Here is a 144179-nt window from a genome sequence, read left to right as displayed (position 1 = left end):
TACGTGTGCTGAACGCGGAGGTGCCGTCCGTTCGGCACTAGATCGTGGGACTGATCGCGGGATTGTTCGCGGGGCGGATCGAGGGACGTGAGGACGTTCCACTACATCAACCGCGTTCTCTAACGCTTCTGCTGTACGATCTACAAGGGTACGTAGATCACTCATCCCCTCTCGTAGATGGACATCACCATGATAGGTCTTCGTGCGCGTAGGAAATTTTTGTTTCCCATGCGACGTTCCCCAACAGTGGCATCATGAGCTAGGTTCATGCGTAGTTGTCTTCTCGAGTAGAACACAAAAGTTTTTGTGGGCGGTGATGTGTGTTTTGCTGCCCTCCTTAGCCTTTTCTTGATTCCGCGGTATTGTTGGATCGAAGCGGCTCGGACCGACATTACTCGTACGCTTACGAGAGACTGGTTTCATCGCTACGAGTAACTCAGTTGCTCAAAGATGACTGGCGGGTGTCAGTTTCTCCAACTTTAGTTGAATCGGAATTGACCGAGGAGGTCCTTGGATGAGGTTAAATAGCAACTCATATATCTCCGTTGTGGTGTTTGCGTAAGTAAGATGCGATCCTACTAGATACCCATGGTCACCACGTAAAACTTGCAACAACAAAATTAGAGGACGTCTAACTTGTTTTTGCAGGGTATGCTTGTGATGTGATATGGCCAACGATGTGATGTGATATATTGGATGTATGAGATGATCATGTTGTAATAGTTAATATCGACTTGCACGTCGATGGTACGGCAACCGGCAGGAGCCATAGGGTTGTCTTTATAACTAACGTTTGTGCTTGCAGATGCGTTTACTATTTTGCTACGATGTAGCTTTAGTAGTAATAGCATGAGTAGCACGACAACCCCGATGGCGACACGTTGATGGAGATCATGATGATGGAGATCATGGTGTGACGCTGGTGACAAGAAGATCGTGCCGGTGCTTTGGTGATGGAGATCAAGAAGCACGTGATGATGGCCATATCATGTCACTTATGAATTGCATGTGATGTTAATCCTTTTAATGCACCTTATTTTGCTTAGAACGACGGTAGCATTATGAGGTGATCTCTCACTAAAATTTCAAGACGAAATTGTGTTCTCCCCGACTGTGCACCGTTGCTACAGTTCGTCGTTTCGAGACACCACGTGATGATCGAGTGTGATAGACTCAACGTTCACATACAACGGGTGCAAAACAGTTGCGCACGCGGAACACTCGGGTTAAACTTGACGAGCCTAGCATGTGCAGACATGGCCTCGGAACACATGAGACCGAAAGGTTGAGCATGAATCGTATAGTTGATATGATTAGCATAGAGATGCTTACCACTGAAACTATTCTCGACTCACGCGATGATCGGACTTGAGATAGCGGATTTGGATCATGTACCACTCAAATGACTAGAGAGATGTACTTTTTGAGTGGGAGTTCTTAAGTAATATGATTAATTGAACTAATTGCCATGAACATAGTCTAATGGTCTTTGCGAATTACGATGTAGCTTGCGCTATAGCTCTACTGTTTTTATATGTTCCTAGAGAAAATTTAGTTGAAAATTGATAGTAGCAAACTTTGCAGACTGAGTCTGTAAAACCGAGGATTGTCCTCGTTGCTACGCAGAAGGCTTATGTCCTTAATGCACCACTCGGTGTGCTGCACCTCGAGCGTCGTCTGTGGATGCTATGAACATCCGACATACACGTTTCTGATGACTACACGATAGTTCAGTGCAAAATACTTAATGGCTTAGAAGCAAGGCGCCGAAAACGTTGTAAAACGTCACGGAACATAAGTGATGTTCTAAAGAGATGAAATTGTGATTTCAAGCTTGTGCCCTTGTTGAGAGGTACGATACCTCCTACAAGATTCTTTGTCCACAAAGTAAAGGAGAAAAGCTCAATCGTTGAGCGTGTGCTGAGATTGTCTGAGTACGACAATCACTTGAATTAAGTGGGAGTTAATCTTCCAGATGAGATAGTGATGGTTCTCCAAAGTCACTGCCACCAAGCTGTGAGAGCTTCGTGATGAACTATAACATATCAAGGATATAGACAATGATCCTTGAGCGATTCGCGATGTTTGACACTGCGAAAGTAGAAATCAAGAAGGAGCATCAATAGTTGATGGTTTGTAAAACCACTGAGTTTCAAGAAAGGCAAGGGCTAGAAGGGATACTTCGTGAAACGGCAAAACAGTTGCTGCACTAATGAAGAGACCCAAGATTAAACCCAAACCCGAGACTAAGTGCTTCTGTAATGAGGGGAACAGTCACTGAGGCGGAGCAACTCTAGATACTTGGTAGATAAGAAGGCTGGCAAAAGTCGAGAGAAGTATATTTGATACACATGATGTTGATGTGTACTTTAACTAGTACTCCTAGTAGCACGAGGGTATTGGATACCGGTTCGGTTGCTAAGTGATTAGTGACGCGAAATGAAAGCTACGGCATAAACGGAGACTAGCTAAAGGCGAGGTGACGATACGTGTTGGAAGTGTTTCCAAGGTTGATATGATCAAACGTCGCACGCTCCCTCTACCATCGGGATTGGTGTTAAACCTAAATAATTGTTATTTGGTGCTTGCGTTAAGCATGAACATGATTGGATCGTGTTTATTGCAATACGATTATTCATTTAAAGAGAATAATGGTTACTCTATTTTCTTGAATAATCACCTTCAATGGTTTATTGAATCTCGATCGTAGTGTTACAAATGTTCATGATATTGGTGCCAAAAGATACGAGTTAATGATGATAGTACCACTTACTTGTGGCACTGCCGCTTGAGTCATGTTAGTATAAATTGCATGAAGAGGCTCCATGCTGATGGATCTTTGTACTCACCTGATTTCGAATCACTAGTGACATGCAAATCATACCACATGAGCAAGGCCTTGTTTTCATTGAGATGAAATAAGATAGTAACTTGTTGGAAGTGATACATTTTGATGTATGCAGTCCAATGGGTGCTGAGGCACGTAGTGGATATCATTATGTTCTTACTTCACTGACGATTTGAGTAGATACAGGAGTATTTACTTAATGAATCACAAGTCTGAAATGTTGAAAAGTTCAATTCCGTTTCAGAGTGAAGTTTGTCGTAACAAGAGGATAAACTGTCTACGATATGATCATGGAAATGAATATCTGAGTTACGAGTTTTGGTACGCAGTTAAGACAATGTGGAAATTGTTTCGCAGTTCATGCCACCTGGAACATCATAGTGTGATGATGTGTCTGAACGTCATAGCCACGCACTATTTGGTATGGTGCATACTATGATGTCTCTTATCGAATTACCACTATCGTTTATGGGTTATGCATTAGAGACAACCACGCTCACTTTAGATAGGGCACCGCGTATTTCCGTTGAGATGACACAGTATAGACTGAGGTTTAGAGAAATCTCAACTGTCGTTTCTTGAAAGTTTGGGGCTTCGACACTTATGTGAAAAAATTTCAGTCTGATAAGCTCGAACCCAAAGCGGATAAATGCATCTTCATAGGATATCCAAAACAGTTGGGTACATCTCCTATCTCAGATCCGAAAGCAAAGTGTTTGTTTCTAGAAACGGATCCTTTCTCGAGGAAAGGTTTCTCTCGAAAGAATTGAGTGGGAGGGTAGTAGAACTTGATGAGGTTATTGAACCATCACTTCAACCAGTGTGTAGCAGGGCACAGGAAGTTGTTCCTGTGGCGCCTACACCAATTGAAGTGGAAGGTGATGATGGTGATCATCAAGCATCGGATCAAGTTACTACAAGCCTCGTAGGTTGACAAGGTCGCATACTACTACAGAGTGGTACGGTAACCCTGTCTTAGAGGTCATGTTGTTGAGAAACAATGAACCTACGAGTTATGGAGAAAGCGATGGTGGGCCCAGATTCCGACAAATGGCTGGAAGCCATGAAATCTGAGAGAGGATCCATGTATGACAACAAAGTGTAGACTTTGAAAGAACTACTTGATGGTCATAAGACTATTGAGTAAAGATGGATCTTTAAAAGAAGACAGACGATGATGGTGATAAGTCACTATTAAGAAAAGCTCGACTTGTCGCAAAGATGTTTTCGACAAGATCAAACAGTTGACTATGATGAGACTTTCTCACTCGTAGCGATGCTAAAGGTCTGTTAGAATTATGTTAGTTGTTGATGCATTATTTATGAAATATTGCACGTAGGATGTCAAAACATTGTTTTCTCGACGGTTTCCTTGAGCAAACATTGTATGTGATACAACCAGAAGGTTTTGTCGATCCTAAAGATACTAGCAAGTATGCAAGCTCCAGTCATCCTTCAATGGACTGGTGCAAGCATCTCGGAGTTGGAATATACACTTTGATGAGATGATCAAAGATTTTGGGTTTGTACAAGGTTTATGAGAAACTTGTATTTCCAAAGAAGTGAGTGGGAGCACTATAGAATTTCTGATAAGTATATGTGGTTGACATATTGTGGATCAGAAGTAATGTAGAATTTCTGTAAAACATACAAGGTTGTTTGAAAGGAGTTTTCAAAGGAATACCTGGATTGAGCTACTTGAACGTTGAGCATCAAAGATCTATGGAGATAGATCGAAAGCGCTTAATGGAAGTTTCAACAAGATGCATGCCTTGACAAGTTTTTGAAGGAGTTCAAAATAGATCAGCAAAGAAGGAGTTCTTGGTTGCGTTGTGAGGTGTGAATTTGAGTAAGACTCAAAACCCGACCCCGGCAGAATAAAGAGAATAGACGAAGGTCGTCTTCTATGCCTTAGCCGTAGAATCTAAAGTATGCCATGCTGTGTACCGCACCTGATGTGTGCCTTGACTCAAAGTATGTTGAGAGGTACAGAGAGTGATCCATGATTGAATCACTAGAAGCGGTCAAAATTTATCCTTAGTAACTAATGGACTAAGGAATTTTTCTCGATTATGGAGGTGGTTAAAGAGTTCGTCGTAAAGGGTTACGTCGATGCAAGCTTTGACACTAATCCGAATAACTATGAGTAGTGAAACGGATTCGTATAGTAGAGTAGATATTTTGAGCATTTCCGAATAGCACGTAGTAGCAGCATCTATAAGATGACATAAATATTTGTAAAGAACGCACGGATCTGAAAGTTTCAGAACCGTTGACTAAAACCTCTCTCACGAGCAAGACGTGATCAGACCCCATAACTATATGGGTGTTGGATTCGTTGGAATCACATGGTGATGTGAACTAGATTATTGACTCTAGTGCAAGTGGGAGACTGTTGGAAATATGCCCTAGAGGCAATAATAAATTAGTTATTATTATATTTCTTAGTTCATGATAATCGTTTATTATCCATGCTATAATTGTATTGATTGGAAACACAATACTTGTGTGGATACATAGACAAAACACTGTCCCTAGTAAGCCTCTAGTTGACTAGCTCGTTGATCAAAGATGGTCAAGGTTTCCTGGCCATAGGCAAGTGTTGTCACTTGATAACGGGATCACATCATTAGGAGAATCATGTGATGGACTAGACCCAAACTAATAGACGTAGCATGTTGATCGTGTCATTTTGTTGCTACTGTTTTCTGCGTGTCAAGTATTTGTTCCTATGACCATGAGATCATATAACTCACGGGCACCGGAGGAATGCTTTGTGTGTATCAAACGTCGCAACGTAACTGGGTGACTATAAAGATGCTCTACAGGTATCTCCGAACGTGTTCGTTGAGTTAGTATGGATCAAGACTGGGATTTGTCACTCCTTATGACGGAGAGGTATCTCGGGGCCCACTCGGTAATACAACATCACACACAAGCCTTGCAAGCAAATGTGACTTAGTGTAAGTTGCGGGATCTTGTATTACGGAACGAGTAAAGAGACTTGCCGGTAAACGAGATTGAAATAGGTATGCGGATACTAACGATCGAGTCTCGGGCAAGTAACATACCGAAGGACAAAGGGAATGACATACGGGATTATATGAATCCTTGGCACTGAGGTTCAAACGATAAGATCTTCGTAGAATATGTAGGATCCAATATGGGCATCCAGGTCCCGCTATTGGATATTGACCGAGGAGTCTCTCGGGTCATGTCTACATAGTTCTCGAACCCGCAGGGTCTGCACACTTAAGGTTCGACGTTGTTTTATGCGTATTTGAGTTATATGGTTGGTTAGCGAATGTTGTTCGGAGTCCCGGATGAGATCACGGACGTCACGAGGGTTTCCGGAATGGTCCGGAAACGAAGATTGATATATAGGATGACCTAATTTGGTTACCGGAAGGTTTTCGTGCATTACCGGAAAAGTTTCGGGCTCATCGGTAGTGTACCGGGAGTGCCGGGAGGGGTGCCGGGGACCATCGGGAGGGGTGTCACGCCCCAAGGGGTCTCATGGGCTATGGGAAGATATAAACCAGCCCCTAGTGGGCTGGAATAAGTTCCCACTAAGGCCCATAAGGTTTGAGAAGGAAAAAACACAAGGTGGAAAGAGTTTCCAAGTGGGAAGGTGGAATCCTACTCCAAGTAGGATTGGAGTAGGACTCCTCCACCTCCAATTTCGGCCAAACCTTGAGGGTTTGAGGCTGCCTCTTCCCTCCCCCTCCCTCCTATATATACTGAGGTATTAGGGCTGATTTGAGACAACTTTTGCCACGGCAGCCCGACCACATACCTCCACGGTTTTACCTCTAGATCGCGTTTCTGCGGAGCTCGGGCGGAGCCCTGCTGAGATTAGATCATCACCAACCTCCGGAGCACCGTCACGCTGCCGGAGAACTCATCTACCTCTCCGTCTCTCTTGCTGGATCAAGAAGGCCGAGATCATCGTCGAGCTGTACGTGTGCTGAACGCGGAGGTGCCGTCCGTTCGGCACTAGATCGTGGGACTGATCGCGGGATTGTTCGCGGGGCGGATCGAGGGACGTGAGGACGTTCCACTACATCAACCGCGTTCTCTAACGCTTCTGCTGTACGATCTACAAGGGTACGTAGATCACTCATCCCCTCTCGTAGATGGACATCACCATGATAGGTCTTCGTGCGCGTAGGAAATTTTTGTTTCCCATGCGACGTTCCCCAACATCTCCGAAGGTGTTAGTTGAGTTAGTATGGATCAAGACTGGGATTTGTTACTCCGTGTGACGGAGAGGTATCTCGGGGCCCACTCGGTAATACAACATCACACACAAGCCTTGCAAGCAATGTAACTTAGTGTAAGTTGCGGGATCTTGTATTACGGAACGAGTAAAGAGACTTGTCGGTAAACGATATTGAAATAGGTATGCGGATACTGACGATCGAATCTCGGGCAAGTAACATACCGAAGGACAAAGGGAATGACATACGGGATTATACGAATCCTTGGCACTGAGGTTCAAACGATAAGATCTTCGTAGAATATGTAGGATCCAATATGGGCATCCAGGTCCCGCTATTGGATATTGACCGAGGAGTCTCTCGGGTCATGTCTACATAGTTCTCGAACCCGCAGGGTCTGCACACTTAAGGTTCGACGTTGTTTTATGCGTATTTGAGTTATATGGTTGGTTACCGAATGTTGATCGGAGTCCCGGATGAGATCACGGACGTCACGAGGGTTTCCGGAATGGTCCGGAAACGAAGATTGATATATAGGATGATCTCATTTGATTACCGGAAGGTTTTCGGAGTTACCGGGAATGTACCGGGAATGACGAATGGGTTCCGGGAGTTCACCGGGGGGGGAACCCACCCCGGGGAAGCCCATAGGCTTTGGGGAGACACACCAGCCCTTAGTGGGCTGGTGGGACAGCCCCAAAGGGGCCTATGCGCCAAGAGAAGGAAATCAAAGGAAAAGAAAAAAAAGAGGGGAGAAGTGGGAAGGGAGGGGGACTCCTCCCACCAAACCAAGTCCAACTCGGTTTGGGGGGGGGAGTCCTCCCCCCCTTGGCTCGGCCGACCCCTTGAGGGTCCCTTGGACCCCAAGGCAAGGTCCCCCTCCCTCCTCCTATATATATGGGGCTTTTAGGGCAGATTTGAGACGACTTTCTCACGGCTGCCCGACCACATACCTCCATAGTTTTTCCTCTAGATCGCGTTTCTGCGGAGCTCGGGCGGAGCCCTGCTGAGACGAGATCATCACCAACCTCCGGAGCGCCGTCACGCTGCCGGAGAACTCTTCTACCTCTCCGTCTCTCTTGCTGGATCAAGAAGGCCGAGATCATCGTCGAGCTGTACGTGTGCTGAACGCGGAGGTGCCGTCCGTTCGGTACTAGATCGTGGGACTGATCGCGGGATTGTTCGCGGGGCGGATCGAGGGACGTGAGGACGTTCCACTACATCAACCGCGTTCTCTAACGCTTCTGCTGTATGATCTACAAGGGTACGTAGATCACTCATCCCCTCTCGTAGATGGACATCACCATGATAGGTCTTCGTGCGCGTAGGAAAATTTTTGTTTCCCATGCGACGTTCCCCAACAGAGCCCTCGTGGCTTGGCCTACAGCCACCCTGATCTTCTTCACTTCGGGAAAAATCATTTTGGGGATTTTATTCCGTTTGGACTCCGTTCCAAAATCAGATCTGAAAAGAGCAAAAAACACAGAAAAATAGGAACTGGCACTTGGCACTGAATTAATAAGTTAGTCCCAAAAAAGATATAAAAGGTACATAAAACATCCAAAGATGACAAGATAACAACGTGAAACCATCAAAAATTATAGATACGTTTGAGACGTATCAACCGTCTCCAATGGCGATCGAGCCATGGGGCCTCCCGTTGCCAACTATCATCACCCGCTCTGGATCAATAGGCCCCTCGCTCGGGTTAAAGTCCTCCACTTTCCTCGCCTTCCCGTGATCTTTGTACTTCACGAGCTTGTGGTGGGAGGAGATGTTGGTGAAGTTTTCTGGATGCTTGAGGTCAGACTCAGAGAATGCCTTGACCTTCTTGTACGAGGTAGTATGGGCCATCGCATACAGGTCGTACATCTGTGGCACCTCCGTCTTATTGTGACGCGGCTAAAAGGGAGAGAGAGGAAATTGTATTAGTAAAGGGCTCAAGATAGCATTAAGAATGAATTGCATGAGTCATGAAGCAAACTACATACCCAGTTCTCGCCAAATTGGATTAAGTTAACGCTCCCTTGATGGTGTGGCACACCAACCATTTTGCCACGCCTCTCCTTGGCATTGTTGTGGCTGGCCTCCCACATTTCGGAGCACCACTGATCCACCAAAGCCTCCCGACAATCCATCTTATCCACACACCATCTCGGGGGCACCTAAGTTAATAAAGAGAAATTTGAGCGTGTAAGAACCAAATCAAGGAAACTAACTACAAAGCCTTAATAATATGTAATTACCTTCATGTAATGCTCCTTCTCCATCTTAGAATCACGTCACTTCGCCTTGTCCTTCCTAATACGCCGTGAGGCATAGTAGTCTCGAACAACCTGCACCCGAGCCTCGTGCCGAAAGTTTTGAGTAGGTGGCGACATTCGGTTTTGATAACCTTTGCCGCGTCCTCCTCGTATCCCTCCTCACACCTGTAGTAGGTCTGCAAACAAGACAACACCGATTAGTACAATAACTAGCTATGGTTGATTTATAATTGTGTAAAGGAGAAATTACCCAGAACTGTCGGATCACCATGTCGGCCCTCGTGTGGCACAAAACACCATCGATCTCCACCTCCGGCGGGGCCGGGGCACCCAAGTAGTTCTCCCAAGTCATTCCCACCTCTCGCTCCCGACCGGGCAACATAACAAACCCCGGGAAGTTTTGACGGCAAAGCACACCAAGGACGTTGTTGGGCTTGCGAACACCCTTGGCAACAATACAACCCGTGCAGTATGACAAATTAAAGCCAAAACATTAGATATTTGAGAAAACGTGAAGGCAAATGGTTAAATAAGAGTAAATTAACTTACTTGTCTCCATTTGGCTTAACCGAATACCTCTGCTCGCGGGTCACCGACATGAGCGGGAGCCCCGAACTACCACGCTGGTAGATGGTAGCCCCCTCACCCAGCTCCTCGTTGCTATCAGCATGGCCACTTGGCTCAGGCTGGGTCTTTGGGGACGTACCCTCATCCCTCCTTTGCTTCGGAGTCGCCTGGAACGAAGCCTCTCGGACACGAGTCTCGTGGATCGAAGGCTCATCGACCTGAGGCTCATGAACCGGAGACCGTGTAGCCTCCACCTGAGACGAATCCACCCTAGAAGTCCTGTGCTCAGGTGAATTAGCTTGGGGTGCTGATGACCCACAAGTATAGGGGATCAAACATAGTCCTTTCGATAAGTAAGAGTGTCGAACCCAACGAGGAGCAGAAGGATCTAACAAGTGGTTTTCAGCAAGGAAATATGTGCAAGCACTGAAATTATCGGTAACAAGTGATTTAGTGGTGAGGTTGTTGCAGAGGTCTTGAGCTTGTTTAATTTCCACTTCGGCATAAAATTCTGCTCCCTCAGATCATCATTTTCCTCTTCAAGCTTCAACACCCTTTGGCATAATTCTTGTTTACTCTCCTGCAAGAAACGAGAAGGGATGAACAAAGTCTTAGGCTTCTTCCTTGAGTCAGGGAGGCTCGACTTCTTGAACTCCACATGGGTGTGTCCAGGTTGAGGTAGAGGAGCCTCCTCTTCATTAGAACTCGTTGGTTCCTTCCCCTTGGGATCATAATCTTCTTCCTCATCAGTGGTCCAGCCATAAGGATCCAAGTCCCCATAGACCTTGGGGTCAGCAAGGTAATCTGCCACATAGCTCTCCTCCTCTGAATCTTAAGAACACATCTTGCCCTAAATGTGCTGCAGAAAAACAGGCTCGAAACGAAAACAAAGAGAATCTGCGTGATACAGGGGTCAGACCTCGCGGGAGAATATATAATGATTTTTTCTAGACCAGAAGGAGTACCACGCACGAAAACGGAGTCCGGGAGGCACACGAGGTGGCCACAAGCCCCCAGGCGCGACCAGGGGGTGGGCCCGCGCCTGGCAGGCTTGTCGCCTCCTCGCGCGCTTTCTGGACTACTTCCAATTTTTGTATTTTTTCAAATATTCCAAAACGGAGAAAAATTCCTACTCGAAAAGTTTTGGAGTCTGTTTTCTTAACGAATCACATACCTCTTCGTTTTCGAAGTCTGAAACAGGGTGATAGATGTCCCTTAGGTATTCTTCCGGAGTTATGGTATTGATAATATTACTTTCAACATTTATGGGAGTATGTGAGATATAGTGCTTCATTCTCTGCCCATTTACCACTCTCGGACAATTACCTTCCGTGTTGTTGATCTTGATAGCATCGGAACAATATACTTCCTCAACAATATAGGGACCTTCCCATTTAGAGAGAAGCTTGCCTGCAAAGAATCTTAAACGAGAGTTATATAGCAAGACATAATCACCTACATTGAACTCACACTTTTGTATCCTCTTATCGTGCCACCTCTTAACCTTTTCTTTGAACAGCTTGGCATTCTCATATGCCTGAGTTCTCCATTCATCAAGCGAGCTAATGTCAAATAACCTCTTCTCACCGGCAAGTTTGAAGTCAAAGTTGAGCTCTTTGATTGCCCAATAAGCTTTATGCTCTAGCTCAAGAGGTAAATGACATCCTTTACCGTACACCATTTTGTGAGGAGACATGCCCATGGGATTCTTATAGGCAGTTCTATAAGCCCACAGTGCATCATCGAGCTTCTTAGACCAATTCTTTCTAGACCTGTTGACAGTCTTTTGCAGAATCAGTTTAATCTCTCTATTGCTTAGCTCTACTTGACCACTGGACTCAGGGTGATAGGGAGACGCAATTCTATGGTTGACATCGTACTTAGCAAGCGTTTTACGGAAAGCACCATGAATGAAATGTGAACCACCGTCGGTCATTAGATATCTAGGGACTCCAAATCTAGGGAAAATAACTTCTTTAAGCTTCCTGATAGAGGTGTTGTGATCAGCACTACTAGTGGGGATAGCTTCTACCCACTTAGTGACGTAATCAACAGCAACTAGGATATGAGTATACCCGTTGGATTTTGGAAAAGGTCCCATATAATCAAAGCCCCAGACATCAAATGCTTCAATGACAAGTGAATAGTTCAAAGGCATTTCGTGACGTTTACCGATATTACCTACTCGTTGACATTCGTCACAAGACAAGACAAACTTACGGGCATCCTTGAAGAGAGTGGGCCAATAGAAACCTGATTGCAATACCTTGTGTGCAGTTCTATCTCCCGCATGGTGTCCTCCGTAGGCCTCGGAGTGACACTTATGTAGGATCTGTCCCTGTTCATGTTCAGGTACACAACGTCTAATAACACCATCTACTCCTTCCTTATAAAGGTGAGGATCATCCCAGAAGTAATGTCTCAAGTCAAAGAAGAATTTCTTCTTTTGCTGGTATGTGAAACTAGGTGGTATATATTTGGCAACGATATAGTTTGCATAATCAGCATACCACAGTGCACTACGCGAAGCATTGATGACATTCAGTTGCTCATCGGGAAAGCTATCATCAATAGGTTGTGGGTCATCAAGAACGTTCTCTAACCTAGACAAGTTATCTGCTACTCGGTTATCAGCACCCTTCCTGTCGACAACGTGCAAATCAAATTCTTGTAGCAAGAGAACCCATCTGATAAGTCTAGGTTTAGCGTCCTTCTTCTCCATGAGGTACATAATAGCAGCATGATCAGTGTGAATATTGACTTTGTAATAAACTATGTCAGACCTGAACGTTTCACATGCAAACACGACTGCTAAAAACTCCTTTTTCATAGTGGCATAGCTTCTTTGGGCACTGTCTCGAGTTTTACTAGCATAGTGAATAACATTCAACTTATTATCAACTCTTTGCCCTAGAACAGCACCAACAGCATAATCACTAACATCACACATGATTTCAAAAGGTAAGTTCCAATCAGGTGGTTGAACAATAGGTGTAGTTATCAAAGCCCTCTTAAGTATTTCGAAGGCTTCCTCGCAATCATCATAAAAAAACAAAGGGAATATCCTTTTGCAAGAGATTGGTAAGAGGCCTAGAAATCTTAGGGAAGTCTTTAATGAACCTTCTATAGAAACCAGCATGACCAAGGAAACTTCTTATACCTTTGATATTTGTGGGGTATGGCATTTTCTCGATTGCATCAACCTTAGCCTTATCGACTTCAATACCTCTTTCAGAAATTTTATGTCCTAAGACGATGCCTTCATTAACCATAAAGTGGCACTTCTCCCAATTCAAGACAAGATTGGTGTCTTTACATCTCTTCAAGACTCGATCAAGGTTGCTGAGGCAATCATCAAAGGAATACCCATAAACGGAGAATTTATCCATGAAAGCCTCAACAATCTTTTCACAAAAGTCAGAGAATATAGCCTTCATACATCTTTGAAAGGTGGCAGGTGCATTACATAAGCCAAAAGGCATACGTCTATAAGCAAAGGTACCAAAAGGGCAGGTGAAAGTGGTTTTCTCTTGATCAGATTGTGCAGCTGGTATTTGGGAGAAACCATAATAACCATCTAGAAAGCAGAAGTGTGTGTGTTTAGACAGTCTTTCTAGCATTTGGTCAATGAAAGGCAAAGGTAATGATCTTTCCTAGTGGCTTTATTCAATTTCCTAAAACCGATCACCATCCTATAACCAGTAATAATCCTGTGTGGGATCAGCTCATCCTTATCATTAGGGACAACGGTAATGCCTCCCTTCTTAGGGACGCAATGCATCGGACTTACCCAATCGCTATGAGCAACAGGATAGATAATACCTGCTTCCAGGAGCTTTAGTATTTCTTTTCTCACTACTTCTTTCATCTTAGGATTTAATCTCCGTTGATGATCAGCAACTGGTTTGGAATCAGGATCAGTTTTAATCTTGTGCTGGCATAGAGTGGGACTAATGCCCTTAAGATCATCAAGAGTATATCCAATAGCAGCACGGTGCTTCCTCAGATTTTTTAGTAACTTCTTTTCTTCATGCTCTGAGAGGCTAGCACTAACTATAACAGGATATATCTCTTTTTCATCAAGATAAGCATACTTAAGAGTATCACGCAACTGTTTAAGCTCGAACATAGGATCACCCTTTGGTGGGGGTCGATCCCCAAGCAGTTCAACAGGAAAGTTATTCTTGAGGATAGGATATTATTCTAAACAACTCTATCTATCTCATCCCTTTCATCCATATGCATATCATTTTCATGCTCAAGCAAGTATTGCTCTAAGGGATCAGTAGGAGGTACGGCAATAGAAGCTAAGGTAATAATTTCATCCCTACTAGGAAAATCCTTTTCATGAGGTTGTCTACCAAACTTAGAGAAATTGAACTCGTGTGACACACCTTCAAAGCTAACAATGACAGTTTGCTTCTCACAATCAATATGAGCATTGACAATATTGAGAAAAGGTGTACCAAATATGATGGGACATAAGCTATCTTGTGCGGTAGCAAGAACGAGGAAATCAGCAGGATACTTGGTTTTACCACACAAGACTTCAACATCCCTAACAATTCCCACAGGGGGCCGATAGCATCTCTATTGGCAAGCTGAATAATGACATCAATGGGTTCTATCTCAACAGGTGCAATCTCGTCTTTAATTTCATCATATAAAGATTGAGGTATTGCACTAACACTAGCACCCATGTCACATAAACCATGATAACAATGATCTCGTATCTTAACAGAAACAACAGGCGTGCCAACAACAGGCCTGTGTTTGTCTCTAGCGTGAGGTTTAGCAATTCTAGCAGCATCTTCACAGAAGTGAATATTATGTCCCTCAACATCGTCGGATAGAAGATCTTTGATAATATCAATGCTAGGTTCAACTCTAATTTTCTTGGGGGGTGTAGGTGTTCTAATGTAGCCTCTACGTATCACAGTTGAAGCTTTAGAATGATCCTTTATCCTAACAGGGAAAGGTGGTTTCTCAATGTAAGCACTGGGAACAATAGGATCATTATAGGCAATGACTCTCTCTTCAACTGGATTGGGTTTAACTACATTGAATTCTAAGGGAGGATGATATTTAAACCACTTCTCTTTGGGGAGATCAATATGAGCAGAAAATGATTCACACAATGAAGCTACTATCTCGGAGTCAAGTCCGTACTTAGCGCTAAAGTCACAAAAATTATATGTTTCAACAAAGGATTTAACGCAATCAAGCTTGAAATTCATACCTGACTCGTTACCTTCTTCAAGCTCCCAATCTTCAGAGTTGCGTTTAATTCTATCCGATAAATTCAATCTGAAGTCAATATCTCCCTTCATAAAATAACTGGTACAAGAAGTGTCAAGCATGGTGCGATCATCATCGTGAGCTCATGGTTGGGGCATGAATATAACATTGATTTAAGCCTCCCCCAAGCTTGAGCGATGCTTTCTCTGTCACGAGGCCAAAAATTATAAATATAATTCCGATCATGATGTACTAAATGCATAGGATAAAACTTTTGATGAAATTCCAGTTTCAACCGATTGTAGTCCCATGATCCAGTATCATCACATAGCCTATACCATGTCAACGCCTTATCCTTCAAAGATAAAGAAAGACCATTTTCTTGACCTCATCCTCAGGCAAACCTGCAAGCTTAAATAAACCACAAACTTCATCTACATAGATTAGATGCAAGTCTGGATGTGATGTTCCATCTCGTGTAAAAGGATTAGCCAGCAGTTTCTCAAGCATACCCGAAGGAAATTCAAAGCAAATATTTTCAGTAGGTGCAGCAGGTTGAGGAGCAACTCTTTGTGCTTTCGTTCGAGGTGAAGATACCCCGAACAAGCCCCTCAAAGGATTAGTATCCATAGTGACAAGTGACAATAAATTTCAGCACACTATAAGAATGTTTTCTTACCAAGTTCCACTTACCAAAGGCGCTTCACTCCCCGGCAACGACGCCAGAAAAGATTCATGATAACCCACAAGTATAGGGGATCAATCGTAGTCCTTTCGATAAGTAAGAGTGTCGAACCCAACGAGGAGCAGAAGGATCTCACAAGTGGTTTTCAGCAAGGTAAAATCTGCAAGCACTGAAATTATCGGTAACAAGTAGTTGTGTGGTGAGATGATTCGTAGCAAGCAACAAGTAACAAAAAGTAGCAACGGTGCAACAAAGTGGCCCAGTCCCTTTTGTAGCAAGGGACAAGCCTGGACAAAGTTTATAGGAGGAAAAACGCTCCCGAGGACACACGGGAATTTCTGTCATGCTAGTTTTCATCATGTTCATATGATTCGCGTTCGTTACTTTGATAGTTTGATATGTGGGTGGACCGGCGCTTGGGTACTGCCCTTACTAGGGCAAGCATCCCACTTATGATTAACCCCTCTCGCAAGCATCCGGAACTACGAAAGAAGAATTAAGACAAAGTCTAACCATAGCATTAAACTAGTGGATCCAAATCAGCCCCTTACGAAGCAACGTATAAACTAGGGTTTAAGCTTCTGTCACTCTAGCAACCCATCATCTACTTACTACTTCCCAATGCCTTCCTCTAGGCCCAAATAATGGTGAAGTGTTATGTAGTCAACGTTCACATAACACCACTAGAGGAAAAACAACATACAACACATCAAAATATCAAACGGATACCAAATTCACATGACTACTATTAGCATGACTTATCCCATGTCCTCAGGAACAAAAGTAACTACTGACAAAGCATAATCATATTCATGACGAGAGAGGTAATGAGTAGCATCAAGGATCTGAACATAAACTCTTCCACAAAGTAATCCAGCTAGCATCAACTACAAAGAGTAATTAACACTACTAGCAACCTTACAAGTACCAATCGGAGTCGCGAGACGGAGATTGGTTACAGGAGATGAACTAGGGTTTGGAGATGAGATGGTGCTGATGAAGATGTTGATGGTGATGAGTCCCCTCCGATGAGAGGAGTGTTGGTGATGACGATGGCGATGATTTCCCCCTCCGGGAGGGAAGTTTCCCCGGCAGGATCGTCCTGCCGGAGCTCTAGATTGGTTCTGCTCAAGTTCCACCTCGTAGCGGTGGCGAATCCACGAAAAAGCCTCCTCTTAATTTTTTTCCCAGATGAAACCCTTCATATAGCAGAAGAGGGGGGCCAGAGGGCCAACTGGGTGCCCACAAGCCCCCTTGGCACGACCAGGGGGGTGGCCGCGCCTAGCAGGCTTGTGGTCACCTGCTGGTGCCCCTGTGGCACTTCTTCAGCCCAGTATTTTTTATAAATCCCGAAAAAAAATCCTCGTTGATTTTTACGGCGTTTGGAGTCGTGCAGAATAGGTATCTCAAACTTGCTCCAATTTCAGGCCAGAATTCCAGCTGTCGACATTCTCCCTCTTCATGTAAACCTTGCAAAATAAGAGAGAAAAGGCATAAGTATTGTACCGTGAAGTGAAATAACAGCCCAAGAAGCGATAAATATCAACATAAAAGCATGATGCAAAATGGATGTATCACGCCTCCTCAGTAATGAATGCCTCGGCCATCGATGCTTCAATTCTACGCTTATTTTTACACTTAGCTCGAAGCGTCTTCTGCATCCTCTCAGTTGAGTAGCACCATCGAATTTGAACTCCCCCCCCCCAATCTTGCCTCGGTCGGGAGATGCAAAATCGAATGCTGCATTGGATTAAAGAAGCCCGATGGAAAGATCTTTTCTAATTTGCAGATCAACTATGGCGCCAACTCTTCCATTTCATCTCGCACGCTAGGCGATAGTTCTTTCGCACAAAGAGAACAAAAGAAATAGCTCAGCTCTTCCAGTACTATCCATTCATCCTCAGGGATAAAGCCACGCAACATCACCGGCATTACCCGCTCAATCCATATGTGCCAATCATGACTCTTGAGACCAAATATTTTCAATTTCTCAAGACTCGCTCCCCTCTTTAGATTCGCAGCATACCCATCGGGGAACATGAACCACATTTTCACCCACAATAGCATTTCCCTCATAGCTGGCCTTGCAAGATTGAACCATGCCTTTGGCTTCGCTATGCTTTGCTTTCCTTTCCGTTGTCGCAAGTTTTGCAACGGTCTATCACACAGAGCCTCCAGGTCGATTCTAGCCTTAGGATTATCTTTTGACTTCCCCTCTATGTCGAACAATGTACCAAAAATGGCCTCCGCAATATTCTTTTCAGTGTGCATCACGTCGATGTTGTGTGGGCAAAGGAGGCCTTTGAAGTAAGGCAGATCCCATAAGCATGACTTGTGAGTCCATGCGTGTTTCGTATTATACCCTTTGAAGTATCCTAGATGCAAAGGATAAGGCTCGAGAGCGTTTAACTGATCAAGGGTCTGTTGGCCTGTCAACGCAGCTAGTGCAGTGTTTTTGACAACTCTAACTTTGATGAAATTCTTCTTGTCTTTTCTGAACTTATGGTCAGGATCTAGGAATTGTCTATGCATGTCGAAGCAAAAAAACTTGCGACCAACCTGCAACCAACGGAACTGAAGAGCTGCCTTGCATGTGGTGCACGGAACCTTCCATGCACACACCAGCCAGCGAATAGCGCAAACGCCGGATAATCATGTGTCGAGTACATGTACCACACATGCATTTCGACAAAAAATTGGTAGCCGCGTCGTAGGTCTTGATCCCATTATCCCAGGCTTCTTACAACTCATCCTTATGCGGCTGCATGTACACATTCATATTCTTCCCCGGATAGTTGGGCCCTGGAATTATCAACATCAGGAAAATGTTCTTTCTTTTCATAATCTCTCCGGGTGGCAAATTGAGTGGAATGATAAATACAGGCCAACAACTATATTGTGCTACCGTCATACCATACACATTGAACCCATCCGTGCTAATGGCAACTCTAGGATGCCTTGGATCTTTCGATTTACCCTCATGTAATGCATCAAAGTGCCTCATGCAAAACCATCTGAAGTGTGTACCAGCATCTTGTTCCCATCCGCATCTAGTTCGGTTCTTTTGCCCAATTTGTGCCATGTCATCTATCTGGCCGTGTCTTCGACCATGAAAAGACGTTGAAGTCTTGGTACGATTGGTAGATACCGAAGAACACTAATGGGGATTTTGGTCTGATTCTTCTCACCCATACCGTTGTCTACCACAATATACCTGGAAGAATTACAAAAGGGGCAATAGTTCAAGGCCGCATACTCATGTCTAAATAAGGCACATCCATTCTTACACGCATGTATCTTCTCATAGGGCATCTTAAGTACACGGAGGATTTTCTATGACTGGTACAGGTTTGCAGGCAGTACATGGCCTTTGGGTAGAAAGTGTCCAAATATCGTCATCATCGCGTCGTAGCATTCTCTGCCTAGGTTGAATTGAGCCTTCAGAGCCATTACTTGCGCGATGGCATCCAACTGACAAAGCTCAGTCTGCTCGTGGAGAGGACGTTTTGAAGACTCCAACATTTCATAGAAGGCCTTTGCAGATTCCTCCATCTCATCGTCCGAATCCCGAGCATCATCAAAGTCTTGCACCATGTCTTCGATTCCGGTACCATGCTCGTCGGTGCGACGACGAATCACCTCAGCTCTGGCACGTTGGTCAAACTCACCATGAAAAGTACACACCGTATAATTAGGCGTAAAACCCCACTTCTGTAGGTGTTTACCCATTTCAAACTTTGTCTGCTTTTTCCAGTTGTCGCAGTTGGGACACGGGCACCATGTTTTTTGCTGGCCATTTGCAAATGCGGCTCTCACAAACTCCCTGGTTTTTGTTAACCATTCATTGGTCATGTCTTTTTCACTAGGGTGACCAGTGTACATCCAAGCACGATCACTCATGTTGCCTAGCTACCTATGGGCGCACAAGAAATAAATATATAAATCATCATCTATATTCATACGCTAATCAAGTTTGTCAGTTTTATTACGTCCATGCAACCTACACGCTAATAGGTAAAGATAGGTCCTAATCCCACCCGAGTATGCGTAGATTGGGTTCGTTTCCCATGCTCTGCTCCAGATGCGACGCAGAATTTTGGCAGCACCTCCCCGCTATTCTCCTGATACACATCTCGGCAATAAGCAGAGAGGATGTGTACCCGGAGAACAACAGGGAGGCACTGACGAAATTCTGCATCGGATCCAGAGCACAGCATACGAGAAAACAAACCCAATCTACACATACTCGGGATGTCCATGGATAACGTTGGACAATTGGAAAGGATGGCGGTTATAAATATGCAAAGACATGCATATTTATAGATGTCGCCCTTTTGAACGGGAGACACATACTGGTCACGCGTACTCATGATTGAAGAAACCTATAGGTAGCAAGTTTAATCGGCACGAAGACCGGAACAGAGCAAATTAAGGGGGTAGGAGGAGAAGTCATTTGTGCTCACCAACAAACGCACGGGCGGAGCTCGTCCAACGCACGTGGAGGTCGTCGAACAACTGCACATTGAAATTCACACGATCACCACAAATATGATGTTTTTATAATTAACATAACTATGTGACCTAACTCATAATTTACAAAACTATGACCCCGTCGGCTTAGTGGCGTCGATGGTCGGTGGTGTCGGGTGTCGGTGGCGTCGATGGTCGGTGGTGTCGGGTATCGGTGGCATCAAATGTCGAGGGTTAGTTGTGTCGGTGGTCGGGGGTCAGTGTCGTCGGGGGTCGAGGGTCACTGGCGTCGGGGGTTGGGGTCTTTTCAGTCAACAAGAGGCCGAAGAGGCGTCGGGGCTCGGGGGTTGGGGGTTAGTGGCGTCGGGGATCGTGGTAGGGGGTCGGGGGTCGAGGGTCAGTGGCGTCAGGAGTCAAGGGTCAGTGGCGTCGGGCGTCGGGGGTCGGGGGTCGAGGGTCAGTGGCGTCTGGAGTCGAGGGTCAGTGGCGTCGGGCGTCGGGGGTTAGTGGAGTCGGGAGTCGTGGTCGAGGGTCGGGGGTCAGTGGTGTCGTGCGTCGGGGGTCGGGAGTCGGGTGTCAGTGGCGTCGGAGGTCGGGGGTCGGGGTCCTCTTCTTTCTTCTTCTCCTCTCTCCTCTTTTTCTTTTTCTTCTTCTTTTTGATCATCTTATTATTATTATTCTTCGCCTTTTTCCTCCTCCTCCTCCTCTTCTTCTTCTTTCTTTTATCTTTCTCCTCCTCTCCTCTTTCTTCTTCTTCTTTTTTTTTCTTCTAGTTTATTATTCTCTTATTTTATTCTAAGTTTTTTCTATCTATTTTTTTATTTTCTATCTACTTTTTCTACCTAACAAACTAACTATCTAATTTAACATAAAAATAGACAAAAAAACTAAACCTAGCACTAAACTACATATTCTTCTTCTACTTTTTCTTTTTATTATTCGGACTTTAACTAAGTTTCTTCATCTAGCTAAATTTAGAGCAAAAAGAAGAAGAAAAAACAGGAACAAAAACAAAAAAATAAGAAAAACACCAACCGGAGGGGAGGGCGCCGGGGTCGCCGGCACATGGGAGGTGTGGTTGGGGCGGCGACCGGGAGGGAGGTGGGAGGGGGCGTCGGACGGGAGGGTGGTGGGAGGGGGGCCCAGAGGGAGGTGGGAGGGGCGGCGGTCGGGAGGGAGGTGGGAGGGGGCGGCGGCGGTCGGGAGGGAGGTGGGAGGGGGCGGCGGCGACCGGGAGGGATGTGGGAGGGGGCTGCGGCCGGGAGGGAGGTGGCACGGGGCGGTGGTCGGCCGGGAGGTGGGAGGGGGCGGCGGCCGGGAGGGCGGCGACACGGGTGGCTGGGGAAGGGAGCTACAGCAGCGGCATGTGTGCAGATCGACGGCGAGAGAGAGAGAGAGGGGGGGGGGTAGGCGGGCAGGGCGTGGGCGGGGGTGGGAGTCGTTAGGGGGGGCGTGGGAGCCGTTAGGGCCATGTCCCCTTTGCCGTCCGCAAAGGGAGGGTGGCGGACGACAAAGGGGCGGGGTGGGTGGGGGTGGGGTTTCGACCGTTTGGTGGGGGGGCTTTGCCATCTGCCCACCCTTTGCCGTCCGCATAGGGCTCCTTTGCTGTTCGCCAGCAGATGGCAAAGAGGTGGCCGACGGCAAATAAAACATTTGCCATCAGCCACCTCTTTGTCGTCTGTATTGTGCCAGCTGACGGCAAAGAGTAGCTTTGCCATGCGTCAGCAGACGGCAAAGGCAAGGCAGACGGCAAAATTCTCAATTCCAATAGTGATGTAGGAATTTATCTAGGGGGAGACACTCAATTCATGAGTTCTCTCACCCTATGTGATGCATATATAAACCAAACATTCTCAAAGTTACTGTGATCACTTTTGTGACTTGGTACTTTAAATGATGGAGTTGTGATGTGACGTTCCTCATAGGTGCATTGGTGTCCATACAAGCTTAAAGGGTGATGTAGCACAGCGACAACAAGTATTTCCCTCAGTTAAGAAACCAAGGTATCAATCCAACAGGAAGATCCACAAGACTATGTAAGCAGGACCTACACACAAATAGTAAATCCTCGCAACCCAACAAGTAAAGGGGTTGTCAATCCCTCGTGGGTAAAGTAAGGATAGATTTATAGATGCAAATAAGAGTGGTAGCAAATAGAACGCAACAAGGTTTTTTTTATTAATATAGATCTGAAAACAAAAGAGCAAATAAAGTAGAAAAGCAATAGCAAGATAGAGATTGCAAATAGATGATGTGAAGTAGAGCCGGGGGCCGTAGGTTTCACTAGTGGCCTCTCTCGAGAAAATAGAAAGTGCTGAGTAGACAAATTACTGTTGAGCAATTGATAGAAATGCAAATAATTATGATGATATTCATGACAATGATCATGTATATAGGTATCACGTCCAAGATAAGTAGACCGACTTCTGCTTGCATCTATTTCTATTACTCCACACATCGACCGCTATCTAGCATGCATCTAGTGTATTGAGTTCATGGAGAAACAAAGTAATGCCTTAAGAATGATGACATGATGTAGACAAGATCTATTCATGTAGGAATATACCACATTGTTTTATCCTTGATATCAATGATACATGTGTGCCGTGTTTCTTTCCGTAACTGAGATTGATCACCGCAAGATCGAACCCATCACAAAGCACCTCTTCCCAGTGCAAGATAAAATATCAAGTTTGCCACACAAAAGCCAAATGTCGGAGAAGAAATACTAGGCTATTATAATCAAGCATGAATATGTTTTCATAGATCTGATCATAAACTCACAATTCATCGGATCCCAACAAACACACCGCAAAAGAAAGAGTTACATCATATGGATCTCCAAGAGACCATTGTATTCATAAACAAAACAAGAGAGAAAGCCATCTAGCTACTACCTACGGGCCCATAGGTCTGATATGAACTACTCACACATCATCGGAGCAACACCAATGAGGATGGTGAACCCCTCCGTGATCGTGTTCCTCTCTGGAACGGGTTCTGGATTGGTTTTCGTGGCTCTCGAACTTGCGACGGATGAAACATTTTTTCGTTGACTCCTCTACGGTTTTCTGAATATTGGGGTATTTATAGATCTGAGAGGCGGTGGAGAAGCTTCCATGGGGGCCCACTAGACACCAGGCCGCGCTAGGGTCCTCTCGCGCGATGTGGTGTCTAGTGCCCCCTAGGCCTTGGCTGCTGCTCATTCTTGGCCTCCAAGTTTCCTTCTGGTCCAAAAAAATCTCCATAATGTTTCGTGGCAATTGGGACTCGTCTGATATGGATTTTGTGTGAAGGAAAAAAAACAGCAAAAAATAGCAAGTGGCACTAGGCACTATGTCAATAGGTTAGTCCCAAAAAATGATATGCAATTGCTATAGAATGATTACAAAACATCCTAGAATGATAACATAACAGCATGGAACAATAAAAAATTATAGATACGTTGGAGACGTACCAGCATCCCCAAGGTTACTTCCTGCTCGTCCTCGAGTAAGTAAATGATAAAAACAGAATTTTTGATTGTGGAATAATGCCTCACATGTTTATCATATTATTTTTCTTTCAGCATGGGCATATGGACTTGTAGATGATGCAAAGCAATATTCTATACCTTGACATGAAGATTTCAATACACAAGCATATCAACAAGCAACTAAGTCTTTTGAAATATCAACGCTAATGAACGTTATCCCTAGCCCATCATGCTCTATCAGTGATCCATTCATGCAACATACTCAAATATTAACTACATCCAATGCTCAAGTGTGATAATGGTGTTCCTTAGTTGGGGATTTATAAGAGAAGATGGAGACTCAAATTCAAAAATAAAAGTTTTATAAAGTATATTTGTAGGCCCTTCGCAGAGGGAAGCAGGGATTTGTAGAGGTGCCATCGCTCAAAGTGAAGAACTTAGAGATATTTTTTTTAGGGTGGCAACATTTTCTTGTCAACGAGAATGACTAAGAGATTCCAGTATCCTCCATGCTAAACAAATTATAGGCGGTTCCCAAACTGAAAATAAAGTTTATTCCGTTTCCACCATTCTTTCACATTCGATGGCTATGTGTATCCATGGGTGCCGTCCATACCAACACTTCCCAATGGTTTATTATTTGACAACATAAAGTATTTTTTTTCTCTTTTTGGGACTCGGCATCCCTATTACCGTCATACTATCGTGCAATGACAAGTTAATAAACACTCATATTGAGAATAACCTATTTAAAATGGAATATATCAGCCAACCCTCGCCGCTTCATGAGCGGTACGGACACATAAAACATAATTTTATTTTGAATATAAGAGTTGGCACTTGCCAATTTACTTGGAACAACGTTGAAATACCGCATATAGGTAGGTATGGTGCACTCATTTGGAACAACTTTGGGTTTAGGATTTGGATGCACAAGGAGCACTCTCGCTTAGTACAAGCGAAGGCTAGCAAGTAGATTGAGAAGCGCCCAACCAAGGAACAAAAATCATCATAGGTGAACATTAAACATAACTAACACCGGATAATGCAACACAAGTAGGATGTAATTTCATAGCATAATTATTGACTTCATGTGCATGCATAGGGAATCACAAACCATACCACCAATATTCTTACTAGAGTTTAATTACTCACCAACATACTCACATATTACTATCTTCATATCGCAAAACTATTGCAAAGAATCAAGCTTAATATCCAATAATCTTCATGAAAGTTTTTATTATATATTTCCTGGATATTCATCACTTTGGAGGTAATTTTCATTTAAAGCAAATTTCCAATGCAAATAACAGCTCTCAAACAAGTATAAGTGAAGCACGAGAGCACAACTTTCTTTAAATTTTCAACTCTCAAAATTATATAAATGAAACAAGAAAGGATTTCTTCAAAATTTCAGAAACTCTCAAAATAATCTAAGTTAAGCATGAGAGTAAATTTCTTCAAAATAACAGCACCACCGTGCTAAAAAAATTATATAAGTGAAGTACTTGAGCAATCCCATGGCTTAAAAAAAATTAAGTGAAGCATAAAGAGCGATTTTAACAAATCATAGCATAATTTAGCTCTCTCAAATGTGTGTGTCTAGCTAGGTTTATTATGATAAACTAACCAGCAAATAAAACGAAGACACAAATTATACAAGACGCTCCAACCAAAACTCACGATATGTGACGAATAAAAATATAGCTCCAAGTAAAATTACTAATGGTTTCTAGAAGAAAGAGGGATGCCTTCTGGGGCATCCGCAAGCTGAGATCCTTGGTACTCCTTAGATATTGCCTTGGAGTGCCATGGGGCATCCCCAAGCTTAGGCTTTTATCATTCCTTATTCCATCATCCATCGTGATCTTATTCAAAATTTGAGAACTTCAATCACATAAACTCAACAAAATTTCGTGAGACCCGTTAGTATAAGAAAAGCAAACTTTTCTATAGTGTCACGCCCAACATGCGACCCTATCCTCAATTTGGCACGAAGGCCTCGTCAGGGATAGAAGCGCATCTCGTCGTGTCGCAAGAATGGATATCGTTACAAGTACATGTACTGAAAAGTATATATATATATATATATATATATATATATATATAGAATTGGCTTACACTCGCCACAAGCTACATCAGAGTCACATCAGTACATTACATATTCATCAAGAGTAAGAGCAGGGTCCGACTACGGACGAAAACAAACGAGAAAAGAAGAACGACTTCCATCCTTGCTATCACAGGCTGCCGGCCTGGAACCCATCCTAGATCGATGATGGTGAAGAAGAAGAAGCAACTCCAAATGAACAATCAACGCGCTCGCGTCAAGTAACCTTTACCTGTACCTGCAACTGATGTTGTAGTAATCTGTGAGCCACGGGGGACTCAGCAATCTCATTTCCAAAGGTATCAAGACTAGCAAAGCTTAATGGGGAGGTATGGTTAAGTGGTGAGGTTGCAGCAGCGGCTAAGCACATATTTGGTGGCTAATCTTACGAGTACAAGAAATAAGAGGGGGAAGATCTACGCATAACGGACGTGAACTACTGTTGATCAAATGAATGATCCTGAACACCTACCTACGTCAAACATAACCCCACCGTGTCCTCGATCGGAGAAGGAACTCACGAAAGAGACAGTCACGGTTACGCACACAGTTGGCAAGTTTTATTTAAGTTAACTTCAAGTTATCTAGAACCAGTGTTAAACAAAGTTTCCACGTTGCCACTTAACCGCGGGCACGACTTTCCGAAAGATTTAATCCTGCAGGGTGCTCCAACTAGTCCATCACAAATTACCACAAGCCGCATAGAAATCCTCAATCACGAAGCTCGCAATCTCGTCGGATTCCCTAGTGGAAAACCTCAACTCTGAGATTACCCAAAGCATCACCGGAATCCCGATGCACAAGATATCTCGTCAAAGGTAAAACTAATCCAGCAAGGCCGCCCGACGTGTCGACGTTCCCGATAGGAGCCGCGTATCTCGTTCTCAGGACACGATGGATAAGCGAAGCGTACGGTGGCCTGATAGAAATCTCCCGAGTTCCCCCGGGTTGGCCCCGCACGATGCTCTGTTTTGGACCAGCACCATCAGCACTGGCCCTCCCTTTATTATGTAGAATTACTCCTCGGGTAGCGCTAACTCCCTATGCATTTCAATTTAACAGAATTATTATGTTGGGCAAATAGTACCAATGTTGGGCCTTGCCAGACCAGCTTTAATCTAAAACAAATTATCAAGGGGGTCCCCATAACAACCCCGATCGTGTTAGGAGCGCCCAAATATGGAACATAACACCGGTAGCCGAAACTAAGGGGGCAAAGGTGGAACAAAACACTAGGCTAGAAAGGCCGAGCCTTCCACCTTTTACCAAGTATATAGGTGCATTAAATTAAATAGCATTTAAAAGGGTGATATAACAAGGAACTCATGTTTTCACATGGAAGCAATGCACCTGCAACTAGCAACGCTAACACAGGGTCAAGCAAGTGGTAACATAGCCAATCAGTGGTTTGCTAGGTTGAACAGGTTGAAGGTTTCATGGCATTGTTGAGAGGCTGATATTTAACATGTGGTAGGCAACGAGACATAACGATAGAAACAGTAAAACTAGCATGGCAATGATAGTAATGGTATCTGGGGAAATGGTCATCTTGCCTGAGATCCCGCTTAGAAGAAGAATGCCTCCGTGAAGCAGACGAACCTACGTAGTCGAACGGGTCCTCACAATCCGGCACACTACGTAACTCTATCGAGACGAAGCAAACCAGAATAACAAATCAACACACGGAATTAACCACGCGATGCACAACACATATGATGCATGAGCAGCTGAACACATGCAAGACACGGCATGACAATTCACAACACTCAAACACTACACATTAAGTGAAGTTCAATATGCAACGAGTTTTGCATATTGACGAAACTCCACGTTTAATTTATTTAGTTCTATCCTGGTTAGATACACGCAATATTAAATGTGGTTAAACATGGCAAGAGGTGAAGCACAATTAATCTACCTATCTAGGCATTTTAAATGAGGTCGGAAATGACATATAACATCTCCGAGATGACCTCACATGTTAATTAACAATTCTACCTAGATCCGAACTAACACATTTAATTAGATGTTAAACAGCAAAACAAATAGGTTTGCGTGATTCTACGCGTCGAGACAAGCAATTTACACATAGAGAACATCTCCAACGGAGCTACGGATCAAAAGATACAAGCACCGCAAGATATGATGGCATGAATGCAATATGTGTGCGACGATGGTCACGAGCACTTCAAAACATACAACCAGCAAGAGAAAATGAAACTACACGAGATTCTAAGCAAGTTTCATATGGGACACGATCAAAACGGAGCTATGGATCAAAAGCTACGAGCAAAACAAGAAATCACTACAATCTGCCAAAATCAGCCATATAGCATGTTCTACACCCCACAACTACGAGCTACACAACTCCGATAAACTCAAGCAAGGCATGACACGATAGAGGGCAAGAATCACTACAACAAACAACTAACAACAACTAGCATGGCATCATGGATCACAAGGAAAAGAAGTCACAAAATGGCTTCTCACACTCTATTTCAGACTTTGTGAAAATTACACTTCATAAAGTGCAGTTTTCGATCTGAAGGCATATTGACAGCAGCAAAATCATAAGCTACAGGACTCCAAATGGCATGAAAATTCACAGAATGCTAGAGAAACATAAATTCAACAACTTACTCCATTGCACCAACCTCAAAAGAGCTACAGATCACAAGATACAAGCAAGACAAGACAACAACAAAATATAACAGATTTCAGACTTAGAAATATTTCAGCACCTCCAAATCAGCACTATTTCTAGCAACTTGAGAGCACGCAAACCACACCTAAACATGCATTTCTATTGCAACCAAAATTACCAAGGGCTATACTAAACATCAAAGATCAACTCTCTAGTTGACACCTCCTTCAAACGAAGCACGGAATAAATCCTACGAAATAAACAAGAGGGCGACACGGCAAAATATCGCGCGAACTAACTTGCTCAAAAGCTAAAACTAATTGCACAAGATTTTTCTACAACGAAAACATATAAAATATGTGGGGTTGCACAACAAAAATAATGCCACACGTAAATGCGAGATAATAATCTCTACACGGAAAAATAAACTAGCGGCAAATCCCTACACGCAAAAAATACAAATGACCGCTCTAAAATGCATGACAAGAGGGTTCCTAAAGCATGAAAATTTCTACTTAGGCATTCGAGCAATCCGGTCTTGCGCGAAAAATAAATACGGGAGGTATCCTATTGGAACAACACGTAAATCTATGCATATGGCACTCTAGAACACGTCGAACAAATATGCAAGTTATGAAATCGTATTGAACGCGCAAAACTACACCAAAACCATATACAACTCATCGTAATCCGACTTGCGGTTTAAAAGTTACGCGCGTTTTATTATACGCCTTTTTCCTGAAAATTAATATATTCTCAGAAAAAAAAACTAAGCTAAATGGGCCTAACAGGGGCGCAAAACAAAAAGGTTCGCTGGGGGCGAGGGATAGATCTCGGCTAACCTTGGGGGAGCCTCGGGCCGGTTGGAAGTTTGGTGGAGTGGGCCTCGGTGGCCTGGTGGTGCAGGGGAGCTCGCGTGGAGCTGGTACTGGGACTCGAAGGGAGGCCGACCCAGCTCGGCGCTGGAGAGGCACACCGCTGGGGGGGGGGGGGTCGTCCACCCGGGCCGCGGGGAGCGAGGTGGGCCTCAGGCGAGGAGGTGGCGACCTGGGCTGCTGCGGGGCCCATGGGAGGAGGCCCAGACGGGGAGGCCCAGACGGGGAGGCTCTCGTCCCTCTCCTCGTCCCCTTGTCCCCAGACCTGGAGCTGCCGGCGGCGCCGGTTGCCGGCGACGGGCATGGCGAGGCTGAGGCCCGGTACTCCTAGGGCGGCCGAATCTGAGCGGCGGGGGCATGCTCCGGCCGGTTCCCGTCGGCCGAAGTAGCTTGGGACGGTGGCGGCTCTCCAAGGCAGCGCCAACCTGCACGGGAGAGACGAGAGAGATGAACGTGGGGAAGAGAAGCTGGAGAAGAAGGGAAGGCAGGAGAGGTTGAGGAGAGGAGGCAAGCGCGGGGCGAGGCTCGCCTCGAAGTCCGGCGAGGTTGCTCCGGCGGCGGCCGGCGAACTCCGACGGGGAGGCGCGGTGAAGGCCCGACAAGGTGGCGACCTCGGGCACCGTGCGCCATGGGCTGCGGCTGCGGGCTGCTGCTCGGGATGGATCGCTGGCACTGCGGACACCCGGACGTGTACGGTTTGACCGTAGACATGTCTGGTAAGTGGGGATTTGGGCGAATCTGAGCCCTAGATCTCAGATCCGAAGGCTGAGAAAGGCTATGGAGCTTAGGGCTGCGGGATTTGAAGGGTGTGGGCTAGGAGGTGGGGTTTTCTAGGGGGTGGCTGCAAAAATGACTTGGGGGAACCCTAGTGAAGTGACAGAGACCTCTCCATGGGGTGGAGCTTATATAGGGTTGGTCTATGGTGGGGTGGACCTCGTCCGTCCGATCGCGATCCGACGACCACGAACGGAGGAAGTGGCTAGGTGGCACTAAAGGGTTGTGTAGATGGGCTATGACGAGAGGGAAAACGGGCGGCCCGGGAACGAGATTTAAAACCCTGAAAGACGTCCGACGATAGACCGACCACGGTGCCGCTACGGTCGACCGTTCGGTTACCAGACGAACTCCGATCGCGACGAAATACGACAGGCGGCCTAGCTATATCTAATGAAGATCGCACGTCAAATCTCAACCCAATCAAAGAAATTTTTACGCACACTTTTAAAACAAAGTTACGACGATGCCGCGGGCGCGTGCGTGTGTGAACGGGTTCGGAACGGACAACGACGAGAACCGGCAAGTAACAACGGATGCATGTTTTGAAAACTGGCGGCAACGGAGATGCCGATGCAATGCTGATGATGCACATGATGCGATGATGATGCGACAAAATAAAATAGACACACGACGAAAACAGAATAAAGGGGGAATCTTCTGAAACGTCGGCATCGGGCTGTCACAACTCTCCTACACTACAAGAGGATCTCGCCCTGAGATCCAAGAATGAAAGGGGGAGAGGATGAGAAAGCAAGAGGTAAAAATTAATTGCTTCTTTGACAAACGAGTGAAACCAACGATCCTTGAATGCAGCAAAGCGATGAGGAATGATATGAGAAAGAACCAAGAATTCACGAAAAATTTCGGCAGCACTTCGGTAGGAAAATGGGACAACAAATTCGATAAGATGGAAGAAATAGACAATATTCATAACAAACAACTAAATAGAGCAAGGGAACACCATGATCTTGATAGAACAACAAGATTGACCCAAAAGAGCAATATCACAATGCCTCCGGAACAATAGAATAGGAACTAGCTCATACGAAAGAAGAGAATGAAGAAAAGAATGACAACTACTATCTCAAATGAACTTGGCAAGCATCCTTGCAAGAAGAATTGAACGGAGTTGTTGGAAAAACAACAATGAAAAGAACAAGACAGTAGTGGGCTTATGGAAACCTTTCAAACTAATGAAGTGACAACCAACCACTAACAGAACAAGGATTGATTGGGAGAAACAAGATATGAACAATTTCTTACACCAAGAGGATACATGGAGAACTTGGATTAATGACAAGCACCATAACAACACTCCATAGGAAAAGCTTTAGGTGAAATCCAAACCAAGATAGCACAACGACGAGAACCGGCACTAACAACGGATGCAAGTTTTGAAAGCTGGCGGCAACGGAGATGCCGATGCAATGCTGATGATGCACATGATGCGATGATGATGCGACAAAATAAAATAGACACACGACGAAAACAGAATGAAGGGGGGAATCTTCTGAAACGTCGGCATCGGGCTGTCACATATAGGTAGTGTTGAAAACCCATTCCAATTTTGTTTTTGCATTATAACTACTATATTCTAACTTTACCATGGATTATGGCCCCCGATATAAACCATAGAATCATTAAAATAAGCACATAACACAAAGAAAATAGAATTTGTTAAAAACACAACAGTTTGTAAATATTCAAAATTTACTCATACTTCTGTAACTCCAAAATTCTGAAAAACTAGGACAACGTAGGGAATTTGTATATCAATCTTGTGTAAAACATTCACACAATTTTTACATTTCTGTGATTTTTAGGATATTTTCTATTGGATGCAAAAGTTTCTGTTTTATAGTAGGATTAAAGCAACTAATACCCCGCATGATCCCAAAGGCTTTGCTTGGTACAAGCACTAAATAAAACAAAAAACACAATTTTAACAACAACATAATTTTGCAAACACTCAAGAACATAAAGTAAAAGTGAATATAAGTTTTATTCATTGGGTTGCCTCCCAACAAGCTCTTTCTTTATAGACATTAAGATATGCTTGAGATTTTATTGATCCTCACATGAAAGATAGTAGTTGAAACACAAAGATAGAATCATGTAGCATAAACACATTTAAGTCTAACATACTTACTATGCATAGGCATCTCATGAGCAAACAAATTATCAAGACAAGAAATATCTAACATATGCATGGAAGAAGCAAGAAACAATAGCAATCTCAGCATGAATAGAGATAATTTAGTAACATGAGTATTTGTATAAGCATATTTCCCTCTCTCATAATAATTACATGTAGGATCATATTCAAATTAAACAATATAGTTATCACATAAAATATTCTCTTCATGATCCACATGCATAAAAGTCTTATAATCTTCCAAGGTAGTGGGATTTACATTAACTAAAGTCATGGCCTCTCCAAACCCACTTTTATTGAAGAATTCACGAGATAGATAATTCTCCAAAATAGTGGGATCATTATTACCTAAAGTTGACACTCTTACCAACCCACTTTCAATACTAATGCAAACATTATTAACAATATCATATTCATTATGAGGATTAAATAAAATTTCAAGATCATAAGAAGCATCACCCAAATCATGATCATTACAATGAGTAGTGGACATGACAAATTGTCATCCCCAAGCTTGTAGTTTTGCATATTATTAGCACAATCGAGTGTAAAAGAATTTATAATAACATCATTGCAATCATGCTTTTCATTCAAGGAGATATCATGAATCACTTTCTTCTTTTAACACTTCATCACAATATTCAGATTCGGGATTTTCAAGCAAAACTTCACAAAAACAATCAAGAGCACTTGAGTCACTAGAAATTGGTTCAAGATAATTAGATCTTTTGAAAAGATTAACAAGTGGATGACGATCCATATGTCTTCACTTTTCCTGTTTTTTTTTTTTGAGTGTTGACATGAAGGCAATAGAAGAAAGCAAGCAAGAAAAAGGCAAACGAAAGAAGGCAAATTAAAAGGCATTTTTTTGTGAAGTGGGGGAGAGGAAAATGAGAGGCAAATGGCAGATAATGTAATTGCAAGGAGATGAGATTTGCATGTAGGAACCTGATAGATCTTTACTTGATCTTCCCCAACAACGGCGCCAGAAATGTTGATGTTCCTCGTAGGTGTGTTGTTTCCATCCAAGCTTAAAGGGTGATGTAGCACAATGCCATCAAGTATTTTCCTCAGTTAAGAAACCAAGGTATCAATCCAGTAGGAAGATCCACAAGACTATGTAAGGAACACCTGCACACACAAGTAGCAAATCCTCGCAACCCAATGCATAGAGGGGTTGTCAATCACTCATGGGTAAAGTAAGGATAGATTGATAGATGCAAATAAGAGTGATAGAAAATAGAATGCAGCAAAGTAAATAAAATAGAAATGAAAATAGCAAAGTAGAGATTGTAAATAGATGATGTGAAGTAGACCCGGGGGCCATAGGTTTCACTAGTGGCTTCTATCGAGAAAATAGAAAGCGGTGGGTAGACAAATTACTGTTAGGCTATTGATAGAAGATCAAATAATTATATCGATATTCATGACAATGATCATGTATATAGGCATCACGTCCAAGATAAGTATACCGACTTCTGCGTGCATCTACTTCTATTACTCCACACATCGACCACTATCCAACATGCATCTAGTGTATTGAGTTCATGGTGAAACAGATTAATGCCTTTAGAATGATGTCATGATGTAGATAAGATCTATTCATGTAGGAATAGACCCCATCGTTTTATCCTTGATACAACGATACATGCGTGTCATGTCTCTTTGTGTCACTGAGACTCAGCATCGCAAGATCGATCCCATCACAAAGCACCTCTTCCCATTGCAAGATAAAAGATCAAGTTGGCAACACAAAAACCAAATATCGAAGAAGAAATACAAGGTTATAATAATCAAGCATGAATATGTTTTCATAGATCTGATCCTAAACTCACAATTCATTGGATACCAACAAACACACCACAAAACAAAGAGTTACATCATATGGATCTCCAAGAGAGCATTGTATTGAGAAACAAAACAAGAGAGAAAGCCATCTAGCTACTACCTACGGATCCATAGGCCTGATATGAACTACTCAGGAATCATCAGAGGAGTACCAATGAGGATGGCGAACCCCTCCGTGATCGTGTTCCTCTCCGGAACGGGCTCTAGATTGGATTTCATGGCTTCTGGAACTTGCGGTGACTGAAATGATTTTTTGTCCACTCCCCTAGGGTTTTCTGAATATTGTGGTACTTATATAGCTCACAGGCGGTGGAGGAGGTGCCTGAGCGCCCCACGAGATACCACGCTGTGCCAGGGTCCCTGGGCATGCCTGGTGTCTAGTGCCCCCCCTAGGCCTCGTCTGTTGCTCATTCTTGGCTCCCAAGTTTCCTTATGGTCCAACAAAATATCCGTTGATATGGATGTTGTGTGAAGGAAAGTTACAGCAAAAAAACAGCAACAAGCACTAGGAACTATGTCAATAGGTTAGTCCTAAAAAATGATATAAAGTTGCTATAAAATGATCATAAAACATTCAAGAATGATAATATAACAGCATGTAACAATAAAAAAATTATAGATAGTTGGAGACGTATCACTCCCAAAGTTGCTTTCCACCCAATCAATCTCTTATACCCAAGCCAAATCTATGAGAGAGTGATTGAGTGTTGAGGAGACTATCTTTTGAAGCAGAAGAGCAGGAAGTTCATCATACTACCGCATATATTACCTTTTGGAGAGTGGTGCCTCCTAGATTGGTTAGGTGTCTCTTGGAAGCCTCCTACTTCGTGTTGTGGAGTTGCACCAAGAAGTTTGTAAGGGAAAGGATATCGCCTACTTCGTGAAGATCTACCCTGAGTGAGGCTAGTCCTTCATGGATGTAAGCCAAGATGGAATAGAAAAGGTTTCTTATCCGTGAACCCTTAGAGGGTTGAGCCGTCCGTGGACTCGCGCGACCGTTACCCTCCGTGGGTTGAAGTCTCCATCAACGTGGATGCACGATGGCACCACCTATCGGAACCACACCAAAAATCGCCATATCAACCTTTGCATTTGTTCTTTCTTTCCCTACCCTCTATTTACGTGTGCATGTCATTACTTTCTGCTGGTATACTCTTAGACTTGCATGTGTTGGGTGTGCTTGAATTACAATAATTGCTAAACTTGCCCACAACTAAAATTGGGAAAAGGATAAGTTTTTATTTGGTCAAGTAGTCTAATCACCCCCTCTAGACATACTTTGTATCCTATACATTTTGCCAATTCAAGTCCAAGTTCAATTATGATGGCAAGGCGGGTGATGAGAACACCTCTTTCTCTCCTTCAGAGCATCGCCATTGATGATATTGAGTCTTAGGAGGATGTTGATGAGGAGGAGGATAGCACAGATCAAGCTGGCAATCAGACATAAGACGAGCGTTTTTAGTCCTTGGTACTTCCATAACACTTTTCGATTTTTGGTGTCTTAGTGCCAAAGGAAGATAAGTAGTTCTATGTAGGTTACATTGGGTTTCCTATGCACAAGCTTTTAGTTCTTCATTTGATGTTTATTATTAGTTTGTGCCCATTAAATTTTTGTTCTCGTATGTACTATTCTACTACCGGTGTCCTATTATGACATGTAGGTGTGAGCACTCCTTAATCCCTATGTTTAATACTATGAGCTATTGGGTATATTGAATCTTTTTATATAAGCTTTTGCAATGTCCACACATCTCTTGTGGTTGGATTTGTTTATATGTGTCATTTCATATGTATACCCGGCATAATCTTATTGCAAGTGTATACTTCATGCTACATAATTGTTCACTTGCCATGTGTTGGTTTATAAGAGCATCTCCAATAGATGATGCAAATTTGGAGATGTAAAACTAGGAGATGTAGAATTTATATCACCAAAAAGTGCATCTTACATGTTCAAAAAAGAGGCAACTCCAACAGATGATGTATACTGGTGATGTAAAAGTGCCACTCCAATAGATGATGCAAAGTGGTGACGTAAAAACTAGAAACTTAGACTACTACTTCGTTTGAAACACAATTCTAATTAAAAACATAAATTAAACAACTAGTACAGCTAATTCAAACTAGTTTTCGTCCGAGGGCAACCAGTACTCCTCCTTGTCCTCATCCAAGCCCCCCTCCTCAAGAACTCCTCCTCTTCCTCTTCCGAGGGCTCAGGGGGATCACTATCGAGGGGTCGGCTCCGTCCTCCTTGTTAACCCCTTCTTCTTGTGCACAACATCGCACTTCTAGAAGTACTCGTGCTTGGCCTGAACATACTCAAGACGCTCCTGCACGAACCTCACCAGGACCGCCTCGTCTCTATTACCGGACCAATGACAATGGCCTACCTTTTCTTTGTTTTCTTCTTTGTTATCTCCTCCATTCGAATGCCCTGTGTCATGAAGAACTCCACGCCCGCCTAGGTCTCGATATCCCGGAAGTTGAGGTCCGTCTTTGGCTTCCTGGTGCGCGACACTACGACGTCCTAGGCATGCGCGATCTTGTCAATGGTGGTGTAAGTGCCGAGCCAGAAGCGACGGCCTGTGTCGCAGAACTCGACTGCAAAGTTGCTCGACGACTTCGCCCGCACATGGAAGAACCGTGTCTTGCTCTTCGTGAGCTTATTCAGTGGCATGGTAACGACGGTGCAATACTAGGACGACAGCGGGGCAGCGTGACTCGTGATGGAGGCATCAGGGGAGCTTTAGGGTGACATGATTCACGATGAAGGCGTCCGAGGAGCATCCAAGAGAGGATGATTGTGCTCGGGGCGGCAGAAGTGGGGGACAACTAGATTTGGCGCGAGTGGGCGATGGCAGGAGTGCTATAGGAAATTTGGGGCGACAATGTCAATGGAGCTTAGAGGTAGGAGAGACTGTGCTTGGGGTGACGGGTGTGGTGAATCGGGGCAGAGGCAGTGGAGCCTCAGGGCGACGATTTGAGGCGGAGCGGCGCCTGGGAGCGGTGGAGGAGAAACGGAGGGGCGGAAGCATCGGGGGACAACCAAATTTGGCACACGTAGTGCCTCGGGAGAATCGGGGCGATGGGGGCTATTCGGCAGGCGAAGGGATGAAGAATGGAATTATACTAAAGAAGGTTGGTGTTTGGCGTGCGGCCACCGGTTTTACATCTTGTGGAGGTGGAGATGTAAAAAAATTGCATCTACATCATGTGTTGGAGGTTGTTTTTTGGGCATCGGAGATGCAAAAGTTAATTATTTTTGCATGTACATTATCTATTGGATATGCTCTAATGCAATAGGCAAAGCGTTTCTCTATATTTGGGCCTTTTTCTCTTCAGATTCAAATTCTAAAACAGGAAACACTCACGAGTGTATTCTCAAATACTCATGTTGTCATCAGTGCCAAAAAGGGACAAACTAAACGTGTATTTATCCTCTTAATTGTTTTTTTTGTGTTAATGGAAACATAACTTGTTGTTCTAATCATACCTTTGATTCTATTTTTGGAAATATGCCCTAAAGGCAATAATAAATTGGTTATTACCATATTTCCTTGTTCAAGAAAAGTGTTTATTATCCATGCTAGAATTGTATTGACCGGAAAGTTAAATACATATCTGAATATATAAAAACACCATGCCCCTACTGATCCTTTACTAGACTAGCTCGTTGATCAAAGATGGTTAAGGTTTCCTAACCATAGACATGAGTCGTTATTTGACAACGTGATCACATCATTAGGACAATGATGTGATGGACAAGACCCTACCGTGAGCTTAGCAAATGCTCGTATCAATTAGTTTATTGCTACAACTTCCTTCATGGTAAGTATATGTTCCTAAGACCATGAGATCGTATAACTACCTCACACCGGAAAAATACCTTGTGTGATATCAAAAGTCACTTCGTAACTCGGTGATCATAAATTTGCTCTATAGGTATCTCCCAGGGTGTCTGTTTGGGTTGGCATGGATCGAGATTGAGATTTATCACTCTGTATGATGGAGAGGTATCTCTGGGCCCTCTCGGTAATACAAGATCACATGAAGCTTTCAAGCAATGTGACTAAGGAGTTGGTCATGGGATTTTGTATTACCGAACGATTAAAGAGACTTGCTAGTAAAGATATTGAACCAGGTATGGAGATATCGATAATCGAATCTCACGCAAGTCATATCGCTAGATAAACAGAATTGCATACATGATTAACTAAATCCTCGACATCGTAGTTCAACCTATAAAGATCTTCGTGGAATATGTACGAACCAATATGGGCATCCAGGTCCCGCTATTGGCTATTGATCTGAGAGGTGTCTCATTCATGTCTACATGATTTTTGAACCCGTAGGGTCGCACGCTTAATGTTCGGTAGCGCTAGGGGTTGAGATATTAACAACGGAAAGTACGAATGTAGTTCGGAGTCCCGGATGGGATCCGAGACATCACGAGGAGCTCGAGAATGATATGTGTGTAAAGATTTATATATGGTAAATCATATTCAGGGTTATGGAAATTTTGGTAATTTTTTGGTAGAGTACCGATAAGGTTATAGAAGGTTCTGAGGATTCCACCATGGGGCCCAACGACTTGGAAAGGGCCCACATGGACCAAGGGGTGGGGCTATATCCCATATGGTTTGGCTGCACCATTCCCCAAGGAAAAATTTGTTTAAATCTAGAGATAAGATCATATCTCTAAATTTATGGGCTTTGATGTTCAGCTTACTTACCTCTATTTGCCTTATTTGGGTTCGACGGTATTGTGGGATGAAGCGACCTGAACTAACCTTACTTGTCCTTGCACACGAGACCGGTTCCACCGAAAAATATACAACTTGTATTGCATAGGGTGGTTGGTGGGTGTTTGCCTCTCCTACTTTTGTTGAACTCAATTTGACAATAATGGTCCTTGTAGAAGGTTAAAAGGCAACTTGAATATCACTATTGTTGCTTTGCGTAGGTAAGAATGGTTCTTGCAAGTTGCCATAGCACCCATGTAAAACTTGTGAAAACAAAGTAGAGGACGCATAACTTGTTTTTGCAGGGCATGTTGTGATGTGATATGGCCAATACATGATTTTATATATGGTTGACGTATGAGATGATCATGTTTTGTAATAATTTTCATGACTTGCATGTTAATGAGTACGGCAACCGGCTGGAGACATATAGGATTGTCTTTAATTTATTGTATGACATGCGTGTCAATCATTAAATGACATGTAATTGCTTTACTTTATCGCTATCCGTTAGCAATAGTTGTAGAAGCAATAGTTGGCGAGACAACCACTTGACGGTACAATGATGGAGATCATGGTGTCATTCCGGTGACGATGGAGATCATGTCGGTGCTTTGGAAATGGAGATCAAAAACACAAGATGGTGATGGCCATATCATGTCACATGTATTGAGTGCATGTGATGTTTATCTTTTATGCATCTTCTTTTGCTTAGGACGAAGGTAGCATTATAAGATGACCCCTTCACTTAATTTCAAGAAAAATGTGTTCTCCCTAAGTATGCGCCGTTGTGAAAGTTCATCGTTTCAATGCACGAGATGATGATCAGGTGTGATAGACTCTTCGTTCGCATACAATGGTTCAAGCCAGATTTGCACATGCAGAATAATTGGGTTAAACTTGACGAGTCTAGCATGTACATACATGACCTTGGAACACAGAAGACCGTAAGGTCGAATATGAGTCATATAGTAGATATGATCAACATGGAGATGTTCATCATTTAAACCACCTTATCTCACGTGATGATCAAACTTGGGTTGGTGAATTTGGATATGTGATACTTAAACAACTTGAGAGATGCTGATTTAAGTGGGAGTTCATTAGTAGTTTGATTAACTGAACTAATTATCATGAACATAGTCAAAATGTCCTTGCAATTATGGTTGTAGATCAATGACTCACACTATAGCTCCCCTGAATTTTGGTATGTTCCTAGAGAAAAGTAAGTTAAAAGATGATGGTAGAAATTATGTGGAGTGAATCCAAAATCTGAGGATTGCCCTCACCACTGCATAGAAGGTTGATATCCTTGATGCACCGCTCGATGCGCCACCCCAATCATATGTGGATGTTCTGAATGTCTCGCAGCCACGTTCTGATGAATACTCGATAGTTCAGTTCGCCTTGCTTTACGACTTAGAACCCTGGCTCCAAAGAAGTTTTGAGCACCATGGAGCATATAAGATGTTCCAGGAGCTGAAATTGGTATTTCAAACTCACGCCCATGTCGATAGGTATGAGACGTCCGGCTGGTTCTTTGGCTGCAAGATGGAGGAGAACTACTCAGTCAGTGAGCGTGTGCTCTAAAATCTGGGTACTACAATCGCCTGAATCAGTTGGGAGTTACTCTTGCAGATAAAGTAGTGATTTACAGAGTTCTTCAGTCAGAGCCACCTAGCTACAAGACCTTCATGATAAACTATAATATCCAAGGGATGGAGAAGGTGGTCCCTGAGCTATTCGCGATGCTTCAGGCCGCGGAGGTAGAAATCAAGAACGAGCATGAGGTGTTGATGGTTGATAAATCATTAGTTTCAAGAAGGGCAAGGACAATAAGGAAACTTCGAGAATGGCAAGCCATTTGCCGCTCGACTGAAGAAATCAAAGGTTGGACATAGACCCGATACTGAGTGTTTCTATTATGAAACGAACGGAATTCGAAACGAAAGTGCCTCAAATACTTGATAAATAACAAGGCTCATAACGTTAATAAAAATATATTTGATATACATGTTATTGATGTGTATCTTACTAGTGCTCATAGTAGTTCATGGGTATTTGATATTGATTGAGTTACGAACATTAGTAACCGGAAACCGGAGCTACGGGATAACGTATACTAGCTAAAGACGAATGATGATGCCCAAACAGTATTGTATACATAACTGTCAAAATAGTGTGGTGCACAGAACAGGTCCACTGCATATAACTAGTTAATTAACGAGGTCCACATTTTAGAGTAGTGAACCTTGACTCTCCTCGATCCAAGACATCGGCGTGATTACCTCCGTTTGCAGTGGAGTGCATTTCTCACTGACTGCATCATCTGCCTGGGGTGCTTACTATCGGCACTCTGAAACACTGCACGATTCGAGTCCTACATGATGATCGATGGCAGCCAAAACAAAGGCATGCAGGCAGGGAGACGCACAGGGCATCTCATGATTCTTCTCGAGGTACTATTGCGTGGGCACATACTACCACATGGTACCCGTACCACGTAGTAATAGCTATTCCATTAGTTGTTTTTATTTTCTCAAAGCTGCTCCATTTCTGTAGCAAGATGCCAGAGAAAGACCTCATGAGATAGCCGTCAAAAGGTCTCATGAGCAGTCTGCCGGCCAGCCAGGCCAGCTATCAACTCCCGCTGGGATCTGTTGGCACATGATCCACTGATCCGATCGGGTAAAAAGGAGGGAAAAAGTCTCATGCTACTACTAGCTCGTCGTAGCAGCGGTAGCCTCAAGTGCCTGAAGACCATGACCAAAGAATCAAAAGCTCACGGGTGTTTGTTTTCACGGACTTTTTGGTGTAGGGACTAAACATGTGAAATAAACAAGAGAAACTTTTAGGAACTAAAAAGGGTATTTGAGACTAAATGAAGAAGTCTCGATGGAAGGGTCTTTTTGGGACTTTTTGGTCACTTTTTCCAAAAATGCTCCTACTTTTAGCATGTCATTTAATAACTTCTATTACATTAGAGCAAGTACAATAGTATAGCCAGCTGCTGGCTATAAGCCATTGCCATGTCATATATAGCCCATTTTATAGCCAACATGTACAATAGTTCATTGCAAAAGTGTACTACTTCTTCATTATATGGTCCACCTTTCATACTCACAAAATGCCTAGGAGCACGTGATAGAGCTGGCTCTTAGCTAAGAGCCCGCTTACCTTCTCTCTCATCTTCTCTTTCCTTAAACTAAATAAAAATATATTAGTTTATTCCTTATAATCAGCTGACTCAGCTCTATTGTACTTGCTTTTATTAGGGATAACATGATTTTTTTGCATGTCATTTAATAACCTCTAATTCATGTTTAGTTCATGAAAACAAATAAATAAGAATTAAAGACTTTTTAGTTAGGACTAAAAAGTCTTGAGACTTGTGAAACAAACAGGCCTTAAACTAGTTTTCACTTTTCTCAGTTGTCACGCACTGCACTAGGCCGGCCGCTAGGTAATGATCGAGCACAGCTACGAAGCAAAACGGCCACCAGGCCAGCAGCCGAGGCTGCATGCATGCAGAGCAGTTTTTTGCTCGAGTGCTGGGTCCAGACTCCAGAGTCTCTCAATTCTCAAGGGACAGCAGTTCAGCTAGGTCGAGAATCGAGAGAGTCGAGACATAGGATCCCTTTACGCATTGACGGGGCTTGCAGCGCAGCCCAGGGCCGTTCACGGCCCGCCTGCCAGCGCGTCACGTACACCAGGTCATGTGGAGCCACTTAGCTGGCCCTCTTTCGAAAGCCTGGCAGCAAGCCTTCGCACGCATCGTCACTTGACGCGTTATCAGCCGTCATCACGCGTTATGTTTTGAGTTTTAAAAAAATATTTTTTTTTCACACGATATTTTTTGTTTTTTAAATAGTTTTTTTGTGTTTTGTTTTTATCGGTTTTTTTGACAAAAAATCTGAATTTTGCATGAATAAACACTTTTTTGTTTTCTCCTTTCACGAGAGACATTGTTTTGCTTCCGCAAGAGACATGATTTCGTTTCTACTAGGAGCATGGTTTTGCCTTCGTGAGAGGCATACACATGCCTTCGGAAACGAAAAAACAAATATTTTTCTGTTTTTTTGCGAGAGACACAGTTTTGCTGAGCCATGGTTTTGCCTTCACGAGAGGCACGGTCGTGTCTCTCGGAAGAGAAAAAACGCGTTTTCTATTTATTCCACGCGAGAGGCGCGGTTTAGCTTCCGCGAGAGGCACAATTTTGCCTTCGTGAGAGGAATGGCTATGTCTTTCGGAAAGAGAAAAAAAATGTGTTTTTCCCCATGAGAGGCAGAATTTTGTTTCCGCAAGAGGCATGGCTGTGCCTCTCGGAAAGAAAAAAAACTGAAAAAAAACATTTTTTTTGTTTTTATTCCTATCGTGAAGGCACAATTTTTTTGGTCCGGTTTTTTTTCTGAAAAAAAAGTTTGTCAAAACATATCAATATGGGATCTAGTTTTGAAAATCTCGACACGAGACACCCCAACGGTGAAAACGGTTTGAGATTTAGACGCACAGTTTAGGAGATAAAACGTTTTTAAAATACTGATCTACGAAAAAAGTGAAAACTCACAAGTTGCGACAAGTGACACGCATGCAGTGCACCACTAGTTGCAACGTGGAGAGGTGGGAGTGATCTTTGAAAGGTGAACACCCTCTTACCTTGAGTTAAGATTTCATACACTTATAGATCTAGTGCATCAGTTGCATGGCAATCCCTACTCTTCCATTGATACCGATTGATTTGCATCTCCATATGCTGTTGATATGTCTAGTTGATGCGAAACTTTATTCTTCACTTTTATCCCTTTGAAACCTACCATCATATTTTATTCCACCTATATGCTATGTCTATGGTTTGCGCTCATATATTGCGACTAATAAAAAGTTGAAGCGCGTTAAGAAGTACGATCCTATTGCCAGAGTTGACACCGTGGTGTTTGACATTTGTATTTATATGGTGAACACGGAGTCATGCCATGCTAATATGATAAAATGAATAGGAGGTGAACATTTTTTTAAAATAATATGTTTTGAAACATGATAATTATGTTGCTTATGTTTATAAATATTACTATGTTGATGTTTATTAATTCATCGTTTCTGAATGATCATACCAGTAATAGATTACATGTTGGGTAGCATGTCACATCAAAAAATCAGTTTTTATCATTTACCTACTCGAGGACGAGCAGGAATTAAGCTTGGGGATGCTGATACGTCTCCAACGTATCAATAATTTTTTATTGTCCATGCTATAATATTATCATTCTAGTATACTTTTTGGGTGTTTAATTACCAATTAATATTATTTTTAAGCACTAACCTATTAACCGAGTGACTAGTGCGAGTTGTTCTTTTCTGCATGTTTTGGAATTTTTAGGTTTAGAGTACCAAACGAAGTCCCATTGCCACGAAATTTTGTTGATGATTTTTTCTGGATCAGAAGAATACGTGGAAGCATCGAGAGGAGACCGAAGGCCACACGAGGGAGCCAGCGCAGAACAGGGCGCGCCTAGGGGGTGGTCGCGCCCTCTTATGTGGTGGCCCCCTCAGGCGCCTCCCAGCGTCCCTCTATGGGCAATAAATTCCTAAATATCCCAAAAAACCCTAGAGAGCCTCCTAAACCACTTTTTCTGATTCCCCAACTTTCTGTTCTGTCAAGTGCCCATGTGCAGCCTTGTTCTGGTGCCCTATCGGAGGGGGATCGATCATGGAGGGCCTCTACATAAACTTTGGTGCTCCCATGGTGATGTGTTAGTAGTTCACCACACACCTACGGGTCCGTAGTTAGTACCTAGATGGCTATCTCTCTTTTTCTTGATCTTCAATACATCGATCAACACATACTCGCTTTGATCCATCTGATGTAATTCTTTTATGTTGTGCATTTGTTGGGATTCGGTGAATTGTGGTATTATGTTCAGATTATTCATGATAAAAGATTTGAGTATTCTCTGAATTCTATATTTGATTCTTATTTGCATGATTTTTATAGCTTCGTAAATCTCTTCGATCTATTGATTTGGTTTGGCCAACTAGATTAATCTTTCTTCGGTGGGAGGTGTGCGTTGTAGTGGGTTGAATCTGGCGGTGCTCTACAACCCAATGGCATAGTAAGGGACAAGACATGTGTTTGTATTGTTGCCAGTAAGGTTAAATTGATGGGGTTACTTCATATTAATTCAGTTCTCTTTGGCTACATCATATCATTGTTTTCCAAGCATTACTCTGTTTTACTTAATAGTCTAGATGCATGATGGATAGCGGTCGATATGTGGAGAAATAGTAATAGGTGCACGCAGGATTTGGCATATTTTCTTATGGACGTGATGCCCTTATATACATGATCATTGCCGTGAATATCACATAACTATGCGCTTTTCTGTCACTTGCCCAACAGTAATATCCTTACCCACCATATGCTTACTACATGAGAGATGCCACTAGGGAAAACTTTGGCCCCCGGGTCTATTCGTTTATATATTTACAAGTGCTACAATTACCTCGCTGCCTTTATGTAGTTTTTATTTATTTTGCAATTATGAACTACCATCTACACACTTCATTTGCTTGCAAATAACGACTCCAAGAGGATTGACAACCCTCGTGCCTGCGTTGGGTGCAAGTGTTTGCTTCTTTGCATGCATTCTCTCAAGACGGGGGCTGATACGTCCATTTTGCATCATGTTTTCATGTTGATATTTATCGCTTCTTGGGCTGTTATTTCACTTCACGGTATAATTCTTATGCCTTTTCTCTCTTGTTTTGCAAGGTTTACATGAAGAGGGAGAATGCCGGCAACTGGAATTCTTGCCTGAAAGTGGAGCAAGTTTGAGATACCTATTCTGCGCAACTCCAAACGCCGTAAAAATCAAAGAGGATTTTTTTCCGGATTTATAAAAAATACTGGGCCGAAGAAGCGCCAGAGGGGCGCCAGGGGTTGGCCACAAGCCTGCACGGCGCGACCCCCCCCTCGGCCGCGCCATGAGGGCTTGTGGGCAACCTGCTGGCCCACTTGCCCCCCTCCTCTGCTATATGAAGGGTTTCGTCTGGAAAAAAAATCAGAGAGGAGATTTTTCGTGGTTTCGCCGCCGCCACGAGGCGGAACTTGAGCAGAACCAATCTAGAGCTCCGGCAGGACGATCCTGCCGGGGAAACTTCCCTCCCGAAGGGGGAAATCGTCGCCATCGTCATCACCAACACTCCTCTCATCGGAGGGGACTCGTCACCATCAACATATTCATCAGCACCATCTCATCTCAACCCTAGTTCATCACTTGTAACTAATCTCTGTCTCGCGACTCCGATTGGTACTTGTAAGGTTGCTAGTAGTGTTGATTACTCTTTGTAGTTGATGCTAGTTGGAGTTTATGTTCAGATCCTTGATGCTACTCATTACCTCTCTGGTCATGAATATGATTATGCTTTGTGAGTAGTTACTTTTGTTCCTGAGGACATGGGATAAGTCATGCTAATAGTAGTCATGTGAATTTGGTATTCGTTCGGTAATTTGATATGTTTTATGTTGTTTTTCCTCTAGTGGTGCTATGTGAACGTCGACTACATAACACTTCACCATTATTTGGGCCTAGAGGAAGGCATTGGGAAGTAGTAAGTAGATGATGGGTTGCTAGAGTGACAGTAGCTTAAACCCTAGTTTATGTGTTGCTTCGTAAGGGGCTGATTTGGATCCACTAGTTTAATGCTATGGTTATACTTTGTCTTAATTCTTCTTTCGTAGTTGCGGATGCTTGTGAGAGGGGTTAATCATAAGTGGGATGCTTGTCCAAGTAAGGGCAGTACCCAAGCGCCGGTCCACGCACATATCAAACTATCAAAGTAACGAACGTGAATCATATGAACATGATGAAAACTAGCATGACAAAAATTCCCGTGTGTCCTTGGGAGCGTTTTTCCTCCTATAAGACTTTGTCCAGGGTTGTCCCTTGCTACAAAAGGGATTGGGACACTTTGCTGCACCGTTGCTACTTTTGTTACTTGTTGCTTGCTACGAATCATCTCACGACATAATCACTTGTTACCGACAATTTCAGTGCCTGCAGATTTTACCTTGCTGAAAACCACTTGTCAGATCCTTATGCTCCTCGTTGGGTTCGACACTCTTACTTGTCGAAAGGACCACGATTGATCCCCTATACTTGTGGCTCATCAAGACTCTTTTATGGCGTCGTTGTAGGGGAGTGAAGCGCCTTTGGTAAGTGGAACCTGGTAAGGAAATATTCTTTGAGGGGATACTATGGATACTTGTCACTATGGATACTAATCCTTTGAGGGGCTTGTTCGGGGTATCTTCACCTCGAACGTAAGCATAAAGAGTTTCTCCTCAACCTTCTGCACCTACTGAAAATATTTTCTTTGAATTTCCTTCGGGTATGCTTGAGAAACTGCTGGCTAATCCTTTTACAGGAGATGGAACATCACATTCAGACTTGCATCTAATCTATGTAGATGAAGTTTGTGGTTTATTTAAGCTTGCAGGTTTGCCCGAGGATGGGGTCAAGAAGAAGGTATTTCCTTTATCTTTGAAGGATAAGGCGTTGACATGGTATAGGCTATGTGATGATACTGGATCATGGCACTACAATCGGTTAAAATTGGAATTTCATCAAAAGTTTTATCCTATGCATTTAGTACATCGTGATCGGAATTATATTTACAATTTTTGGCCTCGTGATAGAGAAAGCATCGCTCAAGCTTGGGGGAGGCTTAAATCAATGCTATATTCATGCCCCAATCATGATCTCTCGAGAGAAATTATTATTTAGAACTTCTATGCTCGGCTTTCTCATAATGATCGCACCATGCTTGACACTTCTGGTACCGGTTCTTTTATGAAGAGAGATATTGACTTCAAATGGAATTTATTGGAGAGAATTAAACGCAACTCTGAATATTGGGAGCTTGAAGAAGGTAAGGAGTCAGGTATGAATTTCACGTTTGATTGCGTCAAATCCTTTGTTGAGACAAATATTTTTTGTGACTTTAGCGCTAAGTATGGACTTGACTCTGAGATATTAGCTTCATTGTGTGAATTCTTTACTGCTCATATTGATCTCCCCAAAGAGAAGTGGTTTAAATATCATCCTCCTTTAGAAGTCAATGTAGTTAAACCCACTCCAGTTGAAGAGAAAGTCATTGCCTATAATGATTTTGTGGTTCCCAGTGCTTACATTGAGAAAACCACCTTTCCCTGTTAGGATAAAGGATCATTCTAAAGCTTCAACTTTTATACGTAGAGGCTATATCAGAACACCTATACCCCCTGAGCAAATTAGAGTTGAACCTAGCATTGCTATTATCAAAGATCTTCTGTCCGACGATGTTGAGGGACATAATATTCACTTCTGTGAAGATGCTGCTAGAACTGCTAAACCTGACGCTAGAGACAAACATAGGCCTGTTGTTGGCATGCGTGTGGTTTTTGTTAAGATAGGAGATCATTGTTATCATGGTTTATGTGACGTGGGTGCTAGTATTAGTGCAATACTTCAATCCTTATACGATGAAATCAAAGATGAGATTGCACCTGTTGAGATAGAACCTAAAGATGTCACTATTCAGCTTGTCAATAGAGATACTATCTGCCGTGTGGGAATTGTTAGGGATGTTGAAGTCTTGTGTGGTAAAATGAAGTATCCTGCTGATTTCCTCGTTCTTGCTACCGCACAAGATAGCTTTTGTCCCATCATATTTGGTAGACCTTTTCTCAATACTGTCAATGCTCATATTGATTGTGAGAAGCAAACTGTCACTGTTGGCTTTGAAGGTGTCTCACACGAGTTCAATTTCTCCAAGTTTGGTAGGAAACCTCATGAAAGGAGTTGCCTAGTAAGGATGAAATTATTGCCTTAGCTTCTATTGTCGTGCCTCCTACTGATCCCTTAGAGCAATACTTGCTTGAGCATGAAAATGATATGCATATGGATGAAAGGGATGAGATAGATAGAGTTGTCTTAGAACAATATCCTGTTCTTAAGAATAAATTGCCTGTTGAACTGCTTGGGGATCCACCCCCACCAAAAGGTGATCCTGTGTTCGAGTTTAAACAGTTGCGTGATACTCTTAAGTATGCCTATGTGGATGAAAAGGAGATATATCCTGTTATTATTAGTGCTAGCCTCTCAGAGCATGAAGAAAAGAAGTTACTAAAAACTCAGAGGAAGCACCATGCTGCTATTGGAGATACTCTTGATGATCTTAAGGGCATTAGTCCCACTCTATGCCAGCACAAGATTAAAACTGATCCTGATTTCAAACCAGTTGCTGATCATCAAAGGAGATTAAATCCTAAGATGAAAGAAGTAGTAAGAAAAGAAATACTAAAGCTCCTGGAAGCGGGTATTATCTATCCTGTTGCTCATATCGATTGAGTGAGTTCGGTGCATTGCGTCCCTAAGAAGGGAGGCATTACCGTTGTCCCTAATGATAAGGATGAGTTGATCCCACAGAGGATAATTACTAGCTATAGGATGGTGATCTATTTTAGGAAATTGAATAAAGCCACTAGGAAAGATCATTACCCTTTGCCTTTTGTCGACCAAATGCTAGAAATGCTGTCCAAACACACACACTTCTCCTTTCTAGACGGTTATTCTGGTTTCTCCCAAATACCAGTTGCAGAATCTGATCAGGAGAAAACCACTTTCACCTGTCCTTTCGGTACCTTTGCTTATAGACGTATGCCTTTTGGCTTATGTAATGCACCTGCCACCTTTCAAAGATGTATGATGGATATATTCTCTGACTTTTGTGAAAAGATTGTCGAGGTTTTCATGGATGACTTTTCCGTTTACGGGTCTTCCTTTGATGATTGCCTCAGCAACCTATATCGAGTCTTACATAGATGTAAATACACCAATCTTGTCTTGAATTGGGAGAAGTGCCACTTTATGGTTAATGAAGGCATCGTCTTAGGACATAAAATTTCTGAAAGAGGTATTGAAGTCGATAAGGCTAAGGTTGATGCAATCGAGAAAATGCCATACCCCACAGATATCAAAGGTATAAGAAGTTTCCTTGGTCATGTTGGTTTCTGTAGAAGGTTCATTAAAGACTTCTCTAAGATTTCTAGGCCTCTTACCAATCTCTTGCAAAAGAATATACCTTTTGTTTTTTATGATGATTGTGAGGAAGCCTTCGAAATACTTAAGAGGGCTTTGATAACTGCACCTATTGTTCAACCACCTGATTGGAACTTACCTTTTGAGACCATGTGTGACGCTAGTGATTATGCTGTTGGTTTTGTTCTAGGGCAAAGAGTTGATAAGAAGTTGAATGTTATTCACTACGCTAGTAAAATTCTAGACAGTGCCTAGAGAAACTATGCTACTACGGAGAAGGAATTTTTAGCAGTCGTGTTTGCATGTGAAAAGTTCAGGTCTTACATAGTTGACTCCAAAGTCACTATCCACACTGATCATGCTGATATTAAGTACCTCATGGAGAATAAGAAGGCTAAACCTGGACTTATCAGATGGGTTCTCTTGCTACAAGAATTTGATGTGCATGTTGTTGACAGGAAGCGTGCGGATAACCCTGTAGCAGATAACTTGTCTAGGTTGGACGTTCTTGATGACCCACAAGTATAGGGGATCAATCGTAGTCCTTTCGATAAGAGTGTCGAACCCAACGAGGAGCAGAAGGCTCTGATAAACGGTTTTCAACAAGGTAATAACTGCAAGCACTGAAAGTAGCGGTAACAAGTGATGGTGTAGTGAGGTGAAACGTAGCAAGCGAAAAGTAACAAGTAACAAGTAGTAGCAACGGTGCAGCAAAGTGGCCAAATCCCTTTTGTAGCAAGGGACAAGCCTGAACAAAGTCTTATAGTAGGAAAAACGCTCCCGAGGACACACCTGAATTTCTGTCATGCTACTTTCAACATGTTCATATGATTCGCGTTCGGTACTTTGATAGTTTGATATGTGGGTGGACCAGCGCTTGAGTACTGCCCTTACTTGGACAAGCATCCCACTTATGATTAACCCCTCTCGCAAGCATCCGCAACTACGAAAGAAGAATTAAGGCAACGTCTAACCATAACATTAAACTAGTGGATCCAAATCAGCCCCTTACGAAGCAATGCATAGACTGGGGTTTAAGCTTCTGTCACTCTAGCAACCCATCATCTACTTACTACTCCCCAATGCCTTCCTCTAGGCCCAAAGATGGTGAAGTGTTATGTAGTAGACGTTCACATAACACCACTAGAGGAAAAGACAACATACAGCATATCAAAATACCGAACGAATACCAAATTCACATGACTATTATTAGCATGACTTATCCCATGTCCTCAGGAACAAAAGTAAGTACTCACAAAGAATAATCATAATCATGATCAGAGGTGTAATGAGTAGCATCAAGGATCTGAACATAAACTCTTCCACCAAGTAATCCAACTAGCATCAACTACAAAGAGTAATCAACACTACTAGCAACCTTACAAGTACCAATCGGAGTCACGAGACGAAGATTGGTTACAAGAGATGAACTAGGGTTTGGAGAGGAGATGGTGCTGATGAAGATGTTGATGGAGATGACTCCCCTCCGACGAGAGGAGTGTTGGTCATGACGATGGCGACGATTTCCCCCTCCGGGAGAGAAGTTTCCCCGGCAGGATCGTCCTGCCGAAGCTCTAGATTGGTTCTGCTCAAGTTCCGCCTCGTGGCAGCGGAGAATCCACGAAAAAGCTCCACCCTGATTTATTTCCGGACGAAAGCCTTCATATAGCAGAAGAGGGGGGCCAGTGGGCCACCAGGGCACCCACAAGCCCTGTAGCCGCCACCAGGGGGGCAGACGACGGCTACCAGGCTTGTGAGCCCCTGGTAGCTCCCCTCTCGCACTTCTTTCGCCCAGTATTTTTTATATATTCCCAAAAAATTCCACGTTGATTTTCAGGGCATTCAGAGTTGCGCAGAATAGAGGACTCAGACTTGCTCCTTTTCCAGTCGAGAATTCCAGCTGCCGGTATTCTCCCTCTTCAAATAAACCTTGAAAAATAAGAGAGAAAATCATAAGTATGGTACCACAACGTATAATAACAGTCCATAAAGCGATAATTATCAACATGAAAGCATGATGCAAAATGGACGTATCAACTCCCCTAAGCTTAGACCTCGCTTGTCCTCAAGCGAAAACCAAGATCCATAAACATGTCCACATGTTTAGGGATGAAGGTGTCGATAAAACATAATACGGACATGAGGGCATCATGATCACACATAGAACAGCAATACATCATAAAGATTCTTATGGGAAAGTAACAATTCCTTCACAAAGCAAAGTATGAAACAAAAACCTTACCGAGAAGTAGCCAACAACAGTCCATAGTCATTGAAGCAATTGCAATTTATCATATCATCGGAAAGAGTCAAATAAGAGCTTGTAAAACAAATCCACATACTCAATCATCTCTTTTGTTTTCCATAATTGTTACAACTCACGTGGTACTCATGGTATCAAAGTTTCAGTTGGACACAGAGAAAGATAGGGGCTTATAATTTTGCCTCCCAACCATTTACCTCAAGGATAAAGTCAACAATAATAAAGCATAAGTACTCATATCCAAGTTGATATATGAATACAGATCTTTCCCTAGCTTGTGAAGGTAGCCAAGACAAAGGCAAAATAAGGAATTGGTGAAGATCACCATGACTCTTTCAAGGGTAAAAAGTAAATGTACAAGATAGGCCCTTCGTAGAGGGAAGCAGAGGTTGTCATGCGCTTTTGAGGTTTGGATGCGTGTCCTCTTAGTGCGGAGGAACGTTACTTTATATTGCCTCCTATGATAAAGAACTTTATTATGCAGTCTGCCGCTTTTATGTCTTCCTCATCACGGGTTCGTACAAAGCTTATTTTCCACACACTAATAGATCATACATATTAGAGAGCAATTTTTATTGCTTGCACCGATGACAAGTTACTTGAGGGATCTTATTCAATCCATAGGTAGGTATGGTGGACACTCATGGCAAAACTGGTTTGAAGGTTTATGGATGCACAAGTAGTATCTCTACTTGGTGCGGGAGTTTTGGCTAATATGAGGTGGAAGCAATCGTCACATGCTAAGGGATCTCTAATCATATAACATTGTTTGGAACTAAGCAAAACAATTCATTATGTTGTCTTCCTTGTCCAACATCTACTTCTAAGCATGTAATACTTTGGTGAGTGCTCACAATTGTAAAAAGATGATATATTTATATGTGAACCTCTCTTTCCTTATTACTTCTTATTAATTGCAACAATGAATGGGGTCTATGTTGGTCTATTCTCAACAAGTTTCAATCATCATACTTATTATATGTGAAGCTATCACTTTCCATAGGATCATCTCATGATCTTTCATGCTATCGTTCTTTTTCATACTTTTGATCACGACACAAAACAAAGCCCTTGACTAAGATACTCTTTATTATATAGCTCGCAAGCTCGAATACATCGGGGGAGACACAAGGCAAAAGACTCAAACTAAACACTAAAGACTTATTCCACTAAGAGAAGAAAGTAAAAACTAAAAAAGAAAGAACTAAAGCAAAGGTAAAAGCAAAAGATATAAAGGTGATACGATACTAGGGCAACTCCCCCAAGCTTGGCATAAGCCAAGGGGATTGTCCATACCAATGCTTAGTTGTCTTCCTTTGGTGGTGATGGTGGTGGTGTTGTTGAAGCAGTGTTGAGCTTGTCTAATTTCCACTTGAGCATAAAGTTCCGCTCCCTGAGATCGTCATTTTCCTCCTCAAGATTCAACACTCTATGGCAAAGTTCCTTCTTACTCTCCTGCAAGAAACGAGAAGGGATAAACAAGGTCTTAGGCTTTTTCCTTTGGTAAGGGAGGCTTGACTTCTTGAACTCCACATCAGTGCGTCCAGGTTGAGGTAGATGAGCCTCCTCTTCCTCGGAACTTGTTTATTCCTTCCCTTGGGATCATAGTCCTCTTCCTCGTCAGTGGTCCAACCATATGGTTCCAAGTCCCCATAGACCTTGGGCTTAGCAAGGTAATCAACCACATAGCTCTCCCCCTCTGAATCCTGAGAAGACATCTTGACCTAGATCTGCGGTAGAAAATAGGCTCGAAATGAAAACAGAGGAAAACTGCGCGATACGGAGATTAAAACCCTCGGGCGTATATATAATGATTTTTTCTGGACCAGAAGGGGTGCTCCGCAAGAAAACGGAGTCTGGGTGGCACACGAGGTGCCCACAAGCCATGTAGCCGCCGCCAGGGGGGCAGGCGGCGACTACCAAGCTTGTGGCCGCCTCGTGCGCTCTCCGGACTGCTTTTTATTTTTCTATTTTCCATAAATTCCAAAACGGAGAAAAATTCCTATTGGAAAAGTTTCGGAGTCCAATTACTTACCGAAACACATACCTCTTCGTTTTCAGGGTCTGAAACAGGGTGATAAACATCCCTTATGTACTCGTGTGGAGTTATGATATTGATGATATTGGTCTCAACATTTATGGGAGTACCACAGATATAATGCTTTATTCTTTGCCCATTTACCACTCTAGGAAAATTACCTTCCGTGTGTCACATCCCTAACCCTTAAGCAAGTTAGTCTTGTGCTCATGTCTTCTTTGCATTTGCATCTAAGATTTCCCAACAAGATCAAGAAAGTGGCAAAGGAAAAAAAACTCAAAACCCTAGCCACTACTTCAAATAAAGAAAATCTCAAACTAGTTAAAATCAATGAACCCAAAATGGCCTCAAGAAATGTTCAAACTTTCTGATAAATCATGAAAGTAAATGAGCATTGGAGAAAACTATTTTCTTGACACTTTAAGCATTTTAATTTAATGCAAAAAGCCACTGGTTTCAAACTTTAAATTTGAAATCAGAAACTATAAATTTTCAAAAATGTTGAAAACTTTGGAAATGGTTGAGAATATTATAACAAATATTCAGGTGTGTTTAAATTAGTTTTTTCAACCTTTTTGGAGCTGAAATAAATAGCAAATCAATGTGACAAATTAAAACAGAAATAAAACAGAAGGAAATGGAAAAAGGGTTACCTGACGCCTAGCCTGGCCCGGCCCATCTCCCCGAGTCGTCCCCTCCCTCGCGCCAGTAGGAGCAGGAGGTGGCCGCCGCCTTCTCCGGCGCGGCCACGCACCTGTGCGCCTGCCTGGCCGCCGCCTCGCGCTGGCAAGGCCGGGGATAAGCTCCCCGAGGCCACCGCTATCCATTCCCATCGTCGGTTCCTTCCCTTCCTCTCGGATCTCTCCTCCCCCTCCTGCCGCCATTGGAGCCGAGCAAAGCTCGAGCTGCCCGTGCCCCTAGCCTTAGCCTCCTCTTGCTGAGCATGCCGTTAGCTCCGCCTCGTCGCGCCGGTCCTCTCTGCAGAAGCCGAAGCTTCTCCGAGCTGTGCATCGCCCCCAACGCCATCGTCTTCCACCTCCGGCCGCCGGACCTCTCCCGTCGATTCGCTCCCTCCGGCGCACCCCCGAGCCCTTCAACAACACCATCGGAACCGCCGTGAGCTCGTCATCGTTTCCCCTCTCGCCCCACGCTCTCCCGTGCATCGTAGCCCCGTTCCCCACCAAGGCCGAGAGCTCCTCGCCGCCGGTCATGTCGTCGCCGTCGCTGTGGTGTCTGATCCACGCGCTCGAGCTAGGGATCGAGCTCCTGGAGCCTCCAGGAGCGTGATGAGCCCTCCAGCTGCCCTCCCCGTGCCTTAGAGCCATCTCTCATAGAAGGCTGAGCTTCGGCCGCCGCTTCGGCTCGTCGCCGGCGTCCCTCCCGGTGACCCTAGCTTCCCCTGATGCCCCCGCTAGATGCGGCGCTGCACCAGCTATCCGTAGCTGCTTTCTACGCCCAAAACCGACGGCCGATGCGCAGTCTAGCTTCCTCCGGCGAGCCCTCCGCCGCGCCCGTGGTCGCCGCCGGCCATGCTCCGGTGGGGGTCGACGTGGCAAAGCTAACCCAGTAGATTAGGAGCTTAATCTCTCGCTGACAGTGGGCCCAAGGCCAAGTCAACTCGGTTTAGGGACTGGTCAGCGCGGGATTAGTCCCAGAGAGGCTGACCAGTGGGTCCCCCCTGTCAGGTTTGACCTGAACAGGTCGGCTGACCTGCTGACATCAGTCTGATGCAATAAAGAGAATTATCAGTATAGAAATAATTCCAGGAAATTGCTAAAACTTGTAAAAATCATAGAAATTAATCTGTAACTCCAATGAAAATAATTTATATATGAAAAAGTATCAGAAAAATTCAAGGATTCTGATTATGCTATTTTCAACCATGTTTGAAAAAGTTAGCAGAACCCTAACATGTATAATAAGGAATAATTCAATTCTTATAATCACTTTATAAATGGAATTTGGAAAATATTCAAATTACAATATGGTTGCCATGATCACACACTGTCCTAATTACAAATCAGTACATTAACATGACTTTTCATGCATGCTAACATCAAGTTGATCTGAGCATCAGGTCGAATCAATTAAACGGGTATCCGAGAATACCCCGTTTGAATTGCTATTCGAATGTGATTCAAATCAACTCTAAACCTAATACATGTTGAAAATAATAACTTATCACTTTGCATTCTCATGCCATGCTCATGCATCATTTTGATTGCATATGATTGTTATTGAATGTTACCATTCTTTTCGGTAGGCTCCGCACCCCCGGATTCCACCGAATATCCGTCTTACGGATATCGTTCCTCCTCTGAGCAACAAGGCAAGCAACCCTTTTGATCATCCCGATAATTCCCATGTTCTTGCTCCTGCACTTATTTATTGCATTAGGATCAAATGCTTTAACTGCTTCTGCCACGTTAGTTGAACCCACTTCCTTTGCATGACCTAACCTTGTCACAGTAAATAGCCGAACCTTGCAACCTAGCATACCTGATAGTTGCTTGAGCTATGATGTGCCTTATTCTGCTATGAATGCTATGCTTAGAGTTGTGTATGGTCTGTCATCTGGGAGATGAACAGAATTGTGAGAATGTGTTCGGTGAGCAAAGGTTGTGTGTTGAACTTGATTTGGTAAAGGTACCGGTGAAAGGCTGTGTAGGAGTACATGGAGGGTTGTTTCATTGGAACCGTCCTTAGGAACTGAGTTCCGTGTATGTAATCCAAGACTAGATACTACCACATGCTGGGCCCTGAAATATGACCCCGCTCGGCCTATTAATCGCGTAGTACTCGGTCCAGGAGTTGCAAGTAGTTTCTGGTGTTTATAGTAATGCTGGAGGCCGTGCATGGTGCTGCCCTGAGAGGTGGGCCGTGATGCGGTAGGCAGTGGCACGGTGTACCAAGTGGCACCCGGATGGTGGGCTTGGGAACCCTGCGCACATCGTTTGAGGCCGTGGCAGAAACCTCGGCCGGACTTCCGTACGGGTTACTCTCAGATAGGCGATAAACCTGGACTAGGTACTAGTGTGGTTAACGGTCTTGGCCGACTCCCTCGCTGGGCTTCCGCTTGAAGGTTGCCGAGGTGCATGATGTGCACATGGCGATAAGTGGCGAGAGCGTGTGTGACGAAGTACACCCCTGCAGGGTTATGATCTATTCGAATAGCCGTGTCCGCGGATATGGACTACTTGGAGACATATGTTGTTCATAGATAACTTCAATGACTACTCATAAAATTGCCAAGATAAGCATGAGTGTCGTGGACGGCATTTCCGTACGGAGACGGAATGATTCCACGATAGAGTATTGTTGTGGTGTTAGTGGACTCGTGTGCGAGAAATCAAGTTGTCAAAATTATTTAAAAATGCAAATTGTCTAGCCACGAGTCAAATGCTGGCTTTCTGCATAAAACCCCACAATACCTTTTGATACCTTGCATGAGTAGTTAGTTATCCTAAAGTCTTGCTGAGTACCTTCGTACTCATGTTTGCTTAATACATGTTGCAGAGGTTGCTAATGACCCTAATGGAGGGTTCTTCATAGACATCGACGACGACGAGTAGCTGGTGTCCCAGCTACGATCTGGCCCTACGTTGGATCTGTAGTATAGTCAGGCCATGTGCCTTCTAGTTGTCTTGTCTGTACTCAGACAGTTTAAACTCTTCCGCTGGCTTGTAATTGAATGACTGCTATTATGGGTCGTGAGACCCTTAATGTGTAATATTATGTGTGTGGCTCTTCCGAGCCTCTTAAATAAAGCTTGTATGTTTATGGTTATGTTGTGATGCCATCGATGTATCTATACATATCGGTATGCCATGCATACGTGTGTCGTACTTGATATGTATGGGGTTTGATTACCTAGTCGTGAACTTTAGTAGCACTCCTTACGAGGAAATGCCCCTTTGTGATCCAATGAGCCTTGGTAGTTCGCTACTGCTCTGGACACATTGGTTGACCGGCATGTGTCCTTCTTAGCTGCTGTGTCTGTCCTCTTTGGGGAAATGTCACGCGATGTAATGGAGTCCTTGTAGCTTGCTACGACTCGTCTACATTCGCTGATGACCGACACCTGCTTTGTTGGGTCATGTATGCCTGTCCTTGTGCGGTACTGCCACTTTGGTTTATGACTAGACATGTCGATCCGGGTTCTTTGACATGGGAATGCTAGCGACACTATTGCATACGTGAGTCAAAAGACGCAAACGGTCCCGGCTAAGGTAAGGCTGCAGCCGAGGAGTTAACCGTGCGTGAGACCGCAAAGGGATGCGATGTGTTACAGGCTAGATTCCTATGGCTTAGGATCGGGGTCCCGACACCGTGTTATTGATTTTGATGGCACCGGAACGATATACTTCCTCGACAACGTAGGGACCTTCCCATTTAGAGAGAAGCTTGCCTGCGAAGAATCTTAAGTGAGAATTGTATAGCAGGACATAATCACCTACATTGAACTCTCGTTTTTGTATTCTTTTATCGTGCCATCTCTTAACCTTTTCCTTGAACAACTTGGCATTCTCATATGCCTGGGCCCTCTATTCATCTAATGAGCTGATATCAATCAACCGCTTCTCACCGGCAAGTTTGAAATCGAAGTTGAGCTCTTTGATTGCCCAGTAAGCTTTGTGTTCCAGCTCAAGAGGTAAATGACAGGCCTTACCGTAAACCATTTTAAACGGCGACATGCCCATGGGATTCTTATAAGCAGTCCTATAAGCCCATAGTGCATTGTCAAGTTTGCTAGACCAATTCTTTCGAGATCTATTGACAGTCTTTTGTAAGATCAATTTGGTCTCCCTATTACTCAACTCCACTTGACCACTAGATAGAGGATGATAAGGAGATGCAAATCTATGGTTAACATCATACTTAGCGAGCATCTTGCGGAAAACACCATGAATGAAGTGTGAACCGCCATTAGTCATCAGATATCTAGGGACTCCAAATCTTGGGAAAATGACCTCTTTAAGCATCTTAATAGAGGTGTGGTGATCAGCATTTCTAGTGGGGATAGCTTCTACCCACTTAATGACGTAATCCACAGCAACTAAGATGTGAGTATACCCATTGGAACTCAGGAAAGGTCCCATATAATCAAAGCGCCACACATCAAATGGTTCAGTGACAAGTGAATAGTTCATAGGCATTTCCTGACGCTTACTGATGTTCCCTATTCTTTGGCATTCGTCACAAGACAAGACAAACTTATGGGCATCCTTGAAGAGAGCGGGCCAATAGAAACCTGATTGCAATACCTTATGAGCAGTTCTGTCTCCAGCATGGTGTCTTCGTAGGCTTCGGAATGACACTTCTGTAGGATCTATCCCTGTTCATGTTCAGGCACACAACGTCTAATAACACCATCTACTCCTTCCTTGTAAAGGTGAGGATCATCCCAAAAGTAGTGTCTCAAATCAAAGAAGAATTTCTTCTTTTGCTGGTAGGTGAAACTGGGTGGTATGTATTTGGCTACGATATAGTTTGCGTAATCAGCATACCACGCTGCACTATGTGAAGTGCGGATGACATTCAATTGCTCATCAGGAATGCTGTCATCAATAGGTCGTGGGTCATCAAGGACATTCTCTAGCCTAGACAAGTTATTTGCTACAGGGTTATCAGCACCCTTTCGGTCAACAACGTGCAAATCAAATTCCTGTAGCAGGAGAACCCATCTGATTAGCCTAGGCTTAGCGTCCTTCTTCTCCATAAGGTACTTAATAGCGGCATGAGCAGAGTGAATAGTGACTTTGGAGTCAACTATATAAGATCTGAACTTTTCACATGCAAACACGAGTGCTAAAAACTCTTTCTCCGTAGTGGCATAGTTTCTTTGGGCAGTGTCTAGAGTTTTACTAGCGTAGTGAATAACATTCAACTTCTTGTCAACTCTTTGTCCTAGAACAGCACCAACAGCATAATCACTAGTATCACACATGATTTCAAAGGGCAAGTTCCAATCAGGTGGTTGAACAATAGGTGCGGTTATCAAGGCCTTCTTAAGTATTTCGAAAGCTTCCTCACAATCCTCGTCAAAAACAAAAGGAACATCCTTCTGCAAGAGGTTGGTAAGAGGCCAAGAAATCTTAGAGAAGTCTTTAATGAACCTTCTATAGAAACCAACATGACCTAGGAAACTTTGTATACCTCTGATATCTGTGGGGCAAGGCATTTTCTCAATTGCATCAACCTTAGCCTTATCAACTTCAATGCCTTTCTCACAGATTGTGTGTCCTAAGACGATGCCTTCATTAACCATGAAGTGGCACTTCTCCCAGTTCAAGACGAGGTTGGTATCTTTGCATCTCTGTAAGACTCGATCAAGGTTGCTGAGGCAATCGTCAAAGGAAGAACCGTAAACGGAGAAATCATCCATGAAAACCTCAACAATCTTTTCACAAAAGTCAGAGAATATTGCCATCATACATCTTTGAAAGGTGGCAGGTGCATTGCACAAGCCAAAAGGCATACGTCTATAAGCAAAGGTACCGAAGGGGCAGGTGAAAGTGGTTTTCTCCTGATCAGATTGTGCAACAGGTATTTGCGAGAAACCTGAATAACCGTCTAGAAAGCAGAAGTGTGTGTGTTTAGATAGCCTTTCTAGCATTTTGTCGATAAACGGCAAAGGATAATGGTCTGTCCTGGTTGCCTTGTTCAGTTTCCGGAAGTCTATCACCATACTATAGCTAGTAATAATCCTGTGTGGGATTAGTTCATTCTTATCATTAGGAACGACGGTGATGCCTCCCTTCTTAGGTACGCAATGTACTCGACTGACCCAATCACTATGAGCAACAGGATAAATGATTCCTGCTTCCAGAAGCTTTAATATTTATTTTCTCACAACCTCTTTCATCCTCGGATTTAATCTCCGTTGATGATCAACAACTGGCTTAGAATCAGGATCGGTTTTAATCTTGTGCTGACATAGAGTGGGACTAATACCCTTAAGATCATCAAGAGTATATCCAATAGCCGCACGGTGCTTCCTCAAAGTTTTTAATAACTTCTTCTCTTCGTGATTCGAGAGGTGAGCACTAATAATAACATGATATATCTCCTTCTCATCAAGATAGGCGTACTTAAGAGTATCTGGTAATTGTTTTAGCTCGAACACAAGATCACCCTTTGGTGGGGGAGGATCCCCAAGCAGTTCAACAAGCAGATTATTCTTAAGGATAGGATATTGTTCTAAAACAATTTTATCTATCTCATCTCTTTCATCCATATGCATATCATTTTCATGCTCAAGGAGATATTGCTCTAAAGGATCCGTAGGAGGTACGACAATAGAGGCAAGAGAAATGATTTCATCCCTACCAGACGACTCTTTTTCATGGGGTTGTTTTCCAAACTTGGAGAAGTTAAATTCATGAGACTGGCGTCAGCTGTGCTTCCCTGGCAATGGTTCCAGAAAAGGGCTGATCCTGCAATCTCTGGCGTTAGCTAGACGAATGCTTATAACAACTAACCTTCTCCTGCAACGGCACCAGAAGAATGCTGATAGCACTCCCCGGTAATGAAACTGGAAGAATGTTGTTGATGGCCCACCAGCGCGTGGGTTCGCAGCAGTTTTCGAGGGTAGAGTATTCGACCCAAATTTGTAGATCGCCAAAAGGAGGTGAGAGGATACTCTCGAGTATTAGCGGCTGAATTTTTCAGATTCAACCACACCTGAATGATTAGTATCTGCAGGCACAGTAGTAACAACAAAGTAACGAGTAACGACAGTGTAACGAGCAATAGCAGCGGCAAGGAACAGCAGTAGTGACAGCAGTAGCAAGTAGCAACAGTAGCAAACGACAGTAGTAGCAACAGTAGTAGCAGCAGCAGCAGAGCAAAACAAGTGACAACAGTAGCAACAATAGTAGCAGCAGAGCAAGACAAGTAACAACAGTAGTAGGACAAACTCGTAGGCAATGGGTCAGTGATTTGTTTGGATGATATTCATCATGCAACAGCTATAACACGGAGAGATGTGTGGCTAGCTCCCGTTTGTCAATGTGATGTAGGCATGCATTCCGTGTGTTGTCATACATGCTTAGGGAAAAGAACTTGCATGACATCTATTGTCCATCCCTCCCGTGGCAGCGGGGTCCAAAAGGAAACTACGGGATATTAAGGTTCTCCTTTTAATAAAGAACCGAACCAACACATTAGCACTTGGTGGACACATGAACTCCTCAAACTATGGTCATCACCGGGAGTGGTTCCGGTTATTGTCACTCCGGGGTTGCGGGATCATAACACATAGTAGGTAACTACAACTTGCAAGATCGGATCTAAAACACACATATATTGGTGACAACATAATAATTTCAGATCTGAAATCATGGCACTCGGGCCCTAGTGACAAGCATTAAGCATGGAAAAGTAGTAGCAACATCAAATCTCAGAACATTTGGATACTAGGGATCAATCGCCATCAAAACTAACTCGTTTACATGATAGATCTCATCCTACTCATCACCGCCCAGCGAGCCTACGAATAGATTACTCACGAACGACGAAGAGCTTCATGGAATTGGAGAGGGAAGAAGGTTGATGATGACGATGGCGACGATTTCCCCTCTCCGAAGCCCAAGACAGACTCCAGATCCGCCCTCCATATGAAGAACAGGTGGTGGCGGCGCCTCCGTATCGAAAACGCGACGAAAACTTCTCTTTTTTATTTTTTCTGGGACGAAATACAACTTATAGAGCTGGAGTTGGGGGCGGCAGGTGCCTGTGGGCCCCACAAGCCTGCCCACCGCCACCAGGGGGTGGTGGCGGAGCAGGGGCTTGTGGCCCACTGGCCCACCCCCTGAGGTGGAACTTGGCGCAGATATTTTTGATATTTTCCAAAACTGCTCCCCGTAAATTTTCAGGACGTTTGGAGAACTTTGATTTCTACACAAAAATAACACCAAGGCAATTATGCTGAAAACATCGTCAGTCCAGGTTAGGTCCATTCAAATCATGCAAATTATAGTCCAAAACAAGGGCAAAAGAGTTTGGAAAAGTAGATACATTGGAGACGTATCAGAGACACACCGTCGAAACTAACAATGACAGTCTGTTTAATGCAATCAATATGAGCATTGACAGTGTTGACAAAGGGTCTACCAAATATGATGGGACAAAAGCTATATTGTGCAGTAGCAAGGACGAGGAAATCAGTAGGGTACTTCGTCTTACCACACAAGACTTCTACATCTCGCACAATTCCCATAGGGCAGATAGTGTCTCTATTAGCTAGCATAATAGTGACATCAATGGGTTCTAACTCAGCAGGTGCAATCTCATCTTTGATTTCATCATATAGGGACCGGGGTATGGCACTAACACTAGCACCCATATCACATAAACCATGATACCAGTGATCTCCTATCTTGACAGAAACAACGGGCAGGTCAACTACAGGTCCGTATCTGTCTTTCGCGTGAGGTTTAGCAATTCTAGCGGAGTCCTCACAGAATTTGATAACATGCCCGTCTATGTCTTCGGCTAAGAGATCTTTGATAACAGCAACACTAGGTTCAACTCTAATTTCCTCAGGAGGTGCAAGTGGTCTAATGTAACCCCTACGTATCACAGTTGGAGCTTTAGAATAATCCTTTTTCCTAGCAGGTTAAGGTGGTTTATCAGCGTAGGCACAAGGAACAATAGGATCACTAAAGGCAATGACTTTCTCTTCAACGAGATTGGGTTTAACTATGTTGACTTCTATATGAGGATGATACTTAAACCACTTCTCTTTGGGAAGATCAACATGAGCAGCAAAAGATTCACATAGAGAAGCTACTATCTCAGAGTCAAGTCCATACTTAGCGTTTCAGGTGTGGTTGAATTGAAAACTCAACTGCTAATACTTGAGAATATCCTTTAGCTTCCCCTTGTGAGCGAATCAATAAATTTGGGTTGAATACTCTACCCTCGAAAACTGCTGTGATCCCATACGCTTGTGGGACATCATGGCCGCATAGTCTGCCCAATTTGGACCAACACTCATGAGGAGCACTGGCCCGGGTTGTTGATTAAATTCCTTGGGGTAGCTATTCCCTATGCAGATTATTATTAAGTGATTAGCAAGTTAACACCAATGTTGGGTTCTGCCGGACAAGTCTTAACACTATACGATTTATCAAGGGGGTCCCCATAACAACCCCGAACGTGTTAGGAGCGATCATTATGGAATCAAACACCGGTAGCCGGTAACTATGGCGGCAATAACGAAACAAAACACCCGGCAAAAGGCTAGGCCTTCTGTTATTTACCAAGTATATAGGTGCATTAATTAAATAACAGATTTAGCACAATGATATCAACTCATGTTATCACATGAGACACTTGCACCTGCAACTAGCACCGCTAACATTAGAAGCTTAGCAAAGCCTACTTAGCCATTCAAGATTTGCTAGGAAGGGGTAACTGTTTGGGTTTCATGGTAATATCAGGAGGCAAATATTTTAGTGGTAGGCAACGAGCATATGACAAAGGAAACATAATCTAGCATAACAAGTCTAGAGATGGAATCAAGGTCATATCATCTTCCCTGTGATATCCTCAGCTTGGAACTGCTCTTGTTCGTCCTGCACGTACTCTCCCGAATCCACGTACTCGTTCTCCGATCCCGGTGCTACCCAACATAAAAATAGCATCCAATGAACAACAACACCTCAAGATGCAACAAGCACATGATGCATGAGATGAATATGAGCATGCATCCCTATTCTACTCACTAGCACAAGCATGAGAAGTAAATACATGTACCTGGACATAACTGCACTCTAAGCTATATTGACATGCATTAGAATGACATGATCAGATGCGTCACATGAAAATGATGCATAAGCATATAAAGAACATTACAAACGGAGCTACGGATCAACGGGAAACAACGAAACAATGAATGAAGTGCTACGTGCCAAATACATCACAACACACTCCAATGGCACAACTCTGGCTTTTCCAGGTTGCCAAGACATAAAACAAACCAACATGGATGGGGTGGTGCAAATAATAACACCACACCATCATCTATGCACTCACAATCATCAAAACTCCAAAACTACACAATCTGCCATAAACAGCATCATAGCCTTTTGAGAGCTACATGCAAGTCACCTACAGCCACCCAAACATGCCAAATAAGATATGTGGCAGAAGCTATCCAAGGGTACTACTAGCACAAGCAAAAAGATCACACAAACGAGTTTCACACAAAAAGTTACACAGCTGCTAACTTGGCCAAAAATATCAGTTTTCAGGGACTTAGTGAAAATTCCAGATTCTCACTAGCAGTTTATGCTCTGAAGCATTTTGACAGCACCCAAAACAATATATACATGACTCCAAATGGAATGAAAATTTACAGGGTGCTAGACAAACATAAATGCTACAACATTCCAGTTGATAGGTAAGGCTGAATCACAACACATGGACCTGCACAAGCTCATCAACACGAGAAGAAAATATAAACAGATTCTCAGACTTAGTGAAAATCTGGAATTTCAGCCACATGCCTACTTTGATTGGGCACAACTTACACATATGAACTACCAAGCATGAAACAAAACCAACATCCCATAGAGGGGGTTACCCTCTAATGCCACAACAAGGAATCAACCTCTTGGGCTCACCACAACTCATGAGACCAAGCTCCAAACATAGAACAAAACCGAAATAAGTCATCTCCAGAAAGTGTTCCAAAGGCAAAACTGACTTCATCAATGGATTACTGGGATGTTTCTAGCCCAAAAACATATATAACACCTATGCACTTGTATAGAACAAATGGGCACAAACTAGGAAAGAAATCTTGCATAGAATCACATCTAGTGTATAGTGCATCATCACATGTGCAAATCACTAGATCACAACTACACAAGATCTTGCACATGACCACAACATCAATGGGGAAGATGAGGGGTAGACCTCATGCCCATGTGCCTTGGCACACCACCACACACATCAAGCACTAGCAAGATAGCACCTACACAAGAGAAACTATATAACACGCAAACAAGGTATGAGGGGGGGGGAACCCACACACACACATACACATCACGTGCACCAACTAGTACTTGAGTTCATCACCCAAGAACATAGACACACACCACATACATCTCTATACTAGAGCAACTACAAGCTAATACACGCTCCAAACATGCATGATATCTAGCTCTCATAATACCTACTCTCATGAAGCTTGCACAAACACTAATGCACCTAAACATACTAGTGCAAAACACCAACTACACACTCACCTACATGGTGTAGCTCATGCCTACACTCATGCACACAAGCCTGCACCATCCACATGTTAAATACACACACACACATACATCATATCAATGCAATCTCACACATACACTAGCTACCAAGTCCACACATGCATGAGCTACTCTACTAAATACTAGGCAACCTGCTGTAAGAGCAAAAAAAATAAACACCACATAGGTGTTGATCTATTACAGCAATAAACTAGCAAGCTATAACAGGAATAGCAAAGGAAGCAAAAAGAAGGGGCAGGTCTGGGTTTTGAACCCAAGACCCCCTGGAACAAACCCAAGTCCAACTCCACCCTGCTACTACACGAGCTCTTGACAGAAGAGGGTCTGCTATCAGGGTGTGTTCTCTGCATGCAGCTATGCTACTGTCCAAAATAGAAAAAAAATCAAAAAAAGGGGGGTGCAATCCCTGGGACTAGAACCAACGATCACGGCCAACATGCACACATCAAGTGCCACTACGATATGCTTCGGAGTCTGACAGAACAGAGGGGTATTACTAGGTGTACTACCACGAGCACCAGTTGATGTGCCCTGCATGGAGAGACGCCGGCGACAAGAACTCTCACCGGAGTCCCTTGCCACTGCTGCTACGCCGCGTGGCCAACTACCAGATGTGTAACGCGCTGCTACTATGAGGGGGAGGCGCTGCTCTGGTCCATCATCTACCGAACACCATACAAGCACACAACAACTAACATACATGGACTCCTCTCGGGACAGAGCTGAAGCGACGAGCATAAGACCGATCTACTCGAGGGGAAGGGAGGAGGAACCTCTAGCTCACCTAGGGAAGGAAGAGGGGGGCGAACGGGAAGAAGGGGCGCCTTGGAGTTGATCTGAAGGGGAAGAAGGCGACGTGCAGAACCAAAGAAGAAGGACGGCGACCACCGGGTGCACGACGTTGGCGAGCTCCTGCCCATCGGTGAGGTCACTCCTCGACCTCAGCACGGCGGGAATGGAGCGCAGGGTGCATCCCCGAGCCCCTGGACATGGCGGCGACGCCAGCCGACGTCGGGAGCAGGGGTAGACAGCGCGGCGATCTTCCTCTCTCTCTCTCTCTCCGCTAGAGGCTGGAGAACCTACCTTGGGGGAGAAAGAGAGATGGGGAAGGAGTGGCGGCGGTGGATGGGGAGAGGAGGAACCCTAGGGAAGAGGGGGCACGGACGTCAACGCATTTATGGGGGCCTCGACGCCTGTGAGGCTCACGGCGGCTCACTCTCTCTCTCTCTCTGAAACAGGACGGAAAGCAGGCGGGGGTTGCAGACAGCGTCAGGAGGAGGAAGAGGGTCGTGCGCCTGGGCTGCCGCGCTGGGAAAGGAGATATGGGCCGCGAGTGGGAAGGGAGCCCACCTGTGGCGCCACATAAGAAGAAATAACTCCTGGGGGTTATTTCATTTACAAAAAATAACCAGAGAAGAAAAGAAATCACAGCCAAATCTAAAGATGCTAAAAATAAAACTAGCACACCCCTGGTCATGATAAATTATGACCTATTTGACTAAATTATAAAAGGAATATTTGGGGCAATTAAATATTTACAAAACAGGAATTGTTTGAACTGTTTTGTGAATATTTGCACCACTTGCACACCTATTCAAAACAGCAATATCACATGTCAAATTCACCACAAAAATATCCTAAACCATGGGTGTTTATAAAACACAGAAGGAGCAAAAGAATATTTGGGCTTGAGGTAAAAGAGAGGGAGATGGTTTTTGAAACTCTAATGCAAAGCAACCTAGATAATTCCTACTACAAGCACACCCACTTCATACCTAGCACCAACACATCAAACCACATGTCATCACATCATCACATAAGATCACAAGGTATCAAACACAAGGTCATGAAATGATATGGCGTGCATGCATGCAAAAGAAGAATAAACAAGGTGACACATGAAATCGCATGCATTGATAGCTCTCATGTCAATGACAAGTTGGACCCACATAGGCCAGGTTCCAAAAAGGGAAAGATACACTCTTGGGGCATTACAAGGATACCATCCTATCATACTACAACACAGTCATCTCAAAATTCATGTGGGCATCCAAGACAAACCATTATAAGCTACTAGCTAAGTAAGCATGGCATAAACAACTATGATCTCTAAGTTGTCATTGCAAACATGTTTCTCTCACAACAAAGCTGAATCAGGCATGATGAGCTAGTCATATTTACAAAAACAAAATAGATCGAGTTCATACCAGCTTTTCCAGGCTCAGTCACTTCATCATATATCGTCATTATTGCCTTTCACTTGCACGACCGAATTATGTGAACAATAATAAGTGTGCTCGTGCATTGGACTACGCTGGAATCTGCAGGCAAACACAAAGGAGAAGACAAAGTAATATGGCTCTTTGACAGCTAAACAGGTATGCATGCGAGAGCCACTAAACATTGTAACCAATATCTTCTACGTTGACCCAAAGAAAAAGAAAACTATTTACACGGGAAAGCTCCCAACAAACAAAAGAAGAACAAGAAAATCTTTTGGGGTTTTCTCAAACTAGACAGACGCATGAAAAGAAAACAAGAAAAAGAAAGAAACTAACATGGATGATACAGCGGCAAAGTGTGAACACCGGCTAACAAAGTGAAAGCATAAGCAAGAATGTAAAGTCGGTGAGAACACGTACTCCCCCAAGCTTAGGCTTTTGTCCTAAGTTGGTCTATGATGTCTACTACGCAACCTTCTCCTTGTAGACATTGTTGGGCCTCCAAGCGCAGAGGTTTGTAGGACAGTAGAAATTTTCCCTCAAGTGGGTGACCTAAGGTTTATCAATCCGCAGGAGGCGTAGGATGAAGATGGTCTCTCTCAAGCAACCCTGCAACCAAATAACAAAGAGTCTCTTGTGTCCCCAACACACCCAATACAATGGTAAGTTGTATAGGTGCACTAGTTCGGCGAAGAGATGGTGATACAAGTGCAATATGGATGGTAGATATAGGTTTTTGTAATCTGAAATTACAAAAACATCAAGGTAACAAATGGTAAAAGTGAGCACGAACGGTAGTGCAATGCATGGAAACAAGGCCTAGGGTTCATACTTTCACTAGTGAAGTTCTCTCAACAATGATAACATAATTGGATCATATAACTAGCCCTCAACATGCAACAAAGAGTCACTCCAAAGTCACTAATAGCGGAGAACAAACGAAGAGATTATTGTCGGGTACGAAACCACCACAAAGTTATTCTTTCTGATCGATCTATTCAAGAGTCCGTAGTAAAATAACACGAAGCTATTCGTTCCGTTCGATCCATCATAGAGTTCGTACTATAATAACACCTTAAGATACATATCAACCAAGACCCTAATATCACCTAGATACTCCATTGTCACCTCAAGTATCCGCGGGTACGGTTATACGATATGCATCACACAATCTCAGAATCTTCTATTCAACCAACACATAGAACTTCAAAGAATGCCCCAAAGTTTCTACCAGAGAGTCAAAACGTGTGCCAACCCCTGTGCATAGGTTCCGAATGTCACGAACCCGCAAGTTGATCACCAAAACATACATCAAGTACTCACATGAATCCACGTGTGCCAACCCATATGCATAGGTTCCCAATTTTCACAAACCCGCAAGTTGATCACAGCAGATAGACACGTGCTAGACATACATCAAGTGTTCTCAAAGACTCAATCGATAAGATAACTCCAAATGGGAAACTCAATTCATTACAAGAGGGAGAGGGGGAAGAACATCATAAGATCCATCTATAGTAGCAAAGCCCATGGTATATCGAGATCAAGACATCTCAAGAACACGAGAGAGAGAGATCAAACACATAGCTACTGGTACATACCCTCAGCCCCGAGGGAGAACTACTCCCTCTTTGTCATGGAGATCGCCGGGATGATGAAGATGGCCACCAGAGATGGATTCCCCCTCCGGCAGGGTGCTGGAACGGGCTCCAGATTGGCTTTTGGTGGCTACAGGGGCTTGCGGCGGCGGAACTCCCGATCTAGGTTTCTTTTGGGGGGTTTCTGAATTTATAGGAATTTATGGCGGTGGAATTACGTCGGTTGGGCCCACGAGGAGGTCACAAGCCTGCCCTACACCACCTAGGGGGTGGTGGCGACGTGAGGGCTTGTGTCTCCCTCGTGGCTCTTCCGGCCTTCTTCCAAAGCTTCTGGGGCCTCTTTTGGTCCAAAAAAATCATCGTAAAGTTTCATTCCATTTGGACTCCGTCTGAAAATGGGCCAAAAACACGGAAAAAACAGAAACTGGCACTTGGCACTGAGTTAATAGGTTAGTCCCAAAAAAGATATAAAATAGCATATTCATGCATATAAAACATCCAAAGTTGACAAGATAATAGCATGGAACCATCAAAAATTATAGATACGTTGGAGACGTATCAAGTATTCCCAAGCTTAACTCCTGCTCGTCCTCGAGGAGGGAAGTGATAAAGAATGAATTTTTGATGTTGCATCCTACCTAGCATAGTTGTCCTTTGTAACTTCTCTCACGTGACATGAATATTCAATTCCGTTAGATTCAAAACAATAGTTCGCTATTAACGTGGAGACAATAATAATTCAAGCAATCTAGCAAGGTAATTGTGAACTTTCAAAATAACAAGGCCAAAAGAAAGTTATCCCTACAAAATCATATAGTCTGGCTATGCTCTATCATCATTGCACAACGAATTTAAATCTTGCACAACCCCGGTATTGGCCAAGTAATTGTTTCACGCCTTTACTTTCTCAATCCTTTTCAACTCTCACGCAATACATGAGCGTGAGCCATGGTTTTAGCACTATAAGTGGTGTGGAGTGTGGTGGAGGTTGCAAGACAAAAAAGGAGAAGATGATCACATTAACTAGGCATATCAATAAGCTCTGGAGATGCTCATCAATAGATATCAATGTGAATGAGTAGGGATTGCCATACAAATGATGCACTAGAGCTAAGAGTATGTGAAAGCTCTTAAAGAAAACTAGTGGGTGTGCATCCAACTTGCTTGCTCACGAAGACCTAAGGCAATTTTGAGGAAGCCTATCATTGGAATATACAAGCCAAGTTATACAATGAAAATTTCCCACTAGCTATATGCTGGTGACAAAACGAGAGACTCTCAATCCTGAAGATCATGATGCTTAATATGCACAAGTGTGGAAAGGTGGTAGCATTGTCCCTTCTCTCTTTTTCTCTCATATTTTTATTGGTGGGCTCTTTGGCCTCTTTTTTTTGGTGGGCATCTTTGTCCTCTTTTATTTACTCACATGGGACAATGCTCCATCAATGATGATCATCACACTTTCAACTCAAAACTTAGAGCAACGATGACTGTATATGGAATGCCTTCGGTAGTGTACCGTGACAATGATCTAGCATGGCATAGACATTAATGGAAACATCATGCTAGCTATCTTACGATCATCCAATGGCAATGTAGACGTGGAGGCAAATGTCATGGTGGTAGTTGCATGGAAATATATCTCGGAATGACTTTGAAAAAGCCATAGTAGGTAGGTATGGTGGCTGTTTTGAGGGAGGCTAATGGTGGGTTTTGTGCACCGGCAAAAGTTGCACGGCACTAAGAAGATAGTGATGGTGGAAGGTGAAAGTGCATCTAAACCATGGACTCAAATTAGTCATGAAGAACTCATATACTTGTTGCAAAAGTTTTATTAGTAATCGAAACAAAGCATTCAACGCATACTCCTAGGCGAAGGGTTGGTAGGTATAAACCATCGCGCGATCCCGACCGCCACACAAAGGATGACAATCAAAAGACTAATCATACTCAGACTTCATCACATAGCGGTTCACCATACGTGCATGCTACGGGAATCACTAACTTCAACACAAGTATTTCTAGATCCACAACACCTTACTAGCATAACTTCAATATTACCACAACCATATCTCAAAACTAATTAAGAGGAATCAAACTTCTCTAACTATTCAATGCACATGAAGGTGGAAGTTTTCGTATCTCTTTGGATAACTACCCCTTTTGAGACTACTTTCAAAGCATAGATCAACTACCAAGCCACGCACCGATGTGCTCTAAAAGATATAAGTGAAGCACATAGAGCAAAAGTATCTAGCTCAAAAGATATAAGTGAAGCACATGTGAGCTGAATTGTCTACCAAAGATATAAGTGAAGCTCGACAAAATCACGGTGAGTGCATGTTTCTCTCTCTAGGTGTGCAGCAAGGATGATTGTGACAAAAAAAGATTCCTACGATACAAGACGCTCCAAGCAAAAACACATAACATGTGGTGAATAAAAATATAGCCCCAAGTAACGTTATCGATGGATTGAAGACGAGAGAGGGGATGCCTTCCCGGGGCATCCCCAAGCTTAGGCTTTGACAACATCCTTGTATCTCTTGGGGTGCCTTGGGCATCCCCAATCTTGAGCTATTGCCACTCTTTATCTCTTTGTCCATAAGAACTTCACCCAAAACTTGAAAACTTCACAACACGAAACTTAAACAGAAACTCGTGATAACATTAGTATGAGAAAGCAAACCACCACTTCCTTAGGTACTGTAGCAAACTTAAATTATACTTATTCTGATGTTGGGTTACTGTATTTTCAATCTTCCATGGCTAATACCCCCCGATACTATCCATAGTTTCATCAAAATAAGCAACCAACACAACAAAAACAGAATATGTTAACAGCAGACGGGTTTGTAGCAATCTGTATATTTCATATACCTCTGGTACTTAAAAATTCTGAAAAATTCCGACAGTCTGAAGAATTTGCGTAGAAATCAGAATCAAAAAGAATCAACTCAAAATCTCTTACAGAAAAAACATGAAAATTCTTTTCGTGAGCATAAAGTTTCTGTCTTTTTCCAGCATGATCAAACAATCATCACCAAGACTAATCATAACGGTTTTGCTTGGCACAAACACAAAAAAGAAACACAAAAGACACAATCATAACATAATTATGATGGTGTGGAGAAAAAAAACAGTAAGCAAAAAGCAAAGAAAAATTTATTCATTGGGTTGCCTCCCAACAAGCGCTATCGTTTAACGCCCTTAGCTAGGCATTGATTTCAATGATGCTCACATAGAAGGTAAGGATTGAAACACAAAGAGAGCATCATGGAGCAAATGGCTAGCACATTTAAGTCTAACCCACTTCCTATGCATAGGGATTTTGTGATCAAACAATTTATTGGAGCAAGAATCAACTAGCATAGGACGGCAAAGCAAGCATAGCTTCAAAAATTTCAACACATGGAGAGGAAGCTTGATACTATTGCAATAAGTTGAAGCATATGATCCTCTCTCATAGTAATTTTCAGTAGCATCATGAATGAATTCAACAATATAACCAGCACCTAAAGCATTCTTTTCATGATTTACAAGCATAGAAATTTTACTACTCTCCACATAAGGAATTCTATTCTCAAGAATAGTAGTGGGAGTATCGTAAAAGACTTGAGCACTACAAATTGTGTCCACAATGAAAAAGCAAGGTTTAGCAAAGGGGTTCTCGAGAGTATGACAAGTTTTATCATCCCTCTTCTTTAAAGCATAAGTATCCTCACAATAATCATCATAGATAGGGGGCATGTTTTCATCAAAATGATTTTGATCATTCAAAGTGGAACAACTAAAAAGATCATCATTATCAAATATAGCATCCCCAAGCTTGTGGCTTTGCATATCATTAGCATCATGGGTATTCAAAGAATTCATGCTAAGAACATTGCAATCATGCTCATCATTCACATATTCTATGCCAAGCATTCTATGTAATTCTTCTTTCAGCACTTGAGCACAATTTTCCTTCCCATCATTCTCACGAAAGACATTGAAAAGATGGAGCATATGAGGCATCCTCAATTCCATATTTTTTTTGTAATTTTCAGCGAAAGAACAAGAAAAAACTAGATTCGATTGCAAGATCTAAAGATATACCTTCAAGCGCTAACCTCCCCGGCAACGGCGCCAGAAAAGAGCTTGATGTCTACTACGCAACCTTCTCCTTGTAGACGTTGTTGGGCCTCCAAGCGCAGAGGTTTGTAGGACAGTAGAAATTTTCCCTCAAGTGGGTGACCTAAGGTTTATCAATCCACAGGAGGCGTAGGATGAAGATGGTCTCTCTCAAGCAACCCTGCAACCAAATAACAAAGAGTCTCTTGTGTCCCCAACACACCCAATAAAATGGTAAGTTGTATAGGTGCACTAGTTCGGCCAAGAGATGGTGATACAAGTGCAATATGGATGGTAGATATAGGTTTTTGTAATATGAAATTACAAAAACAGCAAGGTAACAAATGGTAAAAGTGAGCACGAACGGTACTGCAATGCGTGGAAACAAGGCCTAGGGTTCATACTTTCACTAGTGAAGTTCTCTCAACAATGATAACATAATTGGATCATATAACTAGCCCTCGACATGCAACAAAGAGTCACTCCAAAGTCACTAATAGCGGAGAACAAATGAAGAGAATATTATCGGGTATGAAACCACCACAAAGTTATTCTTTCTGATCGATCTATTCAAGAGTCCGTAGTAAAATAGCACGAAGCTATTCTTTCCGTTCGATCCATCGTAGAGTTCGTACTAGAATAACACCTTAACATACATATCAACCAAGACCCTAATGTCACATAGATACTCCATTGTCACCTCAAGTATCCGCAGGTATGGTTATACGATATGCATCACAGAATCTCAGAATCATCTATTCAACCAACACATTGAACTTCAAAGAGTGCCCCAAAGTTTCTACCAGAGAGTCAAAAGGTGTGCCAACCCCTGTGCATAGGTTCCCAATGTCACGAACCCGCAAGTTGATCACCAAAACATACATCAAGTACTCACATGAATCCACGTGTGCCAACCCATATGCATAATTTCCCAATTGTCACAAACCCGCAAGTTGATCACAACAGATAGACACGTGCAAGACATACATCAAGTGTTCTCAAAGACTCAATCCGATAAGATAACTCCAAAGGGAAAACTCAATTCATTACAAGAGGGAGAGGGGGAAGAACATCATAAGATCCAACTATAGTAGCAAAGCCCATGGTACATCGAGATCAAGACATCTCAAGAACACGAGAGAGAGAGATCAAACACATAGCTACTGGTACATACCCTCAGCCCCGAGGGAGAACTACTCTCTCCTCGTCATGGAGATCGCCGGGATGATGAAGATGGCCACCGGAGATGGATTCCCCCTCCGGCAGGGTGCCGGAATGGCCTCCAGATTGGTTTTTGGTGGCTACAGAGGCTTGCGGCGGCGGAACTCCCGATCTAGGTTTCTTTTGGGGGTTTCTGAATTTATAGGAATTTATGGCGGTGGAATTACGTTGGTTGGGCCCACGAGGAGGTCACAAGCCTACCCTTCGCCACCTAGGGGGTGGTGGCGGCGTCAGGGCTTGTGACTCCCTCGTGGCTCTTCTGGCCTTCTTCCAAAGCTTCGGGGGCCTCTTTTGGTCCAAAAAAATCATCGTAAAGTTTCATTCCATTTGGACTCCATCTGAAAATGGGCCAAAAACACGGAAAAAACAGAAACTGGCACTTGGCACTGAGTTAATAGGTTAGTCCAAAAAAGATATAAGATAGCATATTCATGCATATAAAACATCCAAAGTTGACAAGATAATAGCATGGAACCATCAAAAATTATAGATACGTTGGAGACGTATCAGTCTACTCCCAAGGATGGTCCTAGCAAAACCCAAAATCATAATGGGGGTTATACGGGAGTGGTGCAGCCACTGCCTGAATAGCTGCCTCACGGAGACGAGCAGCCTTTGCTTCCCTCTCATACTCCTCTTCCTCTCCTCTGGTTATGTAATATCTCCATTTTACCAGAAAGTCGAAGAAGGCAGGAGCAGGAAGGGTAATAATGGAAAACACGCTGTCGGTTAAATATCAAACGGTATAGAGGGATTCATCATCCCTCTCAAGGATCTGGTAGCGTGTCAAAGCGACGCGGTCAAGGAAAGCTTTATGGACAGGGGGATCTCCTTCGCGGATGGGTACTCCAAGAAAATTTGCTATGCGGGTGGCATAGATCCCACCAAAGAAATCCCCTTCATTTGCATTATTATTCATCCTCCTTGCTATTATAGCCCCCATGTTGAAACTCTTGTCACCCATCACTGCGCTCTTAAGGATACTAAGGTCGGGTGCGCAGAGGTGACATTGCTCAATCTTGCCATTAATGCATCTGCCTATGAAGAGGGCAAAGTAATGCAAGGGAGGAAAATTAATACTCCCCATGGTAGCTTGCGTAATGTCTCTAGTTTCTCCAACAGTAATACCAGAGAGAAAATCTCTAACCGAAGATTTAGGAGGATCATTGAGGCTACCCCAAATAGGTATTTTGCAAATTCTATTAAAATCCTCTAAATCCATGGTATACGATTTATCATAGAGATCAAACAGTACCGATGTGTCACGGCCAACTGAAAATTTGAATCTACGAACAAAAGAGGCAGTGAGAGCAACATACTGTTCACATTTATCGGAGATGAATTCTTCGAGTCCAACGTTGCGAACAAGTGCATCAAACTCATCTTTGAAACCTGCCTCAATCATAAATTCATCGGAAGGCCATTCACATGGTTGTACCTGCGCGTCCCTTGGTTGGTAAGGATCAGGCTCCCGAATTGCAAGACGGGGACCTCTCTTGCTTGAGGAACCACCATGATAGTTTCTCCTGAACATCTTCCTTCTCTGTAATTTTCAGTGACCCAAAGGAAAAGTGAACAAGGCTCAACGAAACTCGTAGCAACTACTCCCACAACTGCCTAGATGTCATATTACGCATCAAAACTACTTGGGACCAGCTAAAATCAGCATGCAAAGCTCAAGAACATGGTCACCAAGGCAGCAAAATATGCGGAGTATAAGGCACTAGAGCAAAAACTAATTGGACCAATGGAGGAGTCACTTACCAAGGAGTAATTTCCCCAAAACAGTTCGGAGAATGGTGCTTTGAGCAAAGATATCGAAAATCCCAGCAAGAGGAGCAAGAACACGAGTTTGAGCTGCAAAACGATTTTTTCTGGAGGTAGGAGAACCAGATGAGAGCAAGAATGAGTGGGGGGTGCCTGTGGGCCCCACAAGCCTGGGTGGCGTGGCCAGGGGGTAACCGCACCTCAAGGGCTTGTGGCCCGCTGGTGCAGCCCCAAGACAAGCTCTTTGTCTCTGAATTTTTCAAAAATACCAGAAAAAATCATACTTGATTTTCAGGACATTCGGAGAACTTTTATTTTCGGGGTACTTTTCTACCGGACGCTAAAACAGAAAGCAGGTAAAACTAAACTAAATCTATCATTTTTCTTCTAAGCAACCGAAGGTGAAAGCTTGGAACATAGGTTCGTGACTCCTCGATTCATCCATCTCATGGTCATCGAAAGCAAATCCGTCAATGAGGTTGATCAAGTCTCCTCGACAAACCTTTTCGAATCACAAAAGAGAACGGAGAATTTCCGAATAGTCACCAGGTCACCTCAATGGGGATATGTATCTCCCCAGCAAGCAAATCATACTTCATCTTGACACGAGGTATAGGGCATTCAAAGCTCCCAATAAGAATCGATGAAGTTTTTTCGATAGCATTGATGCAATGTACTCGATATTGTTTCTTCAGAAAGTGCACCGTATGCTCATTACCGTTGACATGGAACGTGACATTGCCTTTGTTGCAACAGCCCCTGCAGTGTTTTAAAAGGGTCTTTCGAGGATGACCGCCATGGCATCGTCCTCGGGAATATCCAAGATAACAAAGTCCGTTAAGATGGTAACATTGGCAACCACAACAGGCACATCCTCGCAAATACCGATAGGGAAAGCAGTTGATTTGTCGGCCATTTGCAAAGAGATTTCACTGGGTGTCAATTTATCCAGTTCAAGTCTACGATAAAGAGAGAGAGGCATAACACTAACACCGGCTCCCAGGTCGCATAAAGCAGGTCTAACGTAGTTACCTTTAATAGAGCAAGGTATAGTGGGCACACCGGGATCACCTAGTTTCTTAGGAGTTCCACCCTTGAAGGTATAATTAGCGAGCATGGTGGAAATCTCAACCTCACGTATCCTCCTCTTATTAGTCACAATATCTTTCATGTACTTAGCATACGGAGACATTTTGAGCATATCTGTCAAATGCATTTGCAGAAATACAGGTGTGATCATTTCAACGAATCGCTCAAAATCCTCATCATCCTTTTTCTTGGATGGTTTGGGAGGAAAGGGCATGGGTTTATGAACCCATGGTTCCCTTTCCTTACCATGCTTCCTAGCAGCGAAGTCGTTCTCATCGAATCTTATATTCTTAGGCTGTGGGTTATCAAGATCAACAGGTTCAATCTCCACATCCTTATCATTGCTAGGTTGAGCATCAACATGAACATCACTATTGATATCATCATTAGGCTCATGTTCATCACGAGATTGTGTATCAGCATCAGATACGGAGACATCATTTGGACCCTCAGGTGTAGCAGCAATAGGGTTGCTAGCGTGCAAGTTCCTATCATATTTCTTCTTCTTTCTAGGATGACTAGGTGCATCAGTGCTAACTCCTTGAGAATCCTGTTCAATTCTCCTTGGATGACCCTCAGGATACAAAGGTTCCTGAGTCATTCTACCGCCTCTAGTGACGACTCTGACAGAATTGTCATTCAACTCATTGAGCAAGTCATTCTGAGCTTTAAGTACTTGTTCTACCTGAGTAGTAACCATAGAGGCATGTTTACTCAAGAGCTTAAGATCATTGACGTTTCTGTCCACACAAGCACTTAAATGACTAAGCATACAAGCATTCTGTTCCAATTGTGTGCTAACATAATCATTAAAACTCTGTTGTTTGGCAACAAAGTTATCAAATTCATCCAGGCATAAGCTAGCAGGTTTATCAAAAGGAATATCAGTCTCATCAAACCTACGCAGAGAATTTACTTCTACTACATGTATCGGGTTATCAAGTCCATGGATCTCTTCGATAGGTGGTAGATTTTTGACATCTTCAGATTTAATGCCTTTCTCTCGCATAGATTTCTTGGCTTCTTGCATATCTTCAGGACTGAGGAATAGAATACCTCTTTTCTTCGGAGTTGGCTTAGGAGGTGGTTCGGGAATAGTCCAAGCATTCTCATTGCACAAGATGTTATTCAGTAGAATCTCAGCTTGTTCTATAGTTAGTTCCCTAAAAACACAACCGATACAACTATCTAGGTGGTCTTCGGAAGCATCGGTAAGTCCATTATAGAAGATATCAAGTATTTCATTCTTCTCAAGAGGGTGATCAGGCAAAGCATTCAGTAGCTGGATGAGCCTCCCCCAAGCTTGTGGGAGACTCTCTTCTTCAGCTTGAGCAAAGTTGTATATTTCCTGCAATGCAGCTTGCTTCTTATGGGCAGAGAAATATTTTTCAGAGAAATAGTAGACCATATCTTGGGGGCTACGCACACAACCAGGAGCAAGAGAACCGAACCAAGTCTTAGCATCATCCTTTAGCGAGAAAGGAAACAGCTTGAGGATCTAGTAGTGGCGGATCTTTTCCTCACTCGTGAATAGGGTGGCTATATCATGCAGTTTGGTAAGATGGGTTACGACCGTTTCAGACTCATAACCGTGAAAAGGATCAGATTCGACCAGAGTGATTAACTCAGCGTCGACAGAGAATTCATAATCCTTATCGGCCGCAAAGATAGGCGAAGTAGCAAACTTCGGGTCGTATTTCATCCTAGCGTTCAGAGATTTTTCTTTCCACTTGAGCAGTAATTTATCAACATCATAGCTATCCTTACACGCAAGAAAATCCTCAGCTATCTCTCCCTCCATAACATAGCGTTCACGCATAACAGGCAATTCAGGCATATCAGGAGAGCTAGTTCTAGCATGCAAAATAGCAGGTTCTACTTCAATAGTATCGGCAGTTTCAGAAGTATCATCACATCTAGCAGCAACTCTAGCAATTAGTGCATCAAGGAATGCACCTAGTGGCAAAGCAGTATCAGGCATAGCATCATCAGGCAAAGCAGTATCATGCATAGCATCATCAGGCAAAGTAGTATCAAGCATAGCATCATCATAAGCATCATGGGCAGCAGAAGTAGCATCATCAAGCACAGGCGACATATCAAGATTTCTAGCAGGAGGTGATGTCGCAAACTTACTCATAACTGAAGGTGAATCAAGTGGAGAGCTAGATGGCAGTTCCTTACCTGTCCTCGTAGTGGAGGGCAAGATTTCAGTTCTTGGATCTTTCGGATTCCTCATAGTGACCAGCAGACGTAAATCCCAAGTGACTCAGAGAATATAGTTGTGCTTCCCCGGCAACGGCGCTAGAAAATAGTCTTGATAACCCACAAGTATGGGGGATCGCAACAATTTTCGAGGGTAGAGTATTCAACCCAATATTATTGATTCAACTCAAGGGGAAGTGAAAGAATATTCTCAAGTATCAGTAGTTGAGTTTTCAATTCAACCACACCTGAAAGATTTAGTGTCTGCAGCAAAGTATCAGTAGCAAGGTAGTATGATAGAAGCAGTAGCAACAGTAACCAGTAGCAGCAAAGTAACCGCAGTAGCAACAGAGTAACAACAGCAGCAGTAACAATAGTAGCGGCAAAGTAACGTAGCAAGGACCAGTAGTAAAATACTCGTAGTCATTGGATTGGTGACGGATGATTATGCCGGATGTGATTCATCATGTAACAGCTATAGCACAGAGAGATAAGTAACTAGCTCCCGTTTGTCAATCTAATGTAGGCATGTATTCCGTATGTAGTCATACGTGCTTAGGAAAAGAACTTGTATGACATCTATTGTCCATCCCTACCGTGACAGCGGGGTCCTAATGGAAACTACGGGATATTAAGGTTCTCCTTTTAATAAAGAACCGGACCAACGCATTAACACTTGGTGAATACATGAAGTCCTCATACTATGGTCATCTCCGGGAGTGGTTCCGGCTATTGTCACTCGGGGTTGCCGGGTCATAACACATAGTAGGTGACTACAACTTGCAAGATATGATCTAAAACACACATATATTGGCGACAACATAATACGTTCAGATATGAAATCATGGCACTCGGGCCCTAGTGACAAGCATTAAGCATGGCAAACTAGTAGCAACATCAATCTTAGAACATAGTGGACACTAGGGATCAATCCCCGTCAAAACTAACTCGATTACATGATAGATCTCATCCAACTCATCACCGTCCAACAAGCCTACGATGAGATTACTCACAAACGGTGAAGAGCATCATGGAATTGGCGATGGAGGAAGGTTGATGACGACGATGGCGACGATTTCCCCTCTCTGGAGCCCAGAACAGACTCCAGATCTGCCCTCCAGATGAAGAACAGGAGGTGGCGGTGCCTCCGTATCGTAAAACGCGATGAATCCTTCTCTCTAATTTTTTTTCCGGGCGAAACGGAATGTATAGAGCTAAGATTGGAGGCGGTGGAGCCTCGTGGGCCTCACAAGCCCTCATGGCTTGGCGAGGGGGGTGGTCGCGCCTCCTGGGCTTGTGGCCCACTGGCTCACCTCCTTTGGTGGATCTTTGCGTAGGTATTTTTCATTAATTCCAGAAAAATTCTCCATAAATTTTTAGGTCATTCCAAGAACTTTTATTTCTGCACAAAAACAACACCATGGCAATTCTGTTGAAAACAGCGTTAGTCCGGGTTAGTTCCATTCAAATCATGCAAATTAGAGTCGAGAACAAGGGCAAAAGAGTTCGAAACAGTAGATACGATGGAGACGTATCAGTATCATGAACATAGTCTAAGTTGACTTTACAAAGTATGTTGTAGAACAATAGCTCGCACTATAGCTCCCCTGTATTTTTGATGCGTTCCTAGACAAAACTAAGTTAAAAGATGATAGTAGCAATTATCCGGATTGGTTCCATAAACTGAGGATTATCCTCATTGTTGCATAGAAGGCTTATGTCCTTAATGCAACGATTGATGTGCTACCCCCCAAGCATCATGTGTGTATGTTCGAACATGTGACATGCATGTTTTGATGACTACATGGTAGTTCAGTGCATCATGCTTTACAGCTTAGAATTGAGGGTCCAAAAATGTTTTGAACGTCACAGAACATATGAGATGTTTCAAGAGCTAAAATTAGGATTTCAGGCTCATTCCCGTGTTGAGAGGTAGGAGACCTCCGACAATATTCTTTGCCTAAAAATATGAAGGAGAATAGCTCATTCGGTGAGCATGTGCGCAGATTGTGTGGGTACTACAATCACTTGAATCAAGTGGGAGTTGATCTTCCATATAAGATAGTGATAGATCTCCAAAGTCACTGCCACCAAGCTACTGGAGCTTCATGATGAACTATACCATATAAGGAATGGAGAAGATGATCCCTCAGCTATTCGCGATGTTTGACACCCCGGAGGTAGAAATCAAGAAGGAGCATCAAGAGTTGATCGTTAGTAAAACCACTAGTTCCAAGAAGTGTAAGGGCAAGAAGGGAAACTTCAAGGATGACAAACTAGTTGTTTCCCAGTGAAGAAACCCAAGGTTGAACCCAAACCCAAGACTGAGTACTTTTGCTATGAGGGGAGTGGTCATCGAAAGTGAAACTGCCACACATACTTGGCAGATAAGAAGGCTAGCAATGTCAACAAAAGGTATATTTGATATACATGTTATTGACGTGTGCCTGATACGTCCATTTTGCATCATGTTTTCATGTTGATATTTATCGCTTCTTGGGCTGTTATTTCACTTCACGGTACAACTCTTATGCCTTTTCTCTCTAATTTTGCAAGGTTTACATGAAGAGGGAGAATACCAGCAGCTGGAATTCTGGCCTGAAAGTGGAGCAAGTTTGAGATACCTATTCTTCGCAACTCCAAACGCCATAAAAATCAACGAGGATTTTTTTCCGGATTTATAAAAAATATTGGGCCGAAGAAGCGCCAGAGGGGCGCCAGGTGTTGGCCACAAGCCTGCACGGCGCGGCCACCCCCAGGCCGCGCCATGAGGGCTTGTGGGCAACCTGCTGGCCCACTTGCCCCCCTCTTTTGCTACATGAAGGGTTTCATCCAGGAAAAAATCAGGCAGGAGCTTTTTCGTGGATTCGCCACCGCCACGAGACGTAACTTGAGCAGAACCAATCTAGAGCTCCGGCAGGACGATCCTGCCGGGGAAACTTCCCTCCCGGAGGGGGAAATCATCACCATCGTCATCACCAACACTCCTCTCATCAGAGGGGGCTCGTCACCATGAACATCTTCATCAGCACCATCTCATGTCCAAACCCTAGTTCATCACTTGTAACCTATCTCCGTCTCGCGACTCCGATTGGTACTTGTAAGGTTGCTAGTAGTGTTGATTACTCCTTGTAGTTGATGCTAGTTGGATTATTTGGTGGAAGAGTTTATGTTCAGATCCTTGATGCTACTCATTACCTCTCTGGTCATGAATATGATTATGCTTTGTGAGTAGTTACTTTTTTTTCCTAAGGACATGGGATAAGTCATGCTAATAGTAGTCATGTGAATTTGGTATTCGTTCGGTAATTTGATGTGTTGTATGTTGTTTTTCCTCTAGTGGTGTTATGTGAACGTCGGCTACATAACACTTCACCATTATTTGGGCCTAGAGGAAGGCATTGGTAAGTAGTAAGTAGATGATGGGTTGCTAGAGTGACAGAAACTTAAACCCTAGTTTATGTGTTGCTTCGTAAGGGGCTGATTTGGATCCACTAGTTTAACGCTATGGTTAGACTTTGTCTTAATTCTTATTTCGTAGTTGCGGATGCTTGCGAGAGGGGTTAATCATAAGTGGGATGCTTGTCCAAGTAAGGGCAGTACCCAAGCGCCGGTCCACCCACATATCAAACTATCAAAGTAACGAACGCGAATCATATGAACATGATGAAAACTAGCATGACAGAAATTCCCGTGTGTCCTCGGGAGCGCTTTTCCTCCTATAAGACATTGTCCAGGCTTGTCCCTTGCTACAAAAGGGATTGGGCCACTTTGCTGCACCGTTGCTACTTTTGTTACTCGTTGCTTGCTACGAATCATCACACCACACAATCACTTGTTACCGACAATTTCAGTGCCTGCAGATTTTACCTTGCTGAAAACCACTTGTCAGATCCTTCTGCTCCTCGTTGGTTTTGACACTCTTACTTATCGAAAGGACTAGGATTGATCCCCTATACTTGTGGGTCATCAAGACTCTTTTCTGGCGCCGTTGCCGGGGAGTGAAGCACCTTTGGTAAGTGGAACTTGGTAAGGAAACATTCATATAGTGTGCTGAAATTTATTGTCACTTGTCACTATGGATACTAATCCTTTGAGGGGCTTGTTCGGGGTATCTTCACCTCGAACGGAAGCACAAATAGTTGCTCCTCAACCTGCTGCACCTACTGAGAATATTTTCTTTGAATTTCCTTCGGGTATGTTTGAGAAACTGTTGGCTAATCCTTTTACACGAGATGGAACATAACATCCAGACTTGCATCTAATCTATGTAGATGAAGTTCATGGTTTATTTAAGCTTGCAGGTTTGCCCGAGGATGAGGTCAAGAAGAAGGTCTTTCCCTTATCTTTGAGGGATAAAGCATTGACATGGTATAGGCTATGTGATGATACTGGATCATGGAACTACAACCGATTGAAATTGGAATTTCATCAGAAGTTTTATCCTATGCATTTGGTACATCGTGATCGGAATTATATTTATAATTTTTGGCCTCGTGATAGAGAAAGTATCCCTCAAGCATGGGGGAGGCTTAAATCAATGCTATATTCATGCCCCAATCATGAGCTCTCGAGAGAAATTATCATTCAGAACTTCTATGCTCGGCTTTCTCATGATGATCGCACCATGCTTGACACTTCTTGTACCGATTCTTTTATGAAAGAGATATTGACTTCAAATGGAATTTATTGGAGAGAATTAAATGCAACTCTGAAGATTGTGAGCTTGAAGAACGTAAGGAGTCAAGTATGAATTTCATGTTTGATTGCGTTAAATCCTTTGTTGAGACAAATACTTTTTGTGACTTTAGCGCTAAGTAAGGACTTGACTCTCAGATAGTAGCTTCATTGTGTGAATAATTTGCTGCTCATATTGATCTCCCCAAAGAGAAGTGGTTTAAATATCATCCTCCTTTAGAAATCAATGTAGTTAAGCCCACTCCAGTTGAAGAGAAAGTCATTGCCTATAATGATCCTGTGGTTCCCAGGGCTTACATTGTGAAACCCCCTTTCCCTCTTAGGATAAAGGATCATTCCAAAGCTTCAACTGTGATATGTAGAGGCTACATTAGAACACCTACACCCCTGAGAAAATTAGAGTTGAACCTATCATTGCTATCATCAAAGATCTTCTGTCCGACGATGTTGAGGGACATAATATTCACTTCTGTGAAGATGCTGCTAGAATTGCTAAACCTCATGCAAGAGACAAACATGGGCCTGTTGTTGGCATGCCTGTGGTTTCTGTTAAGATAGGAGATCATTGTTATCATGGTTTATGTGACGTGGGTGCTAGTGTTAGTGCAATTCCTCAATCCTTATACGATGAAATTAAAGATGAGATTGCACCTATTGAGATAGAGCCTATTGATGTCACTATTCAGCTTGCCAATAGACATACTATTTGCCATGTGGGAATTGTTAGGGATGTTGAAGTCTTGTGTGGTAAAACAAAGTATCCTGCTGATTTCCTCGTTCTTGCTACCGCACAAGATAGCTTTTGTCCCATCATATTTGGCAGACCCTTCCTCAATATCGTCAATGCTCATATTGAGTGTGAGAAGCAAACTGTCACTGTTGGCTTTGAAGGTGTGTCACATGAGTTCAATTTCTCCAAGTTTGGTAGACAACCTCATGAAAAGGAGTTGCCTAGTAAGGATGAAACTATTGCCTGAGCTTCTATTGTCGTGCCTCCTACTGATCCCTTAGAGCAATACTTGCTTGAGCATGAAAATGATATGCATATGGATGAAAGGGATGAGATAGATAGTGTTGTCTTAGAACAATATCCTATCCTTAAGAATAATCTGCCTATTGAACTTCTTGGGGATCCACCTCCACTAAAGGGTGATCCTATGTTCGAGCTTAAATAGTTGCCTGATACTCTTAAGTATGCCTATCTTGATGAAAAGTAGATATATCCTGTCATTATTAGTGCTAGCCTCTCGGAGCATGAAGAAAAGAAGTTACTAAAAACTGTGAGGAAGCACCGTGCTTCTATTGGATATACTCTTGATGATCTTAAGGGAATTGGTCCCACTCTATGCCAGCACAAGATTAAAACCGATCCTGATTTTAAACCAGTTGTTGATCATCAAAGGAGATTGAATCCTAAGATGAAAGAAGTAGTAAGAAAAGAAATACTAAAGCTCCTGGAAGCGGGTATTATCTATCATGTTGCTCATAGCGATTGGGTGAGTTCGGTGCATTGCGTCCCTAAGAAGGGAGGCATTACCGTTGTCCCTAATGATATGGATGAATTGATCCGACAGAGGATTATTACTGGCTATAGGATGGTGATCGATTTTAGGAAACTGAATAAAGCCACTAGGAAAGATCATTACCATTTGCCTTTTATCGACCAAATTCTAGAAAGGTTGTCGGAACACACACACTTCTGCTTTCTAGACGGTTATTCTGGTTTCTCCCAAATACCAGTTGCACAATCTGATCAGGAGAAAGCACTTTCCCCTGCCCTTTCGGTACCTTTGCTTATAGACGTATGCCTTTTGGCTTATGTAATGCACCTGCCGCCTTTCAAAGATGTATGATGGCTATATTCTCTGACTTTTGTGAAAAGATTGTTGCAGTTTTCATTGATGACTTCTCCCTTTATGGGTCTTCTTTTGATGATTTCCTCAGCAACCTTGATCGAGTCTTATAGAGATGTAAAGGCACCAATCTTGTCTTGAATTGGGAGAAGTGCCACTTTATGGTTAATGAAGGCATCGTCTTAGGACATAAAATTTCTGAAAGAGGTATTGAAGTCGATAAGGCTAAGGTTGATGCAATCAAGAAAATGCCATATCCTACAGATATCAAAGGTATAAGAAGTTTCCTTGGTCATGCTGGTTTCTATAGAAGGTTCATTAAAGACTTCTCCAAGAATTCTAGGCCTCTTACCAATCTCTTGCAAAAGGATATTCCTTTTGTCTTTGACGATGATTGTGAAGAAGCCTTCGAAATACTTAAGAGGGCTTTGATAACTGCACCTATTGTTCAACCACCTGACTGGAACTTGCCGTTTGAAATCATGTGTGATGCTAGTGATTATGTTGTTGGTGCTGTTCTAGGGCAGAGAGTTGATAAGAAGTTGAATGTTATTCACTACGCTAGTAAAACTCTAGACAGTGCCCAGAGAAACTATGCTACTACGGAGAAGGAATTCTTAGCAGTCGTGTTTGCATGTGAAAAGTTCAGGTCTTACATAGTTGATTCCAAAGTCACTATTCACACTGATCATGGTGCTATTAAGTACCTCATGGAGAATAAGGATGCTAAACCTAGACTTATTAGATGGGTTCTCTTGCTAGAAGAATTTGATTTGCACGTTGTTGACAGGAAGGGTGTTGATAACCCAGTAGGTTGGAGAATGTTCTTGATGACCCACAACCTATTGATGATAGCTTTCCCGATGAGCAACTGGATGTCATCAATGCTTCACGTAGTGCACCGTGGTATGATGATTATGCAAACTATATCGTTGCCAAATATATACCACCTAGTTTCACATACCAGCAAAAGAGGAAATTCTTCTTTGACTTGAGACACTACTTTTGGGATGATCCTCACCTTTATAAGGAAGGAGTAGATGGTGTTATTAGACGTTCTGTACCTGAACATGAACAGGGACAGATCCTACAGAAGTGTCACTCCGTGGCCTACAGAGGACACCATGCGGGAGATAGAACTGCACACAAGGTATTGCAATCAGGTTTCTATTGGCCCACTCTCTTCAAGGATGCCCGTAAGTTTGTCTTGTCTTGTGACGAATGTCAAAGAATAGGCAATATTAGCAAACGTCGGGAAATGCCTATGAACTATTCACTTGTCATTGAACCATTTGATGTTTGGGGCTTTGATTATATGGTACCTTTTCCAAAATCCAACGGGTATACTCACATCATAGTTGTTGTTGACTACGTCACTAAGTGGGTAGAAGCTATCCCCACTAGTAGTGCTGATCACAACACCTCTATCAGGATGCTGAAATAAGTTATCTTCCCTAGATTTGGAGTCCCTAGATATCTAATGACTGACGGTGGTTCACACTTCATTCATGGTGCTTTCCGTAAAATGCTTGCTAAGTACGATGTCAACCATAGAATTGCGTCTCCCTATCACCCTCAGTCCAGTGGTCAAGTAGAGCTAAGCAACAAAGAGATTAAACTAATTCTGCAAAAGACTGTCAACAGGTCTAGAAAGAATTGGTCTAAGAAGCTCGATGATGCACTGTGGGCTTATAGAACTGCCTATAAGAATCCCATGGGCATGTCTCCGTACAAAATGGTGTACGGTAAAGAATGTCATTTACCTCTTGAGCTAGAGCATAAAGCTTATTGGGCAATCAAAGAGATCAACTTTGATTTCAAACTTGCCGGTGAGAAGAGGTTATTTGATATTAGCTCGCTTGATGTGTGGAGAACTCAGGCATATGAGAATGCCAAGCTGTTCAAAGAGAAGGTTAAGAGGTGGCATGATAAGAGGATACAAAAGCGTGAGTTCAATGTAGGTGATTATGTCTTGCTATATAACTCTCGTTTAAGATTCTTTGCACGCAAGCTTCTCTCTAAATGGGAAGGTCCCTATGTTGTTGAGGAAGTATATCGTTCCGGTGCTATCAAGATCAACAACACAGAAGGTAATTGTCCGAGAGTTGTAAACGGGCAGAGAATCAAGCATTGTATCTCTGTTACTCCCATAAATGTTGAAAGCAATATTATCAATACCATAACTCCGGAAGAATACCTAAGGGATATTTATAAGCCTGTTTCAGACTCTGAAAACGAAGAGGTATGTCATTCGGTAACAAAACAGAGTCCAAAACTTTTCCAATAGGAAATTTTCTCCGTTTTGGAATATTTGAAAAAAATACAAAAATTGGAAGTAGTCCGGAAAGTGCGCGAGGAGGCGACAAGCCTGCACGGCGAGGGCCCACCCCCTGGTCACACCGTGAGGGCTTGTGGCCACCTCGTGCGCCTCCCGGACTCCGTTTTCGTGCGGGGTACTCCTTATGGTCTGAAAAAATCATTATATATACTCTTGTTTGGTCTGACCCGTGCATCACGCAGATTTCCTCTGTTTTTCGTTTCGAGCCTGTTTTCTGCCGCAACTCTAGGTCAAGATATCTTCTTAGGATTCAGCGGGGGAGAGCTATGTGGCTGATTACCTTGCTAACCCCAAGGTCTATGGGGACTTTGATCCTTATGGCTGGACCTCTGATGAGGAAGAAGATTATGATCCCAAGGGGAAGGAACAAACGAGTTCCAATGAAGAGGAGGCTCCTCTACCTCAACCTGGACGCACGCATGTGGAGTTCAAGAAGTCAAGCCTCCCTGGCTCAAGGAAGAAGCCTAAGAACTTGTTTATCCCTTCTAGTTTCTTGCAGGGAGTAAGCAGGAATTATGCCAAAGGGTGTTGAAGCTTGAAGATGAAAATGATGATCTGAGGGAGCATAATTTTATGCTCAAGTGGAAATTAAACAAGCTCAAGACCTCTTCAACAACTCCTCCACCATCACCACCAAAGGAAGACAACTAAACATGGGTATGGGAAATCCCCTTGGCGTGTGCCAAGCTTCGGGGAGTTGCCCCGGTATCGTATCACCATCACATCTTTTGCCTTCACCTTTGTTTTAGTTTTCCTTTTTCAGTTTTCTCTTTTCTCTAGTAGAATAAAAGTCTTAGTGTTTTAGTCTTGAGTTTTGCTTTGTGTCACCCCCGATGTATTCGAGCTCGTGAGCCTTATAATAAAGAGTGTATTAGTTGAAGGGCTTTGCCTCTTGCCATGATCAAAAGAGTGAGAATAGAACAAAAGTATGAAAGATCATGTAATGATCTTATGGGAAGTGATGGCTTCACATATAAAAAGAATGAGGATTGAAACTTGTTGAGGGTAGGCAAACGTAGACCTTGGTCATGGTTGCAATTAATATGAAGTGATAAAGAAGGAGAATTTCACATATAAATATATCATCTCGGACACCATCTATGATTGTGAACACTCACTAAACTATTGCATGCCTAGAACTAGATGTTGGACAAGTAAGACAACATAATGAATTGTGTTTGCTTGGTTCCGAACAATGTTATATGATTAGAGATCCCCTAGCATGTGACGATTGATTCCACCTCATATTAGCCAAAACTCCCGCACCAAGTAGAGATACTACTTGTGCATCCATAAACCTTCAAACCAGTTTTGCCATGAGTGTCCACCATACCTACCTATGGATTGAATAAGATCCCTCAAGTAAGTTGTTATCGGTGCAAGCAATAAAAATTTCTCTCTAATATGTATGGTCTATTAGTGTGTGGGAAATAAGCTTTGTACGAACCTGTGATGAGGAAGACATAAAAGCGACAGACTGCATAATGAAGTTCTTTATCATAGGAGGCAATATAAAGTGACATTCCTCCGCACTAAGAGGACACGCATCCAAACCTCAAAAGCGCATGACAACCTCTGCTTCCCTCTGCGAAGGGCCTATCTTGTACCTTTACTTTTTGCCCTTGCAAGAGTCATGGTGATCTTCACCAATTCCTTATTTCGCCTTTATCTTGGCTAATGTCATATGCTTGGTAAAGATCTATATTCATATGTCAACTTGGAGGTAAGCATTCATAAATTATTATTGTTGACATTACCCTTAAGGTAAGTCGTTGGGAGGCAAAACTGTAACCCCCTATCTTTCTTTGTGTCCAGCTGAAACTTTGATCTCATGAGTACCACGTGAGTTGTAGCAATTGTAGTGAACGAAAGAATGATTGAGTATGTGGATTAGCTTTACAAGCTCTTATTTGACTCTTTCTGATGTTGTGATAAATTGCAATTGCTTCAATGACTAAAGGCTATCGGTTGTTACTTCTCGGTAAGGTTCTGGATCCATGCTTTACTTTCTGAAGGAATTATCACTTTAGCATGAGAAATTATATGTTGGTATTGATGTTCTGATCATGATCATGATGCATGCATGTTCGTATCTTGTTTTGACGACACCTCTCTCTCTAAACATGTGGACATATTTATTGAGCTAGTCTTTCGCTTGAGGACAAGCGAGGTCTAAGCTTGGGGGAGTTGATACGTCCATTTTGCATGATGTTTTCATGTTGATATTTATCGCTTCTTGGGCTGTTATTTCACTTCACGGTACAATACTTATGCCTTTTCTCTCTTATTTTGCAAGGTTTACATGAAGAGGGAGAATACCGGCAGCTGGAATTCTGGCCTCAAAGTGGAGCAAGTTTGAGATACCTATTCTGCGCAACTCCAAACGCCGTAAAAATCAACGAGGATTTCTTTCCGGATTTACAAAAAATACTGGGCCGAAAAAGCGCCAGGGGTTGGCCACAAGCCTGCACGGCGCGACCACCCTCCAGGCCGCGCCATGAGGGCTTGTGGGCAATCTACTCGCACACTTGCCCCCCTCTTTTGCTATATGAAGGTTTTCATCCAGGAAAAAATCAGGGAGGAGCTTTTTCGTGGATTCGCCGCCACCACCAGGCAGAAGTTGAGCAGAACCAATCTAGAGCTCCGGCGGGACGATCCTGCCGGGGAAACTTCCCTCCCGGAGGGGGAAATCGTCGCCATCGTCATCACCAATACTCCTCTCATAGGATGGGACTCGTCACCATCAACATTTTCATCAGCACCATCTCATCTCCAAACCCTAGTTCATCACTTGTAACCAATCTCCGTCTCGCGACTCCGATTGGTACTTGTAAGGTTGCTAGTAGTGTTGATTACTCCTTGTAGTTGATGCTAGTTGGATTATTTCGTGTAAGAGTTTATGTTCAGATCCTTGATGCTACTCATTACCTCTCTGGTCATGAATATCATTATTCTTTGTGAGTAGTTACTTTTGTTCCTGAGGACATGGGATAAGTCATGCTAATAGTAGTCATGTGAATTTGGTATTCGTTCGGTAATTTGATGTATTGTATGTTGTTTTTCCTCTAGTGGTGTTATGTGAACGTCGACTACATAACACTTCACCATTATTTGGGCCTAGAGGAAGGCATTGGGAAGTAGTAAGTAGATGATGGGTTGCTAGAGTGACAAAAGCTTAAACCCTAGTTTATGTGTTGCTTCGTAAGGGGCTGATTTGGATCCACTAGTTTAATGCTATGGTTAGACTTTGTCTTAATTCTTCTTTCGTAGTTGCAGATGCTTGCGAGAGGGGTTAATCATAAGTGCGATGCTTGTCCACGTAAGGGTAGTACCCAAGCGCCGGTCCTCCCACATATCAAACTATCAAAGTAACGAACGCGGATCATATAAACATGATGAAAACTAGCATGACAGAAATTCCCGTATGTCCTCGGGAGCGCTTTTCCTCCTATAAGACTTTGTCCAGACTTATCCCTTGATACAAAAGGGATTGGGCCACTTTGCTGCACCGTTGCTACTTTTGTTACTTACTAATTTGGAGTGGATATCGTTATGTTCTTACTTCACAGGTGACTTGAGTATATACGGGTATATTTACTTGATGAATCACAAGTTTGAAATGTTGAAAAGTTCAAGCAGTTTCAAAGTGAAGTTGAAGATCGTCGTGACAAGAGGACAAAATGTCTATGATGTGATCATAGAGGTGAATATCTGAGTTACGAGTTTGGTATACATTTAAGACAATATGGAAATTGTTTCACAACTCATGCCATGTGGAACACCATAATGTGATGGTGTGTCCGAACGTCGTAGTCGTGCCCTATTGGATATGGTACGTACTATGATGTCTCTTACTGATTTGCCAAATAGTTTTGGGGTTATGCATTAGATGCAACCACATTCACTTTAAATAGGGCACCATATAATTCCGTTCACATGACACCGTATGAACTATGGTTTGGAGAAACCTAAGCTGTCGTTTCTCAAAGTTTCCGGTTGCGGTGCTTATGTCAAAAGGCTTCATGCTGAGAAGATCGAACCCAAAGCGGATAAATGCATCTTCATAGGATACCCAAAGGAAACAGTTGGGTATACCTCCTATCTTAGATCCGAAGGCACAGTGTTTGTTGCTAAGAATGGGTCATTTCTCGAGAAAGAGTTTCTCTCAAAATAATTAAGTGGGAGGGTGGTGGAACTTGATGAGGTTATTGAACCGTCACTTCAACTAGAGAGTAGCAGGGTACAGGAAAGTGTTCGTGTGGTGCCTACACCAGTTGAAGAGGAGGCTAATGATGGTGATCATAAAGCTTCAGATCAAGTTAGTACCAACCTCGTAGGTCAACAAGGACACATACTGCTCCAAAGTGGTATGGTAATCCTGTCTTGGAGGTCATGTTGTTGGCCAACAATGAACCTATGAGCTATGGAGAAGCGATGGTGGGCCTGGATTCCGACAAATGGGTGGAGGCCATGAAATTCGAGAAAGGATCCATGTATGAAAACAAAGTGTAGACTTTGGAAGAACTACTTCATGGTCATAAGGCTATTAAGTACACATGGATTTTTAAAAGGAAGACAGACGATGGTGGTAAATGTCACCATTTAGAAAGCTCAACTTGTCGCAAAGAGGTTTCCGACAAGTTCAAGGAGTTGACTATGATGAGACTTTCTCACCCGTAGCGATGCTAAAGTCTGTTGGAATTTATGTTAGCAGTTGCTACATTTTTTGATTATGAAATCTGGCAGATGGATGTCAAAACATTGTTTCCTTAAAGGTTTCCTTGAGGAAAGGTTGTATGTGATACAACCAGAAGATTTTGTTGATCCTAAGGATGCTAAAAGGCATGCGACCTCCAACGATCCATTTATGGAATCATGCAAGCATCTCAGAGTTGGAATAAGTGCTTTGATGAGTGATCAAAGCTTTTGGTTTATACATAGTTTATGAAGAAACTTGTATTTACAAGAAAGTGAGTGGGAGCACTATAGAATTTCTAATGAGTATGTGGTTCACATATTGTTGATTGGAAATGATATAGAATTTCTCGAAAGCATATAGGGTTGTTTGAAAGGAGTTTTTCAATGAGCTACTTGAACATTGGGCATCAAGATCTATAGAGGTAGATCAAGACGCTTGATAAAACTTTCAATGAATACATACCTTGACAAGATTTTGAAGGAGTACAGAATGGATCGGTCAAAGAAAGAGTTCTTGCCTGTATTGTAAGGTGTGAATTTGAGTAATACTCAAAGCCCGACCACGACAGATGAAAGAGAAAGGACGAAGGCATCTTCTATGCCTTAGTCGTAGGATCTATAGTATGCCATGATGTGTACCGCACGTGGTGTGTGCCTTGCCATGAGTGTGTCAAGGGGTACGAGAGTGATCCAGGAGTGGATCACTAGACATCAGTCGAAGTTATCCTTAGTAACTAGTGGGCTAAGGAAATGTTTCTCGATTATGGAGGTGACAAAAGAGTTTGTCGTAAGGGGTTACATCGATGCAATCTTTGACACTAATCCGGATGACTTTGAGTAGCAAATCAGATTCGTGTAATGGAGCAGACAGTTGGAATTATTCCAAGTGGAGCGTGGTAGCAGCATCTACAGTATGACATAGATATTTTTAAGGTACACACAAATTTGAATGTTTTAGACCCGTTGACTAAAACTTCTTTCACAAGCAAAACATGATCAAACACCAGAACTCATTGAGTGGTATTCACATAGTGAGGTGAACTAGATTATTTACTCTACTGCGAGTGGGAGACTGATGGAAATATGCCCTAGAGGAAATAATAAATTAGTTATTATCATATTTCCTTGTTCATGATAATCGTCTATTATCCATGCTATAGTTGTATTGATCGCAAACTCAAGTACATGTGTGGACACATAGACAACACTGTGTCCCTAGTGAGCCTCTACTTGACTAGCTCATTGATCAAACATGGCTAAGGTTTCCTAGCCATAGACATGAGTTGTCATTTGATCTCGGGATCACATCATTAGGAGAATGATGTGACGGACAAGACCCAAACTGTGAACGTAGCATATGATCGTGTCAGTTTATTGCTATCGTTTTGTGCATGTCAAGTATCTGTTCCTATGACCATGAGATCATGCAACTCACTAACACCGGAGGAGTACTTGTGTGTATCAAACGTCGCAACGTAACTAGGTGACTATAAAGATGCTCTACAAGTATCTCCGGGTGTGTCCGTTGAGTTGGCATGGATCAAGACTGGGATTTGTTACTCCGTGTGACGGAGAGGTATCTTGGGGCCCACTCGGTAATACAACATCACAATGAGCTTGCAAGCAATGTGACTAAAGAGTTATCCACGATATCTTGTATTACCGAACGAGTAAAGGTACTTGCCGATAACGAGATTGAACTAGGTATGGAGATACCGACGATCGAATCTCGGGCAAGTAACATACCGATGAACAAAGGGAACTATGTACGGGGTTAACTAAATCCTTGACATCAAGGTTCGACCAATAAAGATCTTCGTAGAATATGTGGGAATCAATATGGGCATCCACTTCCCGCTATTGTTTATTGAATGTAGAGGTGTCTCTGTCATGTCTGCATAGTTCTCGAACCCGTAGGGTCTGCACACTTAACGTTTGGTGATGCTGGAGCAGTATTGGGATGTGTACATTGGTGAAAGAATGTTGTTCGGAGTCCTGGATGAGATCCTGGATGTCATGAGGAGCTCTAGAATGGTCCAGAGGTAAACATTTTTATATGGAAAGTCATATTTGGCTACTGGAAAAGTTTCAGGTTTTATCGGTATTGTACATGGAAGCTTCTGGAAGGTTCCAGATGGTTCTGGGGGAGTCCGGAAGGGTCCCTCCAGCCCCTAGGACATGCATGTGATGTAAGGGAGTGTCCAAGCCTTGTTGGGCCAGCCCCAAGGGCCCATGCAGTTGGGAGGGAAGAGTCCCTAAAGGGGAAGGCACCTCCAAGGTGCCTTGGTGAGGGAAGAAACCACCCTATGCCCACGCCACTTCCTTGGAGGAGGGGCTAGTGTTGCGACCCAATACTCACCCTTGCCTCCTATATATAGTGGGGGTGAGGGAGGGGCTCAACACACCAATTACCGCGCCCTGGTGGCATCCCTACCTCTCCCATAACTTCGTTTTCTCCTCAGATCGGTTCCGGCATCGCTTGGCGAGGTCGTACTGGCACTGCTCCACCATCATCTCCACCATGCCATCGTGTTGGTTGAGATACCATCTACTTCTCCTTCCTATATTGATGGATCAATAAGGAGGAGACATCATCGAGCCGCACGTGTGCTGAACGCGGAGGTGTCGTCCGTTCGGCGCTAGATCGGGACGAATCGCGATTGGATCATGAAGACGTACGACTACATCAACCGCATTATGTACGCTTCCTTCTTAGTGATCTACAAGGGTATGTAGATGCACTACCCCTCTCATAGATGTTGATATCCATAGATTGATCTTGGTGAGCGTAGGAATTTATTTCTTTCCCATGCGACGTAATCCAACACCCGCGCCATTCGGATTCCCCTCGCCAAGGAAAGCACGCCCATCGCATGTCCATGTGTTGCTCTGCTAGGCCCATGGGCCTGGGAATCCTAGGCACATCTCCTTGCGACCTCGCAACACGTGCCATGGCTTGGGATAAGCCCACCACCAAGTTGTGCGGACAAGGCCCTCGTGAGGGCACCAGCCTCGCGAGGCTCGCACAAGCAACCATCGTCACGTGCTTCGCGGTGCCCCCGCGGGGACGCATCAAGAGGCTGCCCCCGAGGACTTCGTGGGGTAGGATGTCAAAGGGAATGTAAAGTTGTGCATGGAGCTCATGGTTGGCCGGCTGTGAGAAGTGGGTCCTTACCCACAAGCCTGCCCCGGCACGTGACATCTTGCCGAAGCCTTTGGCCGCTTTGCCGAGACCTCCGGTGACGGGCCCCTCGTGCGGTACCCCAGCGCAAACTGAAAAGCATATGAAGTCTAGAGCAGGGCGCCTCATGATAGGGTTCCCCGAGGAAGGCCCGACGCGAAGCAACAACCTAGCCAGGTAAGGGTAAGTACTAAAAAGCGCTCCGGGGTTGTCACCCTGAGGCCCCCGTCGCGCGCCAAGCACGGGAACCTCAGGAGCCGCATGCTACGGGGCCCCGCCGGCCTCGCGAGCCTCTGGCCCTAGCCTGGGAGACCCATGTGAGGGGAGACCCTATCAACGATGCAAGGCCATCTCAGAAGACGGGCCCCCACCGGCTAGAGTGCAGGAAACATACGAAAGAAAACAGAAGACCTCGTGGAAGGAAGGAAGGCACCCCAAGCATAACAGGCAACTACAACTTAAGACGAAAGTATATTACAAAATGTCTATTACCCTCCTAGGGCCAAGTAATTCCACATGTGATGACCCTCAAGTGTAGGGGATCGCAACAGTCTTCGCGGGTAAGTTAACCCAATTTATTGATTCGACATAAGGGTAGCCAAAGAATATTTATAAGCTTTAACAGTTGAGTTGTCAATTCAACCGCACCTTAAAGGTACTTGCTTGGCAACGAAATATTAGTAGCAACGGCGATATGGAAGTTATCGTGATAAAGCAACGAAAGTAAAACATCGAAAGTAAAGTAACTTGTGACTAGCAGGATTAAAACACTGTAGGCTAGGGAGATGGATGGTTGGTCATGGATGAGAGATATCATGTATTTAACTTGGCGCAAGGAACATAGAAAAGTAATGATCATCTAGGCAAATATCAAACATTAAGCATGTATCCCAAGGTAGTAGTGCGTGCTTGCAATAAGAACTTACACAACATCTTTTGTCCTACCATCCCGCTACCAATGGGGCCAAAAGGAACTTATGGAGATTAAGGTGCTCCTATCAAAGAGCACCGGGACAAAGCATTAACAATCAATGGATACATGGAATCCTCAAACTATAGTCTATCCCCTTTGCTGTCCCAATCTATCACCATTGGGATCGCCGGTTCCAGACTATAATAGGTGCATACTACTCACGGATAGGATCAAGAACACAATTATATTCATGAAAACATAAGGTATTCAGATCTGAAATCATGGCACTCGGGCCCAAAGTTACAAGCATTAAGAGTAAAAAATAGTAGCAAAGATGATAAACACCATAGTAGATGATATGCAACATGCCCCCAACAATCCGACGAACTATTACATGATCTATCTCATCCAATATCTACCATCCCCTTCACCTACAACAGGGAATTACTCACACATGATGGGGGAGCCATGGAAGGGTGATGGAGTGATGATGGTGATGATGATGGCGACGATTTCCCCTCTCCGGAGGCCAAGACAGCCTCCAGATTAGCTCTCCCGGAGAAGAACCGAGGGTGGCGGCGGCTACGCATGAGAACTTGCAAAACGACTTCTGTTCTGAGATTTCCCCGCCACGGGTAAAAATAGGAGCCAAACTAGGGCACCAGAGGGAGTGGACCCATCGAGGCGGCCTCCCGGCGCGGCCAAGGGGCAGGCCGCGCCCAAAGGTCGCCTGGAGCCATGGTGGCCCCCTCTGGCCCATTTTTTGGCCCAAGGTTCCTCCCGGTGCATGGATTTTCTTTATTTTTATGGGAATTTTCCGGGACGTCTAAATATCCATTTTCCTGCACACAAGAAAACCATACAGGCAGCTCTGCTGAAAACAGCGTCAATCCGGGTTAGTTTCATTCAAATCATGCAAGAATGAGGCCAAAACAATAGCAAAAGTGTTTGGAAAAGTTGATACGTTTGAGACGTATCAACTCCCCCAAGATTAGCATATTGCTTGTCCTCAAGCAATTCAGTTCGACGAACTGGACACGACAAAGAAAACTTGACAAACTCTTTTGCTTCATCAGATGTATATAAGCATGCACTACGAACAAGTCCAACTAGTATTGAAGCAATGTTACAAAGACAATGCACGAATCAATCCTTCGATTATGTGAAGAATTTCAAACAACTAAGAATGAATAAAATGCAACCGAAAATCATGACGAGATCACAATGTTCATGACTCGAACATAGTAGAGTGGTGTCTCGCTAGCCCCCATGAGTGAAGCAAAACATAAATGCAGACGCTCCTTCGGAATTTTAAAGGAGACTAGAAATAAATACTTCAAAATAAGTAATATCACAATCATACACAAGACAATGTGGTACTTTGGGACAATGCACATTACACTCAGAATGACAATTATGCTCTCTATAGTTGGTGCTTTTTATAAGAAGAGGACGACTCAATAGAAAAGTAAAATAGATAGGCCCTTCACAGAGGGAAGCATTGCTTTGCAGAGGTGCCAGAACTCGAGCTATTAAAACAGAAATGAATCAAAATTTTGGGTGGTATGCTTTCATTGTCAACGTAACAACTAAGAGATCTCAATATCTTCCATATTAAATACATTATAGGCGGTTCCCAAAAAGAAAAGTAAAGTTTTTACTCCCCCTTCACCAATCGATCACACTCCACGGCGGGCCGAATCCACGGGTACTGTCCATACAAACAACAATCCTGGGGGAGCTTTGTTTCATTAAATTTGATTTGACTTCGAGCATGGAACTGGGCATCCTGGTTACCATCCACTTTCTCGTGAATGATAGTGAATCTACACATATCTTGAGAATAACCAACTTAGCATGGAAGATACTGATAGCCCCTAGTCACTACATGAGCGATTCGGGCATACAAAACAAAATATTTATTTGAAAATTTAGAATGCGGCACATGCAAATTTACTTAGGACGGCACATAAATACCGCATATAGGTAGGTATGGTGGACTCATATGGCGCAACTCGTTCAAGGATTTTGGATGCACAAGCAGTCAGTCCGCTTAGTACAGGCGAAGGCTAGCAAAAGACGGGGAAGCGACTAACTAGAGAGCATAATGGTCATAATCATGCAGAGCGACAAAGCAACATTGAATCGGGCACGAAAGCAGTATAACTATGCTGAAATAAAAAGATCATCAAGGCTTGATAGACTTCTAGTCATAGACATGCGTAACCATTTGCCAAGTCAAACCAAAAACTCTCCGAAGGGAAATACCACTCCACTATGCCAAACCATGAACAATGCAATACATGCAAATCATTTCGGTAACACATTATGCACTCCAACTATTTGAGACTAGTCACAAAGAAAGCATGAACTACTAGGAAGGCATTGTAAACATAGCACTATGTCGCTACAAGCTGGTTTCTAGATCATAAGTACACGCATATGTACAAAAGTAGAAACAAAGAGAGTTCATACCGGATTTCCTTGCTGCATACCTTCCGTCGATCTTCGTCATTACTGCGTCATCACTTGCACGAGAGAACGTAGAAAGATGTAATCAAGTGCAATTGCAACCATGGACGTGAGCTGAACTCTGCAAACAAAGAAAAATAAGAGAGAAAATAAATCTTTTTAGGTTTTCCAAAGGTTAAACGAAAGCAAAAGAAAAGAGAAATCTTTTTGTTGTTTTTGCAAAGAAAGAACAAAGAACAACGGGCAAAAACTCCGAAAAGATTTAAAATGGAAGCCACAGATGATACAATGAAAGGGGAGAAGGGTACATACTCCCCCAAGCTTAGGCTTTTGGCCTAAGTTGAGCTTGGCTATTGCGGGCTCCAGGAGCTCCCTCCAGCTCCGGAGTGGTACGGGTGGCTCCAAGAATCATACGAGGTCTCGGGCGCGTACACTGATGCCCGGCTGGCCTCCCAAGCAGAAGGCTCTTCTTCCTCGGGAACAACCCCCTCCATGGGGTTGTGGAACTGCCGCTGGATCACAAACTCGTCTAGCTCAATCGAGGTGAAGGACCATCCGTTCCTGCTAGTGTAATCAAACAAAAGTGGTGTAGGTAGACGGATCTCGTGAGTAGTAAGCTCGCCAAACCTCGTAATATAAACAAGGTTACGAAACTCAGAAGTCCTAGTAACAAACTCATGCCTCTTCATAGCGGTAAGATCAAAGCTTATGAATGAAAAAGGCGTATCATCCGTGTGTACAGTGCGCCCGAGGTGCTCGAGGATAAGCGTGGCATAAATGCCACCAAAGTGAGGCCCTTTTCCGCTGTTAGCGACGAGGCATCGAGCAATCAAAGCACCAATATTATACGTGTTATCTCCTAAGAGGGCAGCTGCCAAGATAGCGAGATCCAGAGCCGAAATGTTGCTCGTGTTGTCACGGGCTAACACCCCTCGAGCAATATAGTATGCGAAATACCTGATGTGGGGAAACAAGATGTTGGAGACCTTTCCCCGGTTAATGTCTCACGGATCTTTGCTGCAAAGGGAAGCGAATAGGGATTTTAGCTTATAGGGCTGAATTTTCATTTTGGTCGTCTTCCCGACATTCCGCACACCTATAACGTCACAAATTCTGTCGAAGACATGGTAAAGACATCCTCATATACTCTTAATTCAATCATGGAAGTTTTATCATTATATCTAAACCAGTTGGCAAAATAATAGGCAAGTTTTTGATATTGTTGTACATGTCGTGTTACGAGACGTGTCAAACCTGCAGCTGCACAAAGGTTATCAAACTCATCCTTAATACATGCCGCCATAAGGAAATCTGAACACGGGTATGCCATGGCACGTGTCATGTCCGTCTCGTGGAGCAACTCTGGTGGCACGATATCATCACTGTAACTTGTCCTCATAGTGGAAGATGAAGCTGCAGTTCTAGTTAGTCTGTCGGTAGGCTTGGGTCTCTTCTTCCCAAGCCATCCTTTTACTTTTCCAAACAAACTCATTTCTGAAGAAAAAAGTGCATCAAAAAACGAAGGTTTAAGAAAAAATGAGTTGGAGCAAACTATTCTACTCCCTTCCCCGATGCATGAGCTTGCATCAAAACTTCATAAATAAATTCCTAAACACGCATGCAAGCTCATATGAACAGCACCAAGAACTCCTAAATACTCACAAATAAGACTACCAATCAAAATTCTAATTGGAGGAGTGGAGGAGTCACATACCAAGGAGCAAATGCTCAAATTCTCAATGCAAATGATGGGTTGTAGAGAGAGATCGAAATTTTCCACCAAGAACAGCAAGAACTCGAGCTCCACGAGAAAAATCGGGATTTTTGGATTGAGAGAGAGAGAGAAGGGAGGAAGAAGTACCTTTAAACGGGCCCAGGTGGGCCCAGGTGACCTGTGGGCGCGGCCAGGGGGTAGGCCGCGCCAGCTGGCCGCTTCGACCAGGGGTGCCCCCCTGGCTGGCCCTAGGTGCCCTTGCGTCTCTTTTTTGATGGAAATTTTGTAACATCCCAATTTTCTTAAATTCGGATGTTAATAGATCATTCATATGCATCTCATATTTTATGCATTATTTTGTCCTTCTGAAAATTTTATTCACTATGTGACTGCGGGCAATTTATTGGAATGGAGATAATATGACTTTTTTCCTGTCGAATTAAAGTGCATAATGTTTCGAATATTATTTTGAGTTATCTCATTTGGTTTTGGAAACTTTATAATCTTTCAAATTATTTTTAGTGGAGTTTTTAAATGCGCGTTGTGTGGCCTATTGCATAAAAGCTATTTTCAAAAGTTTGCATTAGGTGGAACTAGTTTCCTTTAGTATTTATTAGGATATTTATTTTATACTTATATATATGTTTCTATATTCGCATTTTAATATATATATATATATATCTATATTTATATATATATATATATATATATATATATATATATATATATATATATATATAAATTTTAATATATGTATCTATATATACCTATAAATATATATTACTATATGCGTTTGTTTTTAATATACATATGTATGTATTTTTGTACGTATATCATTACTTTTTTCTCTGTTTGTTTTTCTTTAAAAAAATATCTATACTATTTTAGTGTAAACGTATATATTAGTATTTTAATATATATATATCTATATGTATATATATATTTCTAAATGCGTATATTATATATATATATATTTGTATATATATATATATTATTTTCTTTCTGATATTTGTTAAAAAACAATTATTTAGTTATTCTTTTGTTTTTTTTTGTAAAAAAAAACTGCCAGGCCAAGCCGAGGCTCAGCCCAGCGAGCTCGGTAGCTAGTAATGATGGCTAGCCTTCCTGGGAGTAACGAATAGCCCCAGGTTGTGCATCGTCCAGGCCACCAGCCCCATGGCCACGTGAGCGCCCCAAGCCTCCAGCGCTCACGGCTCCCGTGAGTATCTCCCATCGCCCGAGGTGGCAGCTCGCCCCGAGCACCACTTCGTTTTTTTTTCTCTTGCCCGAGCCGGTTTCACCCAGGAAACGAGCTCCTGTTCGACTCGACCAGGACTCCTTTTCTTCTCGCGAGCAGAAAACGAGGGCATATAGTCCCAGGGACCGAAGCCCCAAGAACAGAAGCCCCTGCTCCCGATTCGCCCCGCCTCGCACGCACCGCGCAGTAGCCTCGAGCACCTCGGAGCAACACCGCGCACGTCCGACTTCGTCCGTGTTCGTCGGAGTTCGCGGAGCCGCCGTCACCGGAGTCCGTTCGACCGCCACCGGAGCACCATCGGAGGAGCCACACCGAGACGGTTCCGTTTTTCCCCATGTTCGTGGTGAGAACGCACGCACGAGCGATTCATCAAGTCCTGATGAACAGCTTCATGACGAAATTCAATCTGTTTTTAATCTGTTTTTAGCTGTGTCAGATTCTCGGTATAATTTTGAAACGCGTTTATCTTTTTACTCGTAACTCCGATTCAGGAAATTCTTTTTCCTGTGATCTCGTATTGATGAGTAGAACATGTTAGAACTAGTAGTTTTCAGTTTTACGAAAATTAATTTTTTGTTAAAACAGATTATTTTAAGCCTACGGGAGGCCATATTTTGCAAACCATTCATCCGGTTTAGTTGATTCTTTTTGCGTTGTCATCGTATCAGCATGTAGATGATTTTATACCCGCTGCCATGCTATTTATGCTTTGGTTTTAAACAATTTGTTTTATTGCCGATGATTTTATTTGGTGTTATGTAATTGTGGTGATTGATTGGTGTGATTGTTTGCAACGTGTAGATTGTGCGGAGTGCGACGCAAACTATTGTCAGGAGTGTTACCTTCTCAATCAGAATCAAGGCAAGTTACATGTTGATCATCCTTTACCTATTATTTTTCTATGCATGTAGTATTATATCACCCTATGAAAATTTATGCATGTATAGGATTGTTATTATTATTGCTATGCTATTGAGCTATATCCCTCGTCATTGAAGATCGTGGTATTTGTAGTTTTGCTATGTTATGTAGACGGGGATTGGTTTCTGTATTCATAGAGTTTATGTGAGGATTACTACAAAATAAATTGAGTAGTAATTCAGGATATAATACACCTCTGGGTGGATATGGTATTGCTGGGTGGTTTCAAGAACATCATGGTTTCTACCCTCTGAATGTAAGTGGAATGCCGCCCAGGTTCAAAAAGATCAGACAGACTTAGTGACTAGTAGCTTCCTTGTGCGACCACTCGCTATTATGGGCTCTGGCTTAGTTGATCAGTCGTGGAAACCTTACCCGGATGTGCCAGCTGATGTAGCTATGATAGGTGGGATGGGCCTCCTGTGGGACTAGGTGACTGCTTCTGAAAGACTTCGTCTCAATCTTCGGGTTGGGTCCAGTGGGTATAGCGTACTAACCTCTGCAGAGTGTATAAACTAATCATGATTAGCCGTGTCCCCGGTTATGGACAATTTTGAGCAGCTAGGCCATTACAGTTGTTGGATGATCTTGACAGATGACACACTTAATAAAACTTGATGGGAAACTTAATAATGGTAATAGGTTGGAGTTGGGGATGCCAATTCAACCATATATAAGTTATTGTAGCAAACAAATTTAAAACTTGACTATTACGTAGCTATGAGCATAAAATCAGCTTTCTGCAAAATAACCATCAGCCTTTCTCTTGTTATACTATGCATATACATGTAGGTCTGTTATATTACTTTTCTTGTGTAACTTGCCAATACATTCAAAGTATTGACCTATATGGCTGCAACGTATCATGTTGCAGGATATTCAGACGAGGAGTAAGGTACCGTTAGGGTCGCGAGTCTTCACTCAACATCGCCAGTGGGCTATGATGGGACTCATCGTTATTATTCTGCTACTTTTCCGCTATTTAATAGATTAAAGCTAGCTAAGTGCTATGCAGATTGTTATATTTTATAAATTCTGGATCATACGTTATTATAAATGATGCACTTGCTATATCTGGTTTTCATCTATACTGTGTGTGCTAGCAAGTCGATCCAGGGACTAGCATAGTAAAGCACAGAGACTCAAATCCTTCGACGTTTGGTCGTTACAAATTTTTATTGTAATTTTTCTGGAATTTTTCTGACAACTTCATTTTTGAAAAAAATTCGAAGTACCGAAAGCTGCAAAACTTCGTGAAAGCTCGAAACAATGGTTAAACATATGAAGCTTCAAAGACATAAAACTTTGGTACAGCAAGAAGGATGAAAGATAAAGGAAATTAAAACATTACAAGCTTGTCTTTTTACTCATATAAAACATATTTGTTAGCAAGGTTGATCAAGTCTTACTACCAAACAAGTGTTACATCGAGCAAAAAGTTTCACTTCTTATAAAGCAATCATGGTACCTTTATTTTAGTGGATATTGTCCCCCACCATAATGGTTTTGTATTTGTGGTGCACATGTAGAGGACAATCCCACTCTCCAACCTTCACGATCTCAATATTCTTAATAGAATTAAGGTCATGCCTTTTATCAATCTTCTTCGGAAAATATATCGTGTGCTCCTCCTCATAAACATTCAAAGTCACATTTCCTTTATTGCAATCAATAATAACACATGCGGTGTTAAGAAAAGGTCTACCAAGAATAATAGACATGCTCCCATCCCCGGGCATGTCAAGCACAACAAAGTCAGTAAGGATCAAGCAATTAGCAACTTCAACAGGAACATCCTCACAAATACCAACAGGAACGACCGTTGACTTATCATCCATTTGAAGGGAGATATCTGTAGGGATTAGTTTATCTAAACAAATCCTTTTGTAAAGAGAGAAAGGCATAACACTCACTCCTGCACCGAGATCACATAAAGCAGTTCTGACATAATTATGCTTTATGGAGCAAGGAATGGTGGGTATACCTGGATCACCAAGCTTCCCAGGAATCTTACCACTGATAGAGTACTTAGAAAGCATAGTAGATATTGCCTCATTAGGAACTTTTCTTTTATTAGTAACAATATCTTTCATATACCTCGAGTACGGAGGCAACTTAATAGCTTCAGTCAAAGGAATTTGAAGAAAAAGAGGTTTCATCCATTCACAATTTATTGTAGTGCTCTTCTTCTTTGGTTTTGAAAGACTTACCTCGGAAGGGCATTGATTTTTGTACCCATGGTTCTCTTTCCTTCTCATGTCTTCTTGCAACAAAGTCTTCTCTGGTATATCTCTTGCGCTTGTCGGGTGCTTCTTCTTCTTGTACTTCAGGAGGATCATTCTTCTCATTATCTTTATCAGGTTCAGCACCATCTTCAGTTCAGCATCGGAAATAGATATACTATTAGGAACAATAATAGGTTCTTCATCAATTATGGGATCATTGGAGTTACCAACTTCCTTGTGTTTCTTCTTCTTCTTCGGGGAGCTCACAATGTCTTCCTCCTGCAATTGAGAATCTTGCTCGATCCACTTTGGATGCCCCTCCAGATAGAGGGGGTCTTGGGTGTGTGTACCACCTCAGGTATTTATACCATATGCCTGTGTATCAACTTGTTTGGCATTGTTAGCAAGCAAATATTTTTGCACATTGGAAATTTGTTCAAGCTGGGTTTGAACCATATGAAAATGCTTAACAAGACCTTTAACATCATTAACAGTTCTACTTAAGATATCAAGCAAACTTTAGATAGCAAGGGAATTATGATGCAATTGGCTTTGAATCCTCTCAGTAAAGTGACTGTGCTTGACAATGAAATTATCAAGCTCATCTAAGCATCGATCAGGGGGCTTACCATGAGGTATGTCATTTCCATTGAATTCTAAAATAGAGTGTGCCTCTACCATAGGTGGGTGAGTGGTAAACTCACATAATTCCTCAATAGGAGGTAGATTCTTCACATCTTCAACTTTAATACCTTTCTATTTAATAGACTTCTTGGCTTCTTGCATAACTTCAAGGCTCAAGAAAAGCATACCCCTCTTCTTGGGTAGTGGAGGTGGTTCAGGAACGGTCCAATCATCATGATTCTTAGCTAACTTGCCCATTAGTTCTTCAGCATTGGTCGGTGTTCTTTCCCTAAAAACACAACCAGCACAACTATCCAGATAGGTTCTAGATTCATCGCTTAGACCAGCATGAAATATATCAAGCAATTCATTCTTAGGGACTCCATGTCCCGGTCTAGCCTTGAGTAAAGTGCAATACCTCCTCCAAGCTTTAGGGAGGTGCTCAACCTGCAACTATTTAAAGTTATATATTCTTTTTAAAGCAGCATGTTGCTTATGAGCAGGATAGTATTTAGCAACAAAAGATTGAGATAAATCTTGAGGACTCTTAATGGAACCACATGGTAGTGCATCATACCATGCTTTAGAATCTTCCTTCAAAGAGAAAGGAAGTAGCTTAGTAACATAATAATTTCTCTTCTTGTCCTCTATAGTGAATAAACCACCCAACTCAGTAAGTTTGGTAAGGTGTGCAATAGCGTCATCATTTTCTCTGCCATAAAAGGGGTCAGCTTCAACTGCGGATATAAGTGAAAGATCAACAGAGAAATCAAAATCAGCATCCTCAATGCAACTAGGAGATGAAGCAAATTTAGGATCAGGAGTAAATTTGTTCTTCATAGAATGCTTTTCAAGCAGCTTCTTAACAGAAGCAGGGTCAGAGTCAGCACACTCTGTAAGCTCCCTGCATAAATCATCATCAAGTTCAATATAATCATCATCAAGAATTCTTTCCCTAAGACCACTCAAGTGTGGGTAACCAAAGGATATACCAATGGGGTAGCGTGTAACAGGGATTTCAACCCCAGACTGCTTTGCGGCCTTAGCAATCTGAGACTCAATAAAATAACCAAGTAAACCAGTCTCATCAATAGTAGTAGAAGCATCATCAATAGTATCAGACATAGTGATGGACTCGGTAGAAGCAACATGTGGTGGTGGTGAAGCAAACTTACTCATAACAAAAGGTGAATCAAGCATAGCACTAGTGCTAATAACAATACCTTTTCTTGTTGTGGATAGTAAAATCGGAACCTTGGGGTCTCCTTTCTTACCCATAGCGCATAAATCGCAGCAAGCAAAATAACTCCAAGTAGACTTGTAAATAAAGTTATGCTCCCCGGCAACGGCGCCAGAAAATAGTCTTGATGACCCTCAAGTGTAGGGGATCGCAACAGTCTTCACTGGTAAGTTAACCCAATTTGTTGATTCGACACAAGGGGAGCCAAAGAATATTTATAAGCTTTAATAGTTGAGTTGTCAATTCAACCGCACCTAAACATACTTGCTTGGCAACGAAATATTAGTACCAACGGCGATATGGAAGTGATCGTGACAAAGCAACGAAAGTAAAACAACGAAAGTAAAGTAACTTGTGACTAGCAGGACTAAAACACTGTAGGCTAGGGAGATGGATGGTTGGTCATGGATGAGAGTTATCATGTATTTAACTTGGGGCAAGGCACATAGAAAAGTAAAGATCATCTAGGAAAATATCAAACATTAGCCATGTATCCCAAGGTAGTCGTGCGTGCTTGCAATAAGAACTTGCAGAACATCTTTTGTCCTACCATCCCGCTACCAACGGGGCCAAAAGGAACTTATGGAGATTAAGGTGCTTGATGTCTACTACACAACCTTCTCCTTGTAGACGTTGTTGGGCCTCCAAGTGCAGAGGTTTGTAGGACAGTAGCAATTTTCCCTCAAGTGGGTGACCTAAGGTTTATCAATCCGCGAGAGGCGTAGGATGAAGATGGTCTCTCACAAGAAACCCTGCAACCAAATAACAAAGAGTCTCTTGTGTCCCCAACACACCCAATACAATGGTAAGTTGTATAGGTGCACTAGTTCGGCGAAGAGATGGTGAAACAAGTGCAATATGGATGGTAGATATAGGTTTTTGTAATCTGAAATTACAAAAACAGCAAGGTAACAAATGGTAAAAGTGAGCACGAACGGTATTGCAATGCATGGAAACAAGGCCTAGGGTTCATACTTTCACTAGTGAAGTTCTATCAACAATGATAACATAATTGGATCATATAACTAGCCCTCAACATGCAACAAAGAGTCACTCCAAAGTCACTAATAGCGGAGAACAAACGAAGAGATTATTCTCGGGTACGAAACCACCACAAAGTTATTCTTTCTGATCGATCAATTCAAGAGTCCGTTGTAAAATAACACGAAGCTATTCTTTCCGTTCAATCTTACATAGAGTTCGTACTAGAATAACACCTTAAGATACATATCAACAAAGACCCTAATGTCACATAGATACTCCATTGTCACCTCAAGTATCCGTGGGCATGATTATACGATATGCATCACATAATCTCAGAATCATCTATTCAACCAACACACAGAACTTCAAAGAGTGCCCCAAAGTTTCTACCAGAGAGTCAAAACATGTGACCACTCCTGTGCATAGGTTCCCAATGTCACGAACCCGCAAGTTGATCACCAAAACATACATCAAGTACTCACATGAATGCACGTGTGCCAACCCATATGCATAGGTTCCCAATTGTCACAAACCCGCAAGTTGATCACAGCAGATAGACACATGCAAGACATACATCAAGTGTTCTCAAAGACTCAATCCGATAAGATAAATCCAAAGGGGAAACTCAATTCATTACAAGAGGGAGAGGGGGAAGAACATCATAAGATCCAACTATAGTAGCAAAGCCCATGGTACATTGAGATCAAGACATCTCAAGAACACGAGAGAGAGAGAGAGATCAAACACATAGCTACTAGTACATACCCTCGGCCTCGAGGGAGAACTACTCCCTCCTCGTCATGGAGATCGCCGGGATGATGAATATGGCCACCGGAGATGGATTCCCCCTCCAGGAGGGTGCTGGAACGGGCTCCAGATTAGTTTTTGGTGGCTACAGAGGCTTGCGGCGGAGGAACTCCCTATCTAGGTTTCTTTTGGGGGGTTTCTGAATTTATAGGAATTTATGGCGATGGAATTACGTCGGTTGGGCCCACGAGGAGGTCACAAGCCTGGTCGCCACCACCTAGGGGGGTGGTGGCAGCGTAAGGTCTTGTGACTCCCTCGTGGCCCATCTGGCCTTCTTCCAAAGCTTCGGGGGTCTCTTTTCGTCCAAAAAAATCATCGTAAAGTTTCATTCCATTTGGACTCCGTCTGAAAATGGGCCAAAAACACGGAAAAAACAGAAACCGTCACTTGGCACTGAGTTAATAGGTTAGTCCCAAAAAGATATAAAATAGCATATTCATGCATATAAAACATCCAAAGTTGACAATATAATAGAATGGAACCATCAAAAATTATAGATACGTTCGAGACGTATCAAGCATCCCCAAGCTTAACTCCTGCTAGTCCTCGAGTAGGGAAGTGATAAAGAATGAATTTTTTATGTTGCATGCTACCTAGCATAGTTGTCCTTTGTAACTTCTCTCACGTGACATGAATGTTCAGATCCATTAGATTCAAAACGATAGTTTGCTATTGACATGGAAACAATAATAATTCAAGCAAACTAGCAAGGTAATCATGAATTATCAAAATAACAAGGCCAAAAGAAAGTTATGCCTACAAAAGCATATAGTCTGGCTATGCTCTATCATCATTGCACAACGAATTTAAATCATGCACAACCCTGGTATTGGCCAAGTAATTGTTTCACACCTTTACTTTCTCAAACCTTTTCAACTCTCACGCAATACATGAGCGTGAGCCATGGTTTTAGCACTATAAGTGGTGTGGAGTGTGGTGGAGGTTGCAAGACAAAAAAGGAGATGATGATCACATTAATTAGGCATATCAATAAGCTGTGGAGATGCTCATAAATAGATATCAATGTGAATGAGTAGGGATTGCCATACAATGATGCACTAGAGCTAGGAGTATGTGAAAGCTTTTAAAGAAAACTAGTGGGTGTGCATACAACTTGCTTGCTCACGAAGACCTAAGGCAATTTTGAGGAAGCCTATCATTGGAATATACAAGCCAAGTTATATAATGAAAATTTCCCACTAGCTATATGGTGGTGACAAAACGAGAGACTCTCAATCATGAAGATCATGGTGCTTAATATGCACAAGTGTGGAAAAAGTGGTAGCATTGTCCCTTCTCTCTTTTTCTCTCATTTTTTTTATTTGGTGGGCTCTTTGGCCTCTTTTTTTTGTGGGCTTCTTTGGCCTCTTTTATTTCCTCACATGGGACAATGCTCCATTAATGATGATCATCACACTTTCAACTCAAAACTTAGACTAACGATGACTCTATAGGGAATGCCTTCGGTAGTGTACCGTGGCAATGATCTAGCATGGCATAGACATTAATGGAAACGTCATGCTAGATATCTTACGATCATGTAATGGCAATGTAGACGTGGTGGCACATGTCATGGTGGTAGTTGCATGGCAATATATCTCGGAATGACTTTGAAAAAGCCATAGTAGGTAGGTATGGTGGCTGTTTTGAGGGAGGCTAATGGTGGGTTTTGTGCACCGACGAAAGTTGCACGGCACTAAGAAGATAGTTGTTGCAAAAGTTTTATTAGTAATCGAAACAAAGCATTCAACGCATACTCCTAGGGGAAGGGTTGGTAGGTATAAACCATCGCGCGATCCCGACCGCCACGCAAAGGATGACAATCAAAATACTAATCATGCTCAGACTTCATCACATAGCGGTTCACCATACGTGCATGCTACGGGAATCACTAACTTCAACACAAGTATTTCTAGATCCACAACACCTTACTAGCATGACTTCAATATTACCAAAACCACAACTCAAAACTAATTGAGATGAATCAAACTTCTCTAACTATTCAATGCACATGAAGGTGGAAGTTTGTGTATCCCTTTGGATAACTACCCCTTTTGAGACTACTTTCAAAGAATAGATCAACTACCAAGCCACGCACTACTGTGCTCTAAAATATATAAGTGAAGCACATAGAGCAAAGTATCTAGCTCAAAAGATATAAGTGAAGCACATGTGAGCTGAGTTGAATACCAAAGGATATAAGTGAAGCTCGACAAAATCACGGTGAGTGCATGTCTCTCTATCTAGGTGTGCAGCAAGGATTATTGTGACAGAACAAAAATGAAAGACTCCTACGATACAGGACGCTCCAATCAAAAACACATAACATGTGGTGAATAAAAATATAGCCCCAAGTAACGTTACCGATGGATTGAAGACGAAAGAGGGGATGCCTTCCCGGGGCATCCCCAAGCTTAGGCTTTTACGGCATCCTTGAATCTCTTGGGGTGCCTTGGGAATCCCCAAGCTTGAGCTCTTCCCACTCTTTATCTCTTTGTCCATAAGAACTTCACCCAAAACTTGAAAACTTCACAACACGAAACTTCAACAGAAACTCGTGATAACATTAGTATGAGAAAGCAAACCACCACTTCCTTAGGTACTGTAGCAAACTTAAATTCTACTTATGCTGATGTTGGGTTACTGTATTTTCAATCTTCCATGGCTAATACCCTCTGATACTATCCATAGTTTCATCAAAATAAGCAACCAACACAACAAAAACAGAATCTGTTAACAGCAGACCAGTCTGTAGCAATCTGTATATTTCGTATACCTCTGTACTTACAAAATTCTGAACAATTACGACAGTGTGAAGAATTTGCGTAGCAATCAAAATCAAACAGAATCAACTCAAAAGCTCTTACAGAAAAAAAATGAAAATTATTTTCGTGAGCAGAAAGTTTCTGTCTTTTCCAGCATGACCAAACGATCATCCCCAAGACTAATCATAACGGTTTTGCTTGGCACAAACGCAAAAAGAAACACAAAAAACACAATCATAACAGAATTATGAAAGTGTGGAAAACACAAAACATAAAGAAAAAGGATAGATTCGTTGGGTTGCCTCCGAACAAGCGCTATCGTTTAACACCCTTAGCTAGGCATTGATTTCAATGATGCTCACATAAAAGGTAAGGATTGAAACACAATGAGAGCATCATGGAGCAAATGGCTAGCACATTTAAGTCTAACCCACTTCCTATTCATAGGGATTTTGTGATCAAACAATTTATTGGAGCAAGAATCAACTAGCATAGGAAGGCAAAACAAGCATAGCTTCAAAAATTTCAACATATGGAGAGGAAGCGTGATACTATTGCAATAAGTAGAAGCATATGATCCTCTCTCATAGTAATTTTCAGTAGCATCATGAATGAATTCAACAATATAACCAGCACCTAAGGCATTCTTTTCATGATCTACAAGCATAGGAATTTTTCTACTCTCCACATAAGGAAATCTATTCTCAAGAATAGTAGTGGGAGTATCGTAAAAGACTTGAGCACTACAAATTGTGTCCACAATGAAAAAGCAAGGTTTAGCAAAAGGATTCTTGAGAGTATGACAAGTTTTATCATCCCTCTTCTTTAAAGCATAAGTATCCTCACAATAATCATCATAGATAGGGGGCATGCTTTCATCAAAATAATTTTGATCATTCAAAGTGGAAGAACTAAAAAGATCATCTTCATCAAATATAGCATCCCCAAGCTTGTGACTTTGCATATCATTAGCATCATGGGTATTCATAGAATTCATGCTAACAACATTGCAATCATGCTCATCATTCAAATATTCTAGGCCAAGCATTCTATGTAATTCTTCTTTCAGCACTTGAGCACAATTTTCCTTCCCATCATGCTCATGAAAGACATTGAAAAGATGGAGCATATGAGGCATCCTCAATTCCATTTTTTTAGTTTTCTAGAGAAAGAACAAGAAACAAAAAGATTCGATTGCAAGATCTAAAGATATACCTTCAAGCGCTAACCTCCCCGGCAACGGCGCCAGAAAAGAGCTTGATGTCTACTACGCAACCTTCTCCTTGTAGACGTTGTTGGGCCTCCAAGTGCAGAGGTTTGTAGGACAGTAGCAATTTTCCCTCAAGTGGGTGACCTAAGGTTTATCAATCCGCGGGAGGCGTAGGATGAAGATGGTCTCTCTCAAGCAACCCTGCAACCAAATAATAAAGAGTCTCTTGTGTCCCCAACACACCCAATACAATGGTAAGTTGTATAGGTGCACTAGTTCGGCGAAGAGATGGTGAAACAAGTGCAATATGGATGGTAGATATAGGCATCAAGGTAACAAATGGTAAAAGTGAGCACGAACGGTATTGCAATGTGTGGAAACAAGGCCTAGGGTTCATACTTTCACTAGTGAAGTTCTCTCAACAATGATAACATAATTGGATCATATAACTAGCCCTCAACATGCAACAAAGAGTCACTACAAAGTCACTAATAGCGGAGAACAAACGAAGAGATTATTGTCGGGTACGAAACCACCACAAAGTTATTCGTTCTGATCGGCCTATTCAAGAGTCTGTAGTAAAATAACACGAAGCTATTCTTTCCGTTATATCTTTCAGAGAGTTCGTACTAGAATAACACCATAAGATACATATCAACCAAGACCCTAATGTCACCTAGATACTCCATTGTCACCTCAAGTATCCGTGGGCATGATTATGCGATATGCATCACATAATCTCAGAATCATCTATTCAGCCAACACATAGCTTCAAAGAGTCCCCAAAGTTTCTACCAGAGAATCAAAACGTGTGTCAACCCTTGTGCATAGGTTCCCAATGTCACGAACCCGCAAGTTGATCACCAAAACATACATCAAGTACTCACATGAATCCACGTGTGCCAACCCATATGCATAGGTTCCCAATTGTCACAAACCCGCAAGTTGATCACAACAGATAGACACGTGCAAGACATACATCAAGTGTTCTCAAAGACTCAATCCGATAAGACAACTCCAAAGGGGAAACTCAATTCATTACAAGAGGGGGAGGGGGAAGAACATCATAAGATCCAACTATAGTAGCAAAGCCCATGGTACATCGAGATCAAGACATCTCAAGAACACGAGAGAGAGAGAGATCAAACACATAGCTACTAGTACATACCCTCAGCCTCGAGGGAGAATTACTCCCTCCTCGTCATGGAGATCGCCGGGATGATGAAGATGGCCACCGGAGATGGATTGCCCCTCCAGCAGGGTGCTGGAATGGGCTCCAGATTGGTTTTTTGTGGCTACAGAGGCTTGCGGCGGCGGAACTCCCGATCTAGGTTTCTTTTGGGGGGTTTATGAATTTATAGGAATTTATGACGGTGGAATTACGTTGGTTGGGCCCACGAGGAGGTCACAAGCCTGGTCGCCACCACCTAGGGGGGTCGTGGCGGTGTCAGGGCTTGTGAGTCCCTCGCGTCCCATCTGGCCTTCTTCCAAAGCTTCGGGGGTCTCTTTTGGTCCAAAACAAATCATCGTAAAGTTTCATTCCATTTGGACTCCGTCTGAAAATGGGCCAAAAACACGGAAAAAACAGAAAGTGGCACTTGGCACTAAGTTAATAGGTTAGTCCCAAAAAAGATATAAAATAGCATATTCATGCATATAAAACATCCAAAGTTGACAAGATAATAGCATGGAACCATCAAAAATTATAGATACGTTGGAGACGTATCAGTGCTCCTATCAAAGAGCACCGGAACAAAGCATTAACAATCAATGGATACATGGAATCCTCAAAATATAGTCTACCCCCCTTCGTGTCCCAAGCTGTCACCATTGGGATCGCCGGTTCCGGACTATAATAGGTGCACACTACTCATAGATAGGATCAAGAACACAATTATATTCATGAAAACATAAGGTATTCAGATCTGAAATCATGGCACTCAGGCCCAACGTGACAAGCATTAAGAGTAACAAGTAGCAGCAAAGATGATAAACACCATAGTAGATGATAAGCAACATGCCCCCAACAATCCGACGAACTATTACATGATCTAACTCATCCAATCCCTACCATCCCCTTCACCTACAGCAAGGAATTACTCACACATGATGGGGGAAGCCATGGAAGGGTGATGGAGTGACGATGGTGATGACGATGGCGATGATTTCCCCTCTCCGGAGGCCAAGACAGCCTCCAGATTAGCTCTCCCGGAGAAGAACCGAGGGTGGCAGGGGCTCCGTGTCGAGAACTTGCAAAAACTACTTTTGTTCTGAGATTTCCCCGTCACGGGTTAAAATAGGAGCCAAAGTAGGGCACCAGAGGGGGTGGACCCCACCTAGGCGGCCTCCCGGCGCGGCCAGGGGGCAGGCCGCGCCCACAGGTCGCCTAGAGCCCTGGTGGCCCCCTCTGGCCCATCTTCTGGCCCAAGGTTCCTCCCGGTGCGTGGATTTTCTCTATTTTTTATGGGAATTTTCCGGGACGTCTAAATATCCATTTTCGTGCACACAAGAAAAACATACACGCAGCTCTGCTGAAAATAGCGTCAGTCCGAGTTAGTTTCATTCAAATCATGCAAGAATGAGGCCAAAACAATATCAAAAGTGTTTGGAAAAGTCGGTACATTTGAAACGTATCAACATGCAACAGGAAAGAGATAGGAAAGCTTAAGCGGAGGAGGCACTGTCTTCATCATGGCTCTCAGAGGCTTCGGTGCCAAGTCTGTCGCTCTCCTTGGAGGGTGCCGCCCGAACGAACTGCACGACTAGGTAATCCAGATGCTCGCGCACCTCATCTCTAAGGGGGCTTCGGAGCTCCGCGGGCACCGGATCCATCACGCGGGAGAGGTCGAACGCGGGGTCGTGGCAGCGCACATTGGAGAAGACACGCGTCAGGGCGTTATCGAGAAGATCGCGTGCGCTGGCACCGCGCCATCCTTGGCCACGTGCACGACATTGACGGCTTCACCAAATTGGGCCTAATGCAAACTAAATTCCTCCTTAACCTCCCCTCACTCCGAAGGGCGGCCTAGAGTGTGGCTTGGGCACCCTGCAGCTGGGCCTTGAGCGTGCTCACCTCCTCCTAGAGCGCATCGCACCTAAGCTGGAGACGAGCCTCCTGTCGGGCGAGCTCGTCGCGATGCTACTTTAGGGCGGCCTCCCACTCTCGAGCCGCCCCCACATCCGCTTCGGCAAGGGCTTCCCTATGTGCCGCCGTGAGGGCGGCCTCATCGGCAAGAACGCTCCCTTCCAGAGACTCGAGATGTCCGCGGTCCAACACGTGATTGAAGGCGGTCCGGGTGGCCTCCCGCCCGCGGAGTGCCATGTCCGCCTCCCGCTCGATGAAGGTTGCCTCCCTACGGGCCAGATCCGCCACCTACCTGGCTCTTCGGGAGGTGAATGCGGCGGCATGGTCCGCGCCCCCTAGGGCTCCGTAGTTGGCTCTGAGGGGGCCACGGATCCTCCGGGCCTCGTCACGCCAAGTGCGGAGGCAAATGCCTCACCAGCAGGCGACGCACGAGAGGGCGCCCCCGGCGAGGCATCCCTGTGCCTCTTCGGCATGGGTGCCCCAAAGAGTTTGGTTATCAGACTCGTCGGGCCAAACAAGATATGCAAGAAAAAAACAATGGCGAAAGCGCACTCACTCATCGTTGGCAGTCCAGCGCGAGTGCGTCAAAAGCGGCCTCGAGGGATGGCCCCCGTCACCCCAGGGGAATGATGGCGGCGCCGAAGAACCCTCCCACGCTTCAGTGCTCGTGGCACTCCTCCGGGCCGCCATGGAAAGGAGAAGGGGCGGAAGGTAGTGTTACCGCGAGGATGGAGGAGAAGCGCGGGAAGGAAGCAAATGTGAGAAGCTCTGCGATGGAAGCTCCGCCCCATGGGTGTGGCTGCTTTATAGGCGCAACCGTAGTCCTCGAGGCATCATGGGGAGTGAAGGCGACGTACGTTCCATCGAGCGCCACGTGTCGTACCCGGCCCATGGATGGTTAAGTCTCGCGTGGCCTCGTTCCCCCCTCCCCCGTGGCAGGTCATACCGCATGTAACGCGGGCCCGAAGGGAGGGGAGGCGCAAGAAGGCGGCGTTAATTAAGGAAGAAAATGATGGCCGACACTACACGAAGGCTTTACGTAAACTCTCTCGGGGCGGCCACCAAGGCGTTGCACGAAGAGGAAAAGTCCCACGATTTGTTGGGCGCCAAGCGTCGAGCCTGGCCCGCAAGCGGTTGGGGCCCGCGTCACTTCCCCTACCATCGGGCGAAGTCATGCACAATGTGGGCCGAGGGGCTACTGTCAGGCCCTTGAGACCAGGGGTACTGGGGCCCGTCGTCTTGTGTCCCCACACGCAACACCTTATGCAGGCCTGATTCGGCCCGGCGGCAGGCCCAGCAAGCAAGACCCTCGCGGGGAAGGCGCCAGGGAATTGACACAAAGGACCTGAAAGTGCGTTATATGGACTAGAGGGGGGTGAATAGGAGATTTTTAGAATTTCATCACTGAGGAAATTCCTTTTGAGGAAGTTCCTCACTGATGACTAACTTACAGCGAAACAGTAAAGGATCAGAAGTGCAAAGTTTCACAACAGCAGTTTTTCAGAGTGAAGAATGTGAAAACAGATTGCACAGTGAGCACGCACGCAGAATACAGATGAGGATTAACTGACGTGAAGAATTTGGGGTTGAGGAAACTCAGAGAAAGTCTTCAGCAAATTCTTCAAACAGTTGGAGTGAAAGTCATCAACACATAATACGAGGAAAGTAAGGAGTTGAGGAATTAGAACCCGTTTCTCACTGAAGACAATCGTTGATGACCCAGTTCCAACTGTTGTGATAGTCGTACATCTGGTTTGGAGCGGCTTGGTATTGAAACCAAAGGACACACAGTCCCGGGACACACAGTCCCGGGACACACAGTCCCTACCGTATTCTCCTTGAGCTAAGGACACACAGTCCTCGCCCAACACTCGTGGTAAGTCTTCAGGGCAGACTTCCAAACCCTCACAAACTCGGTCACCCGGCGATCCACAATTGACTGCTGGAAAGCTCTAGACCATGATGCCTAACTGTCTGGAGGATGCACACTCCTCAAAGGTAAAAGGCTTCAGTCTCACACAGGAACAACTTCTTCAGTGATGCTCAATCACTAGGTTTGGTTTGTGGTTTTAGTGTATGGTGTATTTCGTCACTGATGAATTACTCTCGAAGGCTCTGAGGAATTGGGTTGCTCTTATGACAAGTGTCAGTTTCTAACGGAGCAGCCAACCAGCTAGTGGTTGTGGGGGGTGGCTATTTATAGCCTCGGAGCATCCCGACATGATTTGACACTAATGCCCTTAAATAATATGACCGTTAGAATGGATAAGACCAATGACTTGGCATGGCTATCGAAACGGTCGGGACCCTCAACTGTGAGAGTCCTCATGTCACTCGTATTCCTCACTTGAGGCTTTTGGTAGGGTTTAGGCTTGGGTTGAGCATCATGAGGAAATTCATTCCATAGTGTAATTTCGACCCCCTTTAACAGTATGGTGTTCCTATTACTCAAATGCGAAGAAAATAAAACAGAAAGTGTAAGTCTTCATGCTTCAAATTCTTCAAAGTGATTTTCTTCAGGACATACCGGACTTCTCAATATCAGTATTCTTCATGTGGAATATCAACTTCATCGCAGATTCCTCGCGATTCATTTCTTCAGCTTGAGACCAATTTCTTCAACTGAAGACATATAATTTTAGGGGTCGATATTCTTCAAATATCTCAAACTCCTCAGTGACTTATAGATCCTGTGTATACTCACAAACACATTAGATACTTAACCTATAAGTCTTCAAACCACCAAAATCACTAAGGGGCACTAGATGCACTTACAATCTCCCCCTTTTTGGTGGTTGATGACAATTAGGTTAAGTCTTCAACAGGGATCAAAAATATGAAGTATAAATACTCATTTGAGGAATTTGAAATCAAGATTCAGAGAGACTCCCCCTGAAGATGTGCATATCTTGAAGATTTTGCTTTTCACAGCAAATGCACATTGATGATTTATATCATGGAGATCTCCCCCTGAGTCTTGTAAATCATGCATACATGTAACATATCATATGAAGAAAATGAAAATGCATGATGACAAATGGTATCTGACGAATTCCAGCATGCGTGCATTAAAACTTGAGGAATAAGTATGCGAAGAAAAACGTTCAAAAGCGTCAGAGTACCATCGGGCTTAAGTTACAACTCATTACATAAAAACTTCAGAAGAGCCAAGAGTTTGTAACTTAAATATAGTTCATAAGCCCCAAACATATCCCGCTTGAAGACTAACTCTCAAGTTTCTCCCCCTTTGTCATCAAGTGACAAAAAGGGACAAACTGAGGACTAACGTCCGTGAAGATTTCACTTCGTGGCAGTTGAGGAAGAGCCGTGATGCTTCTTGGGAGTAGTCTTCTTCCTTGGACCGGTAGCAGTATCGAGCTGTTCTTCATCAGTTTCAGTAGTGCGGAATGAAGAAAATGAGCTGTCTTCAAGGTCTGGCACTGGGATAGGCCTGAACTTCTTCTTGGGAGGCCACGACCATTCAAAGTCTCGCTCAAAGTCCATTTCTTCAAGCTCAGTCTGAGTCTTCAGATGTGCAAGTGTAGCCCAGATGCGATCAAAAACCTCATGCAGATAGTGATGGTTGAGCTTCACAGAGTTCTGTGTTTCAGTGAGGGTTTTCACAATGGCGCCAAACTGGCGTTTGACCCACTTGTGATTGCGATCCACCTTCTCGTGAAGACTGAGGAGGAGCTCTCTTGTATTCATCACGCGAGGAGGAACGGGGCTTGCCGGACGAGTCTCAGTATCATCCCATGAGGAATAAGCTTCTGGCTCTCTGAACTGACCATCAAGGGGCCTACTGCCTTCTTCAATCATAGATTTGCCTTTTCCTTCAATGGACTCGAAAGTCTTCTTGTTGACCCGGATAGGAGGCATATAACCAACATGGTTTTGGAAATCAGCGTGGAAAAGTTGATGCCTGTCCTTGTCCTGATGAATCTCATGATCCATGGGGCATATATCTTGTGATCAAAAGGACACATAGCATTGTCGGCCAAAGTCCTCAAGAAGAAATCATGGATGTTGATAGGAATACCATGGATAATGTTGAAGAGGATATTCTTCATGAGGCCTACAACATCTTCTTCATCATCATGGCCTTTGATCGGTGCGAGCACACTGCAGAGGATTCTGTAAATAGACCTGGGTGTGTACTTGAGCTCGTGGACGAGGAAGGTTGTTCTCGGAGATTTTCATTCAGCCAAAGGTGTCATGAGGACTTCCACCATCCCATTGGGCAGCTCACGCTCACCATAAAGCTTCACAGCCTCTTCTGAGGGAATTGGTACAGGCAGTTCTCTGAGGAGTTCAGTAGCAGGAGCCTTGTAGTGAGTGTTTTGTGACATCCAATCAAACACCCAGGTGTTGATGTCTTCAGGGTTGCCAAATATGTGAAGAGTGGCATAGAACTAAAGAATTAGCTCGATGTTCCAGTCAGAGATGTCGGAGCACATTGGGAGTAAACCGGCATCATGGAGTACACTCAGGACTGGCTCCAGGCAAGGTATTGCTTCAAGTTCAACATGAGGAATATGCCTGTGCTGGAATATCTTGTTTCGTCCACATAGCACAGAGGCATAGTAGTTCATCTGAGTCTAGTCCAAAACTTCATATGCCTCATTTGAGGCTTGTCATATGGGTTCTCTCTAATGAAGTACATGCGTTCTTCAAAGAAGTTTTCCTTTTGAAACTTAGGACGCTTGGAGAATGGCTGACGCTGAACTGGCTTAAGATTTTGCTGAGGAATTGGAGGGGAGACAACAATGGTAGTCGCTGGGTTGAGCACGATGAATGCATTGTCTTGGTCAGGTGCGTTCTCCTCAGCATTTTCCTCAGGGTGAGGAAATTCAGCTGCTGGTTCTTCAGGCTGAGGGGCTTGCTCTGGCTGTGCATCAGCCTGAGGAATAGCTTCTTCTTGCTCAGTTTGAGGAGTTGGGTCAGCATGTTCCTCATCTTGTGGATTCTGCTCAGAGCGTTGAATTTCATCAGCTTGAGGATTTTTAGTTTGTTCTTCCTCAGCTGGCTTGGTGGCAGATGCAGTTTTATCAGCTGGTGCAGCTGATGCTCAGAGCGTTGAAGGTTGAGGACTTTCGTTTATCTGAATCTCCTCATCAGTGTGTTCCTTAGAGGCGGCATCCTTCATTTCCTCATCTGCCTTTTTTGCTGGATCATCAATGATGACCATTTCATAGGAAGGAGCGACATTCATGGGCACAGGGTCCAGAGGAGCAGTTTCTTCAAGTGCTTTGAGGCGCTTGGTCTCTGTTTCTTCTTCTGCACATGAGGCCTTTCTCTTTTTGGCTTCCTTCTCAGCAGCCCTGGTTTTCTTCACGTCTGATGCAGACGGAGTCATCTTCTTCACCGTTGAAGCTTTTGGTCAAGGGGTTTTCTTGACAGATTCTTCAGCTGGTATTGAGGAACCAGCTAGAACAGAGTCATCAGCTTGCTTTGGCGAAGCAACTGGGTCAGGGGCAGTCTCATCAGCTGCAGCAAATTCATCAGCAGGAGTTACCATGATGATTTCTTCAATAGCCGGTTCATCCACACGGCGTTCTTGGTGTACTTCCTCAGCTTGAGGAGTTTCCTCATCATGAGGAGATTCATCTGTTGGCTCCTCAATCAGGGCTGAGAAGTTGGTGCTAGGGGTGCGGCCTTCTTATTGTATTCATCAATAGCACTAGTGGCTAGCTTGATGAAATTGCTCTTGAGACTTTTGCGATCTGCCAGCTTGGAGTACTTGTCAGTCAATTTCTTTAGCTCTACCTGTGTTGACACCAGTGCATCAGGAGTTAATTTGAGGAGATTCTGCTTGAGGAATTTCTCCTTTTTAATCTTTGCAACTTTGGCCTGCCTGGCCTGCTGTTCTTTCCACTTGGCTTCACTGATGAAAGTGGTCACCATGTGACTGATGCCAGGGGGAAGCTTCAAATCATCAAGTGGGGTGTTTGGGTCCTCATACGAGATGTTGATGTAGTCAAGGAGGACCTTGGGGTCCATTGCCAGAGGAATGGCACTTCCTGATGCCTGAGCAACTCTTTCCTGCTTGTTTCTGATGATGGCTTGTAGGATTTCATCATCATATTCATCACTGCCCTCTGATGCAGACGGGACGGTGATGATTTTGCTGGGACTTGGCAGAGTTGCACGTTCAGTAGTTACCAGAGTCTTCGCAGGAGGTGTTGAAGACTTTGTCTCTGAGCTGGTTGCAGCTGGGAGTGAGGAGCTGGAGCTGGCGGTCATAGGCTTCATGACTTGCTTCTATACTGGTTTCTCTTGAGGCTTTGGTTGTGGTGCTGAGGATTTTGGAGCTGAGGAGACTGGTACTGAGGGCTTTGGCGCTGATGGTTTTGGTGTTGAAGGTTTTGGAGCTGAGGGTTTGGTGACTGAGGCCTGAGCAGACTTCTCTTGAGGCTTTGGAGCCCTTGGCTTTGACGGCACAGACTGCATTTGAGGAATTTCTGAGCCAGAGGTTTCTGCGGCACAGGAAGTAGCAGCAGCTGAGGATTCATTGAATTTCCTCACTGCAGTTTCTGCCTGCTTCTTGAGCTTAGCCAGATGCTTTTCCTTCTCATCTAGATAGTTATCAATGGTCATGAGGCTTGAGGGATGTGCTACTTGATGATCCTCAAGTGGGGCCTGTCTGCCAGGAGGCTTCAGAGCGAATTTCTTCGCATACTTGGGAGTCACAAACATGTATTCCTTCCATTCCTTCGCTCATCGGCGTTCTATCTTCTGCAACCGTCTTTCTCTTTGCCATTGTCTCATTTTCATCAGGCGTGCAATAGTCCAAGTAGATATCCTCAGGGATATCCACAACTGTGTTTTGCTCAAGTTTCTTTCCTCCCTTCTGTTTTCTGTCATCCTCCATTTTCTTCAGCTGAGGATTTTGCTGATGAGATTGAACTCTTGAGGATTCTAATGAGACTTGAAGATTTTCTTCCAGAACCGCTGCAAATGAGTTAATGTGATGAGAACCGAGAGATTCATCAGCTGACATGCGTGTACCTATGAACAGAGTATAGTTGCGAGGAATTTGGAGAGGTCATATGCGTTCTCAGATTTGAAGAAAATGAAAAAGTTTGACAGTTTGAGGAATATAACCAGTGGTTGAGGAATTTGCCTAAGCATACTGTTCTTGGGTTCCAGAGTTGTATAGATCAGAAAATTCGCACAATTGAGGAATCTCGTGAAAATCTTAGATGCTTAGCATAGTTCACCAATGATGTGGTGATAGGCAGTGTTTGAGGAATCAAGTGCTTATCGTTTCTTGAGGAAAAACAGATTTCACATAGAAGATGTAAAATTTTAGATCTAACTTGCTGTAAAAATGGGATTTATTTACCCTGGAAGGTGCGCACGAAGAACACAGAAAGATGTGTGTGGAGAAGCTCTTCGGTCGCGTGTCCAATGCACCCTAACCCGGCGACAGAGGACGTCTACAGCGGCGGCGGACGAAGATGGTCCGACTCCGGCGTGGTTCCGGCGACGGAGAAGTCGAGGCAGTGAAGCTCTTCCTCACCGGCGACGAGACTACCAGCGATGGCGCTAGGGTTCGGTGGTGTATGTTGTGGCAGGAGAGAGATGGAGCGAAGAAGAGTATGCAGAGGGGGATAAGGACATATTTATAGCCAAAAGTTACTGTTGGCGCGAAAATTTCGGACCAAACCGCCCCTACCTCTACGTCTCCGCAGGACACGTGTAGCTCCCGAACAGTGCGGTGGAGATAGTGGAGATCGTGGTTATCCGATCGCGGGGAGTGGGGTTCAGTTACTGTGTATTAAAGAAACAATTTTTGAAGATTTGAGGATTTTCGTTACAAAATCATCAGCTGACAAGGACGAAGTGAGGATTTTGAACAAAGTTTCAAGTAGAACGCATACGAAGAATTGAATAGAGTGGATGAGTATAGCATAGAGGGAATGTAGGGTCCGATCACATTCACTTAGCAGAAATATCAACTTGAAGAAATAGCAATAAGTGAATGCTGTTGAGGACTTGAAATCACAGTCTATTAGTCAAATGAAAGTCATCAAGTGTTTTTAAAGATTTTGCGATAAATCATCACAATGAAGAAGAGCTGTTTTGAAGAAAAACACATTTTGAGGAAATAGAACATTTGAAGAAAATCAACTTGAGGAATTTCACATTGGGCGGTGGCGTGACCCACCATATAAGAATGTTGATTACAGACAACGTGTACAATTGTCGTCGGGCCCTGAGAATCAATTTCTTCGTTGATTTCTTCATATTCAGAGTGACATTCTTCATTAGTTGAAGAAAATCGATTCATCATGTGTTGCACATCTAAGTCATCAATTTTGCATAAGTGTTAGGATGTGTGCATGTTTTTACAAAACATTTGAAGATTCTAAGATATTTAGCTCACACCACAACTTGCAAAACCTTTTCTCATCCAAGGGCTTAGTGAAGATATCTGCCAGTTGATCATCAGTCTTCACATGGTCGATGAGGATATTGCCCTTGAGGACATGGTCCCGAAGAAAATGATGACGAATCTGGATGTGCTTGGTCTTTGAGTGATGTACTGGGTTGTATGCAATCTTGATAGCACTCTCATTGTCACAGTAGAGAGGCACATTCTTCATGTTGATGCCGTAGTCCTTGAGGGTTTGCTTCATCCATAGTAATTGAGCACAGCAAGAACTAGCAGCAATGTACTCAGCTTCGGTAGTGGAGAGTGATACGCAGTTCTGCTTCTTTGAGGACCAGCAAACTAGTGATCTTCCGAGGAAATGGCATGTGCCAGACGTTGACTTGTGATCCACACGGTCACCAGCATAGTCAGAATCAGAATACCCTACCAGATGAAGATTTGAGCCCTTGGGATACCATAATCCTAGTGTTGGTGTGTGAGCTAAGTATCGAAGAATATGTTTCACAGCCTTATGGTGTGATTCCTTCGGTTTTGCTTGAAAACGTGCACACATGCAAACACTAAGCATTATATCTGGCCTAGATGCACATAGATACAATGAAGAGCCAATCATAGAACGATATACCTGCTGATCGAAATCTTTACCATTTTCATCAGTGCCGAGGTGGCCGTTGGTAGGCATTGGAGTCTTGGCACCTTTGCATTCATGCATGTCGAATTTCCTCAGAACATCCTTGAGGTATTTCTCCTGTGATATGAAGATTCCATTGCTTTGTTGACGAATTTGAAGACCTAAGAAGAATTTCAGCTCCCCCATCATGGACATCTGATATTCTTCACTCATCATGTAAGCAAATTCATCACTGTATCGTTTGTCAGTACAGCCAAATATGATATCATCGACATATATTTGACACACAAATAGCTCATTATCATAGGATTTAGTGAAAAGAGTTGGATCGAGTGAACCAGGTTTGAAGCCTTTCTTCATGAGGAATTCCTTCAATGTATCATACCATGCCCAAGGGGCTTGCTTGAGACCATAAAGAGCCTTTTTGAGTCTGAAGACTTTGTCTGGATTCTTTGGATCCTCAAAACCTGGGGGCTGAGCAACATATACTTCTTCCTCAAGCTTACCATTGAGGAATGCACTTTTCACATCCATTTGATATAAGATGATGTTATGATGATTAGCATAAGCAAGTAGTATTCGAATAGCTTCAATTCTAGCAACAGGTGCAAAAGTTTCATCGAAATCTATTCCTTCAACCTGGGTGTAGCCTTGGCCTACAAGTCGTGCCTTATTCCTCACCACTTGACCGTTCTCATCTTGCTTGTTTCGGAAAATCCACTTGGTGCCGATGATGTTGTGCTTGCGAGGATCTGGTCGTTTGACGAGCTCCCATACGTCATTCAGCTTGAATTGAAGAAGTTCGTCTTGCATAGCTTGGATCCACTCTGGTTCCAGAAAAGCCTTAGCAACTTTTGAGGGTTCTGTGATGGATACAAAGGAGAAATGCCCACAAAAGTTAACTAAGTGTGAAGATTTTGAGCGAGTGAGAGGACCTGGCGCGTTGATGTCATTGAGGATTTTGTCAAGTTCTACTTCATTTGCAATCCTCGGATGAGCTGGTTGAGGATTTTGTCTGGGTTGAGGAAGTGGTGCTGGTGCAATTTCCTCAGGAGCATCTTCTTGATTTTCATCAGTGATGGGGATCGTTTCTTCACCAATTTCCTCAGTGGGGACAATGTCTTCAGTAGGTTTGAGCTTTATTGCTTCCTCAGGAGACAGTTTATCTGGATCAGAAGGCAATTGCTCTCTTTGCGAGCCATTAGTTTCATCGAACCGCACATCTACAGTCTCAACAACTTTGTTGTGATAGTTGTTGAAGACTTTGTAAGTGTGCGAGTCCTTTCCATAACCGAGCATAAAACCTTCATGTGCCTTAGGTGCAAATTTTGAGCTATGGTGAGGATCTCTAATCCAGCATTTTGCACCGAAGACTTTGAAATAACTTACATTGGGTTTCTTGTCAGTGAGGAGTTCATATGAGGTTTTCTTGAGGAATTTTTGAAGATATACCCTGTTGATGATATGGCATGCAGTGTTGATTGCTTCAGGCCAAAAGCGACGAGGAGTCTGATATTCTTCAAGCATAGTTCTTTCCATTTCAACCAGAGTCCTGTTCTTCCTTTCGACGACACCATTCTGCTGAGGAGTATAAGGAGCAGATAATTCATGAGTAATACCAAGTTCATCAAGATAATCATCAAGACCAGTGTTTTTGAACTCGGTTCCATTATCACTCCTGATATGTTTGATCTTGATGCCAAAGTTCGTCAAGGCCCCTCAAGAAAATCGTTTGAAGATTTCCTGCACTTCAGTTTTATACACTATGATATGCACCCAAGTATATCTGGAATAATCATCAACTATGACGAAGCCATATAAAGATGTTGCATTGGTTAGTGTGGCATAGTGAGTAGGTCCAAATAGATCCATATGAAGCAATTCGAATGGACGTGTAGTGGTCATGATAGTCTTCAAGGGATGCTTGGATCTGGTCATTTTCCCAGATTCACAAGCACCGCAGAGATGATCCTTGAGGAATTTGACTGATTCGATGCCGATGACATGCTTCTTCTTCGCGAGCGTGTGCAAATTCCTCATGCCTGCATGACCTAGTCTTCGGTGCCACAACCATCCTTCTGAGGTTTTTGCTAGCAAGCAAGTGGCTGGTTGAGGACCTGTAGAGAAATCAATAATGTACAAATCCCCTCTTCTTACACCTTCAAAGACTTTGGATCTGTCAGATTCCATAATGACTACACATCTATATCTACCAAAGATAACAATCATGTCAAGGTCACAAAGCATCGAGACTGACATGAGGTTAAAACCAAGGGATTCAACAAGCATCACTTTGTCCATATGTCTATCCTTGGAAATAGCCACTTTGCCAAGTCCCAATACCTTGCTTTTACCTTTGTTAGCATATGTGATTTTCTTCAGAGGTGATGGAGTTAGTGGCATATTCATCAGTAAGCTTTTATCACCAGTCATGTGATGTGTGCAGCCACTATCAAGAACCCACTCAGTATTCTTGGGTTTGTCATCCTGCAGATGAATTAGTACAGCTTACCATCTCATATGCTTCAGATTTGAAGAATATGATACTAATTTCATCAGATCAGTAATTTCATCATAACATAAATGTAAGGACGTGTGAAATATTTCTATTTCATCAATCATTAGCTTGCGTCCTATCAAGCATTTCCTCAGGTCTCCAGCAAATTCTTCAGATGATGATTTTCATCTGGAGACCTGACCTGCAGAAGTGATTAGTTCGATTTCCTCACCACTCACATCTGAAGGGGTGGCAAAGCATTCATCATCCTGCGAGCACCATATGAGAAAGGTGGCATTGAAGCCAATGCACTTCTCTTAACAGTAGAGGGATTAAAGTACTCATATGAATATGAAGAGAACTGGTTTAAGGATTTATGAACATAATGATTTGAGGAGTAACGCTCATATTCATATTCCTTGTAGTTTCCCTGCATGTTAGACGCATTAGCACGGGTACGAGCATAGTTTTGACCAGTTGAGGATTTTGATCCTCTTGAAGACTTTGGTCCTCCTGAGGAATTTGATCTGGGGTTCTGATTCTTTAGTGGTGGTGTCATAAGAACATTCACCTGAAGATTTTCGAGACAGCTTTTGGGAACCCAGATTTTCCTCAAGGGAGGGCCATTCCTGCAATTAGTTCCAACATATCGAGCAAATACTTCACCAGATTGATTTTTGAACAGTTTATAGTTGGAGTCAAATGACTCATCCAAGGAATAGGATAATTCACATGAAAAACGAGTTAGATTAGATGGATCAAAAGGAGGCCCAGTAGCAGCAACCCAAGAGGTTTTGGGATACTTCTCAGGTTTCCAATAAGATCCATCAGCATTTAATTTCCTCTCAAAGGCAATTCCTTCTTTCCCCGGGTTCCTGTTCAAGATCTGCTTTTTGAGCACATCACAAAGGGTTTGATGTCCTTTGAGGCTTTTGTATATGCCTGTCACGTACAATTCCTTCAACCCTGCATTTTCATCAGTAACATTTGTGTTTTCCTCAAGTGAGGAAATAGACACAACATGTGCAGTTGAAGAATTTGTAGCAATAGCAGCATTTGATGATTCTGGTGAGGAATTAGCAGTTTCGCGTTCAATGCATTTAAGACATGGAGGAATAATTCAACTTGACCAGCGCTGATCTGTTGAGCTAGTAATGAATCATTTTCCATACGAAGATCATCATGAGACATCCTCAGCTTCTCAAGATCAAGCTTCCTTTGAAGAAATTCATAGGAAAGCTTCTCATGATCAGTAAGGAGTGTATCATAACGATCCTGAAGATTATCAAATCTAGACTGAAGACTTTTCACATCTTCAGTGAGGATTTGGGTAAGGTTCATTTCATCATTCAACAGATCATCACTTTTATCTAGAAGTTTCTGAAGCTTTTTCCAGGGCAGTTTGTTGTTTAGTGGCAATGATACCAAGTTTACTGTAACTGGGTTTCTTATAATCATCAGGTTCACAGTCACTTGAATCAGAGGAGGAGGCATTATTTGGTACCTTTGAACCTTTTGCCATGAAGCAAAAGGTTGGAGCAAAGTCATCAGCATAGTCATTAGTGCGGATGGTGCTATCATTTTCTTCAAGGTTGAAGATTGACTTGCTGACGAAAGTGGTTGCGAGTGCAAGACTAGCCTGTCCGGATTCTGAGTCTTTATCAAAACCCTGTTCTTCATCACATTCCTTTGATTCTGCCTCGAAGTCCATTTCCTTGCCAATAAGTGCCCGAGCCTTTCTGAAACTAGTCTTCTTGTGCGATGAGGGCTTTGAAGATGAGGATTTTGAAGATTTCTTCTTCTTCTTCGAGTCATCAGAACTGTCATCCTTGTATTTCTTCTTCTTTGATTCCTTTTCCCAACGGGGACAATCAGCAATGTAATGACCTGATTTCTTGCACTTGTGACAGGTTCGTTTCTTGTAGTCCTCAAATGAAGATTCGGATTTCCTCATGTCTCTTCTTGAAGATTTACCGAACTGGCCACGTCGTGTAAATATCTAGAATTTCCTCACGAGCATTGCAAGCTCCTGTCCAAATTCTTCAGGGTCACAAATGCTGTCATCTGTGTCTTCGTCTTCAGATGAGGAAATTGCTCTAGCCTTCAGTGCACGTGGTCTGGAATAGCTTGGTCCATATAGATCTCTCTTTTCTTCTAGCTGGAATTCATGAGTATTTAGCCTTTCTAGTATATCAGCTGGATCAAGCATCTTGTAATCTGGTCTTTCTTGAATCATCAGAACTAAAGTATCAAATGAAGAATCCAAAGATCTCAGCAGTTTCTTCACAACTTCGTGATCAGTGATGTCTCGAGCTCCCAGTGCTTGCAGTTCATTTGATATGTCAGTGAGGCGATCAAAGGTGTCTTGGCAGCTTTTATTGTCATGTCTCTTGAAGCGATTGAAGAGATTGCGAAGAATATCAACACGAGAGTCACGCTGGGTTGATACTCCTTCATTTACCTTGCACAGTCTCTCCCAGATCAGTGTTGCAGAGCCCAAAGCACTTACTCTTCCAAATTGGCCTGGGCTCAGATGGCCACAGATGATGTTCTTCGCTTGAGAATCGAGTTGCTTAAATTTCTTCACATCAGCTGCAGTGACACTGGCAGAGATGATGGGGACGCCATGTTCCACAATATACCAGAGGTCATTATCAATAGCTTGTAGATGCATTTGCATTTTGTTCTTCCAGAAGGGAAAGTTCTTTCCATCGTAGGTAGGACATGCTGCAGTCACCTTAAACATGCCTGCAGTCGACATAACTAAAACTCCAGGTGGTTAAACCAAAATCACATAGAACAAGGGAGTACCTTGCTCTGATACCAATTGAAAGTGCGTTATATCGACTAGAGGGGGGTGAATAGGAGATTTTTAGAATTTCATCACTAAGGAAATTCCTTTAGAGGAAATTCCTCACTGATGACTAACTTACAACAGAAACAGTAAAGGATCAGAAGTGCAAAGTTTCACAACAGCAGTTTTTCAGAGTGAAGAACGTGAAAACAGATTGCATAGTGAGCAGGCATGCAGAATACAGATGAGGATTAACTAACGTGAAGAATTTGGGGTTGAGGAAATTCAGAGAAAGTCTTCAGCAAATTCTTCAAACAGTTGCAGTGAAAGTTATCAACACATAATACGAGGAAAGTAAGGAGTTGAGGAATTGGAACCCGATTCTCAGTGAAGAGAATCGTTGATGACCCAGTTCCAACTGCTGTGACAGTCGTACATCTGGTTTGGAGCGGCTTGGTATTGAAACCAAAGGACACACAGTCCCGGGACACACAGTCCCTACCGTATTCTCCTTGAGCTAAGGACACACAGTCCTCGCCCAACACTCGTGGTAAGTCTTCAGGGCAGACTTCCAAACCCTTACAAACTTGGTCACCCGGCGATCCACAATTGACTGCTGGAAAGCTCTAGACCATGACGCCTAACAGTCTGGAGGATGCACAGTCCTCAAAGGTAAAAGGCTTCAGTCCCACACAGGAACAACTTCTTCAGTGATGCTCAATCACTAGGTTTGGTTTGTGGTTTCGGTGTATGGTGTATTTCCTCACTAATGAATTACTCTCGAAGGCTCTGAGGAATTGGGTTGCTCTTATGACAAGTGTCAGTTTCTAACGGAGCAGCCAACCAGGTAGTGGTTGTGGGGGGTGGCTATTTATAGCCTGGGAGCATCCCGGCATGATTTGACACTAATGCCCTTAAATAATATGACCGTTGGAATGGATAAGACCAATGACTTGGCGTGGCTATCGAAACGGTCGGGACCCTCAACTGTGAGAGTCCTCATGTCACTCGTATTCCTCACTTGAGGCTTTTGGTAGGATTTAGGCTTGGGTTGAGCATCATGAGGAAATTCATTCCATAGTGTAACTTCGACCCTCTTTAACAGTACGGTGTTCCTATTACTCAAATGCGAAGAAAATAAAACACAAAGTGTAAGTCTTCATGCTTCAAATTCTTCAAAGTGATTTTCTTCAGGACACACCGGACTTCTCAATATCAGTATTCTTCATGAGGAATATCAACTTCATCGCAGATTCCTCGCGATTCATTTCTTCAGCTTCAGACCAATTTCTTCAACTAAAGACATATATTTTTAGGGGTCGATATTCTTCAAATATCTCAAACTCCTCAATGACTTATAGATCCTGTGTATACTCACAAACACATTATATACTTAACCTATAAGTCTTCAAACCACCAAAATCACTAAGGGGCACTAGATGCACTTACAGGACCGCATGGAGCAGCACGGTGCCAAGGCACGTCCCGAGGCAGCCCCTAAGGCCCTCGCGGGGCGGACTAGTCACGGGCAACCAGGTGGGGTCTCACGGCTCTGCCCACTCACATGGGCAATGCAAGCCGTGCAGGCCGCACGGGGGGGGGGGGGGGGGGGCAGCAGGCACGGACAGAGAGGCTTTCCTCTTTGGTGCCATGGGAACAAAGCCAGCCCACGGGTTCCCAAAGCAACCCCCAAAGGTTTCCTACTTAGTACAAGAGGACCAAGGCTGGGGGCTCGGCAGGATGGAGGTCACCCCCAAGCCCACGAGTGCATCACGACGAAGAGCTTTGGCAGGCGAACACCACCGTTGTCAAGATGGACTGTAGTCATGTCCCCTTTCAAAATGGCCGTTGTGGCAACCCTTCCTGCCAAGTGTGTGTTTTGGGGGGAAAGAGGACCAAGTCATGTATAAGAGGGAGGTCCGTCCTCCATAGCAAGGGGGGTCCACCAACTCCATTAGGGCAAGAACCCCCTCCATTTGTACTCGTCTTCCACCTCAAGCAATCCAAACAAGCAGGAGTAGGGTTTTACACCGCAAGGTGGCCTGAACCTGGGTAAACTGCGCGAGTGTTCTTGTTCATCTCCCTTAGCTCGAGCCACCGGAGAGTCATCGTGAGATTAACACGCAGAATAGGGTAGGAGAGCAAGCGCACCCTAGTGTTCGAACCTTTTTGGGTCTGCGGTGCCCCAGTTCCGACAAGGCGTGTTTGGTTGCCCGCACCAATTTTGGGGTGTCTGCATAGACTTCTCAGATGGGCCTCGTTGAGGAAAAACATCCTCAAACCACCATGTGTACATTGATTGGTTGCCCGCATATAGGTTAGCTGCATGAGGAAACTAATTTTAATCTGCTATTTGGTTGGTCGCGTTGCATTAGGCACACATAGGACACGTTGTTTGGTTGTAACCTGCATTAGATCCTCTCACCACTTCTCACTAGTGGTGATCTTAGCACACACGATCTTAAGAGTATCACTCCTAGCAACAAAACAAATTACGGTTCATCCTAGCTACTATCAAATAGGAGTACACATTATTAAGAGCCAATTGGCTGAATTGAAAGTTCATCATCAATCATCTTCCTCTTCCTTTTACCTCTTCAGTTGACATTGTTGTTCCTCTTGCTCTGTTGTTGTTGTTTCTTCCTCCTCTTCTGCTGTTGTTGTTGCTTCCTCTTCCTCTGTTGTTGCTGCTGCTCTTCTTCTTCTTCTTCTTCGCATCTTTGTGTGGCCTCCGTTATCGCACATTGCTTGTGCCCACTCCTTCATTTTGGTCTTCCAGGCTTCGTTTTCAATTGCCTCCACACCACACCATGGCCATCGAGGTCAAGATCGTCAAGCGTCACATCTTCCTCCACAGGCACCAGTTCATCAAAACTCCACTGTAGGATTTGGTTATGTAGAATTCAACATGCAAGAACAAGTTTTACGTGGGAGGGGTAAGGGTGGAATGGCTTCTGATCTAGGATCTTGAACATGTTCTTCACATCTCCAAATGCCCTCTCAATGGTTACTCTAAGGCTGGAGTGTGAGAGATTGAACAACTCATGTGGAGTACTAGGGTAGTTCCTACCAGAGAACTCGTTAAGATGGTATCTGGTCTTCCTGAAGGGTGGAAGAACATCTTGGTGACATGCATAGCCAATATCTCCTAGGTAGAACTTGCCATCAGGGATGTTGATGCCATGAGGACAACTCATGTTGTCTCTGAGTATGTTAGCATCATGTGCTGACCCTTCCCAATCAGCCAACACATATGTGAACTTCATATCAAATTCAACAGGAGCAAGCACATTCTGCCTAGTGTAGTGCTTCCTCCCCCTAAATTTTGCATCTTGTGACCTCGGCACTCTCGCAGTGACATGAGTACCATCTATTACCCAAATGCAATCCTGAAATGGCAATACAAGACTGTGTTAGTGCTCACCTTGAACAATCCTAGCATAAGAAGCAATAAACTACATACTCCATTGCTCACCTTGAAGTACGGATACCATCTTGGGCTAATGCGGATCTTGTTAGGAGTCCAGTCAGTTGGTGACTTGATCATCTCTCCTCTCAACTCCCCAACAACATACAACACTTGCTTAAAGTACCTTGAGATGGTCTCCATTGATCTCCTGAACGTGTTGTGGACAACCCTGAATCTCTGGTTGTGGCCAACAACATGAAGGAACATGGCCACTTGCTCTTCCACACTAGTGTGGATGCTATCTTCTAGCAGCCCCCTCCTCTTGAAGATCTCGACAAGTGTGAAAAATTGTGCTCATTTCATTCTAAGCATCCACGCAGCATGTGTGTCGTTGCAGTTGTATATGTAGTTCAGATTGACAATCCTCTCCTGCTCCCACATAAGCATTGAAGCATATATGATGACATGTCTCTCACCATGACGAACAACTCTCTTGTGCATGAACATGATCCATACCTAAATCACAAATATGAGCGCTCCTCACTGAACTAGCAGTCGCATCCATGCGCCATAACCTAGTCAGCATCGAGGGTGCATTGAGCAATGGAGAAATCGATCCTACATCTTGCCTAGCGGCCTAACAACGGAACCTAACATTGGGGTGAGGGGGTCTTGCTTACTAGCATCGGAGACGAGGACGACGAAGGGGGGCATGGACGAGTCAAGGACGAGCAGACAGTGGCCAAATGGAAGAGCGACAATAGCTTCTACAGTCGGATCTGCCGCCGCCGCTTGCACAAATCTGAGTTATCGCCGCAGGTGGTGGTGAGGCTAGACGAAGAGGTTGTCCTAGAGGTAGGAGTGACCGAGTAAATGGGTCGGGGTGAGCCTAGATTTGGCGCCATGTCGGCGCGCCGGATTTCCTTCTCCTCCCACCCCCACTCGCTTTTGCCCTCCCCTCCCCTCCCCCCTCCCGCATGCGTGCTTGCGCCACCCTTAGCGTGGCTCGCTATAAATGTCGACAGTTTATAGTGAACCACGCTGAGTGCTCCTTTATGCTTCGTGCGAATGCAAGCCAGTCCACTGCATTTTCAATCAAACATACATTACTTGACCCAACTCGGTCTGGTTGGGCCGGATGCGGGCAATCAAACACGTCCTTAGAGCATCTACAACCGGACGCCTCAAACGATCCCTCATACGTCTGCGAACGCGGTCGCTCAATGACCGGACAGGAGAGAGAAGGAAAAAAGGTGACCCAACCAAACCGCTTGTATCATCTGTATAGGTCTAGGTTGTCCGCAAACCCTTACATCCATTTTAAATATAGGGAAAATATAAGGACTTGCGGACATGTTAGTCCGCCACATAGGACGCGACCCACTCCGGACCATTTTTTCTTTTCTTTATTCATTCTTTTTTGGGAATCGTTTCACACCCGCACGCGGACCGAACCGACGCGCCAGTCGTCCCTCGCGCGCGCGGGCCATTGCAACATTTTTCCCACCCACACGTTTCGTTGATAAATGGATGCAACATTTTTCGTCTAAATTTATTACAACCAGCGTTATTTTTGTTGCAAACATTTTTTTATTATTTTTTGTCCCAGTAAAAAAATTGCATATACGTTTGGTTGCAAATTCAGTTCGTCGGATTTTTCGTTACAATCGATGTTTTTTACTTTTGTTACAACCGTGTTATTTTTTGCTACAACCGGCATCATGTTTTGCTGCAATCGTTCATTAAAAAGTTGCATACACGTCACGTAAATATTTGCTACAACCGACGTTTGACTTTTGCTACCACGTACCATCAGCTCCGTTTTTTTGCTACGATCACGTAGATATTTTTTTGCTACAAATTTTGTTTTTTGTTGCAACCGTTGAAAAAATTGCTGCATCGCATCGAAATTTTACTGCATAGGAGGAAAAATGTTGCATGCGGATCCAATGGTGCAGACGCACGGGGTTGATGGATCACACGGTCCGCGCGTGGCCGTGCGAAAGTTTGGGCCAGCGCGCCGGCGTAGATCACTCCCCTTCTTTTTTCTCTCTTTCTCTTCAGTAATCACGTGCAAGTAATTGGACATATGTGAAAGGAAATAAAAAGTATGGTTATAGAGATGGACGAATAGGAAACATATCTGGTCACGGACACGTGTACAAACCTTTAAGGGGTCATATTTGTTGTGTTTGGGTGTAGATGCTCTTAAAAGTTTCGAACAAAGATGAGAACGGTGTTTTTGGCCTGAGCGGGTGATGCGCCTTCAGCCGCAAGGTCGAGCAGGTCTTGCTCATCATGGAAATCTCTGAAGCTGCCAGGCACACATGGATGGTCCATGCATCAACCTGCATCGCTCCAGCCAAGAATCATCATCCTGAGCCGACTGTGACTCCGTCCAAAAAGGAAAGGCAAAGAATCATCACCCTAGAACCAACTCAGACAGGCAGGACCACAGTGCATCGCCGTCCCCGGCCGCCACGGCGCCACCCTCGCTCTCGTTCAAAAGGCGCAGCAGCAGCATCCCTCATCACAATGACCTCTTTTTCTTTGGGTGGGGTATCTCGCACAATGGATGATTGGCGACTCTGTTGGCCCGGTCCTTTCCCTCTGCGCCGTTTTTGTTCGCATCTGCACAGTGCAGAATCCAAGAAAAAGCCCACGCCACTGCATCAAGCAGCATCGATGACCCTTTGCTCAATCGATTCATTGATCGACTGGGTGCAGTGCCGCCGGCTAGTCGATCCCACTGGATAATTTGCTTGATGATTGATCGTCTCGCCCCTGCGCCGGCCGCACGATCGAGGCAGAGACGAGGGAATTTTCGGCAGCGGGATTGTGCGGCCTGAGTCGCAATGATTCACCTGCCTGCTCGGTCAGGCTAGAGAGACGAGCCGCAGCGAGCAGCGGAGTACTAGGCTGCACGACAATGAAAGCTGCCGAGCGCCAAGGCATTATCACTATCACCTGGCTTGCAATGCGGCTCTGCCAATTTTCTGATCGTGTGTGTGTATCCGTGAATATTCGGTCATGTGCTCATGGCTGCTCTTGTCAGAAAGAACGATAAGCTCTCACTGTGGTCTGTAAGCTGCAACACAAGGTGCTCAGTCCTCTTTTTCTCATTCGGCTCGGTACAAACTATGAAAATTAGAAAGGGCTAGAACAATGCGGGAGGTCCAGTGTAACGATTTTAGCAAGGTTTTACACACTGGTGGCGACTAGTTTTTTCAACAACAAAAAAACAGCAGATCAATTATAAAAGTTCATCGAAAATACAAAGCATCTTAAACATAATAAAAATTACATCAAAATTTCGAGACTATCGAACAACCAGTATTGCTGTCAGAACAAGTTGCTAACTCGTCGTTGTCGCGGTCCTTTACCGGAGTCGGCTTAATTTTGTCGAGGACATCCGAAAAGTCTTCGGACCTGTTTGGTTCCCAGCCACACTTTGCCAAGCCAAAATTCGGCAGCCACAACTTAGTTGGCATGTGTTTGGTTTTTGCAACACTTTGGCTTGCCATACTTTAGTGTCTCTATGGCCCATTTGTCATAGAGTCAAATTTTTTGTCAACTTTTGCCAAAGTTTGGCGTTCGTTTTTTCAGCCACACTTTGTGGCTTGCCACACTTTAATGGCTTGCCATACTTTGGCTTGCCATACTTTATTGTCTCTATGGTCCATTTGTCATAGAGTCAAAAATTTTGCCAACTTTTGCCAAAGTTTGGCGTTCGTTTTTTCAGCCACACTTTGTGGCTTGCCACACTTTAGTGGCTTGCCACACTTTGGCTTGGCAAAATTAGGGCCTGTTTGACTAATTTTGCCAAGCCAAAGTGCCCTAATTTTGCCAAGCCAAAGTGTGGCTGAAAAAACGAACGCCAAACTTTGGCAAAAGTTGGCAAATTTTTTGACTCTATGACAAATGGGTCATAGAGACAATAAAGTATGACAAGCCAAAGTGTGGCAAGCCATTAAAGTGTGGCTGAAAAAACGAACGCCAAACTTTGGCAAAAGTTGACAAAAAAATTGACTCTATGACAAATGGGCCATAGAGACAATAAAGTATGGCAAGCCAAAGTGTGGCAAAAACCAAACACATGCCAACTAAGTTGTGGCTGCCGAATTTTGGCTTTGCAAAGTGTGGCTGGGAACCAAACAGGTCCTTAGTCTCCAACCAAACAGGCCCTTCTCCAACCAAACAGGCCCTTCATCAACGTATCCCTAATGACCAATGCTCTCGAGTCGTAGTCACCGTTATTAAACCCTTCAATAGATTCGAAGCACCTAACATCGAATCTGGTCGCAAGACGAGAAAGCCAAACCTCACTGTCCCAAGGAAACGGCGAAAATTTACGGTAGAGCTCATCGACTATGTCCACACAGACGAACTCAAGAAGAATCGAAGTCAGGAGCACAAACTCGAAGAAAAAGGCCATCAGGGTTCCCCCTCCCCGCTACCGTCGCTGGAGCAACGGACAAATGGAAGGTTAATCCACGGGCTTATCGATGAAGTGTGGACGGAAAAAGTTTACCCTAGCCATCTAGGGTTAGGGAGGAAAGCGAGAGTCGTATGTATCAATTTTAACACCTTCCATATGTTTTCTATATTTTCTATACTAATTTTATTTTTATTTTCTATGGAGTATAAGTGTTTCTCTAATGTTTTTCATTGGTTTTCATTTGTTTTTCCTACAATTTTTCCATCATTTTTTTAATGCATGTCGACCTTCATTTAAATACAAGTTGCAAAACTTATATATACATGTATAACATTTTCCAGGTATACATTGAACAATTACTTTTGAACACACTAAACATTTTTTCAATACACGTCAACCTTTTTTCTGTTACAGGTCCAAGATTTTCGCACACATGTTGAGTATATTTTTTAACACCAGTGATTGTTTTTCAACACACATGGAATAATTTTCATAAAATTCATTAACATTGTTTTAAACTTGCAGAACAATTGTTTAATGTAAGATTTTTTTTCTTTCTGAAATGTTATGAGCATTTTTTTAATAGTATGAACCAATTTTCATAATTAACCGACATTTTTTACTTTTTATAAATTTTATTTAAGAGCCACCAACATATTTTAGAAACATGAACATGTTTTTTAATGTGAGGATATTTTTGAATGAAACGAAATGTTTTCTAAATTATGTGATTAACTTTTACAATGAATAAACATTTCTTATAATTCTGTGAACACATTTTTGAATACGAGAATATTTTCAAATAGCATGAACATTTATTTAAAAATAGCAAACAAATTCGAAAGTTGCTTGAACCTTTTATATTACATGTGCGAATATTTTTCAATGTGTGCTAAAAGCTTTCAAAAAGGAATAAAATAATATTTGGTACGTATCAATTTATAACACTTCCAATATGTAAAAAAACAATACAAGACACTAAGGTCGAAAGCCTCCATAAATCATCTGGCCCAGCGCGCGGCTGGCCAGAGGCCACTGCCTCAATTTTTTCTATCCTTAGTTTTCTAACGTCTTTTTTAATTCCTTTATGTTTTTTTAACTTTCAAATATTTCGAATATATACATAAAACATTTGAACGAATGTATGCTAAGCATTTAAAAATGTTAAAATGTGTATGAGGCAAGTGTTTCTCGTGTATACATAAACTGTATAGAAAGATATACAATGTGTTTCAAAAAAATTGATCATGTAGTTGAAAAAATATTTATCAAGCTTTTCAAAAAATATTAATCAAGTATTTGACAATAAATTAATTGAGCACTCAAGAAATGTTACAGTGTATAGTTAGAAAGTGTCTGATGTATATGAAACAAAATATGTACGAAAAAATGTTTCTCATGTATTTTCAAAAAATTAAACAAGTATAAAAAATATTCCTGTTGTATATGAAAACGTATGAAGTGTACATAAAAAAGCTTATTGTTACAAAAGAAATGATCGCCATGTAATTTAAAATGTTGTCCATGTATTCCAAAAAGAACCTTGCATTTTAAAAGTATTCAATTGTATATATAAAATGCATTATATATATGAAAAAAATATTGAAAATATGTCCTAGATGCAATAATAAATTAGTTATTAATTTATTTATTTGTTCATTATAATTATTTATTATTCATGCTATATTGTATTGATTAGAAACTAAAATACATGTGTGGATACATAGACAAAACACTATCCCTAGTGAGCCTCTCGTTGAGTAGCTCGTTGATCAAAGATGGTCAAGGTTTCTTGTCCATAGACATACTAGTAGAAAATGATCCATTTGTCCCGGTTCGAGAGGCCCATTAGCCCCGGTTCTGGAACCGGGACTAAAGGGTCGGGACTAAAGCCCATAACCTTTAGTCCCGGTTCCCTAACTAACCGGGGCCGAAGGGTCTCCACGTGGCCTGTGCGGTTAGCCCGGGCAGGAGGTTATTTAGTCCCGGTTGATCATACTAAACGGACAACATGGCATCCACGCGTCAGCATCTGACCGGAGCTGGTTTTCTTTGAATAGGGGGGTGGGGTGGGTTTGGGGGGGGGGGGGTGGAGCGTTAATTTAGTGGTTTCATATTGTGTTAGCTAGCTAATAGAGAGAAGTGTCGTCTCTTTCTCCATGCTTGGTCGAACAACAAGTTTTCGTATATCTATCCGACGATATTACATATATACAATATAACATCTTTTACAATTAATCCAAAATATCATCTAATTAAAATCCAATGACAAATCCACATGGCATTCTCTGTCTTCAGGTATGACGTGGTCAACAAAGAATCCCGCCAATTCCTCTTGAATTGCTCGTATGCGATCATATGGTAGGGGTTCATCCCGCATCTGCGAGATCTAATTTCAAGAAGGGGGTCAATACATGCATATATATGAATAAAACTCAACACAATTGTGAATATTATTTACTTAGTTGCAATTGTTTCTCGGAGAAGACCCGCTCAGAGGTCGAGTGGCGAATGAACTAGCATACGTAGTATGCACATAAAACAATGTCTTCTTTCTGGTACATATACTTTACGAGAATAGAGTTCAATCAAACTGATAAGCAAGCATGGTAATGATATATTGATAAAAATTTGAATCAATTAGAGATGCACAGATCTAGCTAGTACTACTTACTTTGGGGTGCGTAAATCGCAACTCTTTGTTTAGACCGGAAACCGTATTGGCGAACTTCGTCCAAACCCTGCCAGGCCAACAAAATGATTACTTGATATCAGGAAATTAACAAAAGTTGCATGCCAATATGGTCTCGGTATATTGACTGAACTTACTTCTTGAGCATTGCAGTAATGTCCTCATAATCCTCTTCGGCTTTACGTCTCGAGTCTAAGACATTTACTAGTGCCCTGCCAACGTCAATGGATAGCATAATAAAGTGGTCTCTGCGAACGCATATATAACTCATCAATTACATTACTTATTTAACCTCGAGTAAGCGAAACCGAGTTTACAGAGAAGACAACAACACTCACTTGAAGTTGTAAGAAAAGATAATTTCCCTTTTTTTATGTATAAGGAACGAGTTTAGCAAGTTCTCCTCGGTCTCTTTGATTGAGTTTCGGACCCTCAATTCATTTACGACATCTGGGCTAATGAACCAAATGTCGATGATTCCTGCTTTTTTTAATTCGACGATCTTCAATCTGCATAATATATATAGTGAGGATAATTATATATACATGCAATGAACGAGCTGAGCTAGAGACTTAACTATAGAAGTAATACTTACAGATAGTAGGAAGCCATGAGTTGTTTGTCGAGGGACAGTTGATTGTATAACTGAAATAACTCCTCAAATTGAATAGTAATCATGGGAAGTCCAATGAATTCTTGCTCTGGTTTCACTGCCACATACATAGCGTTTTCCGAGACTCCCTGCAGGTTTTCATGTACCACTCATGCAATCTGTGCATCATCGTTGTTAGAGCAGAATGACCAGGTTTGACGAGAGGCTTCCCGTGCACGTATTTATATTATTCTTTTGTTACATCATCCCCCAATCAATAATTAGGATTGGTACCGGGCACCATCTCCGGATGATTAGCGACGACGATATCGAGCTCGGGAATTGTTTTCCCACTTGTTCGTTCTGCTAACGTTGCATCACTAGAAGTAGTTTCCGACCGCACCGCTTGTGCATATGTCTTTTTAAGAATGCGGTCATAGTTGGAATCCAGCGGAGGTGCTCGTGGACGCTGCAGTTGATTGATAGTGCGCTCCACTTTCACCGGATCTAGATTCTCCTTCGGAGGTGGAGTTTTCTTTGCAAAATGGGCCCTCAATTCGGCACGACATATCTCCTCGTTTTTCTCCTTGGTCCTCTCATATGGTAAATTTTCCAGAGGCTTTAGAGATGGATCGAATCTGATTTGCCTCCCTCCTCTGCTTGTACTGCTAGCCGCCAGAGAGAAGGAGGCATCTCTCTTCCGCTTGAGAGAAGGAGGCGGACTGCTCTAATGCGCCGGATGAGCCGGAGCGGCGGCGTTTGTCTTCCGACGTTGCCGACGAGGCGGAGGAGGAGGCGAACTGCTCTGACGCGTCGGAGTAGGTGAAGGAGGAGGCGAAGTGCCCTCACGCGTCAGAGGAGCTGGAGAAGGAGGCCGAGTGCCCTGATCACTCGTCGTCGGAGGAGGAGGAGCAGGAGGGGTAGGAGGCAGAGTGCCCTGATC

The 144179-nt window shown here is 43.3% G+C and overlaps 1 pseudogene; it reads right to left on the bottom strand.

Annotated features, from left to right (window-relative positions):
• Positions 1–29726: 29726 nt before the first annotated feature.
• LOC123396835 lies at positions 29727–138038 on the bottom strand (annotated as a pseudogene).
• Between the last annotated feature and the right edge of the window lie 6141 nt (positions 138039–144179).

The sequence above is a fragment of the Hordeum vulgare genome, chromosome 5H (assembly GCF_904849725.1).
Source record: "Hordeum vulgare subsp. vulgare chromosome 5H, MorexV3_pseudomolecules_assembly, whole genome shotgun sequence".
In the NCBI taxonomy this organism is placed as follows: domain Eukaryota; kingdom Viridiplantae; phylum Streptophyta; class Magnoliopsida; order Poales; family Poaceae; genus Hordeum; species Hordeum vulgare.
Note: the sequence above shows the minus strand (reverse complement) of the source record. Positions and strands in the feature narration are given on the sequence as shown.